The sequence below is a fragment of the Bactrocera neohumeralis genome, chromosome 2, assembly GCF_024586455.1.
Source record: "Bactrocera neohumeralis isolate Rockhampton chromosome 2, APGP_CSIRO_Bneo_wtdbg2-racon-allhic-juicebox.fasta_v2, whole genome shotgun sequence".
In the NCBI taxonomy this organism is placed as follows: domain Eukaryota; kingdom Metazoa; phylum Arthropoda; class Insecta; order Diptera; family Tephritidae; genus Bactrocera; species Bactrocera neohumeralis.
In genome coordinates, this window is record NC_065919.1 from 32902889 (window position 1) to 33047067 (window position 144179).

Sequence of the window (144179 nt, forward strand, 5' to 3'; positions counted from 1 at the left end):
AAGAAAGCAAGGTCAAAGCTTCGGAAACTGCCGCAAACATTGTTCTCGCAAATTGCATGAACTAAATGGTGTTCGAAAACTTTATTATTCAATAAAATTAATAAAAGAAAGTTGTCACTTACATATGTATATGAATCTTGAATGTCATTTTTGTAATTGCTGTCCTTAAAATGTTACCAATTTTTTCAGGTTGGAGATATGCTCTTTTATCAATGAAAGTAACTATTGCTAGACTTATATTGAATTATCGGTTTTCTACTACATTCGAATACCAGAATTTACACTTTGTAGAAGACATTACCATTAAGCTAAAGGAAACACCTCTTCTTCGAATATATGAAAGAAATAAAAATATACTTAAATAGTAATGTATTAAATTTATAATAATTAATTTATCAGTATCGGAAATGAAATATAATAATAACTATTTATTCCCAACAGTGAAAAATGATAATTTTGGATGCAATAATGTATTTCAGCTTCTTAGTGGAGAGACAATCGGCTAATGGTTTGAATGGTCAAATATCCATCTATAGGAGATTCAAATATCGTAAAAATGTGTGCATGTTGCCTAGCCTTTGTGTTGGCCTTACATAAATTTTTCTTTATCTTATATTTTCATAGGGAGTTTGCCATGGCCTCTTTTATATATTGTTAATAAAATACATGTAATGTATAAAAAAAGTTAATGCCTTTCTCATTTATATTTTAATTGTTCCATATGCGTGTTATATTTTTATACCCTGCAACAGTCGCTATAGAGTATAATAGTTTTGATCACCTTATGGTTGTATGTATCAACTAAAACTAATCGAGTCAGATATATGTCAAGTACATACATGTAGGGTTACGTATATAAAAATTATCAGGATAATTAGGCGAGTTGAAATTCGATTGACTGTCTGTCTCTCCGTTCGCGCAAACTATAACTTGAATAAGAATTGAGATATCGTAATGATGTTCCTTGGAAAAAAGTTGGAGTTCGTAGATAGGCGTAATCGGACCACTGCTACGCCCACAAAACGCAATTAAAAGAAAACCTATAAAGTGCTATAACTAAGCTCTTAATTAAGATCTAGAACTGTAATTTTGGCAGTAGCAAGGTGTAAGGTACATGTCTCTCAAACAGTTCCAGGAAAAATGACCATATTCGCTCAGGATACAACTTATAAGAACCCCTATAGACAGTGCGATCATGAATCGGTTCATTAGATTGGATTTTTAATGTTCGCGGTTTTGTTATCATCTGACATTGGAATATATGTACATCCACCTAAATCTACACAAGTTTAACATTCAGCTAAAATAAACTTTTATGACCATCACGTTTCTCGTATGTGTTTGGAAAGCCATGGAGGCCATTTTCCCAATGTGTTATTCCTTAAGTAAACCTATATTATGTAATTTTTGATTCGATAAAAAAATTATAACTGTTAGACTAAAAACTGTGTTTTCTATTTAGTGCCAATCTTGCGTTAATTTTGGACCCCTTTTATATGCCGCACAATCGTAAACGATGAGAATATTCTATGATTATGCAGTGAATACGAAACGTTATATTTACCTATAATCAAAATTAACTTTATTGGGTTTTCTGTGTCGAGAAAACTGGTGGAGAAGCACTGCTTTTCACAAACTTGCGACAGAATCAAATTGCTGTTAGACGTCGAACGTCGCTAAAAAAGTGTATACATATAGTCACATCTGATTTTGAACTATTTTTATTTTTAAAATAATATTAGTTTCTTAAATACTTTAAATATAATATTCTCAAATACACAAAGGCTCATACAGATAAAAATACATAATTTTAAATTCCATTTAAATAAAAAAGAAAATATTCGCTTCTACGCTTATTTTCAATTAATTCTTTCCAAAAATTCATTTCTTCGGCATATCTGTAGTTTGGGTTCTTCAACATACCTCAAACTAATATGATCAGAAAAAATAAGATCTTCGTACCGGAATGAAGTAGTGAATTTGAAATTACGAATCAAACTTAAAAGCATAACACGCAAAACCACTTCAGCATAATGCCAACCTGAAAAATAGAATGCAAGTTAAAAAATCTTTTCTTTTACAAAAAAAGCGGAACGGAAAATTTACCAATACAATTTCGTGAACCTTTAGAGAATGGAATGTATGCCCAAGGGTGACGTTTGCAATTGTTTTCTGGTAGAAAATTGTCTGGGTTAAATGAATGTGCCAAAGGACCCCATAAATCTGTGCGCCTGTGCAGTATGAAAATTGGTATCATTACTTGCAGGCCTTTAGGAGCATTGATACCGTTTAATGTAACATCCTTCAGAGCTTCCCGACCTATAATGGGTATTGATGGCATAAGTCGAAGGGTTTCTTTAATTACAAGGTCCATGTAAGAAAATTGTTTGAGTTGTTCGTATTCAATAGACATATTTTCGACAGAAATTATTTCTTCCGTTTCTTCGAAGAGTCTTTGTTGTATGTTTGGGTGCATGGCAAGCATTATAAGAATTGAGTAAATTTGTGTTGAAACGGTGTCGAATGACTAAAATTGAATATCGAAGCGTATACATATATACGTATATAAAAGAATAAATATATCTAAAAAATTACCCCAGCAATAACAGTTTGGGTTTCGTTTAATACGTCGGCATGTTGAAATAAGCTTTGATCTTGAAAGTTGAGGGCACGATTTATAAAAATATCAGCATCCTTTTTTATATCTACCTCCTCCGACGTTACGTTCATATTTTTGCTGTCAATAGTCCCATCATTTGCCTTTCGCTTATCTTCAATTAACTGAAATAAATTTTTCATATACTATGACTTATTTATTTTTGTTAATATATTACCGTTTCTATATAGTCCTTTATAAGTTGCTTCGTTTTATAATATCTGGGTGTGTAAGTTAAAAATCCGACCTTTAATGTGCTAAACATTGCTCCATTAGCGACTTGTTCCAACATGCTTTAAAAATATTACATAATTTACTACACATTCATAGGTTATACACATACGTATTTGACTGCAAGTTGTTGAAATATTGGGTCGTTAACTATATTCGTGAGAGATGGCGTAATTTGATTATCATTAATTATTATTCTCATTAATTATTTCAATATTCGGATCATGCTTTAGAAAGCCATTGTCCTTGTCGGAATGGATTCATTACGACAGCTCTAAACGCAAAAATTAATTTGTGAAACTTGGTCAATCAACTGAGGCAAATGGTAAGGCCAAATAACCATGACGCCAGAGTAAAGCTCTTCATTTGATCAGAAGGTTGTGCTGTATTTTGAGCTTATGAACCCAAGTTCTACACAAGTATAAATTGTCACTGAGCCTTAAACTCGATGAAACCAAAATGATGCGTAAATGGGTTTGAGAAGCAATGAGATGAGATATGTAAACGTTTCATATGAAATCAAATACACTAAAGGAAGTTGATATACCGTCTTAATTAAGTAGTGAAATTATTTATTCCTGATGCGTTAAATATGAAATATTGATTTATTCCGAAAATAACGTTTTGATTTACTTACTAATTAAATCCGCGAATCATTTCGTTGTGATTATCGTTTCCCTTATAAAGGCCAACCCCCATTGTAGTTTCTGAAAAAAAAAATATACAGGAAAGACTTGCAAACAAATTGAAATTAAAATGTTTGGCATCGAATACTTATGTAGTCGCCGTTTAGCAATTTCACTAGACATTCAAGATTTACATAATACCAACAATTTTATGATTTCCGATTTTTAGTATATTTATCTATACTATCATAACTAATGTATGAGAGCCCAATTTTTTTATTTTGATACTAGTACAGATATTTCCTTCATTTAAAGTTTTTGCCATGGAAGCATCGATATCCATTTTAATTGCAGTGTCATGATAATTTTATTTTCATAAAAAGTCTTAATTATCTCCATTAAGCATAAGCTTATATAGGATACTCTCTGTTATTATACTACCTCAAAAGTTAAATAAACAATGAAAAATGTTATGAATTGACATCAATGTTGCTTCCTTTCTATTTAACATGAAATTCTCTTTCCTAATTGAGTGCGCTGATTGTGGTAAATTTAATGGAGATGAATAAATTGGGTATGCAGAATTAAGTTTTCGGATTATTTCGACTACTGTATTTATTCTGGTAACGGCACTGCTGGGCCTTACAAAAACATCATTATGTACGATGTGATAATTTCCAAATAACTGTCAATATATGTATAGAAATATTGTTATACAGGGTTTGTCCGGAAAGTTATAGGACTGATTTTCTTCCGCCGCGACTGTACTTCTAAGCGTGCGCTCCTAGCTAAAGAACGAGCGGCTGGTCAGTTGTCCCCGAGCACCTGGAGAGTCAGGACAAACATTTTCACGCGACGCGTTTCTGTAAGTGGTGCAAGCCGAAAATGCAGCGTTCCTTAGAGCAGAGGTACGCAATTAAATTCTGTGTGAAACTCAGTAAATCTGCAACTGACACATTTGATATGATCAAGCAGGCTTACCCAGATTCTATATAGAGAAGAAGCAAGAAGTGGTGTGTTTTGAAGGTCGGGAAGAGGTCGCTGAGGAAGACCGGAAGAATGAGCAAATCCAAAGTGAAAACGATGCTCATTGTATTTTTTGACATCAAAGGCATCGTCCATCATGAATTTGTTCCTCCTGGATAAACTGTAAACGCCAAATTTTACGTGGAAATCCTCAAGAGACTCAAAGGAAGGGTCAATCGGGTCCGACAAGACATGAACAGCTACCTAACCAAGGCCAGGCTGATGAAAGGCAAGCATTTTGAGACGACAGTGGGGATACTCGGCTCTCAAGGCTATTCCGGAGAATGCCTTCCGTGACGCCTTCAATGCTTGGAAATCGCACTGGCAGCGCTATATCGACGCAGAACAAACCCTGCAATCTAATTATTTGATCAATTTATGGGGACAAATCTTCTATAAAGTATGCCAGTCAAAAGCCTTTCTTAAATCTATTGCGTTAATTTTTCATTGTTGCAATAACGTGGTCCTACAGACACTGAAGGTGCAGAACGCTCTGGTCGGCCAAATGAGGCAATCATAACGGAAACCATCAAAAAAGTCCACCAAATCGTTTTTGAAAACCGTAAATTGAAATTGCGTGAAATAGCTGACACCTTAAAGATATCATACCGCAGTGTGTACACTATTTTGCATGAACATTTGTCTATGAGGAAGCTGTTGTCAAAGTGGGTGCCACGTTTGCTCACGGTGGATCAATGCGCCGTGTCACAAGTCGCTCGCTACAATGGCGAAATTGCATGAATTCGGCTTGGAATTGCTTCCGCTCCCACCATATTCACTGGATCTTGCGCCCAGCGACTACTACCTGTTTGCAGACCTTAAAAAAAATGCTCCAAGGAAAGAGATTCAACTCCCACGAGGAAGTCTTCGCGAAACGAACGCTTATTTCGAGGCCAAAGATAAATCGTTCTATAAGGAAGGTATTGAAATGTTAGAGAAGCGCTGGACTGATTGTGTTGCTGTTGAAGGAGACTATGTTGATGAATAAAGTCGAGTTTTGCCAAAAAAATTTGTTTTTCTTATTTAGTCCCGGGACTTATTGATCCACGTGTTACTAAACATTAAATTAAGCTTACCCATAGCCATATCTAAAAATGTTCGCTTTATTATTTCGAATACTTCACATTCTCCGTTTCCGACATTATTATTCAGCCTCTCCACCAAGGCCTGAGCACCATCCTTGAATATTGGTATAAATTTAATGATGGTTTTGTGAGTGAATGTTGAGTTCATGAGCTTTCGATTGTGCTTCCATTTCTCCCCTACGGAACATGATGGAGGATACATTTAAATGACTTAAGGCTTATATGTACATATATATAGTTTGATAAGTGTATATATATATGTATGTATATTCATTAAAACCTGGGCTAGTAATAAGTCCCTTTGGAATTGCATTATCGATGGCTGAATACATCGTTGCAGATTTATTTATAAATCTATTTGAAGTGAGTATTTCTTTTATCATATCTAGATCCACGGTAACAAGAAACGGTTGAGGCCCAATCCAGGCGAAATAATTCCAACTCTTAAACTTAATGAAGTACGATTCCAGAATGTATAGAAACTCTATTTTGAATAAAAGAACCAGTTTCGATTTTTGCAATATACTTGTACATATGAACCATCAACGAATTCCTTACTTTTCATTGGAATTAATTTATATGCGATTCCCAAAAACGGAAAACCTCTTACTGTTGGTAATTGCGAAGTTATGATATAATAACGATTTCTCTTAAAATATTTCACATAAATCAATATTAAACACAATATACCACAAATATATAATAAAATTTTGAATCCTTGGAAACTAACAACATTCTCCTTCACTTGCATTTCGAAAAACAAAATCCTTAACGTCTCACTAACAGTTCAATTATTATCTGCATATATTATTTAAAACAAAAGCTTTTATACTTGTTCGAATCCACGAGGTTCTGATTGATGAGTAAGTGTGTAAAGTGCATGTGCTTGAGTGCATTACACCAGTGGTGAGCACACACGTACAATGACATTTTGTAAGCCGTTCATTCAACCTTAGACAAATTTACGAAATAATGTAATAAACATTGTTTTTGGTGTTCAAAACTTATTTTATAAGTGGCAAAGTGCTAAAGTTAAAATATCTTGTTGTGCCAATAGTTCTGTTCACTACTGTATTTTGGACTTGGTGGTTCCACGCGGCTTTTCCACGGACACCAGACTAGGGACCGTGAACAGCATATGAAGGAGGCCCAATATATCCTATATTTGACTTTTATATCGATCAATGTATTAGTATTATATGAGATTTATTTCAGATACTTTGAGAAAATCTATTTCTGATAATAATATGTCTGAATATCAAAAAGGTAATGAGTCCGGCCAATACTTCTCTTAGCCCTCATATACATACATAATACAAAGATTTTCGAACTTCTGGGTGGTCGCATATATCAGCCAATATGTGAGTTATCTCAATGAAAATGAGAGAGCATGTTTTACTCATAACAATATACATACTTATCTTCGTGCCTAAGGCGGATAAAATTGGGCGAAAGTTTGACCTAGTCCCCATACGGCATATAATATCCGGCTGACTTTACTCCATTTGATAAGTGATTGTATGTGAGGTATCTTAATGAATCTGAGGGAACATTTTATTAGTAGTGGCATGTTAATAGTATGTAGTATTGGCAAAAATAGATAAAATTTGGTCAGTAGTATCAAACCAACTATCATATACTACATATTTATAATGATTTTAATTTTTCTAACTAACCTTAAGTGGAATACGTCGGTCAGTGTACGAGTTATATATATATTATGTATATATCAGTGATGGATTCACGGGGGGAAATGGGGGACATTTCATTCCCCTCAGGGGCTAAATGGCTTATTAAAAATTTTACTACTCTGAAATAATATAAAGTAACAGAAATATAATCCACAAATTTGCCATTATATTTCTGAAACAAAATAAAAGACTGTCTCCATTTGAATATCATATAGTATGTATAATGCAAAGATATGACAGAATTTACAAATTGAACAAGAATTAGTAACTGAAAAAAAAGGAAACAGCGGGAAAACAGCAAATTTTAATTCAAAATCGGGATTTTTTGCTTATGTGATATTCTATCTCTAATACTATGTTCGGACCGACAACGAAAACATGTTTTCGAGGGAAAAACTGGTTTTCGCACGAAAACTTGTGTTTTCGTCCATGTAAAATCTGTCAAACGAAAACACAGTTTTCGGTGAAAACTACTTGAAAACTTACATTCCACTCATTATAATCGCTACCTGCTCTAGTTTAATCGATGTTTTTGGAAGACACATTTTGCCGGCCCTAAATTGTCACATGATATTTGTTTACATTCCATATACAAAAACAGCTGTCGCTTGATATTCTCATATTAGGGGGATTCTCTTGCTCTTGCAAAACCTTGCACGGTGCAGAAATTGCAGAATTTTCCTCTTGGTGCAACTGCACAACAACAAACACACGCAGAAAATTATTTGCAATGGCTGTAAAATATGTCAGACCAAAACCCATGTTTATTTTCGTGCCGTCATATATCACTAGATTCTGCAATGGGTGCTCTCTTGGCCTTGCATATTTCGGTATAGGATTTTTGCATTTTGTGTCATCGTGCAATCTTGCAAGAGCAAGAGAATGCCGCTATTGATAGTTGTCAGTGAAAACTCATCGAAAACACACATTGTCGATCCGAACGACTTAGTTTCCACAACATACAAATGTGTTTTCAAAATGTTTTCAATGTCGGTTCAAACATAGTATTAGGAACATTTTCGATCCATTTATTCAGACAAGAAAAAAATGGCGGCAGACCTGAAAGTTGATGAAGAAAAACCAAGAATCTGCAGCCGACAAACATATCGCAAAAATTTCTGCGTGATAACTTGCGAAGAAGTTCAGTGTACATTCTCTGTTAGTTACAATCGGCGAAGATTTGAAGACGCGCTTTTCTAGAGAAGTATTGGCTGTATTTCAACTGAGTTTGCTGCTTCCAGAAAAAGTATGTGCTTTGACAACCAAGGAAATGGAAAATCTTATTGACTGCTGGATAGATGGCTTCAAAGGCCTCTTGGGTAACAAGAACTTATCGCGACGTTTGATCACAGCAGTGCCATCGGAGCAAGAGTCAAAAGACAACAAGTTACCGACTAATGCTTTGGAAATGTTGAAGAACTACGACCTATACCCCATAATTCATAGTTTTCTTCGGATATTCTGCACACTTCCTGTAACGAAAGGGAGCTCTGAACGCTGTTTTTCGACACTTCGGCCATTGAAAACATCGCTGAGGACCAACTTGCTTCAACATAGATTTATCGGCCTGGCGTTGCTGCACACGCATCATGTCATTGAAGTCACTGCAGAAGAAGTCCTCGAAAGATTCTTAAAACTTGGCCCACAGCATTTTGTTTTGTGAAATTTTTCTATTCAATGCACGCACTGACTACATTGCAATAAAGTATGTCACCGCAAGTCTTCGACTTATAGTGTTTTTTAAATTTAGTAGGATTTGATATTAGAAGGTCGATTAGAAATTTTTTCACCATAATATTAAACTGTATAAAGACTAATATAATAATCTTCATGTTTCAAGTAAATGTTCATTTACCACCCCCCAAAAACGCCTCTGTATATACACTATATATTATATATATTAATAATTTGTGGATCCTCTGGTAAGACTATAAAATGTTCGGTTGCACCACAACTTTGCTCTTCCTTACTTGTCAACAGTACCGTTTTAAGGGGAGTTGACGGGGTTATCTACCGATTTCATCTATTTTTACAATGCCGGTAGGGGTGCTTAAGGGATTTATCTTGAGCGAATTTGGTTTTTGTAATTTGAGTGGATTAAACCGATTAGAGGGTGCTTCTTCTTACTGCGATCTCCTATGTTAATTTGGTGCTTAGTTATAGCATTTTATAGTTTTTCGCTTAATGACGTTTTATGGGCGTTGCAGTGGTCCAATTACGTCCATCTGCAATACCAATCGACTTACGATGCCGAGAAACATGTGTACCAAGTTTCATTGAGATATCTCAATTTTTTAATTAGGTTACAGCCTGCACGGACAGATAGACAGTCATCTGAATTTGAAATCGTCTCTTCAATCTGATCATTTTATGTATATAACCCTATATGTAACTCGATTAGTTTTAGGTGATACAAACAACTGTTAGGTGACTATTACTATTACACTCTGCAGCAAAATGTTGCAAAAGTAAAAAATACAATTTGAACTAAACCACATACTAAATACACATTTTATTTTTTATTACAAATATCTACCGTTGTCGAATATCAATTCTATATTGTTGTGTACAACTTTGTATAATATATTTAATACTATCGATGGTAATATCATCGTTGTCATTAGATGTAAGTTAGTTTATCTTTGAGTAATCTGTATATACATTGTAACGAAAAAGTATCCAGAAATTGTAAATAAAACGCAAAATATTTAATAATTCATCAATATTTATTTTATCGCCTTCAAAGAAGTCCCACCATATGTAATACACTTATGCAAACGATTTTCCAGTCCCCGAAACACTTTTCATAAGCACTTTTTGGGACGGCCCTCAGCTTCTTCAGCGAATTTTGTTTTATCTCTTTGAACGTCTGAAAACGGATTCCACGGAGTGGAAATCTCAATTTGGGGACCATAAAGAATTCACACGGAGCAAAATCTGGTGAATAAGGTGGTTGATCAATGGTATTCACAGCGTTTTTGGGTTTGAATTCGGTCACAATCGTACTATTTTTTAAAAAAATTCAGCTTTATCGTGACGAGTCGAACAAGAACGCGTTTCTTACCCAAAATATCCACCAAAATCATTTGAACGGACTCACGATAGATGTCGAGCTCACTTGCTATCTCTCTAACACTTGCCTGACAATTTTCAAGCACCATATCCCTTCCTTTTTTAGTATTTTCATCAGTTGAAGAGATCGAAGGACGTCCAGAACGAGGCATGTCTTAAACGCTCTCTTAATCGTCTTTGAAGGCTTTGTACAACTCGTAGACTTATGTTTTTGAATCACCGTTAGCTTTTTCCAACACTCGCAACAATTCCGCAGACGAAATTTGGTAAGAAATACAAGATTTGAGACAATACTTTGTTCGATATTTTTATCCATTGTAAGCAGCTGCTGTAAACAAACTAGTTGACAGATCGCGCTATTATTTGGCATACTAATTAAGGACAGTCCTACCAACTTAGCAAAATACACTTTTTTATATATATCATTTTCCTGGGGAGTTTGATTGCAATTTCCGGTTGTTTTTATCAATGTATATGTATATTCGCTTGCGGCTCCATTTCATCTGAAAATTCGTCAGTGCTCATCTGGAACATCGAAGCAGCGCTGCACACCTTACACCTTTTGGAGTTCGAATGACACTTTTCGAGCAGAAAAATATCTTTATTAGTATTTGTTTCTCTACTATTTAATACTTTTTCTTTCAGGACTTTCAGTCACTTCCTTTGTAGCACCTATATTCTCAAGTTTTTGACTTCTTAATGTCTCTGTTAATAATTCATTAAACTTCCGAAAAGTGTTCACACAATTGCACTGTGAACGTCGCATCTGCTCCGCTTGCCTTGATAATGATCTCTATGACCTTTTTAACTAATTTCTGAACATTCCTAATCTCAAGGTTTGAAAGCCGAAATTTTCGTCAAAAAGGCCCGATATAACAGTTTTAGTAATTATTTAATCCTTCCTACATGATGATAACAGTTTTTCGGACTTTGCCTTTTTGACAGCTGGTACTTTATTCAGTGGCGTAGCTACAACTTCGGGCGCCCGGGGCCAAGGATGTTCTGCCGCCCCCCTTTATCAACCTACCTACAAGTTTCATGAGGTGGTTCGAACAAAAATGAATTTTTACAAAAATATTAAGTATATTTTTAGAAGCCTCGCAAAAAAAAATTCTCACAATACGGTTTTCGATTGATAGTAAATTTACAAGACATCTTATTAAAAGCCATAGAAAAACCCCATTTTCGCCCTACATATTGTACACTTTTAACACAATTTACAGGAATTTTTGCCCGAATTGTAGTTTTTAAATACCATTTTTGAAAATTGGAGAAATAAAAGTATTTGTTACAAACAAAGCATAGGGTAACTGTGAGAGTGACACGTCGCTAGACAAAGCTAGAAAAGTGCATCTTTAAGTTCTATCACTATTTTTAAGAAAGATATAAGACAAATTCAAAGACTGAAGAGTATTCGAGTAAAAATTAATATTTTTCAATGTTATTCAGATTATTACATTGTGAGTGTACAACTCTTTATCTTTTATAATAAATTTTGTAAAAAAATTTGTTAAAGTATTTTCCTGAATATTAGAAAACAGCGAAGATCGTTTTGCCGCCCCCAAGACGTTGCGCCCGTGGCGACAGCCCCCTAAAAAAAATTGTCGCATTTGAAGTTAAGACAATCCACAAACCATTATTGAGACGCCGTTACATCTTCAAAAAGGCACTGCTTGGTGTGTTCCATGGGCTGAGGCAATTATTCATTCATATTTCTTCAAACAGGAGTCCCATTGCGGACGGTGCGGGATGGGATAGATACCGAAAGTTGAAGAGGGAAGCGAGACGCATTTGCAGACAAAAAAAGAGAGGCCGAAATGCGTGAGTACGACAGGGGGAATGCTCGAAAATTCAACGAAAAGATGCGGCGATTAACAGTAGGTTTCAAGACCGCAGCATACTCTTGTAGAACGCTCAGAGGTGATCTAGTAACTGATGCCCAGATCGTACTGAAATTATGGAGGGAGTATTTCTCCAGCCTGTAGATCACTTAGAGAACTAGATCACCTCTGAGCGTTCTACAATTGCAGTGAAAGCATAACACCCGGAGATGGAGAATCCGATTATCCAATCGATGACGATGGAGCTGACTTTATGCAGCTTTGCCTGAATTTGGTATCCCTCCCACTACGACGGCTGTGTAAACTGACGTTGAACAATACGAAAAACCACCGAAAGGATCGGGAGAGACCTCTCCGAGCCGTTCGATACTAAATGAGGTTTCAGACAAGGCGACTTCCTATCGTGCGACTTCTTCAATCTCCTGCTGGAGAAACTAATTCGAGCTGCAGATCTTAATCGAGAAGGTAAAATCTTCTATAAGAGTGTACGGCTGCTGGCGTACGCCGGTGATATATTGTATTATCATTGCCTTCAAAATCCGCGCCGTTAGTTCTGCCTTCTCCAGACCTTCTTAACTTTCGACGAACAAAGACCAAATTCTATAAGTCACCCATTATTCCCGTCCTGCTGTATGGTACAGAGGCATGGACGGAAAGACCGAAAGAAAAGTTGTGTAGAGCATTGGCAGAATATCGCATTCATGGAACTGTACGGTTATACGACAACATTTGTACAGTGGCTGCGTTGGCTATCTCGTTTTATTTGTTCTTGAAAGACAAATATGTTTTACTAAAAAGCTCCATCTAGGTTATTTTATTATGATGTTTATATTTCTAAGAAAGTATTATATTATCTCACTCGTTTTCAAAAGCAACATTGCTATGTTTATGCTTATTTATTTTCGAGGTGCTCATATGTGAGGCCAAAAGGTGAAATTCGGGGGAAATTAAATTTTACGACTCTCAACCTTTCTAAATTTTTTTAATATTAATATTGTATAAAATGTGTAGGTTTGAAGTTCATATGCCAAATAGGGTAATATGTTTATGTGAACTACTTTTATGCCTAACAATTTTTCTATAATCGTTGCCATATCCATACATACTTTATCTTTAAAATTTGGACTTAAGGCGAATATTTTAGTAACTAAGTAATTTCATTTAGTTTCCATTCAGCTAGTCAAAAGCTCACACTGGAATATATCTGCCTACTTTTGCCGTAGTGAAACTTTAAAAATGTTCATACTGAATTTTGTCTTCAGTTCTTTTATAATTTCGTTTTGTATGATCCTATGGTCTCGTAGGAAATATTATAAACTGATATTTGAATTGCCTGGCCGGATTGGATATCCCCTCCTGGGAAACGCTTTACAAATTAAACAAAGAGATGGTAATTGTCACTCAATAATATTTAAATTTATTAAAAGAAAACTAAAAATTCAGTAAATGTCAATATCAGCACAAAATAGTGAAATACAAATATCGGAAAATTAACTCGGCTGAATGATAAATAAATATAACTGCCTCATAATACGCGATATAGAAACCTGTCAAAATCTGTGATATTTTAATTTAAATTAAATTGATTTCTTAACCATAAAATGTTTGATTTTGGATTTAGCACTCTAAAATGCTCGAAATCTTATATCCCCAACATAATGACATCCGAAATTTGGTTGCATTTTTCTCAATAAAGCCAATATATTTATATATTTGAGACAAACAGCAAAATGTAACAGTGAGAGTAATTGAATCTACGGACTACAATATAAATTAATAATATACCAAATTTAAATGTAATCCTTTCGTTTTTTTTCAAATGATACATTTTGAACTTCTACGCAACATCTTTTGGTATGAAGGTTTGTCAATAACTGAAAGTATGTACAAAGATTTGATGCTTGAAAATTGGGAGAGGATGAGGTATTCGGTTATACCCGAACTTAGTTATAACTACACATTTTACTGGTACTTTACTTTTTTGTTATTGTTGTATACTTTATTATTATTATATATTATGATATATATATACTATGTATGTATATTTTCTTCTTATTAATTTGATAATAACTATGTATTTACTTACGTATAAAGAACAGAATTGCTATAATTAGTTCTAATGTAATTTTCGTTTCAGAAATATTAAATTCAATGAAAGAGAAGGAGGCGGAATATGGCGGTCTGTTCTTATCTTGGATCGGTCCATTTCCCATAGCAGTCGTGAGCGAGCCTCAAATAGCTAAGGACATATTAACTTCGCCAAATTGTGTCAATAAGAGTTTTGTGTATAAGGGAGTAGAGGATGCAACTGGACCAGGCTTGTTTACGATAGACGGTAATACGTATTACTTTCAATATATTTACTTGGTTGATTTAAATTTAAATACTTTTATAATTATATAAACAAAGAGCCTGAATGGAGTTATCATAGAAAATTATTAAATCCGGCTTTTGGGCATAAAATATTGCTTAATTTTATACCAATCTTTAATAAAGAGGTTGATCACTTAATGGAAGTTTTTAAAACCATAACAGATGTTGATGGAGTGGATTTGGTACCGATACTGCAAAAATTTACCTTAAAAATCGCCACCCGTAAGTATTTATTTAAGTCGACATTTATTCAAGCATTTCGCAAACAAAGCCGTAATATTAAAGAGACAAAAGAGAGTCAATAAATGAATATATAATATATTTATTTAAAAAGAAGCGGTATTAATCACATAAAAAATATTATTTATTTTCAAATATCACACCAATAAAAAGATCAGATATATTTATAATGTAAGTTTTATTTTGAAAATTTAAGGATTAAGAATTAATTTTATTTCTAATTAGACGATAGTTGATCAAACAAAAAACAGGAGATTAGTCAAAACTTTTATGAATAAATTCGTTATCAGAACAACAATAAAAAATGTTTGTAAAATAAATAAAATCTTAGAGTTTAATTATTTTTCAGAAACTACAATGGGTCAAAATTTAAGACTTCATGGCTCAGCTGTGGATGAGTCTTTATTGCAATCTTTTCCATAGTAAGTATGAACAACATAAGTAATAACCACAGAATCAACATATGTATGGTATAAATATGTTCATGTGTACCTATATTATTACGTTATTTGTATGGTTTTTAAGCGTTCAAGAGACAATTACCGAAATGGGTACATTGTCGTGGTTAAGCATGAAAGCGATGATTTGGATTTTAGGAGACTACGAGCAATATAAAAGGTCTAAAACGGTTATTCGCAAATTCATAGGCAATGTAAGTACATCGACTCAAACGAGTATTTATCTATATGTGACCTGGTCTACGGAAAGGGGGCTTAGGTGTCAAAAAAAAGGAGAAAAATTAATGAGATAACGAGAAACTGACGATTATTTTTAACAGCTTTTCCCAGAAAACTAGTTTTCGCACGTTAGCTCCCTTTTCGTAGACCAGGTCACATATACATATGTATGTATATGGTAATTAATTACATGCGTACCATTTATAAAATTGCATATACAATACATAAATAAATGATGCGATGTTTTTAATTTAGCTTATTACGGAACGCACGAAAACTTTGCCGGATCAGTTGAAGCTTGATGGCAATATTTTTATAAATCGAGCTATTGACTTACTTCAACAAGGAAGATTTTCACGTAAAAATGTTGAAGATGAATCAATTGTCATAGTTTTCGGGGTATGGTTGACATAAAAGTTATTTATGTATTTACATAGGTTGAATATTTTAATAAATATTGTTTATTAATCTGCAGGCGTTTGAAACGACAGCAACCACTTTAAAGCACATTTTAATTCTGTTGGCAATGCACCCTCAATGCCAGGAGCGAGCTTTTGAAGAAGTCTCATCATTGTGGCCTGAAAGCGGGTCTTTCGAAATGAATTATTCGGACATACAAAAACTTTCCTATGTTAGCATGGTGATTGACGAAACGATGCGTGTAATGGCTACTGTCCCAGTAGTGGGAAGACAGCTACTTTCAGACACGAAACTAAGCAATGGCGTCGTTCTGCCAAAGGGGATTCAAGTTCTAATAGATATATTTAATATGCAACGCAGAGAAGATATTTGGGGACCGGAAGCTCACCTCTTTAATCCTGAAAACTTTTTGCCATCAAATATAGACAGCAAACATCCCTACGCATATATACCCTTTACGAAAGGTATACGGAATTGTATTGGTAAGAACTTCAGTAGATTCATTATTAATTGAATGGATGTAATTAAAATGTTTCTTTTTAGGGTCTAAATATGCATTGCTGTCGCTAAAAATTGCCGTGTCTAAACTTGTAAGAAATTTCAGATTCACTACCGACTTTCAGTACAATAATTTACATTTTGTCGAAAACATAACATTAAATCTTAAGCAGGCGCCACTGATCAGAATTCATAAACGACAGATGTAATTCGCTTACGTAACCTAAATATGTATGTACAAGTAAAAACGTGTAATAATAGAATTAATATATGTGCGTACTATAATTAAATTTACGGTGTCACTTTGCATAAAAAATATCATTTGAGTTAAAATAAATCCTAAATAAGTTCTGTTGAATCAAATTTCTATAAATATTGTTATTTTATTTAAAATAATTTAAGAATATTAATAGACCTCAAAAAATTCAAAGAATTGAGCGATCGCAATGCTATATGAAACTAATTGACAAATTTCACGTTCTTTTCGACACTTAGTTGTTTTTGTAGCTGTCATAAACATTTCCAAACAATTTCGTCGTGTGCTAAAAATCCGAGTATTGACTCAACTGTCATAAGAATGGACGACGCACCTCATCGAAGTCATTGCACAGAGTGTAGTCGTTTTGTTCAACTAACGGTTGTTTGTAACTCCTAAAATTAATCAAGTTAGATAAAGAGTAACTTATTTCATAATTATCGGGATGACAATAGAAAAACTTAGATATCTTGATGAAACTTGGTGCGCGTGTTTATTGGCATTCTAAAGATGTTAGTACTGCAGTTGCCAAAAATGGACCATAATGGCACACCACTAAATACATACACATCTTACAAAGTACCAAAGAAATATCAAACAAACTTTTGGGAAAATGGTTATGCTGCATCGCTCTCTTTTAGGTGGAGTTGCATATTTCAGCAACTCCTCGACCAATTTGATTTAAAAAAGGGGTGTAATGCAATCCTTATGCTCCAGTTTGAAAATGGGCGAAAGTGTACTACTTCCCATATTACATAAGACCTCAGCGCTATATATTTTTTTATCGAAAAAATGGTCAACCTTTGAGATGATGAGTGAAAACGATTCAATACTTTACTTTATTCGCATATACATAATATCTTCAAACATTTTGTTGGCTCTATTCCGTATCCGTGATGAACAAAAAGTATCGAATTTGGCACTTTTTTCGACAGTTTTTCGTAAAAAAAATAAGAAGATTTCAAAAAATAAAAATAAAAGCTTCAAATGATATCTTCAAACTCTTCTTTTTAGTTTGAAAAACACCATTCTGAGAAAAACGCGTTTTAGGATTGGAGTCGCTACCTTAAGTGAACGTGCTGCATAAAACCTGTTCAATATGTATTATAAAACTTCATTTCTTTGGTTGAATTAATGCCCCATACATATACCACACTTGAAGAGCTTAAGAAGCTGGCCAAAAGGGGTACAGCCCGAAAATTCTACGAAAGGATGCGGCGACTAACGTAAGGTGATGTAGCGGCTGATGGTTAGAGCATACTAAAGTTGAGGAGGAAACACCTCTAGAGTCTACAAACTGATTGGACCTTATCTGTGTGACTTTAGACCTGGAAAATCTACTATCGACTAGATTTTGGCTATGGGCCAAATCACGGAAAAGACCTGTGAAAGGAAGATTGACACAAACCACCTCTACGACGATTTTAAATCCACCTTCAACAGCACGTAAAGGAACTGCCTCTATGCCGCTATGTCAGAATATGGTATCTCCACGAACCTAATATGGCTGAGCAACACCAAAAGCTCTATCAGGATAGAAAAGGACCCCTCCGAGTCGTCCGATACCAAACGAGGTTTCAGAGAAGGGCCTATCTTGTGACTTCTTCAACCTATTGCTGCAGAAAGTAATACGAGTTGCAGAGCTAAATAGAGAAGGTACAATCTTCTATGAGAATGTAGAGCTTCTGGCGTACGCCGATAATATTATATGATTGGATAAGAAAGTGAACGACGACAAGACCAAATACATAAGTATATCCTGTCATTAAACAAACAGTCACCACTTTCGGGACTTGGCTCGCACGTCACTGTTGACAGTCATAATTTCGTCTGGCTTGAAACCAGCATTAACACAAATCACAATATCAGTCTTCAAATCCAACGCAGAATCACTCTTGCCAACAGGTTCCAGTTTGGACTCCCAATCCAACACACCCCTTCTCCCAACGTACATGGTCCGGAGGCATGGAAAATAACATCATCTGATGAGTTGGCCTTACCGCAGTTGATCGAACGATGAGCTGTATGAGATGTACGACGACATTGACAAAGTTCAGCGAATCAAGAGACAGCGGCTGAACTGGCTAGGTCATGTTGTCCAGGTGGAAGAGAACACTCCAGCCTTGAAGGTTTTCGATTCAGAGGAAGACCTCCACTCCGTTAGAGAGATTAGGTGGAGAAGGACCTGGCTGCACTTGGTATCTCGAATTGACTCCAAATAGCAAAAACGACTGGCGTGCTGTTGTTAGCGGTGTCTACGCCAGTAAAAAAGGAGAATAATACATTTAACATATAATACATAGCAGAGAAAAACAAACAAAAAACATTAAATTTCGCTCGTTGACTCCCTTCACAGGTGTATTTCTTATATCAACGTTGTTTGAAACCACCTGCAAGTCGAATTAAGATTACTTAATAAGAAACTAAGATCATTTATAAAGATTTTTATCTTGATTTGTATAAGCCAGTTTGTGAGGCAGCTATTTGCTATAGTGGTTCGATTAGAACAATACGTTCGAAGATAATGGTGCCGTACAATAATCAATGTAAATTTCGAGAAGATATCCTGTCAAATTGGAAAGGACTTTAGTTTGATCAGCTACTATCTATATTCTATACCTGTCTGTAAATTAATAATTTATTTTTTTTTTCACTAAAAGAAGATTCCCTTTTAGGAGTTCATGAGTACGAAAGGTTTATACTGTCCCAACTTGTTACACAAAGTATAAAAGCATAAAAATATGGTCAAAGGACATACCTAAGAAATTTCGCAAATTAATATAATCAATACAGACTTTCCTAGCACCAATAAATTAATCTCCGCCAAAATGCTGAAAACGTATGTATGTACCTTCGCACAGCACTAATGTTCATGTTGATTTGGTGAATTGTGTAAGTAAAGCAAAGCGCAGGATAAAGCGTGATCTATAGGTTATAGATTTATAAGATACCAAATATTTTTATAATCAATTTACAAATTTTTCAAATAACGAATATTAAATTCATGTCCAACATTTTGTAATAAAATCTAAAGTTTTACCACCACCTGAAAATATCGTACTTAACCCTTTCTTACTTTTTGCATAGAAATAAAATTAATTTTTGTCTTTGTTACAAAAGTGCAGTAAAATATGTTTACAAATACATTGTACATAATATAATTAATATTTAAGGTGGTAATAGATAACACATACACACGGCGACGTAAAGTTATATAATTTAAAAGCATTTAAGAAACCTTAACTCATTCATTGTTTCTCAATAAGATGTATATAAAAGGCGGGTTTCTTCTCAACTTGTATTTCTTTGAAATCGCCATATAATTTATGTTTCGATTTCTCTCCAAAAATTTCTTTAAGTATTTTGGTAAAATTCTGGAGAGCGTGTGGGTAGTACGAAAGCCGAAATTCGCTGCTCAAATTTTTTCCTTCAATCTGGTAGTCCATGGTAACCATTGCAGGTTTTCCGCAATACAAAAGGACAGAGGTTTTAATGTCAGCAGTATGACTTGTCTGAAATAAAATTAAACAATTAATAAGTAAACGATTATTTGAAATACTGGAGTATACTCAGAAAAGAAATGAATGAATATTCCTAAAACCCACATTAAAGTAAGGTAAAATGTATGCCCGAGTTTATCACGACTAATTAAAGCAATATAATACAATAATATTAAAATTAAAACAAAACCACAAAATAAAATATTTGTGTCAGGTCATTTCATATTATCATCTCGATATTAAAACATTTAAATAAGTATTTATTTGCATTGCTGTTATCTCTCCCAACATTTTCTGCGTTGCCAACTCCGATAATAAAAAACACTAACAAGATATTTAAAATAAATTTAAAAAATAACATTCACTACTACATACCTAATTCTGAGTAAATAATCTAATGAGCACGTATGTATTTTTTGAAATCTACACTGTTTGCGTTATTATAAATAATTAAGCCAGAGTTCACGTTATTAATTACCGACGTGATTTATAAATTAATAAACAGATTATTATTAAGACAGTATTAGATCGTGTAAATACTACATTAAGATTCTTCGAATTATGAATAACTAGGAAAAGAAATATTTTGCAAATTAGTTCTTATTAATAAGTGAGCATTAAATTGAATTTTGTATTCGACACCTCGTTCTATAGGATATATATGGATAAAGTGTTTTTCTTTCAAGGAAGGAAGGACAATAAAATTTCCTAATTGATATATTATAGTTATGATAAAATATCTTGAACGTCCGAAAAACACTCGTATATGTATACATAAGTACTCACATTGTAATATATACTTTTCGCTGGTGTGTCTCCCGTTTCTAAGATATCGTCGTAGTTTCTGTGGTCAATAAATAATATTCCACCAGTCTTAAGACACTTTTGAAAATTTTTAATAGCTTGTTTGTGGTCGAGCTGCGCTCCACTATCATCCATAAGATGGGCAAACGAATTTCCCAAGCAAATCACAGCATCAAATCCCTCGCCAACAATTGGTTTAATATCGTCGTACAAGGTCAGCCAATTAGCTTCCTCAATTACTATTGGAAAAATATTTAATATTCTATTCTATCTAGTTTAATTGTGGATTAAAGCGACTTACTCCAACGATCGAAAGCTGGCTCCTTACGTCGGTTCCAGCGCTCTTTCAATGCATATTTCAACATTTTGTCGGAGGCATCCACTGAAACCACCTCGTAGCCGTCCTCCAGCAACATAATTGAGTCAACACTGGATATCGGTGAGATCATCAGTTTTATGATTATTTTTTTTTTTTTTTGTAAATGCGTAAACAAGTAAGCAAGTGAACTTACCCCGTTCCACACGCTACATCGAGGATACGCCTGCAACCTTTTGATCGAAGTAATTCAATTAAGAAATTTTTATAATTTTCTGTACGTGAATTTTTGTCCCCAATAAATATTTCCCAAACTTTAGCCGCTTTGCCGTCGGCGTATTGATCTCGTACCCCTTCCGCGGATATACCGGCAGAACGGGCAATGAAAACACTATCAGCAGAGGTAGGCATCTTGTTAGTTGAATTTCAGGAATTGAACTGAATTCAAATTCGTCAAATCATTTAAAATTTACCTAAACGAAAACACAATATATTAATTTATAAATGCGTATACCCAGTAATACGTTAAAGAGCAATTCATTACTTTTCTAACGAATAAGGAACAACAACCTACGTCATTTCCTCTGAGTGAGAATTATTTGCAAATATGTAAAAATTTTATGTACACATACATACTCTTATGTACATATTATAATAGCTGTGTATATTTATATTTTATTTCATCCTTTTTGGTATAGTTTTTCACATTCGTGAACCAACTACAAGTTTAAGTTCATTAGCTGGGTTCCTGGCTTTCTCAAGGGTCACATATATTTTTCCATCATTTCAAATACAATTTAGTTGAGACTCTTATCATTTCAACTCTCTTCTATATTCGGTTGCTACCGAAATATTGGTCAACATTCTTCATAATTAAATTTTCTGCTGGGCTAATTGTCCACTAAAATTTTATGTGAATCACAACGCTTTAAAATATTTACACAATATAATACATATGTATATGTACACTTATAGCTTTCGTTATCAAATAAACTATTCAATACGTGTGTAATAATATTTATTTATACGTGATCATCTATTATCTTTAATTTGTTATGAGCCTTGACCTTTACTAAGTTAATTTTTATTTAAATTTATTTTATTTTGAAAATGTACAGTACAATGGGACAATAAAAATCCCTCTATTTTTCGTATAATTTTTTGAGCTCAAGTAAGTAAGTAATTCATAAAAGATTATAAAGGGCAATTAAAAAAAAGTAAGAAATAGCTAAGTTCGGGTGCAACCGAACATTTTATACTCTTGCATTAACCAAAGACAGGGAAATACCTTACGATGTAAATCGTAACAAATGTAAACTAAAAAGCAATATTTTTCATAATTTTTAAGGTACAACAATAAAAGCTCTATTAAAAAGCTTTATTCAAAAACTAAACTTCGTCAACAGAAAGTTCTAAAATCTTTATATTAGATTCATATATGGGGGCTCTGAGAAGTATTGACCCGCACACATTGACCGATATTTTCAAACAAAAGTCAACTATAGGTACTGGGGTCCACATACTCGGTACCTAGAGTCTTGAATAGTTTTAGTTGGATTTGAACAATTCTCTGTCATAAGGTGGCACACACTAAAGGTATTATTTGTGCAAAGTTTAATCTCAATGTATTAATTGCTTCTTGATTTGTGTACTGGAAACCGAACGAATCAAGGGGAATTTAAAATTGTGCTATATGGGAAGTAGGCGTGGTCGTTGTCCGATTTTGCTCATTTTCACAACGTGATATAGGAACATGAAAACGTACCAAATTTTGTCGAAATCTGTTGGGCGGGTCCGGAGATATGGGATTTCACCAAAAAGTGGGCGGTGCTACGCTCATCGTCCAATTTTCACATTGATTTATCACGCTTTTAGTAGTTTTGAACAATACCGTTATATGGTGAGTGTGCGGGGTTTTCAGTCGATTTCATCCATTTTCACACTATCGGTAGGAGTTCTTGTAATACTCATGCTGGGCGAATTTGGTTACTGTAGCCACGCCCACTTTTTCAAAATTGTTTATCCACAGATGCCTCTTGCTACTACGATCCCCTGTGCTAAATTACAGTTTTATAGTATCTTAATTTAGTGCTCAGTTATGACACTTTATAGGTTTTCGGTTAATGGTGATGTGTGGGCGTGGCAGTAGACCGATTACGCCCATCTACGAACTCGAATTTTTTTTATTACGTACAAACGTTAGGTGAACACAACTATAATACTATGTAGCAATTGGTTGCAAGAGTATAATAACAGCTTATTGCTATACGATATACATACATACATACATATGTGTACTAACATTAGTATGTCCAATGACGGAAGGAGTTCTTCTTCAGCAGCATTGAATGCAGACTCTCTTTGAAATAAGTATAAGGTTGTCAAATATCTCCTTTCCGCTTTTTTGCTCTTTATTCAATGCTTTATAAAATGTATTACAGTGATCGGGTTAAGTTCAAATATGCGTCCTCGCAGAAGCCTACCTACTTATTTGCGCAAAACTCGGACAGCCACTTTTCACAAGCGTCTGATGCCATCGCGACGAGGATTTTTCCAAGTGCTATGATGACTGGAAAATTCGTTGGTATAAGTGTATTGTAGCGGGAGGGGATTTCTTTGAAGGAGACGAAATGGACAAAATTCACCTTTCAATTTGATCACAGATGTGTAACGATATACGATGCAGATGCAGAGACTGTGAAGATGTTGTTACATCATACATATTTATGTATGTACTCGTACTATTCCTTAAGTGATTTACGATGTCAGTAAAAAATGTAGGTTGCCAATTTAACTATTCCATTATATTGTTTTCACGATAAATGATATCCTTGACAACAAAAAGCGAGCGGAGCCACGGGTTTAGACTAGTTATTTATACATATGTATATTGTAAATTTTTTTTTTTATATTTTCATATTATTTACAATCTGTCGTGTGACAATATGCAAATGTTATTATATTTAAAGATTGGCATTGATAATAAAATTGCAATTTATCCATTAAATACATTAAAAGCATTTGAAGTATAAGATTTCTACTATATGTCACCATTCACTTAAATTAGTATTACATATACTTTAGAACTTACGCTTACACTTACACCTATTACATATACCATTTAGATCATAAATTGAACTGAATTAGAACTGAATTAGTTCAATTTAAGATCTAAATGGTAAGTCTAATAGCCTCGACATACTGCATTAATGCCGATTAATTCAGGAGTTAGTGAAGTTAACTCTCTTGCTAACTCCCAATTAATCCTCAAAATTTTAGAGAGTTAGTTGTATTTTCGTTGGCAGCAATGTTAAAAATGGCCAATCTGAATCTATTGTGAATCAAAAACAAGCAATACTGACAGCTATTTTTTAAATTTTCAATAATAAAACAAGTTTTATGTTATGATGTTATGTTATAGTGCGGTTTTGTAACAATTGATCGGCTAACAACCGCCATGTTTATCTTCTTCCATTTTCATTGAAAATATTATAAAAATGACAATCAGCTGTTTACGAGAGTTTCAAACTCGCATAGCTGCCATCTGTCACCTACAAATTTGGATCTGATTAATCCGGATTAACACTGTTGTCTCTCAAGGCTATAAGGGATGTAGCGTTGCCACCCGCGGGTATCTTCACTTTTGTTTAGTGGGTTAATGGCGTGTATGTTGGGGTGGCAGCTTGGGCGATTAAGATATCTCGGACGGAGTTTATGAATCTCGCACTTCATATTTATTTTAAAGAGTTTGTTTAAATTAACATTTTTGATGTACCATGGAGCGTTTGGGATCAACCTGACTGTTTTCGACTGATATCTTTGAATTAGTTCTACGTTCTACTTGCAGTGCCAGATTTGTGTTCCATATGCCCAAATCAATTTAAAAAAAAGGGGGCCTCGCAAACTTTATTAAAAAACCATATGCCTCAGATTATGAAAATAGAATATATGCTCATTATAAAACTATGCATCAATTATATCAACAACATGGAAGCAATCGAATTAACCCTTTCGATCCGAACGGGACGTGTGTGTCCCGGTGTATGTTTAAAGGTACCTAGCGTAGAGAATAAGTGCTTAACCCTTATGTGAGCACCCGGGTACCCGGGTGCCCACCACCACACTTTTCTTCTAGCAATTCGGTGAAATAATTTTTAATCGAACTGAGCTTCCGGATCCTTGCGATTTAACTTCCAACAAAGCTATTTCAGTATTCAAAATGGAAAAAAAAATTGTATGAAGCTGAAAATTATGTATGAAATTAAGTAACTCGCGGGGAGCACCCGGGTACCCGGGTACCCACTATATGAAAAACAATGCAATCATCTGTAAATGAGATTCAATATAGATAAATGTTTTAACTATATAACTTGGGATAATAAATAACTAATAACATGAATTCGTAACATAAATTTATTAAAATCTTCATTAATTATTCAGCACAAGCAGGACATATTACTTTCGTTATACACTTATGAGGTTTATTTTTCTTCAATGTAGCAGTGCTTGTCAATTTTCATGGGAGTAAGTATTTAGCAAGAGGCAAAGTCGTAAAATAAGTTTCCATTGTTATATTTCGGAAACTTCTTTTGAACGGAGCTGTAAGTTCTTTTGTTACTCTCTTTCCTTAATTTTTTTCTCGAACATTGGCAGCGTTTTCAATATCGCAAATCCACCAAATTTTCATGCCATTTTTTCGAGTTTCAAAGGAATGTACTGTGTGAATTTTGTGTGCCTACGATAAGTATAATTTTCCGTACTTTACTTTACCCAAATCTGCATTGAACATTGTCCATAAATCACGTATAGGAGTAGCTTTATCATTTTCTGTACATACTTGGCATGTGTTGGATAAAGATAAAGAGGATACGAGTTACTCTTCCACATATAGTATTATTGGCGCCAGAGCAAATGAGAATTCCAATGAACAAATACATTTCTTACACAGTGACCGAACGCCAAACTCTATTCGAATTAGGTTTTTGCGCGTTATAATCTTTATAGACGATTAGTGTTTTCTGGTTAGTATAGCGAACAATAAAATCAATTATTTCAACTGAGATTATAGTCCTGAATTTATCTCCTAACAATATTTCTGTAGATCTAGCAGGGCCACTTTTTTTTGTGAGAAGCAGTTTGTCGAATTTCAGGCGGTTTCTTACACCAGACAGTTCTGTTTTTTGCAATGTGTTCATCGCCATTTTCTATATCTGCTTCTTCCCTTATAGTCGATACACCTGCGGCTGTGTCCTCTGCTTCACTCTCTTCTGACTCACTGGTCATCTTCCCCGTACGGTGAAAGTCGTGATATCATTGGACAAAATTTTGCTCACCATCCTAATTGATGAGGTGATAGATGATCTTCCATTACGAACTGCCAATTATTATCTCTCATAAATGCTCGATTGAGTCGACAAAGTATTCGAAATTGTTCGAATAATAGTTCATAATGTCGATTCTAACCCCCTGTTTTTTCATAATTTCGTTCGCTTCCAAACATCGAAAGTGTTTTATTATAGTGATGGGTACCAGGGTACCCTGGGTGCTCATTAACGTGGCTAAAACTGGGTGCTCACATAAGGGTTAAAATGGTTTAAGTTAGTCCCATTTCGTAGCTTGTACCATTCTTAACGGTATTTGTGCATACAAATGGTATTTTAAATGGTAAACAAGTGTTCATTTGCCAAAATAGAGTGAATAATTGGACGTCTATTTCATAATTCGTAGGGAATTTTGTGATAATTATATTTTTACTGTTTCGAAATCGGCTGAAAGGTTAATTAATAGTTATGCTAATGTTCTTGACATATTGTGAAGTTGGTGAGTACTAGTATTTTATTGTATTTTTGTAATTATTGGTTTATATAAGTTTGTGGGATATATGTTTTCCATCAGTATTCTTGTTGGGTTAACAACGTCCCAATCAGGATCCGACCCACACATTTATTGACAACATATTGAAATTATATTAATTAATAATTTTATAACTTGATTTTGTCCTCGACCTTGTACAGGCAGGCATATTTATGTTGATAATGAGAGCGGAATGATCTGAGCTCCCATCTTCATTATTGGAAATTTATTGATGTTGTGGGTTTATGCCCGTATAAATTGTGATGCCAATTAGATCCGGAATTTTACTGGGATTGGTCGGCAAGTATGTGTGTCTGCCAGCAGATAAGACATTTAAGTTATTTTGAGAAGCACATTTGTACAATTCCCGGAATTTGGGACCCGTTTTGCCGAAAAGTGAGTGAAAAGTTTCGTTGCTTATATTGAATCGAGGCTGGAGAGTTTTTAGTTTCTTAAACTTAAAATTTTAATTTCCAGCTTGTTACAAGTTTTACTTTAATTTTTTTAATTAAATTAATTTGAGGGAACTCTTTCCATATTCGCTTTTGAAATCGGTTACGTCAATATATTCCAAACAATATTTTTTAAGTGAGGGAGTGAAGTATCTCAACATTTTTTTAAGTTTAAAATAAAAGCGCAAAACCTTTCAATGCTCCTTTGTGAACTAAGGCTATATTTTTGAAAGTTAATTTGAAGTAATTCCCTCCATTCAGAATCTATCACTGGTATATTTTCATATCTAAGAGTAGGAAAACATTTAAAATGTTTATCAATTGATACGTTTCTTTTTAAATTACATTTTCTGGTGCAAGCAACTCTATTCATTTTAAAATTTCTTTATCAACATTTTTTTTAATTTCATTTTGTTCGAGAAGGAATACAATTTCCGCCCCGAAATAGATTTCATCAATTGATAAATTGTTGAAGCTTTTAAGGGTAACTCGGTAAGAAAAAGCAAATTCAAATTCAATTAGAATAAAGGATTATTTAAACTTTCATTTATAAGCGCATAAATAAATCAAATTTTTCTGCATCTTCGTGAATGAAAAATAATGCCAAAATTTTCATAAGCTCGCAGAACTTAACACACTTCCGTGCATTACGCAATGAATTTTTTTGTGCCAGTCATCATACTTGCACCATCCGCACCGAAACTGAGCAACAATTTTTTATAATTAAGCATCGCTCTTTATTACATCTATACATACAAAAAAAAAAAATGTCTTCTTTGAGTTGTATTTTGAAACAAACTCAAATTTTTGTCGTTGAGCAGTCTGTACTCTCATCTCCCCAAATATAAAATGAATACCGCGAGTTAATTTTGACATGAAGTAAAAATGAGTCAAAATAATATATTTTTGAGCTGTGCCCTATTTATTAATACTCTTAGGACTAACTTATTACACGGTTCTTACTTCTATTTATAATTTATTTGTTTATACATATATAATATGTTTGTTTAGCTTTGTTTACATAAACCTTACTGCTACTTATATTTTTGAGATGCTGGTTGTTTGGTAGTAAATAACTATTTGGGTTGTTATTGTTTGTTGTACTGATGCTGCACTTCTATTGTTCCAAGATAAGGTTGTTTTGATGATTATTTATTAAGGATATTTTGATAAGATACTATTATAAAGAATATGTTCCTTAACTCGCGAATTAGTTGTGTAACGAAATTAAACTGGAATTTGATGATGTTCTTTTAGTTCGACCGCACTTTATATTCTTTGGAATATTGGAATCATCGAAACTTTCGGTTATCAGCAGAAACAAGTGATCCATTGTTGAAAAAGAAACGTTGCGTTTAGCACAATGAGCGGCTAAACATAGTTCAGCTTCAGTTATGTTCTTCTTGCCTCTGGGGATTTGTATTGCTCTCGAATCCTTTAATTTTTTTTGGTGTTTCCGTGATTTATCAAGTCTTTATTACCTCCGATTGTTTTTAGGTCCACTGTGCATATATTTTACATCGGGGCAATCCCTAATCAGTTTTTACAGGATTTTAAATTTTTGTCTGGTTGGAAATTGACTTAAACAATTTACGTTTTTTTCTCACAGGCTAATGAAAATTGTCAATAAATAATACATGTACAATTCTTTTCTGAAAATATTTTTCCATTTTAATATATGTACATATATAAATTTTATTTTTTAGGCAGAGAGCTTATTCGACCAAATTTAACTGGCGAAATTAAATTTAAGAAGTTGAAGTTTTACAACACTTCCAACGAAAGTTTTTTTGAAGGATTGATAATTATTGTTTGAATTATATTTGAAACTCAACAAAGATTTTGTCAACCTTACCACTGGTGGAGGGAATTCAAACAGCCTTTCGTCGAGTGATAAATCTTTCATTCTGATTTTATTTTTAAATTGTAAACCTTATATACTATTTTTGAGTTCTTAGTTATCTAATTAAACATATGTATATATATGTACGGCACACCACATGGGGTTGTTTTCAACTATGCAATACAATACATGTGTGTGTGTGTGTGTGTTGTCATATAATTTATGTTGCATGGCTTGGGATGTTTTCAAGTGCACAAGTGCATTTGTAATCAATTGCTCAAACCTAAGTACGAGGTGCGTTCAAAAAGTATCGCGAATTTTGTGTTTTTTCAAAAATTATTTACTTATTCATGAATATCTATTTTGTCTCCTTCAAAGTAATCCCCATGAGATATTATACACTTATGGCAACGGTTTTTCCAATCTTCGAAGCACTTCAAAAAATCATTTTTTCTTCAGCTCCTCCTTCGATGCCATCTTTATCTCGTCCAGAGAAGAGTAACGTCGCCCTTTCATGGGCCTCTTCAGTTTAGGGAACAAGAAAAAGTCACAGGGGAACAGGTCTGGGGAATACGGTGGCTGCGGCATCATTAGTGTGTTGTTTTTGGCCAAAAAGTCGCGCACAAGCAACGATGTGTGAGCAGGGGCGTTATCGTGGTGCAAAAGCCAATTTTTGTTCTTCCACAAATCCGGGCGTTTCTGGCGGATTGCTTCGCGCAAATTGCGCATAACTTGCCAATCGATATGTTTAGGTCCTCAGCAACTTCTCTAACGGTGATTCGACGATTGGCCAATACCATTTTCTACACTTCATTAATTTTTTCGTCTGTTGTTGAAGTGCTCGGGCGTCCGGCACGCTCTTCGTCGTTCACATCTTTTCGGCCTTCTGAGAACATTTTGTACCACCGATAAACGTTGCTTCGGTCCAAGGTAGCTTCTCCGTATGCCACAGTCAACATTTGGAATGCATCCGCGCACTTAATTTCGTTTTTCACACAAAATTTGATACAGGTTCTTTGATCCATTTTTTTGAATAGGTAAAAATCGAAGACGATCCAAAACACGTGATACTTTTTGAACACACCTCGTAAATATGCTTATATTATATTTCTTGAGTGCATGCGTATTGCATATAAATGCATACGTGCCTCATATACATATGTATGTGTGTTGCATATAAATGCATGTGTATTTATGTGTTAATTTATGTATGTTTTGTATTGCCTCTGCATTATCTGATTTATGTGGACTGTATAACTTATTACAATAGCTAGAATATTTCTTATCTTATTTAAGATTTGTAAAGAATATACAAATTTCTAAATATACTTAAGTATATTAATATATTCCGCCTTTTTGAAGCAATGAACATGTTCAATTTTGAACAAATTGTAATATCAAACTGTTTGAAAAAATTTGAGTTCTGACGCTTTTGTAGCTAGTGTGCGATATGTATCACAACACTCCAAATGCGAAGACAACTTCGTATGGAAATTATAGTTTTTCTTTCTTCTTCATCTTCATTACCGGCGTAGACACCGCTGACGTGATTATAGCCAAGTTAACAACAGCGCGCCAGTCGTTTCTTCTCTTCGTAAGTAGGCGCCAATTGGATATTCCAAGCGAAGTCAAGTCCTTCCAAAGGAGTGGAGGTCTTCCTCTTCCTCTGCTTCCCTCGGCGGATACTGCATCGAATACTTTCAGAGTTGGAGTGTTTTCGTCCATTCGGACAACATGACCTAGCCAGCGTAGCCGCTGTCTTTTTATTCGCTGAACTATGTCAATGTCGTCGTATATCTCATACAGCTCAACGTTCCATCGAATGCGATATTCGCCGTGGCCAACGTGCAAAAGACCATACATCTTTCACAGAACCTTTCTCTCGAAAACTCGCAACGTCGACTCATAAGTTGTTGTCATCGTCCAAGATTCTGCACCATATAACAGGACGAGAATAATGAGTGATAAATAGAGTTCTCAATTGTCTACTCAGTCCGAAGTAGCACCTGTTGGCAAAAGTTATTCTGCTTCGGAGTGCGACGACTGTTTGTTTGATGTCAGGATGTTCATAAAGATATGAACATGAAAGTTTTGTAACCTTAAGATAGAATTATATATACAAAATTATATTTTTGACACAACTACATTAATACATAAAAATATACATGTAAACAATAAATTAAATAAAAAGTATATACAGTCCACTAAATGTCAAGTGCAATGGTAAGCAACAAAATTGTAATATGAGACTTGCTCATAAAAATGTGAAAATCATTGCACATAAAAGAAAACTCATAAATTAGAGTATACATAATACTAATATTAAAATACAAAATATACATACTCGAAATATTAATGCACACAGGCAACAGATAAGAAAGTATCAAGCGTGTGTACGTATGTGTATAAGTGCGTTAGATGCACTAATCTAAAAAACTATAAAATATCAATGCGTTGGTATCTGAAAAATGCAATAAAAATATAATACATATTTACACATGTGTATGCACACTAAGCATATACACATATACATATATACATAGTTAAGAAATTAGAATTAAGAAATGTATTGAGGGAAGAAATTTTAATAAAGAAAACGAGAGTCAAAAGTGAACTCTCACAGTACAGACTTAAGCAAAGACTGTCTTAATCTGTACATTTGGTCCTTCGATCCTCTTTTTGAAAAAGAATCGAGCAAGTGCAAGTACTAGAAGCCTCTTAAAAGAAAAAGAGCATTACTTAGCCAAGTAAAAATAAATGTAAGCCGGAATAGCAAAGACTACCCGCATTTATAAAAATTACTTTTAGTAAAAGTTAAAAAAAAATTTTTAAAAGCGTCCTTGTGGCTATAACAACAAGAACAGTGCAAAAAAAAAAAAAATATATATATATGTGGCAACACCATAAATAATAATTAATTTTTAATTCTCAATGCAACCATGCGTTTTGACATTTTGTTTATCCTTTATTCTTTTCTATTGTACGTAGTTTTGATATGTCAATAAATCTTCCCTTTTCTACATCAACTGTCAAGCAAGTAGCACGTGCCGATATACGCATTACTACATTGGTGACCCCAGACAAGAAAATTATTTAAAAAAAAAAAAAACGTTTAAATTGCGAAGATGAGTAAAACGAGATCATCGGCGGATACTAATAGCGACGTGGAGCAGCTTCCACCGCAAAATACTCCACCACGAATTCCACTGCCGGCGATGTCTGAGGATAGCATTGAGGCTTACTTTTACTCGCTGGAGTTTTGGTTTGAAGCCTCACGTGTTTACTCTGATACAGCCAAATTCAACATAGTACTTGCAAGCGTACCTCCGGCAAAATTACTACAGATGCGTACTCTTATTGATGATACACCAGCAACGGACAAATTTAGCTACATTCGTCGTAAAATCATCGAAAATTTCGCCGAGAGTCAACAACGCCGTCTTCAACGTGTTTTGAAAGAGCTTCCACTGGGTGACCGAAGGCCGAGCGATTTGTACAATGAAATGCGACGAACAGCAGGTACCACGCTCAGCGAGAGCATACTACATGATCTCTGGGTCAGCCGCTTGCCACCGTACGCACAAGCAGCTATCATCGCCACTAGCGTTCCAATTAGTGACAAAATTAAAATCGCTGATTCTATCACAGAATGTTTATCATTGAAGGACGGTGGACAAATTTTTGAGGTTAGATCCGAATCGCAACCGCAGGGTGAGTTAAGTGATATACGAAACGAAATTGCTGCTCTTTCGAAAACCGTAGGACAGTTGATGCGGAACGTTAAATCCACCGGACGGCAGCGCAGTAGATCTACGTCACGTGGGAGACCGGTAATTCAACATACGAACAGTTTTTGTTGGTATCATGCAAAATTTGGTGCAAATGCCACTAAATGTCGCCAACCGTGCTCGTTTACTCCAGTATCCAGTTCAAGTCAATAGGTCAGCTCGGCTAATACCATATCAGAGCCCGGCAAACACTCTGATAATCCAACAGGTCGTCGCCTTTGCATTTACGACACTTCAGCGAAAATTAGTTTTTTAATAGATTCAGGAGCGGACATATCCGTCATACCAAGGTCGACGAAATTAGCCAGAGCACGTCCATCATCTTTGTCATTGTTTGCCGCAAATGGCTCTCCCGTACAAACATACGGTGAAGTCATACTTAAGTTAAATTTAAACCTACGCCGTGAATTTCTATGGAAATTTATAATCGCCGACGTCTCGCAGGGTATACTTGGTGCGGATTTCTTAAGCCACCATGGCTTGATTGTCGATTTACAAGGTCAACGTCTCGTAGACCGAAACACCCTGGTCAAAACGTCATGTTTAGTAACACAACATAGACATCTAACGAATATATCAACTATAAATTTTACGCAAAATTTTTCGGATATTTTAAAGGAATTTTCTGACATCACATGCCCGTCACGACTTGGCATACGTACAAACACGTCAGTAGTTCATCATATTTCAACTACTGGCCCACCAGTATGCGCACGACCACGACGCTTATCACTGGAGAAACTCGCAGCTGCACGTGCAGAATTTGAACTCCTGATCAAGCTCGGTATTTGTCGTCCTTCGAATAGCAGCTGGGCCAGTCCTTTGCACTTAGTTCGCAAAGCTGACGGATCTTGGAGACCCTGTGGTGATTATAGGGGTTTGAATGCTAACACGATTCCTGACCGTTATCCGATACCATTCCTCCAAGATTTTTCAACAATCCTAGCAAATAAAATTATATTTTCCAAACTAGATTTGCAGAAAGCGTTTCATCAGGTGCCGATTCACCCCGATGATATCTGTAAAACCGCCATTACGACGCCGTTTGGACTTTTTGAATTTACTCATATGACGTTCGGATTAAGGAACGCTGCACAGACGTTCCAGCGTTTAATTAACGAAGTACTTCGAGGCTTGGATTTTACATTTGCGTATTTAGATGATGTTTGCATCGCATCAAAATCGATTGATGAACACAAACAACATCTTCATATTGTATTTAACCGTTTTCGAGATTACAATTTAACGATCAATGTTGCCAAATCGCAATTCGGAGTATCTCAACTCGATTTTTTAGGTCATTCAATTACGAAAGACGGGATTCGCCCATTGCCAAGCCGCGTCGAAGCGCTAACAAACATGAGACCGCCCAAGATTGCAAAAGAGCTTAAACGTTTTTTGGCAATGCTCAACTTTTATCGGAGATTTCTTCCAAACGCCTTAGAGTTACAAGGCCCTCTATTCGCCATGATTCCTGGAAATAAGAAAAACGACAGCAGCGTCTTGAATTGGAATGAAGATACTAAACGCCATTTTGAAGCTGCGAAAGCGCAACTAGCAAACTGTGTTATGTTAGCTCATCCACTACCTGATGCAGAACTTTCATTGTGGGTAGATGCATCCGATTTTTCAGCTGGAGCAGTTTTAAATCAAATGGTAGATGACAAACTTCAACCATTAGGATTTTTCTCAAGAAAGTTTTCATCAGCTGAAATGCGATACAGTACGTATGACCGTGAGTTGACCGCGCTATACAGCGCCGTTCGTCATTTTCGTTACATGTTAGAAGGTCGTAACTGCCACATTTATACCGACCATAAGCCACTTATATTCGCATTCCGACAACAACTGCATAAGGCTTCAGATCGTCAAGTTAGGCAATTGGATTTCATATCGCAAATTACTACTGACATCCGACATGTTCAAGGTAAAAGAAATGTAACCGCTGATCTATTATCTCGAATTCAATCACTTACGACCGCCATTATTGACTACGACGCCGTCGCCGCAGACCAAGAGAACGACGAAGAGCTTCTAGCACACCTAAACGGCAGCATTCGACACTCACTAAAATTAAAATCTTTTATATTACCTCCAAGTACTAAAAAGATTTTTTGTGATATATCCACAGGACGAATTCGACCTTTTGTAACATCAAAATTTCGACAAACTTTTCTCCGGGCTACACACAATCTGTCGCACCCCGGCACGCGCACTACTGTCAAGATGATGGTCGACAGATTCGTTTGGCCAGGCATTGCGAAAGATAGTAGATCCTTTGCTAGATGTTGCATACAGTGCCAACGGTCTAAAGTCATCCGACACAACAAAAGCTTATTCCAACGCAGAATAAATCCCAGTAGCCGATTCGGACATTTGCATATTGACATTGTCGGTCCGTTTCCAATATCGGATGGCAACCGGTATTGCTTAACCATAATCGATCGATTTACACGATGGCCAGATGCCATTCCGATTCCCAACATGACAGCTCCAGTTGTAGCAAAGGCCTTGCTAACCGGCTGGATTTCCCGTTTTGGCGTACCCATCGACATAACGTCGGATCTCGGTCGTCAATTCGAAAGCGCCATATTTAAACAACTGCTAAACTATTTGGGAGTGACCCATTTAAAAACAACGCCGTATCATCCACAATGCAATGGACTAATAGAACGATGGCATCGCACATTAAAGTCTGCCATTTTATGTCATAAAGTGGATCAGTGGACGACCTATTTACCTCTGATACTACTTGGACTGCGTTCAACATATAAAGACGACATCGGGTCCACTCCTTCTGAATTGGTATATGGAACATCATTGCGATTACCTTCAGACCTTTTCATCGAACAACCCAGTAACCAGAGCCAAACAGAAATCTTAGTGGAGCTTCGTCGTATCATGCGAGACCTGCGTCCTGTTAGTACAGCCTGGCACACCAACCAAAAAGTTTTCGTTCATGGCGATCTCAAGTCTTGTGATCATGTCTTCATCCGCGATGATTCAGTCAGACCGTCATTATCAGCACCTTATACGGGACCCTACAAAGTTTTGAGCCGCTCACCTAAGTATTTCGAAGTGGAAATAAAGGAGAATAGAGTTAAAGTTTCCATCGATCGTCTAAAGCCAGGTTTCATCACACCACCTACGACTCTCTAGGAGGAGGGTACTGTGGCAACACCATAAATAATAATTAATTTTTAATTCTCAATGCAACCATGCGTTTTGACATTTTGTTTATCCTTTATTCTTTTCTATTGTACGTAGTTTTGATATGTCAATAAATCTTCCCTTTTTCTACATCAACTGTCAAGCAAGTAGCACGTGCCGATATACGCATTACTACATATTGGCGTTGAAAGAAAATATCAACGTCGAGCAAAAATGCTCAAAAGCACGATGGATGAAATGCGAAGAAATGCATTGGATTCTCTCGAGCAAATGAGAGAATTCAAAACCAAGCTTCAAATACAATTTGAAAATGTTGAAGAATCATATTTTGAAACTCAAAATATCAAATTTGTTGAAACAACTAAAGAAATATTGAGGAACAAATAGATGTATTTCGTCAAGAATACAAAATCATCATCGAAAGGATAACGGAGAAATTAAATAATTATAATTCACCACAAACAATGTATTCCAATATAAAACTGCAGGAAATTAAAATTCCGATGTTTTACGGTGAAATCTCACGATCTTCCACGATCTTTTTAAAAGTTTGGTGCATGATTCGAAGCACTTTACAGAAGTGGAAAAGATGTTCCGATTGAAGACATCATTAGGTGGAGAAGCTGGTAGATTAATTCAACATCTACCAATAACAGCAATAAATTATGAAGCTGCTTGGCAAATTCTCAAGGAAAGGTATGAGAATAGAAGGCTACAATTTACAGCACAAGTAGACAGACTACTTGATCAACCGACAGCAAATGGAGAAAGTGCACAAAGCATGAAGCAGCTGTTAGATACCACCAAAGAATGCATTTATGCTTTAAAAGGGCTAAATCTAAATTTAAATGACGAACAAGCCATCATAGCTCGGATAGTGGTTCGAAAACTAGACAAAGAAAGTCTACGTTTATACGAGCAAAACGTAAAAAAAGTAGGGATATACAAAGCCTAGATGACGTCTTCAGTTTTCTGGAACAGCAATATCAAGCTCTAGAAGCAATACGCGACAGAAAACCAACTAAATGGAACAATCAAAAGCAGCCACAGCGAACACCTACATTTTATACAGCGGCACAAAATAATTGTGTATACTGCAAGGTTCCTGGGCATCAAATTGGTGAATGCAGAAAGTTTCAGACATTGACTACGATGAATCGAAGAAGATTCATAACAAACAACAAGTTATGCTACATTTGCCTTGATCACGTATATGAAGGAAAATGTAATAATAAAAAGAAGTGCAATAAGTGTGAAAGAAATCATCATAATTTATTGCACTTCAATGAATTCCAAAAAGGAAAAGGAGGAAGTGAAGAAAATGTCACAAAAACATCTTCCACAATGATGACGAAACATTCGGAAATGGCGATACTCCTAGCAACAGCACAGATAAGGGTGAAGGCAGCAAATGGAGAGTATGTGACATTGCGAGCCCTAATCGATCAAGGATCCCAAAAAACTACTATTTCCGAAGAAGCATCTCAAATACTTCATTTACCAAGAAGAAGAGAAGTAACTGAACTACAAGGTTTAGGAAATACCACAGTGGGAGTGTCCAAATTTAAAATCAACATTAAAATCAAGCCGAGATTCCTAAGCAACGAGGCGTACAATGTCGAAGCACTAATTTTGCCGAAATTAGCGAGTGCTCAACCAGACAAAACGTTTAAATGGGATATAGAACAATTCAAAAACTACACTTTAGCTGATCCCAATTTCAATAAATTAGATCGAATCGATATTGTCATTGGAAGTGACATATATGCCGACATACTAGAAGAAGGTATATTTAAAAAAGACCGAATACTAGGTCAAGCTACGAAATTGGGCTGGATATTGTCGGGAGTTTTACAACAACCGAGAAAAAACAATACAATTTTAGCAGCGGTTACTACAACATTGGAGAAGTTTTGGGAAATAGAAGACACTACAACTCCAGCAGATACAGCAGATGATGATGAATGCCTAAGAATTTTTGAAAAAACAACAGTAAGAAATGGAAATAATCGATTTGTCGTCAATCTACCTTTTAAACAAAAAAAAAAAAGAATTAGGCGATTCTCGCAAACAAGCTATGGCGAGGTTTCTTAATCTTGAAAAAAGGTTCGCTACGAATGACGAGTTAAGAAAACAATATGTGCAATTTATGAAATAATATTCAGAAATGGGCCACATGGAAAAAGCAAGTGAAAATAAATGCGGAAAATACTATTTGCCACATCAAGCAGTGATTCGAGAAGACAGTAGAACGACTAAACTACGAGTAGTTTTCGATGCGTCTGCAAAAACTACAAATGGAAGTAGTTTAAATGACATCCTCTTCATAGGACCGAGACTTCAAAGAGATATATTTGACATTATAATCAAATGAAGACTTTGGCAATATGTATTAACTAGTGATATTGAAAAGATGCTTCGACAAATTAAAATAACAGATAGTGATCAAGATTACCAACCTATATTGTGGAGAGAAACAAAAGGAGAGCCGATAGAAGAATACAAACTACAAACAGTTACATATGGGACAGCATCAGCTCCTTTTTTGGCAACGAGAACTTTACAAGAAATTGCCAAACTATGCGAGCCCCACAACTATTTGCTTTCAAACATCATTAAAAACGACTTCTACATGGACGATTTAATGACAGGAGCAGATTCAATAGATGAATGTAAGGCCATTCAGTATGAAATATCGAAACAACTACAAAAATATGGATTTCACTTAAGGAAGTGGATGTCAAACAACAGTGAAATCATAGCAACAATTCCGGTAAATAACGCGAATGAAGTAATAAAAATAGCAGAAGACGAAACAATAAAGACATTGGGTATTCAATGGGATCCTACCAAAGACATGTTTGGATTTAATACGAATCTTTCAACGCAAAAGCTGGTTACAAAAAGACAAGCTTTGTCTGATTTAGCGCGAATTTTCGACCCAATGGGATGGCTTTCACCAACAACCGTTATAGCAAAGTTATTTATACAGAAACTTTGGTTGATGAAACTCAACTGGGACGAGTTACTTGACGAGAATTTAACAAAAGAATGGCAAGAGTTTATGCAGCATATCTTCTTCTTCTTCTTCTTAATTGGCGTAGAAACCGCTTAAGCGATTATAGCCGAGTTAACAACAGCGCGCCAGTCGTTTCTTCTTTTCGCTACGTGGCGCCAATTGGATATTCCAAGCGAAGCCAGGTCCTTCTCCACTTGGTCCTTCCAACGGAGTGGAGGTCTTCCTCTTCCTCTGCTTCCCCCGGCGGGTACTGCGTCGAATATTTTCAGAGCTGGAGTGTTATCGTCCATCCGGACAACATGACCTAGCCAGCGTAGCCGCTGTCTTTTAATTCGCTGAACTATGTCGATGTCGTCGTATATCTCGTACAGCTCATCGTTCCATCGGATGCGGTATTCGCCGTGGCTAACGCGCAAAGGACCATAAATCTTTCGCAGAACTTTTCTCTCGAAAACTCGCAACGTCGACTCATCCGTTGTTGACATCGTCCAAGACTCTGCACCATACAGCAGGACGGGAATTATGAGTGACTTATAGAGTTTGGTTTTTGTTTGTCGAGAGAGGACTTTGCTTCTCAATTGCCTACTCAGTCCGAAGTAGCACCTGTTGGCAAGAGTTATCCTGCGTTGGATTTCTAGGCTGACGTTGTTGGTGGTGTTTACGCTGGTTCCAAGATAGACGAAATTATCTACGACTTCAAAGTTATGACTGTCAACAGTGACGTGAGAGCCAAGTCGCGAATGCGACGACTGTTTGTTTGATGACAGGAGATATTTCGTCTTGCCCTCGTTCACTGCCAGACCCATTTTCTGTGCTTCCTTGTCCAGCCTGGAGAAAGCAGAACTAACGGCGCGGGTGTTGAGGCCGATGATATCAATATCATCGGCATACGCCAACAGCTGTACACTCTTATAGAAGATGGTACCTTCTCTATTTAGTTCTGCGGCTCGAACTATTTTCTCCAAAAGCAGGTTGAAAAAGTCGCACGATAGGGAATCGCCTTGTCTGAAACCTCGTTTGGTGTCGAACGGCTCGGAGAGGTCCTTCCCGATTCTGACGGAGCTCTTCGTGTTGCTCAACGTCAGTTTACACAGCCGTATTAGTTTTGCGGGGATACCAAATTCAGACATCGCGGCATAGAGGCAGCTCCTTTTCGTGCTGTCGAAAGCAGCTTTGAAATCGACGAAGAGGTGGTGTGTGTCGATTCTCCTTTCACGGGTCTTTTCCAAGATTTGGCGCATGGTGAATATCTGGTCGGTTGTTGATTTTCCAGGTCTAAAGCCACACTGATAAGGTCCAATCAGTTTGTTGACGGTGGGCTTTAATCTTTCACACAATACGCTCGATAGAACCTTATATGCGATGTTGAGGAGGCTAATCCCACGGTAGTTGGCGCAGATTGTGGGGTCTCCTTTTTTATGGATTGGGCATAGCACACTTAAATTCCAATCGTTGGGCATGCTTTCGTCCGACCATATTTTACAAAGAAGCTGATGCATGCACCTTATCAGTTCTTCGCCGCCGTGTTTGAATAGCTCGGCCGGCAATCCGTCGGCCCCTGCCGCTTTGTTGTTCTTCAGGCGGGCAATTGCTATTCGAACTTCTTCATGGTCGGGTAATGGAACGTCTGCTCCATCGTCATCGATTGGGGAATCGGGTTCTCCTTCTCCTGGTGTTGTGCGTTCACTGCCATTCAGCAGGCTGGAGAAGTGTTCCCTCCATAATTTAAGTATGCTCTGGGCATCAGTGACTAGATCACCTTTGGGGGTTCTACAGGAATACGCTCCGGTCTTGAAACCTTCCGTAAGCCGCCGCATTTTTTCGTAGAATTTTCGAGCATTACCCCTGTCGGCCAGCTTATCAAGCTCTTCGTACTCACGCATTTCAGCCTCTTTCTTCTTCTGTCTACAAATGCGTCTCGCTTCCCTCTTCAACTCTCGGTATCTATCCCATCCCGCACGTGTAGTGGTCGATCGTAACGTTGCGAGGTAGGCAGCCTGTTTTCTCTCCGCTGCGACACGGCACTCCTCGTCGTACCAGCTGTTCTTTTGCATTTTCCGAAAACCAATGGTTTCGGTTGCAGCTGTACGTAAGGAGTTTGAAATGCCGTCCCACAGTTCCCTTATACCGAGTTGTTGACGAGTGCTCTCAGAGAGCAGGAGTGCAAGCCGAGTAGAAAATCGTTCGGCTGTCTGTTGTGATTGCAGCTTCTCGACGTCGAACATTCCTTGTGTTTGTTGGCGTGCGTTTTTTGCTGCACAGAGGCGGGTGCGAATCTTAGCTGCAACAAGATAGTGGTCCGAGTCGATGTTAGGACCTCGGAGCGCACGCACATCTAAAACACTGGAGACGTGTCTTCCGTCTATCACAACATGATCGATCTGGTTGGTAGTTTTTCGATCCGGAGACAGCCAGGTAGCTTGATGAATCTTCTTATGCTGGAATCTAGTACTACAGATAACCATATTTCGGGCCCCGGCGAAGTCAATCAGCCTCAACCCATTTGGGGATGTTTCGTCGTGGAGGCTGAATTTACCGACCGTAGTGCCAAATATACCTTCTTTGCCCACCCTGGCGTTAAAGTCGCCAAGCACGATTTTGACATCGTGGCGGGGGCAGCTCTCATAAGCGCGCTCCAAGCGCTCATAGAAGGCATCTTTGGTCACATCGTCCTTCTCTTCCGTCGGGGCGTGGGCGCAAATCAGCGATATGTTGAAGAACCTCGCTTTGATGCGGATTGTGGCTAGACGTTCATTCACCGCAGTGAATGATAGTACTCGGCGACGGAGTCTCTCTCCCACCACGAATCCTACACCAAACTTGCGCTCCTTTATATGGCCACTGTAGTAAATGTCACAAGGACCTACTCGTCTCTGTCCTTGTCCCGTCCATCGCATTTCTTGGACGGCGGTGATGTCAGCCTTTGTCTTTACGAGGACATCAACCAGCTGGGCAGCGGCACCTTCCCAATTAAGGGACCGGACATTCCAGGTGCATGCCCTTAATTCGTAGTCCTTATTTCGTTTGCCATGGTCGTCATCAAAAGGGGGGTCTCTCATCCGAGGCTGGTTGTAGCTCTTCACTGGGGGTGTTTTTTATGTGGCGGGTCCCAAACCCAGCGCACAACCCTTGTAGGGAATGTTTCGCCTTCTCACTTTAGCTCGCCTTCGAACGGATGTTCTTAGGCTACCCAGAGGATACTTGGTCAAAGACCGGAAGTAGTGAGCTGCTTGAGCCATGTGTAAAAGAATCGTTTCTGGCCACTCCCAAGTGAATGGCGATCAGAGAACTTTCCTCACTTGCGTGAACTTCTACACATGACTCCATCCTCCAACTTCTACACATGACTCCATCCTGCATTATGCAGCATATACCAGAGATAAAACGAATAAAAATTCCTAGATGGTTTGAAACTAAAAACAACTTTAAATTTGAACTACATGGATTCGCAGATGCTTAAGAGAAAGTTTATGCAGCAGTTGTATATACTAAAGTTGGATCAGTTATAACAATTGTTGCTGGTAAAACTAAAGTGAATCCAATTAAAAATAAGAAAACGTTACCAAAACTGGAACTATGCGCGGCTCACCTACTTGCTAAATTGCTGCAAAGGATAAAAACAGTCATCAACAGAGAAATGAAAATATTTGCTTGGAGCGATTCAACTATAACGTTAGCATGGATAAATAATTGCCAAAGTAAAGACAGATTTATTAGAACACGAATAGAAGAAATCAAATTACTTGTTTCCAATGCGAAATGGCAACACGTTGGAACAAAGGACAATCCAGCTGATGTAGCAACCAGAGGGGTACTGGCGAACAAACTAATAGAACACGATCTATGGTGGAAGGGACCAAAATGGTTGCGAGAAGAGGAACATCATTGGCCAATAAAGAAGATTATTCAAATCGATGCAACGTATGTGACAACCTCAGAGGAATTACATTTCTTGGATAAGGTAATACTTAAATATTCTAGTTTAAGCAAATTAATAAGGATAGTAGCTTATATTTTGCGATTTGTAAAAAGAATAAGAGGGAAAAAATGCCCTGAATACTTAGTTAAATCTGAAATGAAGGAAGCTGAAGAAATGTTAATAAGATATCAGCAAAAATTACAATTTAGAGAGGAAATTCAGAGTTTAGAAATAAAAAAAGAAATTAATCATAAAAGTAGCATTGCAAGCTTAAATCCAATTTTGGATAATAAGGAATCCTTCGTGTAGGAGGTAGATTGGGTAATTCAAATCTTCAATTTAATCAAAAGCACCCAATAATATTAAATAAGTCACATTTGTCATCATTGATAATTGAAAATATTCATAAAATAACTTTACATGGAGGAAACAAGTTAATGGAATCAATGATTAGAAGGAATTACTGGATTGTTGGATTGAAGAATTCTATAAAAAAGACAATTCGAACTTGTAGTAGATGCGTACGTTACCGCAAAGAAGTAGCAAAACAATTAATGGGAAATCTTCCAGAATTCCGAGTATCTATGTCAATTCCATTTACACACGTTGGTATAGACTATGCAGGACCGATTCATATGAAATGTTCAAAAGGACGAGGACAAAAAACATTTAAAGGATATATAGCTGTATTTGTTTGTATGGCAACAAAAGCTATTCATTTAGAAGCAGTAAGTGATTTAACAACCGAAGCGTTCCTAGCTGCTTTGAATAGATTTTTTGCTAGAAGAGGTAAAAGTCAACGTATATATTCGGACAATGGAACAAATTTTGTCGGAGCTTGTAGAAGATTAGACCGAGATTTTAAAATGGCAATCAAAAATAATTCAGCCGTAGCTCCCATATTAGAAGCAGATAAAATTCAATGGCATTTCGGGCCCCCGGCAGCTCCTCACTTCGGAGGAATTTGGGAGGCAGGAGTGAAGTCGGTGAAATATCATTTAAAAAGAGTGATAGGCGAAACTAAATTGACATTTGAAGAAATGATTACTTTGCTATCACAGATTGAAGCAATACTGAATTCACGACCTTTATGTGCGATAGATAGTGAAAGCGATATAGACGTTTTAACGCCTGGCCATTTTTTAATAGGATGTCCAATAATAGATTCTGAAGCAATTAATGATAACCAAATAGGTTCATTAGATAGATGGAAATTAATACAAAAACTTAAAAAAGACTTTTGGAAACGATGGGAAAGCGAATATGTTGTAATGTTGCAACAACGCATGAAATGGAAAACCAAACAAGCTAATCTCGTACAAGGACAAATAGTTATTATTAAAGATGAAGAAACTCATCCAGCCAAATGGCCATGAGGAAAAATTATTGAAACTCATCCGGGAAAGGATGGAAATATAAGAGTTGTAACTCTAAAATTACAAAATGGCGTACTTAAACGGCCCGTTCACAAATTATGCCCACTGGAGGTAACAAACAGCAGTAGAGCAGAGGAAGCAAATCATGTGACAAGTTTGCTGACTTCGAGAATAACAAAAAATACTGCAACCTCAGAACGACCGAGTAAATCAAGCAAATTGATGATGTGGTTCTTAACGATACTCATGCTAGCAACACAAACTAAGTCATTATACATTAATGATACATCTAAATCAGGAGCTTCAGTGACTAAACTAAAAAATAATACAGCAATATATTTGGAACCGATTAGTAAAATGGACATAATAAATTCAAAATGGAATTTAATAGTCTATTACGAATTAGGTACTTATTATGATCGGATGCATAAAATACAAGAATTTATTAACAGACTTGAAAATCAATGCAAAATATTGACCTATTACGAAGATGCCTGCAACTTTAAATGACAAATATAATAGTCTTAAAGCAAATAATGAATTGTTTATGAAAAAACAAAATAGAAAAAAGCGAGCACCATTCGAATTCGTTGGTTCAATTTACCATATATTATTCGGAATTATGGATGCTGATGACCGAGAAAATATGGAATCAAATATTAGAAATATTTTCGACAACCAAAAAGATATAGCAAAATTGTTTAAAAGGCAGACATCGGTAGTTGATTCTACCATAAATATATTAAAAAAGACAACAGATGAAGTTAACCGTAATTTTGAGAAAATGAATCAACAACTTAATAAATTTTATAACGAACTAATAAAAGATCAAAATGCTGAACGAATGACCTTGATGTTTCAAATATTAACCATTTCAATAGGAATAGTTATGGACGAATGTGAAGAAATCCAAACTTCAATAATTAATCTTCTAATTGACATAAATCATGGTCGCATAAATCCAAAACTATTAAAGCCTTCGCAACTTAATAAAGAAATTGAATTTATTAGAAACAAACTACCACACAAATTAATACTACCTGGAAGACAATCGGGTAACGAATTAAAAGAAATTTATAAATCGATGACTGCTAAAGGTTTAATTGTTGATTCACGGCTAGTCATAAACCTAGAAATTCCCTTAATATCGTATGAACCGTCAAACGTATATAAATCAAATCCACTTCCAATAAATTACAAAGGGAATATGATTATTCCAGAAATAAAGGCAGAATATTTAATATACAAGTTTGATTTGAATCAATATTCACTTATAAACCAAGTAGATCTAGATAAATGTTCTACTAACTCAGAGAATCATTACCAATGTCCTGGAAATTTAGCTTGGAAATCAGCGACGGATAATTCATGTGAAGTAGCAGCTTTAAAACAATAAGAAAATGAAGCATGTGATTTCAAACCTTCTACAAATGAAAACGTTTGGAATTATCTTCTCAAAATCGGTGGCTTTACAAATTATTTAGCAAAGCTATGATATATCTAGAATGTGATAATAATCAACAAATGCATATAGAAATCCCTAGTCAAGGCATTATGACAATAAGAGAAGGATGCACAGTCCGGCATGAAGGAGTAACTGTAACAGCATCTCATCATATACAATCTGAAATTAAAAAAGAATTGCTATCCTCTTCTTGGGTTAAAGATATTGAAGATATTCCAGAACTACAAATAAAACCTTTTGATTCAACATTAATAAACAATACCAAAGATATCGTACATCTTAAACAACAAATAGAACTCCTCAAAACAGAAAATATAAAATTAAAAGGTATAAATTTTCATCACGTAAGTGGTCACGTTTCGCTAACATTAGTTTTGATAATAGCATTAATCATTACTATTTTATATATAAGATCCAAATGTGTAACAAGAACTGTGACTGCTCCATTTGAACTTCCAGTTAGACATAATTAAAAAATATTAATAATAAAACATAATATACAAGTAAAGTTAAGATACAACTTTGGCCCCTGACAGAATGTTCATAAAGATATGAACATGAAAGTTTTGTAACCTTAAGATAGAATTATATATACAAAATTATATTTTTGACACAACTACATTAATACATAAAAATATACATGTAAACAATAAATTAAATAAAAAGTATATACAGTCCACTAAATGTCAAGTGCAATGGTAAGCAACAAAATTGTAATATGAGACTTGCTCATAAAAATGTGAAAATCATTGCACATAAAAGAAAACTCATAAATTAGAGTATACATAATACTAATATTAAAATACAAAATATACATACTCGAAATATTAATGCACACAAGCAACAGATAAGAAAGTATCAAGCGTGTGTACGTATGTGTATAAGTGCGTTAGATGCACTAATCTAAAAAACTATAAAATATCAATGCGTTGGTATCTGAAAAATGCAATAAAAATATAATACATATTTACACATGTGTATGCACACTAAGCATACACACATATACATATATACATAGTTAAGAAATTAGAATTAAGAAATGTATTGAGGGAAGAAATTTTAATAAAGAAAACCAGAGTCAAAAGTGAACTCTCACAGTACAGACTTAAGCAAAGACTGTCTTAATCTGTACACAGGAGATATTTCGTCTTGCCCTCGTTCACTGCCAGACCCATTTGCTTTGCTTCCTTGTCCAGTCAGGAGAAAGCAAAACTAACGGCGCTGGTGTTGAGGCCAATGATGTCAATATCATCTAACTACGCCAGCAGCTGTACTCTCTTATAACAGATTGTAGCTGATCGATAATGTTCTGCAGCTCGAATTAATTTCTCCAGCAGAAGATTGAAGAAGCCGCACGATAGGGAGTCGCCTTGTCTGTAACCTCGTTTGGTATGGAATGGCTCAGAGAGGTCTTTCCCGATACTGACGGAGCTTTTGGTGGTGTGTGTCAATCTTCGTTTCACAGGCATTTTCCAAGATTTGGCGCATGGTGAATATCTGGTCGGTTGTTGATTTTCCAGGTCTAAAGCCACACTGATAAGGTCCAATCAGCTTGTTAACGGTGGGCTTTAATCTTTCACACAATACGCTCGATAGAACCTTATACGGGATGTTTAGAAGACTTATCCCAAGGTAGTTGGCGCAGATTGTGGGGTCCCTTTTTGTGGATTGGGCAGAGCATACTTAAATTCCAATCGTTTGTTGTTCTTCAGACGGGTAATTGCTATTCGAACTTCTTTATGGTCGGGAATACGTCTGCTCCATCCTCATCGATTGGGGAATCGGGTTCGCCTTCTCCTGGCGTTGTACTTTCACTGCCATTCAGCAGTCTGGAGAAGTGTTCCCTCCATAATTTTGGTATGTTCTGGGCATCGGTGACTAGATCACCTTTGGGGGTTCTATAAGAGTATGCTCCGGTTTTGAAACCTTCTGTAGCCGCCGCATTTTTTCGTAGAATTTTCGAGCATTACCCCTGTCGGCCAGCTTATCAAGCTCTTCGTACTCACGCATTTCGGCCTCTTTCTTTTTCTGTCTGCAAATGCGTCTCGCTTCCTTCTTCAACTCATGGTATCTATCCCATCCCGCACGTGTTGTGGTCGATCGTAACGTTGCGAGGTAGACAGTCTTTTTCTTTCCGTTGCGACGCGGCACTCCTCGACGTACGATCTGTTGGAATTTTCCGAAAACCAATGGTTTCGGTTGCAACTGTACGTAAGGAGCTTAAAATGCCGTCCCACAGTTCCCTTATACCAAAATCTTGACGAGTGCTCTCAGAGAGCAAGAGTGCAAGTCGAGTAAAAAATCGTTCGGCTGTCTGTTGTCATTGCAGCTTCTCGACGTCGAACCTTCCTTGTGTTTGTTGGCGTGCGTTTTTTGCTGCACAGAGACGGTTGCGAATCTTAGCTGCAACAAGATAGTGGTCCGAGGTAGCACCGAGTGACGGGGGCAGCTCTCGTAGGTGCGCTCCAAGCGCTCAAAGAAGGCATCTTTGGTCACATCGTCCTTCTCTTCCGTGGGGCGCGGGGCAGATCAGCGATATGTTGGAGAACTTCGCTTTGATGCGGATTGTGGCTAGACGGGGTGAATGACAGTACTCGGCGACAGTACTTGGCGACGGAGTCTCTCTCTTGCCACGAATCCCACACTAAATTTGCGCTTCTTTATATGGCCACTGTAGTAAATGCCACAAGGACCTACTCGTCTTAGTTCTTGTCCCGTCCATCGCATTTCTTGGACGGCGGTGATGTTAGCCTTTATTTTCACGAGGACATCAACCAGCTGGGCAGCGGCACCTTCCCAATTAAGGGACCGGACATTCCAGATGCATGCCCTCAAATCGTAATCCATAATTGCCATGGTCGTCATCAAAATGGGGGTCTCTCATCCGAGGATTGTTGTACTTTTCATTGGGTGCGTTTTTTATGTGGTGGGTCCTAAACCCAGCGCACAACCCTGCGGAAAGGATGTTTCGCCCTCTCACTTTAGCTCGCCATCAAACGGATATTATTAGGTTACACAGAGGATACTTGGTCAAAGACCGGAAGTGGTGAGCTGCTTGAGCCATATGTAAAAGAATCGTTTCTGGCCACTCCCAAGTGAATGACGATCAGAGAACTTTCCTTATTTGCGTGAACTTCTACACATGACTCCATCCTTTTAGTTTTTCTTTAATCTAATTTTGTGTGGGTGACTGCATATAGTATATGTATAAGGTATGGGGTAGATTTCGCATGTCAAGGCACTATTTGCTTTTTATACCCTGGATATATTAAGTTTGCCTCGAAGTTTGTAACACATTAAAGGAAACGCCGGAGACCTTTAGAATATATATATAAATGATCATCGAACGTAAAATAAATCACTCCGATAGGACCGATATAGCCTATAGCTGGCATAAAAACTGAACGATCTAACTCAAATGCTTGTATGGACAAATTTTTCGTTTAACGAGATATCTTCACGAAATTTGGAATAGGTTGTTGTCCAAAATCAACTGCTTGTATCGTATCTTTTGTATTTGGGAAGGATATTAAAGCTTCGGTTCTACCCAATTTAACGTTTTTTATTTTTTGAGGTATATCTTAGGTTAGGTAGACGCCATTTGACAACTAAAAACACCGTTGTGATGTTCAGAACTCCTAAGTAATAAAAAAATAATTTCCCATACTCATTAATAAAAATGTTATTCCTGATATATTCATACATTCAAATTGCACAAACTATATTTTGCATTTGAACAAAAACTTGAGTCCAAAATAAAACCCAAAATCTACATTTATTTCCAATTTATTGCATAGAAACAGCGAAGCGAAATGAAGGTTTTTCGATATAAGTAGTTTGAAAGAATGCTTAGCCAGATATTCTTGTATTTTATGTATAGATATATGTATACGCACACATAAAATTATAACCTTAAATACACTTTAATTCCAAACATTTATAAATTCACTCATAACTCAACTTAAAGTTGTATAACACTTTTATAAATACAAAAATAATATAAATTGAATACTTCTGTAGAGAATTGTCTTAAATGTGCTTACTAATTAATTACTTATTATACATTTAACGTTTTACATTAATATATAGTATGCTTTTATACACATAATATACTACTATGAGCAAAAAATAGTAATACTTTGTTCATCATTTTAAAATTCTTAATATGTTCTTCAAAGTCTATGTCGTCCCCTCAAAGTAATCTCCCTTGTCCCCAATCTTCGAAACAGGAGTTGAAGTCACTTTTCGGAATAGTCTTCATTGCGCGTATCGATTAACGTTTAATGTCTTCAATTGACTCAAAACTGTTTACCCGGTGCGGTCGTTTGAGTTTGCTGAACAGCCAGAAGTCACACGGAGCTAAATCAGACGAATACGGTGGTTGCGGCACGATAGTGATTGAAAATTTGGCGAAAAACTCACGAAGAACCAATGCAGTATGGGACAAAGAGTTGTCGACCTACAATTCCGACCTCTTTTTACAAATAGCTACGTGCAAACGACGCAAAACACTCAAATAGAATTCCTTGTTGACAGTTTGGCCGGTTGGAAGGAATTCGGAGTGCATCACACCACGATAATCGATGAAAACTGGCAAAATAACCTTGATTTTTTACCTTTTTCTTGACAGCCTGGTAGTCGGAAAACATTGTTTCACAAACGTTAACGAGACGCGGTTTTCGAAAAAATTTAGGAACTATTAATCGTCGATGCTCAAGCAACAATTCTTTTATTTTATTGAGGTGTTGATCATCAGTTTATGGTGATGGCCGTGCTGGACGTGGTTCGTCGTCAACGACACTTGAGCTTCTTTGAATAATTTATATCAATCAAAAACTCTTGCTAGCGACTAACAATTATCACCAAAGGTCTTTTCCAACATTTTGAACATTTCGGCACCAGAAATTTAATTCTGAACACAAAATTTAAGGGAAATTCTTTGTTGAATAATTTCACTCATCGTAAAAGTCGCCTAGTGAACTTTATGTACTTCAGAAAGACTAACACTAGTGATTATTACGTTGTGAAAGTGTGCACGGATGTCATAGTCATACGAGCCTAGGAAAAAAATATTTCGACAAATGGTTTTCACGCGAAATTTAAATTTAAAAGCCTTACTATTTTTGCTCACAGTAACAATTTAAACACATATTTTTATGTGACAAAATTAAGAAGCCAATTGTTTGAACCTCGCGCAATCGTTCCTTCTTAGAGGTGTCGAGCGAAATTCAAAGAAGTTGAATTTTTCCATTACATAAGTATATATGTACAATGAATATTAATATACGTAGAAGTTTATTTAAATACATCATAACTTCGATTTATGGCAAATACCCTAAAGTGTCTTCCAAAGAGGCATTCACAGCTTGCATCGACTGATAATTACAATGCAAACTGCCATGTTTTTCAAACTCTGTAAGCAAAGTTTGACCTTTGTCGCGAGCACTCTTCAACGATTCTGATTTTGAGTTTTTTTCCATTGCTCTCAATTTTCCCAATAAATCTTCAGCGCTATGAGATTTTTGGGATGAACTCGACGATAAAACACCGGTACTATGATGTTTGTGCCGTCGATCGATACTAGAGGAATCACGCTTCTTTACGGACTGAACAAACTTCTTTCCTTGCTCGCTGCGCGCACTTCTTACCGATAAACTAGTCTTAGACTTAATCGAAGGTGGTGGACACATGCTTTTAATGTCAGTTGTTTGACTAAGTTTCATATCGGCAAAAATAGCAGCTGCTTCTACACTTTTTTTTACACTTAAAGCTTCATGTGGTTGGACCGACTTTCCATTACTGCTTATCGTAAAGAGCTCGTAATCCAAAGCTAGCTTCTCTGCGGTGGTTCGACTTTTAGTCCTACCTTTGTGCGAAAAACGAGTGCTCGTGTCACCACGAATAGATCTTTGCTGACGATCACGCTGGCTGCGTTGGCAATAACATTTGCTAGTGCTGACACAACTATCAGTATCACACCACGTAGTATCCGAATGTGTGTTTGTAAAATCACACACGGGCAAAGCACTCTCTTCTTCCACCATGGAACAGTAGCATTTTTCATCCGACTTGCAAGATATTAAGGAATCCCTATTAATATTACCTCCGGAAGAGTTATTTGTATTTCGTCTGCTGATGCTAGTTGTATTATTTGACGTAATAATGTTTCGTTCACTTTTGTGGCGTAATCTGCTGTCGACGTGATCCGTTCGTAGACTGCAGTAACATCGGTCCGCTGATGTACACGTGCATGATTCTGAATCATAGCTGCACTCGGAACAAGACACGTAGCTGCAATTGCAATCATTGTAATCTGATAAGTAACTTCTAGGACCTGCTACGTACCCGCTGCTGCTGTTTCTATTTAGCCCACGAAGGGTGTTGTCTTTGCGCACCACCGATACGTCCGAACCACTGGTTGCTACTCGCATCCGCTGATGGTCATTTGACTGCCCTGTGACGGATGGTTTAACTGCATGCGCTCTACTCTTACTGAGATTTTGGACTTCTTCTTTTTTATTCGGGGGAAATTTTGACATTGGTTTGCCGCGACAAGATCTAAATTGGCCTAAGTGGAGAACTTTTTTTAAACTCCTCGTTCCAAACATAAACGTTTTGGATTTTTTCTAAAATAGATAAGCATAAATGATATTTACATATGTATCTGTAAACAAATGTAAACTAATGCACGAATATAATCAATGTTTCTTTGATATTTTAAAGTACTTTGTAATCACCTGTGTTACTGGAGCGTTACTTCGATGCTTCAACTTTTTTTTCCTTTGTCGCCGCATAATATTCTTTGATCGCTGGAAGAGTTCATCCTTTGTGAGAGTTACCGCCAATTTCATAAGGAATTCTTTGTAGATTGGCTTAAGATCGTTGAATGACATACCATCGGCGTCAATTATGGCATAAAGAATTTCGTCCAATGAATGAAGGTTTTCATGCAAGCGGAATTCATTAAACAGTTCGCTGAAACCAAGTGGTGAACTAGAAATAAAATTCAAACAATTCGAATACTAAGGGAGTTGATCAAGAATTATACACCACATATGCCCAAAACAGTAGACATTAGAGAAAGAAATGAGAAAATAATGGGTTGGTCCTAAATTGAGGGATGCAAGTTTGTATGCATCTAACATACAGATACTCGTACTATTTTATTCAATAGTAAATTTAAATGGATCCTAGATTTTGTGCACATGTTTTAACAACATTTAAAACCTTTTCATCAATACTAATTCATAATGACCGAATCGTTTCTGATAAGCCATAAAATGGACAAATGCGTAAAAACTGCCATAGTCTAAAGGAAATCAAATAACTCCCCAGTTTTGAGGTTATATGTATAGTAGGATAAAAGTAACCGCATTCGATGGAACGATGAGCTGTACGAGATATACGACGAGATCGACATAGTTCAGCGAATTAAAAGACAGCGGCTACGCTGGCTAGGTCATGTTGTCCGGATGGACGAAAATACTCCAGCTCTGAAAGTATTCGACGCAGTACCCGCCGAGGGAAGAAGAGGAAGAGGAAGACCTCCACTCCGTTGGAAGGACCAAGTGGAGAAGGACCTGGCTTCGCTTGGAATATCCAATTGGCGCCACGTAGCAAAAAGAAGAAACGACCGGCGCGCTGTTGTTAACTCGGCTATAATCGCGTAAGCGGTGAAGAAGGATAAAAGTAAGAAAATATTAATCTACAGAGTCAATTGTGGAATTATAAAACTTTTGTTTGATTTTCGTGCACAAAATATATATGTATATGATTATCCCACCTTCTGTGCCAATTACTGTGGTAAAAGTAGATAAAAGGAAGGAGTTTAAGAATCTAATAACATTTGAAACAGCGACGGTGAAAATGAGTGGCACGAACTTTATAATGACTTTGCCATAGTTTTATGAAATTTTGTTACTTTGAACAGGTGTTAAGTTGAGAAAGAAACAATCACATAATAGAATGGTTTAGGTTGATATTCTAAAAAGCGGTGTAATTACTTGAGTAGAAAATGAAATGGCACTTACCCACCACCTCCGCCTAGTTTACCAGAATGTCTACGCGCAGCTCTTGATTTATACCGCGTAAGTCCTCCCGTGTTTAGGAAGCTACCGGATCGAGGTATTGCCACGCGCGTTAGTATATCTCCATTATTATCGTTACGTAGGACGCTGTTAGAGTTACTACCCAATGAATCCGCAACCGATAAGAAGCCGCCACCTAAAATTTCGGAATAGTAAGCACTCGCTATCGAATTTACAAGTAAAAAAAAGTTACTAATATTATTACCTCCACAACCATCACAAAATGCGTCTTTGAGAGCAATGCCAGCTTGATTACCTATGTTACGTACAGAGTTATTAGAGTGTAAACTGTTAGGAACCGGAGGGGCACGTTTACTTTTTTGAGATTTACGTCTTCGTTCTTCAGTTGTAGTTTCCGTCTCGTTAATAACATTATTGCTAGAAGTAAGAAAGCTGTTGGAACCACGCTTTTTCCGCCCAGATCTAGGAGGTGTAGCAATTTCTGCGGCGCCCATGCTTTCACTAGAACTACGCAGGGAACTTTTCCGACCATTAGATAAGGCTTGGGATTGTGATAAATAATTTGACCCCGTTCGAGCCGAACTACTAGCAATACTTATACAACTAACGCCGTTTTGATTACGTGGTGTACGTCGTTTAGTGCTTCGATGCGAACTAGAATTTACGTGGGCCATTAAGCTCTGGTACAATGTGGCAGCGATAACAATTGCATCTTCGGTACTTTTACAAATGAATGCATGGCATTTTAGAACCTTTGGCAAACCGGGGGCCCGCATAACGACTGCAAAAATTGGAGAATGCCCATTATTTGGAACATGATTTTTTTCATTGCCACTGCAAAATAAATAATATTTTTTTAATGAAGTCAAAAACGCTGAATTAAATTTTCTATTCTCTTACTCCAATGGACGAAATAAGGACGTTTTGTCAATATTGTCCGGATCTGTAATCAACGGTAAAAAAGCAGCACCGCCATCACTATCTGAGACAACGAATTTCACTGCGGACCAAACTGCTATGTTGTGAAATGGAGTGATATTCTCTTCACTTTGAGTGTTGGTGTTATAATTAGCATTAATTTTAACTCGCAATCCAGTTGTACAGATTTCCAGAAAACCAAAGCACTTTTTCTAAATGATTTGTATAAAATGAATTCTCGCTTAGTCTATTTCATTCACTAATATATTATATACATATTTAACTACATATATGTATGTACATATATGTATTCAAATACCTTAGTATTCAACTCCTTTAAATAAAGTTCACGAAGAGGTGGCTGAAGCCCTTGAAGGCTAGTTACTTTATCTTTTAGCGGTAATGAGCCCAAGTATATAACTGTAAAGCTGCTGGTGGCATCTTTAGCCACATCAGTAAAAAGCTGCTCGATTTGTTCCTGAACACTATTACTCATACGTTGCACATCTTTTTTAGTGGAAGTTGCAAGGTTTTTCGTCGACTCGGTAGATTCCTGCAGCAAACTTGTAATGGATCGAGCACTCTGCCCTGTGCTTGCCAACTCACTTCGTCCATACATGATTATGGAACGAGTTCGATGTGATCCTCTGGTGTCATCAAGTCGATTGCTGCGTAGAGATCTACAGAAAGTGGTATAAAGAGACAAATCAATATTTGAATTTAATCATAAGATTTATGGTATTTCGTATTAACACAAATGTAAGTAAGTTAACACAAATCAAGTAAAGAAGGTCTAAGTTTAAATGTAATCGAACGTTTTATACTATCGCAATTTGATAATGTTGGGGAAATACTTTCAGGTGTAGCAAAACTTTATATTAAACAAGCAAGAGAGGGCTAAGTCCGGCTGTAACCGAACATTTTATACTCTTGCAGAGTTCAAATCCAGAGAAACACTGGTGGCAAAACTGTATAATAAAAATTGTTGCGAAGAGAATAAGTTTAAGGAATCTCAATAAACATTCTCTAAAATTTTTAAATCGAAATTCAAATTATTACGGTCGATACTTTTTTTCAAACCGCCGCCATTTTGTCAAATTTCAAACAAAAAAAATAAAACTTCCATATCGCGATAGCGACTTTTCTACAGCTTAACAAAATTTTTGAAATTTTTGCTTTAGAACAAAAATGGGGCCGCAATCGCGGACATCGTACAGGACCTTTTCTGTCTTTGCGTGTCATTTTAACCATTATTTAACTATTATACATCCAATAAATAAACATAAAAAAATCATTTTGTATTCGTCAAGAATGTATAAAACAAAATCGGTCCGATTAGTCACACTAAGCCGATCCCTTAATAAATTGAGTAGATGCGGTAAACGTCTACCAGAGGATCGAAATTCATTATATTAGGGATTTAAGATAAACACACAGTTCTCAGGTATACTCGAAAACATGAACTCATACCCTGAAAACGAACGAAAATGATTATATGTAATTTATGGGAGTGGAGGTAATTCGTTATGGCCAACCGGAAGTTCGAAAATTGTATTTTAGGTATGTAAATGCAGACCAATGGACGTATTGACCAATTTTAACCATTTTGCAATACCATATGCTACTAACATGTCACATATAAATAATTAGCTTCCTTAGTTTCATTAAGGTACACTTACCATCACCAATATATTAATTATATGGGGGTCAGGGCAAGTTTTTATTCGATTTTATCCATTTTAGGCCCTAATATACGTATACACAGTTATTAGTAAAACACACTTACTGATTTTCATTTAAAAACACCACATATTGGTCGATATATGCGGTATAAAGTAAACAGAAAGTTCGAAAATTTTTGAATTAGGTATATGGCGGCTAGGAGAAGAATTCATTCGATTCAATCCCTTTTTGACATACTGGAAATAATTTGCTATGAGTTTCTGTTCTCTAAAGACTAAGATCCACATTATCTTTATGTGGTGGCTTTAACAGTTATGGTCCGATTTTTAGACCGTTATATTGCGAGTGGGCGTGACTATGGTCTGATTTCACTTTTCTTGGCGATTTTTACTTAATGTACAGCTTGCACAGACGGACTCCTACCGATAGTTTGCAAATGGATGAAATCGGATGAAAACCCTCTTCACCCCCCATATAACGGTACTGTTCAAAACTGCAAAAAGTGCGATAAATCAATAACTAAATGCAGACGTTAAAACTTATTGCCGGGATGGTATGACAAGGCTTTATAGGCACCGTGATAAAAATTGGACGATGGGCGTGGCCTACGTTTTGGTGAAATTCCATATCTCGGGACTCGACTTACCCATTTACCAAACTTGGTACGTACCATTGTTTTCATATTCCTATGTTATGTTGTGAAAATGAGCAACATCGGACAACAACTACGCCTACTTCCCATATATTACACTTTTAAATTCCACTTGATTATTTTACTTACCAGTACACGAATCAAGAAGCAATTAATAAAACGGGACTAAACTTCCCTCTAATAATGCTTTTAAAATATGCCACCTTATGACCAAAAATTGGCCACATCCAACCAAACCTATTCAAGCCCATAGGAACCGGATATGTGGACCGCAGTACCTATAGTTGACTTTCGTTTGAAAATATGGGTCAATGTCTGAGATATTTAATTGAAATTCAGGTCAAAAATAGGTTGAATCTGACCAATACTTCCCTGAGCCCCCATATACCTAATATACTAAAGATTTTCGAACTTCCAGGTGACTTTAGGCTGCATATATCGGCCAATATTTGAGTTATCTCAATAAAAATTACAAAGTGTGTTTTGCTCATAACAGTGTTCTTAGTGCCTAAAATGGATATTTTTGAGCGAAAACTTGACCCAATGCCCTTATAATAATTACAAAAATTTTCGAACATCCGGCTGACTTTACTCCATATGATTGCTGATTGTATGTGAGGTACTTTCGTTTTTCTAACAGATCTTATGCCGAATTTTTGGCCAGTGTATTAGTTATATAGAGTATATGTATATGTACAATTTCTTAGATTCCGATCCCCTGGTTGACGTTTTACATCTACAGGTATTTCCCTGGTTTTAATTCTTGCAAGCTGCAAGAGTATAAAATGTTCAATTGTACCCGAACTTAGCCCTTCCTTGCACTTGCACTTGCACTGTTCGGCGACACGAGAGAAATGAGATTTTGTGCGCCGACAACGCCATACACGATAAACATGTTCGCGCACCGATCGTAAAAAATCAAACATTTTCGCGAACATGGATCGGTACGCGAACAAGCCCATACACGATAAACCGCAAGCGCACACATACCGATCGAACGCACTTGTGTGCTCGTGTATGCGCGCTTGTACACGTGGTCGAAACTCTACACACAGCACCACACAATCAATCCAGCATCAAACAACAATTATCTGAGATCACAAAAGAGATAGCTTCCATCGTCGGTCTAGAAGACGAAGCAGAAATCGTCTTCCGTCACGCTCCAGCATACAAAACAACAACTCGAATGGTTTGATTTGCTGATACAACAAAATTTGGTAACGATTTAGAAAAATTTCGAAGTCCCTGCGCTCAACAACAAAAACTCCGCTTAATTGTTCGAGACAAAGAATCCGCAATGAACTTTCTTATCGACATGGGAGTTGAAGTTAATGTAATTTCACTGACGCAACAACATCGCAGACACCCCGACAAAAAGAACAGCAGGTCCATCATAACAACTTACGAAAAAGTTATGTTTCTTAATCTGGATCTACGTCGCCAATATTCCTGGAATGTTATGATTGCCGCGTGTCACATGCCATCATAGTAGCAAATTTTCTATCGCATTTTAACTTAGAAGTCAACCTACTACAACTCAAACTCATTACAAACATCAGCAGACTTTGTTCAATATCAACAAATAAAAAGGTAGTTTTGAGTTTACCATGCCTTAACAAAAATCAGCCATTCCAGGATTTGTTGAGAGATTTCAAAGACATCACCGTAGAAAATTTTTCTGTCAAAAAACCATAACACACTGTCACGCATCACATCGTCACCAAATGACCACCAGTTTTTTCCAAACCGAAACGCTTATCTTCAGAGAAATGTAAATTGGCAAAAGTCAAGATACAAATTTTGCTGAACGCAGGCATCTGTTGACCATCGCGCAGCCATAGGCAAGCCCATTACACATAGCAAAAGAGGAAAACGGCGAGTGGAGGCCATGTGAGGATTTCAGGCAACTAAACGCTGCCACCGAGCCTGACAGGTACCCCCTTCCACATCTGCACTATTTCACTCATTCATTGCAAGGTTGCGAAATTTTTTCCACACTTCATCTGTGGCGGCCCATAGGCAAGCCCATTACACATAGCGAAGGAGAAAAACGGCGAGTGGAGGCCATGTGAGGATTTCAGGCAACTAAACGCTGCCCCCGAGCTTGAAAGGTACCCCCTTCCACATCTGCACTATTTCACTCATTCATTGCAAGATTGCGAAATTTTTTCAACACATGATCTGCGTCGGGCCTACCACCAGATTCCTGTGGAATCAAACGACATACCAAAAACAGCAATCACAACGTCATTTGGCATGTTTGAATTCCCGTTAATGTGCCAGTTAAACGTTTCAAAGATTCATAGATCACATATTCCGTGAATACCACTTCTCTTGTCCGTATCTCGATGCTATTTTGATATCATCGGAGAACATGAATCAACATCGACATCTTCTACAGTTAGTATTTGAAAATCTACGCGAGTACGGCCTTGCTATCAACCGTTCAAGTTGTATAGTATACTAGATCAGCCATAAGTTAAATTTTTAGGGTTCGAATTAAATAGCAGTGGAATCTCACTCCCAGAAGAACGAATACAGGCAATTCAAAATTTCAACATTCCTTCCAGGGCATGTCATTTGCGACATTTTCTCGGTATGGTAAACGTTTTCGCAGATTCTTGCCTTGCGCTGCAGAAAGGCAAATGACCTTATTCAGCTCAATAAAAGGTAACAAGAAAAACGACAGTTGAAGCAAAATAGGTATTTCAACAATGTAAAAACGACCTACATATGTAAAGCAACTCTACTTACCTAAAATCCAGGGCGCAACTCAGTTTGACGGTGGACGGCCTTACCGAAACACAAACAGGATGCAGCACTTACGATCGGATATGTACAACATATGTACATATGTATGTATGCTAGAAGGAAGAGAATTTTTCATCCTCAATAACACAAGCCATTGCAATATATGTCATTCTGATTTTATCGCACAATTTACAATAGACATTCGATACATCCCCGGTGAAGAAAACATAGTAGCAGATACAATGCCTCATATTGACTACATACTTACATACTCCTAGCACTATCGACTTCGCCAAACTTACGGAGACTCAGAGCTCAAAGATTTACTAGATTCGAATTCCAGCCTATTAATTAAACCTTTTACGATTCCAAGCACCGATATAGAAATCTTTTATGATATAAGCACCAGTCAATTCCCTTACTTAACTCCTTCGTTTCGTAAAATAGCTTTCGACCTCATATGTATACAACATGGCACTACCGGCGCCGGTAAAATAATAAAATTGATCGCAGAGAAATTCGTGTGGCCTAATTTCAGTAAAGATTGCCGCTTAGCCGGCAGTGCATTCCGTGGCAAAGCTCTAAGGAGCAGTGCCGCAATAGAGCACCATTATCAAAATTTACGTTACCGGAGCAACAATTTGACCACATCAATATGGATATTGTTGGACCATTACAGACTGGCAAGTGTTATCCATACTGTTGGGGCATCTCCGCCCCGATGGTAGGAGACATCCCCGCTCGAAGACATGACGATAGAGACTATAGATTTCAATTGCTACAGACATTGGATCGCTAGATTTGGAGTACCGAGTAGAGTAACAACGGATCAAGGTAGACAATTTGAATCTACACCTTTCCGAGAACTTATCAGACTTTTAGGCATCAAGCACTTACGTATCACCGCGTATCACCCAGCGTCAAATAGGATTATCGAGCGATGGCATAAATCATAAAAAACAACCATAAAATGCTACATAACAAACAACTGGGTCGAAGTTCTCCCACTAATCCTTCTAGGTTTTTGTTCCTCATGAAGAGATGATTTAAGAGCGATACCCGCAGAAATGATTTACGGAAATACTCTTCGATTACCTGGTTAGTTCTTTTCCGAAAAACATACATATTCACAATGTCAACGAATGTGAGTTTGTCGAAAATTTACGCATACGCATACAGTCACTAAAGCTGTCACAACAAATAACTTGGCGCACATACAACAAATAACTTAGGGCACATACAATTTGTGGAAAAGAACTTGCGCTCAACACCATCAGTTTACTTGCGAAATTGCACAATTCGTCAACCTCTTCTACTACTATACGAGGAACCATTTCCCGTAGTCCAGGGATGGGCAAATTTTTAGCCCGCAAAGTGCAAATGAGGGCTAGATGAGAGGAATAGCAGTTTACGGAAGGAAGGGCATAAAAAGTTGTGAAAAATACAATGACATTCCTCCGAAACTTGATGTTCATCGCAGAATGCAGAGATAAAAAGATGTCCAACTTATCTCTCATTGGAAGTGAGAGAGCAATTGCTAAACGTCAGAACCTCCTGAACTCGATCAGCTGTCAAAGTTCAGGAGGTTTTGATGTTTAACAATTGGAAGCGTGGGATGGCCAGGTTGAAATCTTAAAAAAAAATATGCAAACGGAGGGATTTTTTGCCTCGCTCTAGTCCACTACATAAAATGTAAAGCAACGATAATTAAAGTAAACACGAAATATAAATGTATTTGATGAAATATTTTGCCATGTGATGCGTCATAATATTAGTTTTCAATGGAAAATTAATAAAAACTTTTATTAATTGAGAGCTAACAATCATAATGTCCTTATTAAGTATTTAATGTTCAAAAGTCAGTTATTATAATATAGCATAAAAACATTTAAATAGTTTCTCCATATAATAAATGACCCCTATATAGTAATTTTCAATCGTAATAAATGTTGGGTATTTTAATTTAAATACCGAAAAATTATTATTTTGTCCGATCTGGTTATAATGGAAAATGTTATAAAAACGCAAATTTCGAGGCGCTATCACACTGGAATAAGTTAGAGATCCCTTTATCCCTAGTAGAACGGTTGCGGCAATACTGACATTGTACACAAATTAAAGAGCGGAAATTTCATATAGGAATTATACAGTTGTGTCAACAAAAAGAGGCAAACCTGTTTTGCAGGTTTTAGAGTTTCGCATTAATATTTGTTTTTATTTACCTTTGTTGGGTGGCAATAGTTATACTTGTATCTAAAAAAAATTTTATTTAATAAGAAAACAGTACATTTTAAAACTTTACAATATCAGACTGCTGCTCCTATTTTGTTCACACCAATGTATATGTGATAAAAGTAATAGTGATGATACCAGTTTAAAAAATTCATTTTAGTTACAATTGGGAAATCTTTTGTCAAGTAGGTGGCTTTTATACGTACATATGCAAGGCAGTTTTATATATCTACATATGTATATAAAAAAATAAAAGCAAAGTAAACAGGACTTTTTGAATCTAGCGCCTCCTGATGGCGCCATCTATATATCGGTTTGTTCCGCACAAATTGGCTGACAACCAAAAATTTTTCAGAATTTAACATTCGAAGGACATCATTGTGACCGATTATTTGACCAAAAATCACATTTTACCCATTAACACATATTCACCTTGTATGGCAACGTGAGACTTTTTCCTCTTCGGAAAAATGCATTTTCCCATGAAAAGAAAGCGTTATGCAGACGTAGAGGCCATTCAATAGGCTTGCACCGGCATACTGGCGGCCATACCGGCCAACGAGCTAAAACACTCGTTCGACATGCTTTTGAACGGTGCAAAAAGCTGTATTGAAGCAGATGGAGACTATTTTGAATAAAATAAACTGATTTTGCCGAAAAAACCATTTGTTCTTTTTTTTAAGTCCTGTTTGCTTTGGAACACACATTGTAATATGCTCGAACATCTCTAAACACTGGTCGGAATCATCAACTCACCGTTGTTTTAAGTAAAAAGAGAGCTCGCGCGGACCTCACTTTGCACAGATGGTTGTCATGCCCAAACAGACGTTAATAATATGATATCTTTAGAGTGCCTACTATCTGGAATAACTTCCCTTCTCCTCCATCAATCATGCACCACGCCTAAGCGTACCAATCCTTGATGGTTGATTTTCCTGCGGCAGTGTCCAGAAACAAGTCATCAAGCCATCAAGCTTTTGTTTCAACCGTATTTTTCAGCTAAATAGAAAACGCGGGAGATTGGAGCAAGTATTGAATAAACGCCAGTTATTAAAAAAACACTATATGTATTTTATATAATTACAACATTTTCCTCCAATAAACGCAACCTACATTATAGAAAAACGTTATTTTTTTAACGCACTTTATCACTCATATCGACCAACATAAGGGTTTAAAGTCAGGCGGATATTATCTTTTTTTGGCACAAGGACACATTGTTAGTAGAAAGAGGCGCTCTGAATTTCATTTCGATATTTCACATATGTACATATGTATTGACCAATGTGTGGGACTCCAGCTTCTAGCTGCAAAATCTTTATTTAAGATACATACATATGTATGAGGGCATTTTTGACACACAAGCTACTACATATTATCCGAGTGGTATATACATACATATGTACATAGTTCGTTTCACCGTGAATGGGAAATCGATTTTTTGAACTATGAACAAATTAAAAAAAATCATAATTGACAACATACTATGTACATATAAAATCACTAAATCTTGCCTCTTAACAATTATAAAAAACTTTTACAAGATAATGTTTGCCGATGTTGTTGACATATGTAAATACATTTATTGACAACGCCACCAATTCTAATTGTATAACATTTCACTTTTTCCCAGACATATGCTATACATATTTAAATATTTACTTTCTAAAAATGTATGCATTCTTACGTTCTACTAACTATAGAGTATATATCTATATATGTATGTACCTGTACCCAGTGCTCCTTTAGACAAAAATTCATACCAAATTTCCTATAGATACTTTATTAAATAAATAAATAAAAATTTTTTCTTACAAGTAATATAATATTACACTTAATATTGATCGTTCAGCTTATAATACAGTTATGCAATATTGGTCCCATCTCGGCTTAGCAGCTTCTTAAAGAAAAAATAACGTGTGCTAAATTTCAGATTGATACATATCTGAAAACCCTAGTCCCTCAGGCGTATATACGGGCTGACAGACAGACGGAAATTTCTAAATCGACTAAGCTCAACATACATACATTCTACATAGTACTTGTACATATATGTACCTACATATGTAAGTACATATTTATAGGAACTCCGACGTTTTCTTTTGGGTGTTACAAACTTCGTGGCAAAATTAAAAAAAGTATGTTCAGGGTATAATTTTTACACTTGATACTATTCGCATAGATCTTATTGAAAAGTTTTATTGTGCCTCCACTTTTTATTTGTTCCTCTCTCTGCGAGCACTTTTGCTTTCTTTAACTTTTACCGAGAGAATAATACATGTTCATGTATATGTAGGTGTATTAAAACTCAACGTTCTACGATTATTTTACCGTTTGTTGACACCAAAATGTACAAATATGTTTGTTGTTAGTATGTACATATGTATGTTTTCTGAGTTTTCATTAATCGAAAAAATCTGTTTTGCATAATAATGACCTTAGCTGCGGATACAGCGTGTGAGAGTCAACTGATTGGGGACTGTTTGAAGCTTTGGTTAATAAATTGGGTTAAATTCAGCGGTTATTCCCACACAATACATCATTTCACCAAATACTAGATTTCTATAGATTTGTATGCACATACATACATATGTATATTCGAGAGAGCTTTTACGTTTAACAGTTACATATTTCAGTCCATTGTTTATTTTCTTTGAAACGGTTTTACGAACAAAGCAATGCAAGATAATGAAATATTGAAAGTTTTCGCATTAGCACGATTACACATGTGCATTAATGATCATATTTGTATGTATACCTTTCGACCAAACAGTCGGGAACTAAAGTTCGAATATGGCATTCGAATTTAATTTATTTGTGAGCCCAGAGAGACGTACTCAGAGGGCTACACATAAACACATAGACAATTTAAATTGTTATGTAATTGTAGTTCTTTAATCAAATCACAATTTATGTCGATCTAAGTAGTTACTACTAACTATTGATCACTAATAATTATAAAAAAACGTTTTGGAAGTGAAGTTATTGCGTTTTAAGTGTCAATTTGTTTGTGTTATCGGTGCGAAAATGATCTTCGAACAAAGAGCCAATATTAAATTTTTTTAAATTGGTAAAACTTTTACCGAAACGTTTCAATTGATGAAACAACTTTATGGCGGTGATTGCCTATCCCGTAGCAGAGTGCACGAGTGGTTTCAACGTTTTCAAAATGGTCGTGAAGATATACATACATAAATGACGGACGAGCCGAAACCCAAAAAATCGCGCATGGAGAAGTCAAAAGTGGAGACAATGCTGATTTGTTTTTATAATTCCAAGGGCATTGCCCACAAAGAATTTGTTCCACCCGGCCAAAACGTTAATATGGTATTCTACCTTGGAGTTTTGCAGCATTTGGTGCGTCTTATTCGACGTGTTCGGTTTGTTGCACGATGCTTGTGACGGATTATTTGACCAAAAATCACATTTCAACCAATAACCATTCCCCGTATTCACCTGATATGACACCGTGTGACTTCTTCCTTTTCGGAAAAATGAATTTACCCATGAAAGGAAAGCGTTATTAAGACGTAGAGGCCATTTAGAAGGCTTGCACCGGCATACTGGCGGCCATACCGGCCAACGAGGTTAAACACTTGTTCGACATGCTTTTGGACAGTGCAAAAAGCTGCATTGAAGCAGAAGGAGACTATTTTGAATAAAATAAATTGATTTTGCGGAAAAAAACATTTGTTCCATTTTTTTTTTAAGTCCTGTTTTCTTTGATTTTTTGAATCGAAATATGGCTTTAATTCCCGACATAATCTCGATCCAGAGTAATACACATGATGTAATACATTTTCACAGTCTTCCAACACATCTATAGTACGAAGCTTCGATGCCTTCAAAATTAAATATTTTTCCAGCGAGCCACTTTTAGAGTTTTGGGAAAGAGAATACCACTCAATGCAAATCTGTTACATACTGTTAGTGCGGACCAGTTATTAACTCTTTATTTCTTTATTTCTTAGTTACTGGTTGTAGCATAAACTGAATGAGGCGGAACATTGCCTTGATGAAAAGTTAACCAAAGTTAACAAATTTCCTTGTTTAAATATAATCTAATAATGGGCATGGAAAATTCCCTTGAAATTGAAGCAAATACAATTTCTTAAAAATTTTGTTAATTTTACAAAATTCATTGCTAATTTTTAGCTTTGCTTTACGTCTTATTAATATCTCGGTAAAACAGTTTCCCAAATACTGTCGCAATTATTTTATATTTAGCCGAGTTTAGCCCTCGGCAATACAATAGTGATACAATTTTGAAAGGAGGGTATTAAAATATATGTATACCTGTATACCAATGGTTAGATATACTCGTACAATGTGTACTTGCATATGAATTTAACTGGCTTTCGTATGTTAACAAACTTCATAACCAGATGTCCACCAACACATATTTGATTATTATACATACATGTATGTAGAAAACAAATACATATTTTATGAAAAACTCACCGAGAGCCAATAGGTGGGTAACAGTATTCATTCCAATTTGGTGGTGCAATTCATCTCTACTTTGTTCAGAAATTAAGTAACTGTAACAGTAAGTTCGAAAACTGTTGTTGTTGTGTTTACCTGTCTTTACGAAGACATAACTGCTACACATACATATATCTGTACATGAATACCGACATACATATGCATGTATGTATACATACATTCATACCAACGCTGCTCACATTCATTTATTTGGGCTTTTCAATTCATATCTGTATAAACAAATCATTGCAGTTATCATTTATTGAGAAAGTACATACGTATGTATATGTGTGTGTATTAACGAATATGTATGAATTCATATAATACCCATATATGTACGTATGTATATAAGTTTGTAGAGTAAGATATATAAATTTCATAAATATGCTTTCAATAATTCCAATCTGTATGATATTCATTATCCGATATTTCAGTACCATTTAAGAAAACGAGTGAGAACAGCAAAAGCAAAATTATGGCAATAATTTCCTTCAGAAGACGATTGCGTATTCAATTTATTTGAATTGAAAGATGTACCTTGTTATGTAGGCTTAACTATTTATTACTTCTGCTAAGAACTTTGGTAGAATTTTGGCATTCTTCATATGTCTATTAATTCACTGATTGTTTGCAAAAACTAGCACTTCACATTAAATATGTAACTCCGTGCAAAAGGACAAACAAACAACCAAATAATGTGTATCGTAAGACATCCACTCTGACCGTTTAATATATGGGGAAACTAAGTATTTGAACTCTTTTTTGGGATTTTCTGATAAATTAAGCTTTAACCACTTAATAAACAGGGATCTCACTTGGGCAGCTTAGAACACCGGTCCGCTGTGTGATCTAAAATCATAAAAATAAATAATGTTAAATATTTAGGGGACTCACATTTTGTCATAACGTATACATAAATAAATTTACGCAATTACAATTCTCAACGATATGTTTTCGGATCGTTATAACTAATAACTCTACGAGACTATTAGAATTCTCTAGTTATAATTTTTCTTACGCTATATAATATCAACATTTTCATTTTTTTCCAACATGCTACAGATTATAATAGTTTTGGTCATCTGACGGTGGTTGGTATCAACTAAAACTAAACGATAGATATAGGTAGGTAGGAGTGCAGCCCTATCGGGCTCAATTAGCACTTGATGTGCCATTTAGATATAGAGTTATATATAAATATATAAATGATCAGGTGACGAGACTAGTTAAAATCACTGTATGTATAGTATAATGATTTTCGTTATCCTAAGAAATCGTATGCCGAATTGTAATGCCGGTGTGTAAGTTATTTATTTATAAATTGATATGTACATACATACATGTATATGATATTAACTCGACCGAAGAGGCTAAATTTAATATATTGAGTTAATGTGGAAAACGTCAACCAGTGAATCGTAATTCTATATATTAGGGATATGAGGTTTAGACCCAGGTAAGGACCAATTCTATTCTAATTCAACGCTAAATTACATACTTTAGAAAATTAGTCCATTTAGTTTCATTAAAATATCACATTTTAACCAACTTGAACGAATTAAATCAGGAGGAGAAACGAAAATCATTACATGGGGTTTTTTGGGGGCACAGAAAGAGACCAGTTAATTTCATTAATTTTTACCATACTCAGGTGTACTTCAAAACGTATTTTTACACAATTTGTTAAATATACAACTCACACACTGACTGACGTATTCTTCATAAGGTTTGTTATGAAAACGAAAATCATTATAGGTAGGTAGTATATGGGAGTTGTGGTAGCATATCATCTATTTTTACAGTGTCGGTAGGAATACTTAAGGGATTTGTCTTGAGTGAATTTTATTATTGTACCTTAACTCTTTAAGCGACAAAAGATTTCAGAAATTTTCTATCTCAAAGGTCAAGAACGTTTTTTTCGTTACAAACAAATTCATTTAATTTAATATAAACAATTAAAAAACAAAACCAAAAATTTTTGTGAAGACAGCAATAATAGCGTTATTTTAGAAAATTGGTGTGGTTCAAATTGCAGACCACCATCGCTGCTGCCAACTTTATAATACTCTTGGAAGGATGCTTTATCTTCGATAGACATAGTGGAATGTTGCTTGTTCCGCATATCCATAGTTACGTCTGTTTCTGATAGGAACCCTTCAACTACAAGTATTTCAAGCCAAAATCCCTTATGCTTTAGGGAGTGTTGTTCCGTTAAATTACACAAAATATATGAATTGACTATGCAAATTTCCAAAAAGTAGAAACAAAATAATTCAATCGGGTGACTCCATATTTTTAACTATTTTCTAAAGCTGATTGAGGAAATAAATTGGACAATGGTATATCCTCCTCGGAATCAAATGCATCGGAAATGGAATGAGCAGAATCTTCGGTATCACCCTCAATTGATTCTAAGTCGGAGGGGATTTCAGCACAATCCTGATTTCCTCATCACTTAGGTCTTTTCGGCACTTGTCCATATTACTTGATCGCAAAATAAATATTATATTTTTCAATACAAAACTCCCGATGGTATAAAATGAGTACCACTAACGATAAAACGGGTAGAAACAGAGAAACTGCACCTGGAAATTTGACATGATGGCGCCATTAAACCTTTGTAATATTTGATACCCATTTTAAACCTGTGAGTCATTTGGAATAAATGAAAATGTTTGTGGTTCAAAAATGTACCACCTGCGCGTAAGTTACCAAAAGTAAGTGGTACAAATTTAAGTTAAGTGGTTTAGGAGATGTGAACATTAAACAAACTTGAGGGCGGTGCCATACCCTTTTTTTTAATTTTTAGCCCACACATGCCCCTTGCTACTGCATTCTCCCTTGCCAAATTACAGTTCTATATCTTAATTTAGTGCTTAGTTATGGCACTTATAGGCTTATAAACTTTCGCTTAACGGCTCCCCCTCCTATACCTCCTAGAACTTTCAAGAAATTGAAAATTTTTTTCGCTCTAGTCAATTGAAAAACTATTCAATAATGTAGTCCCGAAGTTTCAAATTAGTATACTCCGAATATTTTCTAAAAAATAGGCCCCAGAACCACTGTTAGTCTAGACCTTGGCCTTAGTCGCATATCCCTAACATTATGAATTCCGATCCTCTGATTGATGTTTTGCACTTCAATACATTAAATTTAGCCGTTTCGGTTAAGCTTAGGACAGAAATACATCATTTGAGAACAGGGGGATTCTCTTGCTCTGGCAAGATTGCACGATGACACAAAATGCAAAAATCTTATACCGAAATAGGCAAGGTGAAGAGAGCACCGATTGCAGAATCTAGTGATATATGAACGGCTGATTCGGTCAATTTATTGAGAATGACTATTGTGAATTGGCGCACCCTAAATTAAAATGACAGCTAAAACAAGGTTGCAACTATAATTTTACATGTCATGTGCTGAACACAATGAGCGCGACAGACTGCAGCAGCACGACAGTGAGCTGAAAATGGCGTTGTGAATCCTTCTACATGAACATTTGTGAGAAGGCAGCAACAGAACAATGGCCGCATATACACAAGACAACACAACTCTCCATTTTGCATGTACACAATTTCGTTGTGGCCATACTAATACCTTGCACTTCAATGAAATTTTAATATTTTGTTCAAAGTGAAATTTTTTATGCAAAAAATAAGTAAATAGGTAAATTTATAACTTTAAATTATCAATTTTTATAACAAATGATATACTCGTAATAGAGCTATTTTATGTTTTTATTTGTAAAATAACGTCAGGTTTATTAGAGCTTTGAATAATTTTACATTTTACATATTAGTGGCATCACCTACCTCATCTCTCTACTGTCAACTCTACTGCCGCCCTACTGTCGTTGGCAAATATAAAAATATATTGAAGTTAGCGAGAGCGACAACTGTCGGCCTGCAGCCGTGTAGTCGTGCATTGTCAAAATAACTGTGTCCATAAGAACGTGTGTATTTTAGTATTTGATAGATGTCGTTTGCAGTATGTCGCGCTCATTGTGTTCAGCACATCATTGCACGAAAATAAACATGGGTTTTGGTCTGACATATTTTACAGCCATTCCAAATAATTTTCTGCGTGTGTTTGTTGTTTTGTCGTTGCACCAAGTGGAAAATTCTGCAATTCGTGCACGGTTCGTAGACAGGAATAAACTATAATTACAAAATTAATTGAGTCTACATATGACCTACCATATAATGCAACTTATTAAATACCAAATTTGATTGTATTTATTTTACGAGTAATGTACAAGTATGTGGAATTATTTCGCAACATTTATATACATATGTACATTAGGGTGTTTTTTTTTTGAACTATTAATTTTTTTCAATCCCGTCACGAAATTTCCTTGGAAATACCCTAAATAAAATTCCCTGAAAATTTTAGCCCTTAATATTAACATTAAGAACTGGACCAAGGCCTGTAAAAATTTTCCATAGAAAGTACACTACAATCGTGAGTTTTTATCTTTAAATTCCTACAGATCAGAGGTATTTTATGGCATCGCTTTGACTTTAGACGCATATTTCTCAGAATTGTTCACTCTATAAGAGTGCCCAGTGCAACAAAGTCGTAACTCACACCGGCGAGGTGGTACGGTGCTCTAAGCCCGATTTTTCCAAGAATTTTGCATTTTTGTACCCTGAACAGGGTATATTAAGTTTGTCACGATGTTTGTAACACCCAGAAAGAAGCGTCGGAGACCCTATAAAGTATATATATATCTGATCAGTATGTCTAGCTGAGTCGATTTAACCATGTGCGTCTGCCTGTCTGTCCGTCCGTCCGTCTGTATATATGTATACAAACTAGTCCCTCAGTTTTTAAGATATCCTTGTGAAATTTTGCAAACTTCATTTTCTCTTCAAGAAGCTGATCATTTGTCAGAACAGCCGATATCGGACCACTATAACATATAGCTGCCATATAAACTGAACGATCGGAATCAAGTTCTTGTATGGAAAACTTTCACATTTGACAATGTATCTTCACCAAATTTGGTATAGATTATTTTCTAAGGCACCAATGTAATCTCCGAAAAAATTGTTCAGATCGGATTACTATAGCATATAGCTTCCACGCAAACTGAACACATACATAGTAACTAAAATAAATGCACCTGTGAAGGGTATATTAGCTTCGGTGCAGCCGAAGTTAACATTTTTTCTTGTTTTGTATATATCTCGTAAATGACAGGGGCAATAGAAGAAATGTACACGACAAATTTGTAGGAAATTTTATTTGCTATAAAAAAGTTTCGAAGTGAAAATCGCTAACATTTATACTTCTCGAGATATTCAGCTTTTTAAGTAAGGTCTGTCCTCTACTAGGTTTAATATACATATTTCCTAAATCCTTAGAGCTACGACAACAAAATTTGCATAGAGGAAATATTACAAGTTTTCCTAAGAACAATGTGAACGAAAACAAGTAAGGAAGGGCTAAGTTCGGGTGTCACCGAACATTTTATACTCTCGCATAAGTGATAATCGAGATTAAGTTTTACGAAAAATATGATTTGTAATGTTTATTAGCCATTAATTTGTAATATAAGATAAAAAATTGTGGAAATAATTTTTTATAATTTTCTGTTGGACTTTAACTACGAACAACTTTGAATGAGTTGACTCAGCCAAAAAATATTCTAGACCTTTTTGGTAGATCGGTAAATTTCCTATAAGAATAAGTGTTGATTCTCGCTTTCCAATTATTTGTTTGTGTACATTAAAAATCCAAACAAACAAAACAAAATTTCCTGTGTTATTTATATGGGAAATCAAAAATGTCGATGAGGCACCTTTTAATATTAATATTAAGAGCTTAGGTCTTACCAGAACTTGTTTTTAGTCATGAAGGATGAGATTTTCATGGTAACTAAGAGAAAAAAAAATAAAAACTATTTTCGGCCCACCTTAATGTATACCAAATGTGAAAAACCGGATAAAGGACGGAATCACACTTAAACATTTCCAGGTCATGGTACATTCTACGAAGCTGCAGTGTTAAGGCTATTGAACGATTACCATCTAACGCTAGCTGGAATATTCTTATTTTATATGGAACTTTTAATTTATTTAACTTACATTGAAATCTTATATTTAGTTTGCACATACCTGGTGTCATCGAACATCAGGTCAATTTTTAATTTGTAAACAGAATTTTTGCTGACGCTTGAGGCTGTTTCCAAGTGATCGGCGTCCAAAAGCCGGAAACCGGAAGAATTGCTGCTTAGTGGCTTTCGAGCATGCGCGGTATTCATTTTCGAAATGGGCACAGTGTCCACCATGCTGCAAGTTACCATCGCTGGTAGTATCGACAAGAGGAGATTATTGCACTCTATGTTGCGTTAATTTGTGTGTATTAACTGAAGCACTAGCCTTGCAGCTTTGTATTTTCACTCAACATGTTGTGCATTTCTTTAGTTTTTGTATGTGGTCTGTATCGATTTATGTATGTTGTTTGCCGTTGTTTATTGCGGATTTATTTTTGTAGTACTATTTATGTGTAGCAAATTGTTTTACTGATGTGTCTACAAGGCGCGCGTCCATGTGCTTGTTGCACTTATGTACATGCTTATTTATGTAAACTTTATATACTTCACAAACATGGTTATGCATCTGTGAGTGCAGTAATATTTCAGACTGTAATTTACATATGTTTCGGAATTTTATATGTGCCTATCAGAGAGCTGCAACGAGTTTGATTAAATCAGAACAAAGACTTGTGCCAAAAACACAATCAAATCAATTTACTTCATCATAGACAACATTGTTGATCAATTCGAGTGCCCGCCAGCGTTCACTGATTTGATGCAACACGAACAATCTGTTCTTCGCCAATCACGATCGAGTAAACGGTATGGCTGGCTTCGGCTCAAATCGTATCATGTCAGTTCATAGCGTTGCGACGATTGTTTGAATCGATGAGAAACTGCGAGTAAACTACGAGTAATTCTACGAGTACAGCAAACAACAACAATTTTCTGCTGAATTGATTTGAATCATGTGTAACAAAAAATGTATCAGCTTTGAAAATGTGCGCATGTTACAAATTTTCGATGTTTAAACAATGGAAATTCCATCGAGTACGTACATAATATATACATATATTTATTGTATGTATGTACTCAATGGAATTTCCATTATACATATAACATATATATATACATACATACATGTATATACATACGTATGTATTTGAACAGTGTTTAGGCAATGATATACAAACCGAACGCTGTCGATAATTTCAATTATTGAAGCATGAGTATGCATCACTTCGGGTATTTTCTGCTGATGCGAACGTTCATAAAAAAATCAGGTATAAGCTGATCGCTAGTGATTCCAAGTTGTTCTCTATCGCTGATTTGAAGACGAACGGTACGATTCGTGTACACGAACAGAACTGACAAAATCAGACAGAGTAACAGATCAATACCCGGTTATGAACAATAATTTATTACTCGTTGCAGTTCTCTGGTGCCTATATTATTTATTCATACATACTTGTATCGCTTTATCTCATGTCTGCTTATGATTTGGAAGAGTTATTAAAATTATTGAACAAATAATCCGATATTTTTGTCTTAAATTATATTTAGTTCGAACCACATTAACTGAGAGTTTAAAAAATATGAAATTATTGAAACTTGACATTTTTATCATGTTTAACAAAAATATTCTATAAGATTGTAAAAAAATTTCGGAATTTTATTGGATCATTATAAAGATCTTAAAAATTGTAAAAACCTAAATGTTATAATTTAAATAGATAATTATTTAAGCCAAAACGCTTTCTCCATCCAAAAATATTATGCAATATTGGGGCAGTATGTATTTATTTCACCCTCATACAATTTTGAAAAGTATATATTTTTAAAAATAAATACCCTGCAATCGAGGTTATGATTTTTTTTAATTTAAATATTTTAGACTAAAAATTCAATTTTCATTTATTAAACATTTTTGGGAAAGTTAAATGTTACTTCAATTGTTAATTAATGCATTATTTGCAACACTGTCAGTTATACAATTCGCTATACAAAGGAAGGTAAATAAAAAATAGGAAAATTTATTATATTTTCCAAAAATAATGACATTAAATGTAGTATGATATTTATTAAATTTCCTGCCACATATGGACCCCTATTTAAGTACACAAACGGCAAGTGTACCTGATCCGAAAACAAAATATTTGTCAAAAATTATTTTAATTTTGCTTTAAAAATAAATGCTAAAACTTATTGACTTTTATTATATTTATGTATATAAAAATTTTAAGGGAATTTTATGGAAATGACTCAAAAGAGTTACAGTTTTGATAATAATAAATGACAATAAGGTAAATATAAAATATTTTTCAATTTGATCTAGAAAATACTCGAATATACCTGTTTAATGGTATATTGCTGTCAAACTTATTACATAAGTTAAGTTTTTATTGATAGACATTGAAAATCTTATTTTAGGGATTTTCAATTAAAACGATAAAAATAAACACTTAATAATTGCTAGTTAAAAAATTAGAAAATTGGAAAATAAAATAGACCAAAGCCAAATTAAATTTAAATTTCAAATTTTTACAATTCACATTTAATATTTTCTTGATTTATGCGCATAAAAAATAATTTAAAAGTTGTGTAATAAATACAATAATAAAAATTGTATACAATAGTTGAAATATGTTAAATTTCTGTATTTAATAATCATATTTGTTGGTAAACATATTTAGAGATACTTTCACTACGAAATATTAGCAAAATACAAGTATATATACATAACTGTGAACATTTGCAGCTATGCATATGTACATACATACATACGTCGTTCATACACATAATGTGCATCTGTGCGTAACTTTGTTCGCCCAAAAATACACATGAACGATTTGTGAGTGCACATTATGTTATTTAGTACACACATATGTACAAAGATGTATATGTTTTCTTATACATACAGTGACTTCACTGTACAGAGTGCATAAATTGCTTGGACCAAAACTTTTTTTGGCACAATTTCGATTTCTTTGGCGCCGCGATTTGAAGGTACCGTTGGAAAGAGGAAATCCTCCTGATTAAAAAATATACAGGGTTATATCTACCGCAAACGCTTAGTTTACGAGATAAAATTCGAACATTTCAACAAGCTATTTTACCACATTAAACACACTTTACTCACATTTTTCACTTCAAATTAATTAAATTAAACTATAAGCTTTTAAATAAATCCACATTTTACACTTTTAACAGCTCTTTTACCGAAGAAATCTTTATTTTAAAAATTACATTTTACACTCGTAGTGAACACCATGTGTGTGCTAAAAATTACGACGAAATGGAGCGCTGCCATGTGATAAAAAGGAAATTCGCTGAACTTCATTTTTTCCCAAAAATTCCTCTATCCATTCATATGGATATGTTCTTTATTTAATTTAATAAAGAAATAAGTAATATTATATAGTAATATTATATAATAATATTACATATATGTATTGTCACCTTATATACAAAACAACGTATTATCAAAAATAAATGGAAAGCGCTGACAGATATAATAACCAAAATTTAACTAGTTTATAATGAAAACTCAAATTTTGTTTCAATATCTGTGCAAGATAACCAAAAAATGTAACCACTTTATAACGAAACTAAATATATTTTTTTTCTTTTAACGCAGAAAGGAGTACTATGCGACTTCAGTCACCCCGGGTATTCGCTCGACCAGACTTGGCTTATTTTTTTAAAGCGCAGCCGAAGGCCGCCAACGCAGAAAGGAGTACTACGCGAAAGTACTTCAGTCACATAAATTACATATTACACATATGCATATGTATGTATGTACATATGTAGAAAGTATTTTTTCTTATAGTTAATAAAGAAAAAGAATCACGCGAAAAAGCAAACAAACAAGGCTCGTTTTCCTCATAATTGTAAACAATCTAACCTTTTCAACGATGAGTGTGCTAAGTGATTTTTAAATTAAAAATATAGGTAAAATATATCAAAATAAAAGGGAAATGTGAAATGAACTTATTTCAATGTTTAGAGTGTATATTTAAATATACAGAGTGGAAAACGTGAAAAAATTTAGTGAAACATAGAGAAATACCATGTGTTATTAGTGCGAAGTTTTGAACTTTAAATCGTGAATATTTTAAAAAATAAAAGTTATTTTTATATTATTTTTGGATATTTCTTCTCTGGAGAAGCTCCCCTATCCGCACATACCCAATTTATACGGAAATTCGGTTTTTTTACCCCTCCGCCAAAGTAATCGGAATCGTGCCCTTTTTTTCAAAGTGCAAAAAGTAGTTCGAATTTTTATATTTATGTACGGATGTCTCACACACTCTACACTAACAGAATGGTGAAACTTTTAATATAAAATTTGTTTATTTATGATTTAACTATAATTTATTAACAAAAAAATAACACTTTTATTTTATTTTAATCGAAAGCGTAACAATATTTGAGTAAGTCCTGTATCAGGTTTGTTAATATCACCTATGAATGTATGTACAAAGTGTATGTATGTGCGCAGCTAATTAATTTGTGGATTTGCACTTACGGCATGTAAGCTCGTTGACTTAGTCAAGTGGGTATTACAGAGGTCATTATCAGCTATGACTCGGCGAACCTTATATGAAAATAAACTTTTAGCGCTTGCAGTCAACACCCACTGAAAATGTATCTCTTTTTCTTAAAACACTGTCAACTTTTCTTACAATCACTTTTGAAACTTTTCAGTTTTGTTACCATGTATTATCTTATTTGCCTTAATTTTAATGCCAACAATGTAATGTGCCTTTTTCTTTATTACAAACAATTTTTTATGCTTCAGAAACTATTTAAATGCAGATATCACAGACACCAAGCGAAAACCATTAAAGTATATTATTTTTGTAACGCACGAGACTCTATCGACACTGATTCCGACGTAGTGATGCGTTGTCGGGCATTGCTCCACTGCGAATGCGCGCACGATATCTGGCCGGTGAGTACCACAAGTTGAAAACAGCAAGTCAAGACTCAGGCTCACTCAGCTAACGCCTAAGAGATTTCTGCCGCTACAACTACAACAACAACGCAAAAGCACCAAGCACGTCAACAAGCAGTACATGTTTCTAGGTGTGTGCACACCAATGTAAAATAGTGTAAATACATACAAACTATGTATGTACATAACATACTTAAGATGATGTTCAAGCGCCTCTGAGTGGCAGCTAGGTGAATGGCTGAGCGTTGCGCAAAGAGCGGAATGGGCAGTGGTCATCAGAGTTTAAAGAACGGAGAAACATATAGCAACGGTAATACTCAAACCGATATTTTTCATTTGTGGTATGGACAATGGCTGAGAATAGCACTCATAACTTCAAATTCAAAGAAACGAGCCAAAGGTCATAGTCGCATTGGAAAGAAGTTCTGAAATATTAAAAGGTTAGGTGTATTTCAGAGTTTCAAATAAACGCTAGTTTCTCTTTTTTAAAATATATGCAATCATATATGTACATATGTATTTTAGTTATGCAATTCATCATATAAAATATTCATTTTTAAATATATTGTGAAATATGTATTTAAAATTACGAAAACTCTCAAAGCAGCGCGTGCTTTTCGCAAAAAAAAAGAACAAAAAAAATCACACATTCTTCGGTCAATTTCACTGTTAGTTAATTAAGAATTATTTCTAACTTTTCACTTTAAAATGCTTTAAAAGCGTGTATTTTAGTTTATTTATTATTATTTAGCCACATGAGGAATACATACATACATATAAACTGACAGGTGAAGCTAATAAAATTTTACAAAGTTAACCAAATGCACTGGGGTCCAGATATTTGGTGTCTGCGTCCTTGAAAAGTTTTAGCTCAATTTCGACAATTTGTGGGCAGAATATCAAAACCTGAAGGGCATTACTTGTGCAAAGTCTTATCCGATATATTCATTGGTGTTTGTATACTGGAAGTAAAAGAAGCAAGTGGAATTATAGTATCCCACTAGCAAAAGGTAATAGGTAGTGTATGAGTTGGTAAGAGCCAAAGTGAGGGTCTTACTGCGGAATTCATTGCTGAATTTTAACACAGCGATGTCCTAAGAATTTCAGAACAGATCAACTCACATACCCAGGGATACAAATCGATCAGCTGTACGCATTACCAAGCTATATATCTGAAGACATGAATTAGTCAGTTGTAAGCATTACCGGCTCACATACCTGTGTATACGAATCTATTAGTTGTGCGAATTACCGGCTCACATACCTTAATATGTATTGTGCGCATTTCCTACTAAAACGAATCCAAAATAAATATCTTATAGTTTTGTATTTTTTAATTCAATTAGAAATAATAAAGAAATCCATTTCAGTACAAATTACTATAATTAAGATTTTACATCTAAAAATAATGTCAATGCTAATTGTTTTCATACTTTAATTTATTATATTTGTTTATCTTTTTGCTTTTTCAAAGAGCCCGCTTTGTCATATCGGTTTTTACCCATCTTGAAAGCTCTTTTGAGCTCCCGCTCATAATCGCCTTTAGTGAAACCTTCCACTTGCATTGCTTCTAAAAAAAATAAACAAAGTGTATCAAAACAAAGACTTATTAATTACGGAAAAGTAAAATTTACCATATATGGCATTATTTAGGCACTCAAACTTCTTGAATGCCACCTTGTCTTGCAGTCCATCATAATTTAACTGCACCATGACGCTATAGCTGAGAATTTTTTTCGACTCCTAAATGCAAATATGTTCCAGGCGAAACACTTGTTATAATTGAATCCTGCCTAATAATCAGAGACTCTGCGCAAGTTGGGACATTTAAATGCCATTTATTTAAAAGTTTCAATAAACCATCAAAAGCCACACGAGTTACGTTATTTTTCACTGTCAACTACCAAACTACATACTTTCATTCACATTTTCAGTTCTAAAATTTTCATTGTTAATTTCAACCACATTTTCATTATCATTGTCACATTCACTAAGATTATAATTATTGTCATTTGAATTATTTATATTTAGAATTTCATTTATTTCGGCATTAATTAATCTTCTTTGATGACGTTTGCTGTACATACTTAAATAACTTTTAATAGTACTTCACACGCGACCGCTTTCAACCGATACTTAAAATTTACTAAAAACGACAATCATTAAAATTGAAAGACAACAATTGTCGGCGTCGTGGCAGGACTAACGGTTACCAATTATTTTCAGAAAAGAACAACAACAAAAAAGCATCGGTTTTGTCACACAACTTTTCTATGAAATTTAGTACTGAAGCGCTCACATACCCAGAGGGCTGGGTCGATCAGTTGTGCGGATGACCAATTCATATCAATAAAATTCGCACATTTCTTGAAGATAACAACAACGATTTTAAAGCGAATTTTTTTTCGTTTCTTGCCCCGCAACCCATTACCAACTCGCTTACTTTTTTCAGTAGTGAATTATTTTGCTACTGGGATGGAGTGTTATATGGAAAGTAGACGCGTTTGTCAGATCTTTTTATTTCTTTGTATACTATATGATAGAAATTCCGGGTAACCTCACATACCCAATTTGGTTGAAACTGGTTCCTGAGATATAAGATTTTACCTAAAGGTGGGCGGGGCCAATTTTTATAACTTTTCTTATATCCTAAACTATTTTGAGGATGCAGTTCGGTATCTTAATTTTAGTGCTTAGTTATGGCACTTTATAGGTTTTCGTTTAATGACGTTTAGTGGGTGTGGAAGTGGTCCGAGTATGATACGAATCTCTTTTGGGTGTCAAGAAATATATAGTATGAAGCAAGTTTCATCTCAATTACTCAAGTTATCGCTTGCACAAACTGGATTTTTACACATACAGGTGAAGCTGATAAAAACGAAATATTGGGTAATCGAAAAAGTTTTTTCGTAATTCTAATCAAACTTCAACTTATTTTTTTATATTTAAATAAATAAACAAATATGTACCATTTTGGCCGATCATTTTTTGCCATTTGCCGAATAAAAAAACAAATATTTCGTTAGTTCATAGATAAATCAATTAACTGAACCCATTAAAGGCAAATGAACTTAATGATTTCAAAACTAACTTCCTTCCTTTTAAAGTTCCAGTTTTGGAATTTCTGTATTCAAGCGAATCAAGTAATTGCGAAAATGTGTGCACAGGCTGCCGGAGATCGTAAATTAAAATAAATTAATAAACCTTATTTAATTTATTAAATAAACCATAAATTTCTAAGAAGAACTCAGCTAAAAATTTTAAGGAAAAAATAATAAGAAAAATGTGAATTCTGTTAAATTATGAAGTGCAGCTGGTATTTTTTGAATATCTGATAAGAAAGAATGAGTCTTGGTTAAGTTAATCAGAACTTAGCTGACAGATAGTTGCTAACCAGGCGTTGAGAAAACGGTACATTAAAGACCGTCACGTTGGAAAATAAGACATATCAGCGATCAGTATATGAAACGTTTTAACGCAGCTTTTCTAACGAAGCATACTAAATGTTGTTTGGCTAAGAAAAGTACAAACAATTAACAAGAAAATCATATTGTTTCTTTAAATTGCCCATCATTGTCATCCGAGTACATATCAATAGAGAATGTTTGGGCTTTAAGGAAAGCCAAAATATAAAAAAAAACTTTTAACGGCAACAAAAGATTTCATTCGGCTTCTCCAACATACCTGGAGGTCGCTTCCTGATATTTACATTTCGCGTTAGTTTTTGAATGCACTGTATATAAAATACATATACATAAGTATGTATACATAACTATGCCTCATCGTTAATACTAATTTCTGGCCAATTTTGAAAATTACACTATATTTTGGCTAATTAAGTTTGAATTTTACTTTCATTGGTACTGTTAGTTCATTTTATTAAAATAAATTGAATATTTGCAAAAAGGTGATAAAATAATTAGTTTTTGCAAGCATTAACGGTTTTACAATGTATGCGGTATTTGGCGAAAACCATTAAAAACTATTGTAAATGAAAGTCAATGTTTCGCTACATATGCTGCTTCATAATGATACATAATCGCTTGACGGACGAAAGTTGAAAATGTTAATTAAATTTGTATTGTCAACGGGCAAAGTGTGAACTTCCAAGTATATAAAATAAAGCTGTCCATTAGACATATGCTTCGACATAAGGTTAAACTTTAGTATTGCAAAGGAGGAGTACGATTATTGACCTTATATATGTACGTAGAATTCAAACCTGTTTTTTTGTTTTGACATTACTTTAAGTATCTTAGATTTCAATTGTAATTTTTATAATCTTGTAACATGCAAAAAAATTTTTGCCACCTATGGGTTGTTTGTATCACCCCAAACAAACTAACTCCGTCCGTGCAGGCTGTAAATAAAAATTTAGGTATCTTCATGAAACTTGGCACATACATACATATGTTTCACGCATCATCATGCGGTTATTGTAGGTGGGCGTAATCTGATCACTGCCACGTCCTCAAATTATTATCATGCGAAAACCTATAAAGTGCCGTAAATAAGTACCAAATTAAGATAAAGAATTAAGTAAGTGGGACAGGGAATTGCGGTGACATGTTAATATTTTGTAGAACTGCCAAAAATAGATAACATCTGGTCGATACTACATGTATGATTTTCGCTTTTTTAACAAACCTTAAGTCGAATATGTCGGTCAGTGCATGAGTGTGCTTGGGTTCCGGTCCTCTGGTTGATGTTTTGCACGTTAAGATACATATTTTCATGATTCTTGCAAGTTGCCAGAGTATAAAATATTCGGTTAGCCCTTCCTTACTTGTTTATCACTATATTTCCTGTGTATCTATTGGGTGAAAAATAGTTATAACAATATATTTAGTAGTACTGTGGAAATAAGACGTTCATCATGTTTGACTCTTCCAATTGCGTTCGCTTGGCACTTAAAAATAGTATGTGTAAGTAAGTGAATACTGAGTGTGTCTATAAAAAGTGTTTAACTACGGGTGTATCACAAATGGCTATTGTTCGGCGCGGGAATTTGTTAAAGAGTAACCAATTTCCAGAGCACACACCGGCGTACAATAATGCTCATTAATTCTTTCTTTGTTAACTGAAGACATGCTCTTATTTGCTAATAGCTTCATTCATAAACGCAACCATTTTTCAATTGAAATGGAATTACTGTCAATCAGTGTTACGCAATATTTTGGTACGTTGTATAAGATTCTCTTCGGTACTCATTGCTACAATTAGATTGTTTTGGTTAAGCCCTTGAAGTTATTACTTAATGAGTGACATATAATTGGAGAAGTTGTATAGCTATCAATTAGATATGATATGTACATATGTACATATGTAAGCGTACCAAATATTTACACAACTTCCTCTTCCATTATAGGATATATGTACATACATATGTATATGTATATATTTAAGTGTGAAATATTTTCAAATCACCATAATGCCGTGGACGTAAACTAGTATTAAACGAATCTATGCGACAAAGAAGACTAAAATCGTCGGGTTCTGTTCATTGCTGTTGTGTGCTTGAAACGATAAAAGATTTAATTTTGATATTGAGCAGCAAAATTCAAATAGGGACACCGCTTTTTAGTTGTAAACATTGGTTAACTTTACAATGAAAAACCAAAAACATTTTTTGCACCCTGAACGGAATATAATATATAAACTTTTCAATTGACGAGATATCTTCACGAAATTTGTCTCTTGAAAAATGCAATATCTGAAGACATTTTTTTAGATCGGTTCACCTTATCATACAGCTGTTAGGAAAACTGAACGATCGGAATAAAATATAAGTTATTATACTATTATCTCGTAAGTTATATTTAAAGAATAATGTTTTCATTCGGCGTAAAATCCGGTTTTAATATTTCTATCCATATTCTTTTGGTTGGTATCCTTAAGGGGTCAGTAGGATAATCTTTTTTCAAAAAGTTGTTTTTTTTTTTGCATTTTCTGTTTCCTTATACCCACTTTACCATTGGAAGGTTTCGAAAAAGGCCAAAAAATAATAATACCGCTCGACGTTCGGAGCGCTCGGAGTGCACACCTCAACTTTAAGCGCGTTTTTCACAAAAGACACTTTTTTAAACTGGCAGACATGATTCCCGTCGAACCGATTTGCTTAATATTTTTATATTAGGGTTTTCACAAGTCTCATAAAGTTATAAGTTATAACGATTCGAAAACATAGCATTGAGAATTGTAAATGTGTAAAATCATTTTTGTATGAAATCCAACAACAATTTTTTTAAACAAGTGTAAAAATGTATAATTTTACGATTTTACGATTCTTTACGACGGATTGTGAGTACCCAATTATAATTTTTGACAATGTTATGACAAAATTTATGTAAAAAAAACTTAGGAAAAATTCTAAAAAAAACGTTAATTACTTTTTTATGTATCAACATTTTTTCTTGATTCTAGTAGGGACGATAACCATTCACGTAATTTTTAAAAATAAATTGATTTTTGTGTTTCAGATGATCCAAACATGAGAAATCGTATCCGCCAGTGAAAAAACGCATCTCATTCACCCAGCCATTTCTCCGACAAATATCATCAAAAAATTCCGAAAAAATTTGTTTATACACTCCACGATATACCTCATGATATGTGAAATCGTGTGTGTGTGAATCCAGTTTTAGACCCACAGCCCTTAGGCATAGTTTTTCAGAATTATCTATAGAACATTTTTCGCATACGTTATTTTCTTAAAAAAAAATCAACCCGCTCTAATGTAGTACATACTTGTGTATAGTACAGTAGAGGCCCGCTAATCCGGACACGGCCTAATCCGGATTCCACTGTAATCCGGACAGGGTTAAAAAATTCAAAATTTCTATTATGTCCCTTGTAATCCGGACCGACATTCTCTATCCGTATTCTCTAATCCAGATCACATATTTATTATTCACTATATTCGCTTTTATGCTTCATTGTTTTAAGTTTTTTTTTTTTTGGAACATGTGTATTATTTGTTATAATAAACAAACAGAAATTTATAAATATTTTTTCTTAATACATAGTTCTGATATGTCTTTGGTAATCCGGATTCCCTTATATTCCGGATAGGGGCCGGTTTTAATTGATCCGGATTAGCGGGCCTCTACTGTATGTACATGCACAGGGTGCGATAAAAAGAAATATTATTTTGTTTAAGACAAACATTCCAGTTTTAACGAAATTTGAAGTATACACTTTCATTTGCTTGGCTAGTTAAATACAGTTTTACGTTTCGGGCCACTGCTATTCTGGTCAAGTGGGCACCCACACTCGGTTACACAGTTACATTTGAATTTTTGGAAACACAGTGCTACAAAGAACGGCAAAAAACGTAATTATGAGGTGCTTATGCACATTAACACTATCAGATGATTACGGTATTATTATATTAGCCATGCGAAACAGTGGATATTATACACAAACATTCGCACGCACATCTAATTGCAGTGCTGAATGAGTTAAACTGCCTGACCATATCTGCAACTTCTATGTTTTCTCTATGACTATTTTTGTTTAGAAGTGAAAGCTATCTTATCAAGTATTTGATGAGTCCAAACTCAAATTATAAAAAAATGCTGTTTATTATGGCGGTAGAATTATACATGTCTATATGTATGCAAATATGCATGGATTCAAACCTACCTGTGGTTTTGCCTTTGTATAAAATACACGAGTGTTTTCAAATATTAGCAGATTAATACATATGTATGTGCATATGTACCAAAAAGACTATAATAGATATTGTACTTACATAAGTTTTTCTTCTTTATTGGCGTAGACTTCGCTTACTTGGTTATAGCGCCAGTTATTCCTGCTTTAAGCTGATTCCAAGCGAAGTCAGGTCCTTCTCCACTTGGTCCTTCCAACGGAGTGGAGGTCTTCCTCTTCCTCTGCTTCCCCCGGCGGGTACTACGTCAAATACTTTCACAGCTGGGGTGATTTCATCCATTCGGACGACATAACCGCTGTCTCTTAATTCGCTGAACTACATACATATGTATGTATGTCAATGTGGTCGTATAACTCACATCAGCTCATCGTTAAATCGAATGCGATACTCGCAGTTGCGAATGCGCAACTCTCGGAACTCGTAACGTCGAATTATGTTGTCATCGTCCATGCCTCTGCACTATATAGCAGGACGGGAATAATGAGTGACTTATACTTGTAGAGTTTGGTCTTTGTTCGTAGAGAGAGAACTTTACTTTTCTATTGCCTACTCAGTAGCACCTGTTGGCAAAAGTTATTCTGCGTTGGATTTCGAAGCTGACAATGTTGTTGGTGCTAATACTGGTTCCAAGATAGACGAAATTATCTAGGAGCTTAATGTTATGACTGCCAACAGTAACGTGGGAGCCAAATGGAAAGTGCGACGATTGACGACAGTCAGTAGACCACATGTGGAGGAGGTTCTACATGAGTACGCTCCGATCTTGAATACATAAATTTATTTTTAACATGTTCCAGGATATAAGGAAAGATTTGCTCTCGATGCTCAAGATCACTGATAAAACGTTCTGATCCGGCTACCATTTAAATATTATCAAAACCGTTCAATTTGAGTCGCTCTCTCACTGGGAAGAATGTGCCATTCTTTTATCCCTGCTTCTTTCTTGCTAAACAAGTTCTTCTTTCTGCGATAAAACACATTTTTGCAAACCGTTAGTTTCGTTTTTTATAAATAATTACAACTGATTTGAAGTCTTCAGATTTTAAATAAAAAAAAATTTTCTATCATTTAGAAATATCGTAGTAGGTTTGATAGTGCTTTAGCGAAGCGAGTGATCGGTGTGCGCTTATCTAAACGCCACCACGGACAGCAGTGTAAAATATTGAAAAGAACACCTTTATTTTTTCGTTTAAATTAGGAAAATTTAGAAATAGAAAATCAAAATATTGTTATTTCTAAAAACAGTGTAAAAACTTTCTGTGAAAAAATGTATCGGAAAAATAATTCGATCATACCATATATACATACATAAATAAATTTAACTTTAATATATTGTCAAAATAATTGCGTATAAATGGGATGATAATTTAGTTTTACAATAAAATGTAGTATATATTCTTATATTAACAATAGTTTTGATGTTTCTGTTTTACTTCGACTATTTTGAAGCCGTAATACCCTTCACAGGTGTTTAGCAAAATTTGATCTGATCTGGGGTCTCCGACGCTTCCTTCTGACAAACTTATAAAGGCCATTCCATCAATTGGCGACATGGTTTTGTGTCCGTGGTTCTCCGATTTTGACGAAACTTTAGAATATCATAATATAGACCAAAATAAGAATATCTGTAGACTTTTTAGTGGTCAAAGTTGCTCCATTGTTTTTTGGCGCGCAATTCAAATTGAGATCAAACAAAAAAATTGCTATTTCTTTTATTTTTTAACGACCTCAAAATTTAGTGAAAAAAATTTTGCAGTTATTCAATTTTATGTAAAAAAATCTCAACTTTCTGATAAAAATACAAATACAAAAAAATTTTCAAAATCCAAAAAAAAACATTATTTTCCAAAAATCCCGTTTTTTTCTGCTTTTCCCCCAATTTTTTTTTTCAAAATTGAATTCGATTCCTCGTTCAATTTTACATAAGAATCAGTGTTCAAAAATATGGGACTCTGATCCCATGAACAGCAAAAAAAATGCAAAGTTGTCGCTCAAAATCCAAAAAAAAAACATTTTTTTTCCAAAGATCCCGTTTTTTGTGCTTTTCCACCAACAAAAAAAAATGCAAAGTTGTCACTATACGGCGCAGTCTGTTCGCTTAGAAGGTTGTGTGAAGGAGGTAAATATGTAAATTGTATTCTTAGACTTGAATTAATGAAGAAATCAGTGTCTTCATTCATAAAAATATGCGATAGCATTGATCAACTTATGTTAGTTGTTGTCTTAACTAAGGTTACCTATTCCCCTCTTCGACGGAGTACCGCATTTTTTACATTGGAGCTTTGCTGAGCATATGTTGAAGAGGTGACAAATGGTTTAGTTGCTTAATTGCTTGGCTTAAGCTTTACAAAACTTTTAGCTTATTTTTGCTAAATATAACAAATTCAAATTAAAATAAACAATAATTAAATTTTTACTTAAGATTATCGTGATAATTTAAAAAACTAACAAGCGGTTTATTTACGTAAATATTTTTCAAATAATTCAGCGTCTCTCATGTTTAGTTTTATATCTTTACTAGAGGACACGTACACGCATCACTGTGACTGATACATAGATAAAACTACTACTACCATCTATATGATTTCTATTAGTTGGATTATAACTATTAGTTAATGAGATATAGCATTTTTGTAAAGCAACTTGTGTTAGTTTGCAAAAAAAATGGATCATAAAGCATTTCGTGTGTTAATAAAGCATTGCTTTTTTGGGGAAAATACTGTTGAATTTGGGCTCAGGGAAATCCACCGTTAAAAATATATTTGCTAAGCTGGAAACAGGCGAAATGAGCAAAGTAGGTGCCTCGCAAGTTCATAATCCAGCAAAAACAACGAATAACTGATTCTGAGAAGTGTTTAAGTGCTCTCTAATCGGAAGAAAGCCGAAATTTTTCGTCGGTGATAGAAACATAGCTCCATCATTTCCCACTGGAGTCCAATCGACCATCATTCTAGCGGACTTCACATAATGAACCGGTTCTCAGACGTGGAATAACGAAAAAGGCGGCTGGAAAGGTTATCACATCAGTCTTTTGGGATGCACGTGGTATAATACAAACTCAACGACTTATTACTGAGCCAATTATAATCTATTTCACTGCGTATTTGGTTGCAGTTCTTTTCCTCTATTTCAAATATTTAGCAATTGTATTATTTTTGAGCAGACTCTGTTTAAAATTGTACGCATATATTCAAATGATTGTTACAAACATGAATTTTGAACAAATGCTTTTTATTTGAAATATAATTTTTGTATTTATGAGTTGTATTAAACTTTAACATAAAGAGATAAAAGGTATCCTATGTCCTTACCCTAGTTCTAAGCTACCTGTCCACCAATTTTCAGCCAAATCGGTTCAGCCGTCCGTTATAAATGGTGTAACTAACAACAAACTTCTTTTATATACATATATAGATAATTGTTTTTTTGCAAGATACATTCTAGATATGAACATTTATGTTTAACGAAGATTACTTTTATGTATTTTCCTACCATTAATAAGAACTGTAGTACCAAGATCTCTTTCGACTATCTTTTCAGTAAACACTTTATCAAATTTATTTCCAAGCCTTTTGTTTCGCCGTATGAAAACCTTTTCTCCACAGACATATATTTTAGCAGTTTTCTTTGGTATTTATTCTCCAAACATATCTTGCAATTTGCTATTGTTGATTTCAATAATTTTTTTATATTTAGAAAATATCGATTGTGCTCCATCGATATCAATTCCATTTGGTCATCATTATTATTTAAATCAATTAAGAGAAGCTGAGTGTGAATAAACTTAACGCCAGGAAAAGCTGATATTATTTTATTTTGTATCTGTGCTAGAGTGTGGAGATCGCAATAAATTCCGTTGGTGACGTTAGGGTTGATATGATTTTTTAGGCATTCTATAAGATTCTTAAGAGTATCGAAAGTGATTGTGTGACGTATCAGTTTTTTAAAAATAATTTTTGTATTTTTGCTAAAAGAATTAGACTTAGAAATCATTAATTGGTATCTGAATTGGTTAATAGGACAATTGACGGTTTTGATAATGTTAGTTAAGGATTCTTCGCTGTGCACAGTTTCGTTTGAGGTGGCTTCACTTAAATTGTTGCAGAATTGTCTAGAAAGCGCATCGGCAACTTTGTTGTCTTTTCCCGGCTTAAGATGAAAACTTAACGCAAGCTCTTCAATGAACGCTTGCCAACTTTTCAGTTTTGCATTTGGATTTTTTTCAGACATTGCGAAAATGAGCGGCTGATGGTCGGTAAAAATGTTTATATTTGTCACTCCATACAAATAATGACGAAGCTTTTCTAATGCCCATACAATCGCAAGTAGCTCTCGTTCGTTTGTAGCATAATTTTGTTCGGTAGCTGACAGTGTTCGTGAAATCATGGTAATTGGACGACCTTTTTGCGACAAAACTGCACCTAAAGCAGTAGAAGAGGCATCTGCTGTAAGCTCGAAAGGTTGATTATAATTAGGGTATTGAAGTAAAACATCATCTGAAGCTAATATTTGTTTTATTTGTTCAAAAGCTTGAAGGGCTTGAGGGCTAAAGTCAACTCTCACATTTCTTGAATATCGTGAACCTACTTGTCCGTTTTCTCCGCGAAGGTAAGCTGTCAAAGGCTTGACTATGGCAGCATAGTCTTTAATAAAACGCCTATAATATCCTGATAGTCCCAGAAATGAGCGCAATGCTCGAAGAGTTTGCGGAGGTTCGTAGTTAACAATATCACGAATTTTATCTGGGCAAGTTCTAATACCTGCGTTAGAGACAAGAAACCCTAGAAAGTCCACTTGAGTTTTAAAAAACTTCGATTTTTCAGGTGAGACTCTCATTCCTGCGTTTTCAAGGGTTTGAAGTATGTGGTTGATGTGCTTTAAATGTGATTGTTCATCTGAAGAATAGATAATTATGTCGTCGACATAAACGTGACAATATTTCCCTATGACTTCGCGTAAAACATCGTCAATGGCCCTTTGAAAAATACTGGGTACATTTCTTAACCCAAAGGGTAATCTACAGAATTCATATTTTCCGTTGTTTATACTAAACGCTGTCTTTTGGCTGTCTTTTTCACACATAACGATTTGGTGAATAGGGTATCGATCTAGAATGGTTTTTTCATTGAGCTTCCGAAAATCATCACCATTCGCAGTTTTGGCTTTCCATCTTCATCAAATCCCTTTTTAGATACTACGTGGACAGGAGAATTGTAAGGCGAACAAGATGACCTTATTATTCCATCTTTAAGAAGTCTTTTTATTTATTTATTAATAAATGGGTCTACAGACATGGGATATGGATAACTCTTGCTGTATATCGGTTCATCTGTATTTGTGCGAATTCTCCCCTTAAGGGTTGTGTTGTAAGGCAAGGCACTATCTGGGTCAGCAAATGCATTAATATTTTTACTTATTATTTGCCGAAATTGTACTTGGAGTTTGAGTGGAACTGAATTTTCTTCTATTGTTTTTAAATTTACTTGCTCACATGGAAAAAAATGTAATTTTTCTTTACCATTTCGGTAAAGTAATTACCCTTCAACAGTATCAATTTTAGCATCAATATGTTTTAAAAAGTCATAACCTATAATACCGTCAAATGTACTTAAACTTGAAAGCAGAAAGAACGTTGAGGTATTGCCTGACACATTAACTAAACACTTTTTATTTATTAGATTTTTACCGTGAATGGATTTAAAATTAAAAGGTTTCCCCAAACATTTAATTCCCTGAAGAAATGAAAAGTATTTTATATAATTTTTTAATGTGCCTTTATCAATTAAAATGCGAAGCTTCCGGCCGTTTTTGCACTTTTTCGTAATAAACGGTAGGAGCGATTTTAGATTAAATAGTTTATTTCGTCCCCATATTCCGCTACAGCATCGTCAATTATGAAAGCCAATGCCGGAGTTGTTGTAATAATATTCATCTTCAAAATTGGTATCCTGATTGAAATTTTCCTCAACATTTTGAAAGGATTCTAATTCTTTCGGCATAAAATTTACCTTTTGCAGTTTGTGAAAGGGTGCACGATCAGAATGGAACTGTTCGCGATTTCGTTTATAGGTTGATTACATATTCTGATTTTGATGCTGTGGTTTAGGAATGTACTTGGGTGTAGGTTGAGTCTGCTGAGTGGATAGTTTCGGAATACTGTTAGGCTGTCGGTAGTAACTTGTACCTATGTTATCGAATTCCATTGGGGTTGGTTTATTAGGTTTTGAATTGAAGCTAATTCCTGCATTCGGTCTATTATTGTAATCTATTTGTTTAAATTGAGACGTTACCGGCTTATTGAATTTATAAGTATTTCCAACAGCAAAGGCTTCTGCAAAACTATGATTCGTTTGCAGCTCCTGAGCCACTGCAAGAGCAGTTGGAAGGTCTTTGGGCTTGGAGGAAAAAAGGATATCGCACAATGGAAGTCGAAGTCCTGATATGAAGACGCGTAAGACGTTTTCTCTAGCGCGCTTATTTAAAGTGGCAATAATATTTTTATTTCCGCTATACGTCATGATTTGTTTACTTATGATAAGGCATAGTTTTTTGTCCACCTTATTATAATAATCAGTAATAGAAAGACTAACTTGTCTAAGGATATTTAGCTCGTTCTCCAAAACATAGAGAGGCCTTTTATCGGCATATTCCTGATCTAGTCTAGCTAAAATTGCCTTGAAATTAAGCACTGTATTAAAAGACGCGAGTGTGGTATTTGCGGAACCAATAATTTTGTTTCGGAAAATACCCATAGCGATGTAATATTTTTCCGAACCCTCCGAGTAGTAATTAATGGCGAATTCAGCTGCAGTTCGCCAAACGGGATAAGAAACAGAATCTCCACTAAATTCAGGTAGAGATTTTATTAAGTCTAAACTTGCGTTGCTTTCTGCTACTAATTGATTAATTGAAACGGGTAAATGTTCTTCAAAGCCACATGGTTGCAACTGATTAATTGCCCAGGTCAAGTTACTTAACTGCGCAAAAAACTCTCGTTTTAGATTTTCATTGGCTTTATTAACAATTTCTTCTATTTGCTCTCTATTCAAAGACATTTTTATCTATTTATAATTTTTTTCCAAAGGCTTGGTAAAGAAAATTTGTTAAGTTTCGTTTCTAGTTGTTGAAATTATTTAAGATCTTGTTTTTTTTAATATACCTATTATAAAAGTATTTTTAAAAATATTTATTTAATAATTAATACAAACTTTTTATCAGTTTTATGATTGGCACTAAGTTAATTCAAATATCAGAAGAAATATTCTTTTTGGAACACTATATTTAATACGTGTACATTTTTAAGGTTATTTCATTGAATGCTAACCTTTTATTCGAAAAAAAAAAAATTTATAACACAAAAGAGTTTTATGCAAAACTACGATTTACTTTAATTGGAAATTAGATTCCTTTGAAAGCACTCATATAGTACTCTAATAAACTGTAGATTTTTTATAATTAATATATTTTTAAATAACCACTTGGAAATTGTTTAAATAATCACTTACACTTTTAAATATATTTAGTAATGATGCATTTGTTGTTTAGCAGTCCTTCAGGATGCCTTACGTCCTTACGTCCTTTCGGTATTTGTGGGTTTCTGGTCCGTTAGAACTCCTAATTTCTTTCTCGGTCCTCGGTACCTCAGAATTCCTATGTTCTTTTTACAAGTCCTTGGCCCCACGTTGGGCGCCAGTTAAAAACGTAATTATTTTATTTAGAAACTTTATTTGTAATGTTAATAGTTTCACGTTTACATTACGTCTGTCTTAACTAAGTTAAAGCCCAAGCATACATATATTTCGCTGCTTTTCCATATTGGTGCAGCAACAACTTACTTGCGGTTCCCTTTACCAAAGGTAAAATATCGTTGTTGCTACATATGAGATCTACTCTACAATTACAACTTCTGAAGGTACCGTAACACTTCAGTGTTTTACGCATCACCTTCCGAATGTCACCCATCAAAGAGTTATGCTGTTGCTGTGCGCTCTTATTGGTGATAATAATGATAAGAGTATTGATATGCAAATAAACGTAGTAAGCATTCCAGCATGAAGAGCCCAGTAGGAACGTGCGTAGCATTGAAAGCAACTTATGTTATGTTAGCTGACCAATTCATCTTATGTTAGTTGTTGTCTTAACTAAGGTTAACTTATATGAGCCCATCATGTTAGTATATGTAGAGTTGTAATCTCTATTTCTACCATTATTTATGTTGACAATGTAATCAAATTAATTCTAGCAAAAGGTGACTCCAGGAATACTTTGTCGTTTTCAAGCCACGATTTTTGTCAATCACAGCTATATACATATATATATATATATACATATATAAAGTTTTGCAGTCAGATTTCAATTATCATAAGTTATAAAATTGGCATAAAATAGGATATTTATGTATAAAATTGAGGTACATACACATATGATATATTTGGATTTCAAATGACATAACGGCAATTCAAAGATAATACTTATTTCCATTACCAACATTAACCCAGTTCCTCCATTTACGGAGTCGATATTATAGCCTTATTGACTTAATATATTAACTCGAAAGACTTGAGTTTACTCTGTCTAACGGTTCGTTAATATCATATGTATATAAATATACACGCATCTAAAGTTGCATTGCAAGCATATCTTTTACTGAGGCCGACGTACATACATATATACTTGTATGTACATATACACATAAGTTTAATAAATGATTCTATGCTAGAATGATACTCGTATATACATATTTGCGATTGCTGCCAACTCACATTCAAAATGCATTCAAACATCTATACATCCACTTTCTGTACTATCTGGTTTTGCCCACAGCTTGAATGACCCAAATAGCAGCAGGATTGGATTGATGCGATGACCTACTTGGCTAAGAATGCACAGTTATTGTTACTGCATTAAGAAGAACGTCTGTGAACCTGTTTTTCTAATGGACAATTTTCAATGGAGTACATACCCTGTAGTGAAACTTTTATTATTTAGGAAAAATAATAGTTTACAACTATCAAAACTAATGAATCAGAAAACGAAAAAAATAAAGAAAAGTCTGGTCTACAATGGTTTTGTTGATATAAGATCGTTTTTAGATACTTATATGTATTTGTGCTCACAGTTCATGAAACTATCAATAATTTTATAAGATTTGATCTCCTTTATTTTTAAATCTATATTTCCATTGTAAATTACAAAAATCAGAAAACATGAGATAAATGTCGAACACATACTATGTTATATTTCAATAAAACTAATTTTATGATTTTTTTATAAATTTTCTTTTAGCAATTTCTTTTTAAGGATAAACCACTCTTTAGATCCTGATTGAACTTCTCTCTCTGTTCCTGTTTACAAAATTATCCAGATGCTTAACAAGTTGATAATTATAAAAATATAAAATATGTAATTATCTTAAAAACAAGAGCGCAATCAATATTTTCAAATATGAGGTCATAATGTGGATACTTGAAAGTAACCAAATTGGCTAAGGGAGCCTGCAGAATGGACGTTGAAAGCCGAGCCGAGCACAATGCTTATTTTGATTAGCGCTGATTGCTTTTAGGTAACGCAGAGCGGTTGTAAATGTAGATGACAAATATTTTGCTTATGTTAAATATTTGTAAAAAAAAAAAACTTTCGACAAGCATCCCATAAATACAAATTACATTAAAATAAAAATGTGCTATTACATTTTTGATAAGCTTGAATCCAAATTAACTAAATATTGGAGTAATTTTATAAAATACCAATATCTATAAGGTGAGATTTTAAAATTTTATTCAAATTATTATATTACTTCAGATTCTAATCGCATTTACAATAATTCAAATAATATTTATTATATAAAACAAGAAATGTAATTAATTAAATAATGTTTTGTAAGAAAAATAAAAAATAGGACACAGTTTTGAAGCTGATTTCTCCCATTCGTCAGCTCGGCTCGACTTAGAGCGTCCCCTCAGCAGGCGCCCTAAGATATCCAGAGCAACAAACAAATTTGTTTTTGTAGAGCTCTGTTATCTTTTCCACCTTGGATTTAAGCCATTTTTGATTCAAAGTTTTTCATCAGTATGAGTCTGGTTTAGAAAACTATTTCCTAATGTCTCAATTCATAAAACTATTAATACTCCTTTTATGGGCAAAAGAGAGTCGGCAGACCTGGTGGTTTGGAGTTCTACTCTAGTTTAAAGGTATAATTTTGAACAATTAAACCGGGTTACTGGAGAATATATTTATCACATATAATATGGCTGAAATATGGAACTTTTTCATGGCTTTCCACTACGAATATATTCCTTTTGCACAGATGAAGCAAATCGATTCTGTTCTTTGAGAAGATTGACTGCGATTAAGTTTTCCGTTTCACACAAAGATCTGTTAGCTGTTCCTTCTTTTAAAAACTGTTTTAAACATATTTACAACATTGAATTCGTATTAGCTTCTAATAGTTCTAAGAATTTATCCTCAGATGTTCTCTGACAAAGATCGAGCGGCAGGTGTGCCAATTTATAATTTATTTCTCGATTGATCATTTGCACTACAAGTATTTACACGCACACATGTAAACAAGTAACCGATGAACCTGTAAAATCCGGTATGCAAGTGCATAGCTGTGCTACATTTTCAATGGCATCAGTAATGCCTGCAAAACTAACAGACTAACAGAAGTGATGCGGCATAATCTAAGTCTGATATCGTATGCCATATTACCGTTAAACAGAGCATTGCAGTATCAAAGTAGTGAAAATTGTTTCATACTCACGTATTTGCCATCGGAAAATTCGAGTGTACGCATATGAGAGTATGCTTTGGCCGGTAAATGCTTCTCTTATGTATTGGTGGAATAGAGATGTAAAAGAAACAAGTAAGGAAGGGCTAAGTTCGGGTGTCACCGAACATTTTATACTCTCGCATGATAAAGTGATAATAATTTACATATTTTTTTATTTTGCTGTAAAATTAATTAGATTAGATCAATTTGTGTACTTTGAGTATTGAATTGTATTTTCATTTCCTAATGTACATACATATATACATATTATGCAGAGAAGGCTTCAGATGGAATTTAAAATAGCGTTATATTGGAAGAAGGCGTGGTTGTGAACCGATTTCACCAATATTTCGTACATGTCATCAGGGTGTTAAGAAAATATTATGTACCGAATTTCATTGAAATCGGTATAGTAGTTCCTGAGATATGGTTTTTGGTCCATAAGTAGGCGGCGCCACGCCCATTTTCAATTTAAAAAAAAAAAAGCCTGGGTGCAGCTTCCTTCTGCACTTCTTCTGTAAAATTTAGTGTTTCTGACGTTTTTTGTTGGTCGGTTAACGCACTTTTAGTGATTTTCAACATAACCTTTGTATGGGAGGTGGGCGTGGTTATTATCCGATTTCTTCCATTTTTGAACTGTATATGGAAATGCCTGAAGGAAACGACTCTATAGAGTTTGGTTAACATAGCTATAGTAGTTTCCGAGATATGTACAAAAAACTTAGTAGGGGACGGGGCCACGCCCACTTTTCCAAAAAAAAACTACGTCCAAATATGCCCCTCCCTAATGAGATCCTTTGTGCCAAATTTCACTTTAATATCTTTGTTTATGGCTTAGTTATGACACTTTATAGGTTTTCGGTTTCCGCCATTTTGTGGGCGTGGCAGTGGGCCGATTTTGCCCATCTTCGAACTTAAGCTTCTTATGGAGCCTAGAAATACGTGTACCAAGTTTCATTATGATATCTCAATTTTTACTCAAGTTTCAGCTTGCACGGACGGACGGACGGTCGGACAGACAGACATCCGGATTTCAACTCTACTCGTCACCCTGATCACTTTGGTATATATAACCCTATATCTGACTCTTTTAGTTTTAGGACTTACAAACAACCGTTATGTGAACAAAACTATAATACTCTCCTTAGCAACTTTGTTGCGAGAGTATAAAAACGATCGGAGCAGCTGAACCGGTTTTATCTGGTCATGGCTACCTTTTGATGCAGTTGAACAGAACAAACCAATGCAACTAAATTATGCTCTGCTGAACGAGTTACCTTGATCGGTTATTTAAATGCATACTGGTGCACATGAGGAAATAAATGCATACATCTCCCTACATATAAGGCACACAATACACCCTTAAACTATTACTTTGGCATCATGATCTTCAAAAATATACTGAGTGTATATGATTCGCAGAAAGCATAAAATGAAAATTAAAAACCTGACCGTATAGATTTTTTTAATACTAGTAATATTACAGTATTTTTTATAATATTTAATGGTATTATTGGTAGTCTGGTGAAGTGGGCAACATGTTATGAAATTTTTAGAACAATAGTGAAATGTCGAATTTGCCCAGAGCTTTTGTAAGTTACATATTATATATTTAAGTTTCAGTCCTTAATTCTAAGGTTCTCTACAGACATATGCACACTCCTTTGGTCAGTATCAACAAGCTATGGTATGTTGGCCTAGATCGCACCTTAACCAACTTTGTTAAGTTTCTGATAAGAATTCTTCTCAAACCAAAAAATTGGGGGAAATGAACGAAATTCAAGAGCGTAAGAAAGAAGGAGAGGTGCTATGTTCTGCCTCATACTATGAAGGAAATGTAGCAAACAGCTCTTATCGGATTTGTGTTTACTTCTTCTAGTATTGAATGTTCGCATATAAAGACAAGAAAAATCGTTAATTTTGGTTGTACCGAAATTGCAACACCCTTGGCAGGTGTATTTCTTATAACAAATATGTACATATAGTACTGTGATTAAATAGAAAGGTGAATTTTGTCCATTTCATCTCTTTCAAAGTAATCCCCTCCCTCTGCAATACACTTATGCCAACGAATTTTCCAGTCATCATAGCACTTGGAAAAATCCTCCGTCGTGATGGCCAGCAGAGCCTTCTTCGATTCAGCTTTTACATATGTATATGCTCAATTCAGTCAAAACGGTGTCCTCGGAGTGGTCATATGAGTTTGCTGAATAATCCGAAGTTACACAAAGGTAAATTAGGCGAATGCGGTGGTTGCGGCACGATATGAGATGGTGCATTTCTTTGTTCAATAAATTCAGACATAGTAAAAATTGATGAATTCACTTTCAAATACTAATGAATATTTTGACGTGAAATTTGCCATAGATGTAACTTACAGTACTACCAACTTACAGAAAAAAAATTAACGATTCGAAAAACGCGCGAAGTATAAATTAAAAATTCACCTTTGATCACAATAGTACATATATGTATATAACTACTTCTCAAAACATAAAAGACCTTCAAGTCGAATAGTTAATAACAAGAAATTACGATCTTTATCTTGCTTTTGAGCGGCCAGTTTGAGTAGCAGCTATAACCACTAGTTATCGGAGATAATAGTATTGCCTTGACGAATAGTGTACAGAAAACAGTCTTCAAATTTCTTCTGTACTGTGTGAGTTCACGTTTGACTCTGATCTTCTTTATTAAAATTTCTTTCCTCGATACATTTCTTAATTCTAATCTCTTAACTATGTACATATGTATGTATAAGTGTTTATGCTTAGTGTACATATTATGTGTAAATAAGTATTCTATTTTTATTGTATACCTCAGATACCAACGCATTGATATTTTACAACTGTTTAGAATCACTGTGTGACTTAATGCATCTAACGCATTTATACACATACATACGTACACACCATAGATATTCTGTTATCAGTTGCTGCTTGTATGCATTAGTATTTGGAGTATATATGTTTGTATGTTTGTATTAGTTTAATGTAAGTATATACTAATTTATGAGATTTATTCAATATGCAATGATTTTCACATTTTTATGAGCAAGTTTCATACATATTACAATTTTGTTGCTTACCATTGCACTTGACATTTAGTGGACTGTATTTTCTTTTTATTTCATTTATTGTTTACATGTGTATATTAAGGAATAAAGTGTCATGTTTATATATTTATGAACATTCTGCCAGGGGTCAAAGTTGTGTTTCAACTTAACTTATATATTCTGTTTTATTATAACTATTTTTTTTTAATTACGTCTAACTGGAAGTTCAAATGGAACAGTCACAGTTCTTGTTTCACATTTTGATTTATATATGTATATAATAGTAATAATTAACGCTATTATTAAAACTAAAGTTATCAAAACGTGACCACTTATGTGATGAAAATTTATACCTTTTAATTTAATATTTTCTTTTTTAAGGAGTTATATTTCCTGTTTCAGATGAACAATAGCTTGGGTATTGTTTATTGATGTTGAATCAAAAGGTTTTATTTGTAGTTCTGGAATATCTTCAATATCTTTAACCCAAGAAGAGGATAGCAATTCTTTATTAATTTCTGATTGTACGTGATGAGTTGCTGTTACAGTTACTCCTTCTTGTCGGGCTGTACATCCTTCTCTTATTATCATTATACCTTGACTAGGGATTTCAATATGCATTTGTTGATTGTTATCACATTCTAGATATATCATTGCTTTGCTAAATAATTTGTAAAGTCAACGATTTTGAGATAACAATTTTATCCAAACATTTTCATTTGTAGAAGGTTTGAATTCACATGCTTCATTTTCTAAATGTTTCAAGGCTGCTACTTCACATGAATTATCAGTCGCAGATTTCCAAGCCCAATTTTCAGGACATTGGTAATGATTTTCCGAGTTAGCCAGTACATTTTTTTAGTTTTAAATTTGAGCCGCTTCGTTTTTTCTTTTATGTGTCTTCCAAGTGAGTCTTCTGTCCAAATAAAGACCAAGGTATTTCACAGTTTCACTTTCAGGTATTATGGAGCCATTTAATGTTACGGGGGGACATTTCTCAGTCCTTAACGTAAACGTTATTTGAACGGATTTCTGTGTATTTACTTCTATCTTCCAATTCTTTAGCCATTTTTCGACAATATTAAGTTGTTCTTGTAAGAGAAGTGAGGCATCACTAGGATTAAAACTGGTGGCGATAAATGCCGTATCATCAGCATAAGTTGCCACCTCTAAGCCATTAGCGATCGGTAGGTCAGCTATAAATATTGTATATAACACGGGGCCCAAGACGCTCCCTTGGGGAACTCCAGCGTCAATCGAATACAGCTGGGAAAATGCATCTTTTTCCTGGACATTTTTTTTAAATTTATTTATAAAAATAGTTTTATAAATAGGTAGTAAGGCGCTGGAAGCCATTTCTTTATTTTATAAAGTAACCCTGTGTGCCATACTTTATCAAATGCTTGTTTAACATCTAAAAAGACCCCTGCGTAGTATTGGTTACATTCGAAAGCACTCGTGATAATTTTAACAATTCGATGACATTGCTCAGGAGTTCCATGCCGCCTTCTAAACCCAAACTGGTGTTCAGGTAATATGTTTTGGTCCTCTAAAACAGGTAACATTCTCTTTAAAAATATATTTTCAAATATCTTAGAGAAGGTCACCAGTAAACTAATTGAACGGTATGAAGAAGGGCAGTTCTCCGGTTTATTGGGTTTTGGAATCATTATTATTTCAGCGCATTTCCATTGACTTGAATAGTGGTCGAGTCTGAGCATAGCAGGTGTCTAAAAGTAAAACCAAAACCAGGCGATTCTTTAAGTTTAATTTTCTTTATCTCAGTCGTTACTTCCTTGATAGAAATTCTTCGAATAGGCAGGCTCATCTGGCAAGGCGATTCTAGGAAGTTTTGTACCTCAGTAGTGTTTTCATTATCTGGAATTACGTTTGGTCTAAAAACTGAATGTAAATGGTAAGCAAAAGCTTCGGCTTTCTCTTGATTATCTCTGCACCTGTGACCATAACTATTTTCTATAATCGTGTTTCTCCTAGTAGGCCTCTTTAGATATTTTGTGCCTTCCACAGGTTATATTCAGAGTTGTTTGCATGGGGATCTAAATTCCTTAGATACTCTGATGTCTCTTGATCTTTTATTTCCCGCAGTTCGGATTTCAAATCAATGGTTGCCTTGTTCAAAATTCTTTTGTCAAGAGGACTCCGACTAATTTGCCATCTTTTCCTCAGTAATCTTTTCTCTTTTATTAGTCGTCTTAATTCAAGGGGAAGAAAGGGTTTTTTAACCTCGTTAACACTTGATTGTGAAGGGAAAAGAAATCCCGCTTCATGAATAGTATTTGTAAGATTTTCATTGCTAAGTCAATCTCATCGCTAGATTTTAAGGGTATATCTAAACTAGTTCGATTCACAAGTCAGTTTCGAAATGCTGCTATATCCGTATTTTGCGTAATAATCTTGTATGGTTTTTCCATACTTGACACAGTTACAAAAGTTACAATTATAGGTGAATGATCAGAGTTTAAATCAAAGCTCTCCTTAATGTGGAGTTGGTGTTGTAATGTACCTTTGTACACAACAAAATCTAACAGGTACGGTCTTTTTTGAGGGTCACTAGGCCAGAATGTAGGTTTTCCGGTAGAAATAGTTGAGTAATTGAACTTTGTTATACATTTAAATAGCTGAGTTCCTTTGGGGTTACTCAGTCTAGATCCCCAAGGATGTAAATGGTAAGGATGCTTGGCGTTATAGTCCCCTCAAGCATTAAAGTGCTTACCGAGACTTTGAAAAAATATTTTATAGTCATCTAATTTAAACGCGAACCGTGGAGGTAGGTACACCGCTGCTATAGATAAATCAATATGCATACATTTAATTTAAATGACTGCAGCTTGTATATTTACTACGTTTACGTTATCAAGTTTTTTAAATTTAAGAGTGTTTTTAACAATTACTGCTGCACCTCCATGTGCCTTATCAGACGGATGGTTAGCATTTATGACTTCAAACCCTTTTTTATATATATGTATCTATATGATTTTCCAGTTAAGTGAGTCTCAGAAATTAGCATTATAAAAATGTTATGAGATTTTAGGAATAAATTTATTTCATTATAGTGATTTGAAAGTCCATTAGCATTCCATATACTTAGCTATACCAATATCTACATACATAATTTGTTTACAAGGAGCATTATCATATTAAGTAAATTGCTTATTTGCTCAGCTTGTTTTTCTAGATGTTTTTCAATTCTTGATAATACATCGCCTTGATTGTTTATATTATCATTTACTTCCACTACCTGAGCATAAGTTGGCTGATTGTTGTTGTGGTTTAAGTTATTTAATTGACTACTGGGCCTTATGAAGTTTGGCTGGCTATAATTGGACCGGCTATTTTGATCCAAAACATTGGTAGCAGACTTTTTGTTGGACATAATTTTTTGATAAATTATGCAGCCTTTATTACTGGCAGCATGGTTCTCAAAACAATTACCACATTTAGCTGGAATGTTGTTGTCTTTTGGACAGTTGCCACTTGGATGTTGTAGCGAACATTTAACACATTTAAATTTTTTATTGCAAAATAATTTTGTGTGGCCAAATTCCTGGCATCGAAAACATTGAACGATATCGCTTACCTTCTTTGGTGATTCTATATTAACAACAGCGTTCCCAATATATTTTACGTAGAAAATTTCCGCGTCAGTATTATCTGGCTCAAGATCTAAGAAAAACATATTTAGTGACTCCTTAGTAATGCGACTTTTTATGTTATTAACACCTCGAACAGCATGCCCAAGCAGCTCAACCTCGGCTTTAATTGTTTCCAATGGCGTAGTGTAATGAAGATTTTTGATTACTACACGAAAGGCTCTGTCTTGCTTTAGTTGAAACGTATGAAATTTAATATTATCATTTCTCATCACTTTGATGAGTTCTCTATATTTATCGACCGTCTTAACCATGATTCTTACATTACCATCACGTTGTGATTTATAGCTGAATTCTTTGACATTAATTTTAGTTTTAAGATAACTTAATAGACCACTAATTTCACAGACGTCGCCTATAAAAATTGGTGGGGGTTTTGGAGTTTCCAGTATTTCACTTCTCTCACGCTCTTGTTCAACTGCATTTTTATCATTCACTAGCTGACCCGACGAACTTCGCACCGCCTAATTATTGGAGGCATATTTAGTAAGTCACAAACACACGACACAATACTTTTTTAATTTTATTAAAATTTGCTGCTTTTAGATTTTTAGGAATATTAAAGAATTATAGTATAGATGCGCAGCAAAGAGACGTTAACATTTCAAGTGACATTTTACCATAGATAATTTTTTTTGAGTGAATACTGACAAATATTTACACTATAACTATCAAACTACATCTGTCGTTTTTTTTTTGACGATGGCCATGGTTATGAAAAGAAGAAGAACTACATCTGTCATCGAGAAAATAAAGAATTCAAACAACTATAATATAATTATAGTGAAGCTATATATCCCTCAATGTGCTCGTTTCTGGACTGTGAACATGATAAACAAATCTTTGCTTAAATTAAATACAACACAGTTGTGATCATATACAGTTAATTAATATAGTGCTTTCTGGCAGACAATATTTTTAGTTTTTTTTTGCGGTGCGTAAATAAATAAGGATGTTGGTTTTCCGACACGCGAACACGCAACGTATAATTGTCCATGTGCGAAACAGGGAAACTCTAAGTTTATTCCGCAAACTTGCAACGATTGGCCTTGCGATTTATTTATGGTCATCGCAAACGCCAGACGCACGGGAAATTGCAACCTCTTAAAATCAAATGGCAAATCCGTTGGAATCATAGGTATTCGTGGGATTAAGACATCCTCTCCTTTGTATTTTCCTTTGATTATTTTAGCTTCGATGATGTTATTCATGAGTTTCTTCACAACCAATCTCGTTCCATTGCAAAGTCGAGGTTGATTAATATCTAATAATAATTAATATGATGACAACTGACCCTACTTTTAATTTCAAATTATATGGTGGTAGTCCAGGCAAGTCCAATGAATTTAAAAATTCTGTAGGATAGTTGACTACGTCATCCTGGTTTGTGGCCGTGTCAACTGATTTGTACGTAAACATCTCTCCTGGAAGGAAATTCTGAATGGTAGCATTGAGATCATCGACATCTTTGTTTTTTGCTGCCAATATTGCTCGTTCACTTAGCCAATCGTAGTTATTATATTGTTGTTTAATGTCCGGAAAAACACGCTGAATAAGCTCCTTTTTCGATTCTGTGAAGTGACAGAAATCTGTGAGAAAAGTCATTAATCCGGTCGAGCTGTCAACTGCGACCTTACCATTGCCAATATCCAGCAGCTGCTTCGAAAACACAGTCGCAATTATATTGTTGCAAAAACACTCGCATGTTAGTAGTTAATTGTAGTGTCTTTACGTGCCGCTACAAATTTGATGATTTTAGACATGCGTTTATTTCGTCAGCAACAGTCGATCGAGGAATTACTGGAAGAGTCTGACGAAAATCACTTGACAACAGTATCATAGCTCCACCAAAAATGTTTTGGTTATCACGTAAATCTTTTAACGTCCTATCTAGTGCCTCCAGCGACCTCTTGTGGGCCATTGTGCATTTGTCCCAAATTATCAATTTGCATACTTGGAGAGTCTTCGCCATAGCGTTATTTTTGGCAATGTTGCAAACTGGCGTTTCGTTGATATGCTTGTTTAATGGTAATTTTAAGGCTGAATGTACAGTTCTTCCGCCTTCTAATAAAGTTGCTGCTATTCCAGATGAAGCCAACGCTAGGGCTACCTCATTTTGCGGTCGGATCTTTGCTAATAGCAATGAAATTAGGAACGTTTTCCCAGTACCCCCAGGAGAATCAAGAAAGTAAATCCCCCCAGACCCACTGTTTACAGCTTGTGTTAAACGATCGTACGCAATCCTTTGTTCTTCGTTCAATTGCGGAACAGTTGTGCGAACTGCTTCGGTCATAGCTTGAGTATCGTACTGGAGTTCTCTTTGCAACTCATGGTTTAATGCATCTTGCATAGCACGATTGGGTGCTATCAGGCCAAACACGACAATACTTTATTTGCCATCAACAAACACATATCTTCTATTATGATCAATGTGTCATTGTAAATCTCTGCCGAAATTTCCAATGTAGGATTCAAAGTTTCACAACGCACGCGATGCAACACATCCTCAGACATGTCATCCCTATATTTCATCCACAAATCATTCGGATTTGAGGGGAAACATGTCGATATTATAATCGCAAACAGTGTGCGAATTTGATGCGGCGATGAAGATATCACCGAATCCTTGAGCGTATCATCCCAATGCGAATTGTTTTCAAGCAACCGTAATAATTGACACGCCTCACGGTAAGTCGCACGCAGATGTCCATCAACTGTTCGCAATTGTTGAAAAGATGTCGGACCAGGAACATTCACCAATAACAATCTAAGATAATAACATTCATCGGTATTAGAATGTACTGTATATATACGGCCTATAGCATCTGTGGCAAATACATTTTCATATCCTTAAAGTGGTGTTCCTTGTTTACGACGCTGAAAAGACTTTGATAATACGTTCCATGTGTAGTAGCGCGGCAGTTGCACAAATTGAGAAGAAACCTGTCAATGTGGTCACAGGTGGACGTGCCGCTCTATCCACAGCGTTGTTTGGGTTGAAATACACTCGTTGTCCATTTTCTAAATGAACTGCCAAATGCAATACAGTGGGATGTCTTTCATGAATTGCAAACGAAAATATGCGCCAAATGAGGCTATTGCTGCTTACATAGCGACCCATCTGATAGTGAGACACTTCATCATTTGTGTTTGTTACTGCATGGCCATGTCGCTACCTTTGTTAACATATTTACATATGTACTTTATGGATTTCACAGAGTTACAAAATTCCACGTTGATGTGAGCTTCAAAAGTTTTGGACAATATGGGCGAGAACGGCACAATCCAACGATTGTCTACATGAAAATCTTGTCCTTTTATCTTGACATCTACAGATCGTCCACCGTCCTCAACTGATCGCCGACGATACAATGGGTAACCATCGATTCCCGAGATGGTTTCAGCAAGCAAGTTTCTCGGGTACCGTTTGGAGCACTTGCCGTCGATCATACAGGGTGAGCTGTTGTTGAAAACTCCGCAAGGTCCATGTATCATGTGTTTAGTTACTATCGTATGCAATTTTGGGTCAACCGTTTCATCAGGAATTTCGGATGAAATAATGGAATCAATTTCTTCTGGCCTTATTTTGTCAACCAACCAGACTAATATATGAGCATGTGGCAAACCACGCTTTTGCCACTCAACAGAGTACATCCAACAACGTAGTTGGCATGATGCTTTGTAATGAAATTCATTAAAGATTTTAATTTTTGCTTGGAAACTCTGGCTGTGATGTCATGCCTATCAAGTGCTGTTTGGTTGTGTAGCAGTTCTTTTTTTATTTCAATCCATTGTGGGTTACAGGTGAATGTAATAAATAGGTCTGGACGGCCATACTTTCGAACATAAGACATCGCATCTTGAGCGTACTCGTGCATGTGGCGCGGGCTTCCGATGTAAGTGGCCGGTAAAATTGTCATTCTTCCTACATTATTTACATTGCCGTCAGCATTGATTGCATCGCGAAGATGAATGTACTCTTCAGATCGAAGCTGCTGTTGGTTAAGACGGATGTATGTCAATCTTTCAGTCTCAATTTTGACGTACATGTCCACTGCATACTGATGAAAGAGCCGTTGACACATCAAAATGTGATTTACTTCACCTTCACGGATCATGAGTCTGTATGCATAATAATTCATGGCACTGACTTTTTTGTGTGTATCAGCACCTGGAAGTACATTAAAATTACAGTAAAAAAATACATTTATATATTGAACATATAAAATATTTTATTTTGTATAATCTAATTACCTGTTGTTGGATTAACCATTTTGATATTAAAATGGTACCCATCTTCTCCCTGCCAGAAAATTAATGGGTATTGTAAAGCATCATAAGCTCAATGCGTTTCATATACACGTTTCAATTCATTGTTCCGGCGATGAAGTACAATATCTCTTGATTGCAAATTCTCTCCAACAACGACAATAGCCACTTCATCTATTGACGGTGAATTAAACCTCTTTGCATGCTCTCCAGCAGGTGTTTTGTCGGCTCTTATTACAATATTATGGCTGTTTGATGGCATCCGATCCAGTGCCATTTTGAACATCTTCACTAATTCATTATTCTCGTGAAGAAATGTTTGCAGTTGTTGGACAATGATTCACTTGACGGTTGGATTATGACCACAACGTGTATCAACTTCCACATCTTGATTGCCCATAAAATAAATTTGCAAAAATTTATTATCTGCATCTGGCACTGGCAGCATTGCCCCCAGTAGGTGATGAATTTGTCCTTGTATCTGTAATTGTTTAAGAACTGGTTAAATTAATTGTGATACAAATACAAATTAGAATTTCACTAAAACAATTATGGTATACTACCTTTAAAGTAGGCATGAACCCGTCTTGTACTATATGCGTTGCACCAAACGATGTCATTTGGAAGCAATTATTATATTTTTGGATGTTAGCCAAGAAGTGTTTAGACTCACTTTCCATCCCATTAACTAATGAGTGTAACGGTTCAGGTGGGGGAACCAATTGAGGCAATTGTACATTGCCACCAGCACAACATAATCCTGCAGGTTCCTGTACTTTAATGCTTTACAATGTTGACAAATGATTGACATTTCTCCAATCGTCACAGATTTGTCGGCACTATAATCAAATTCCGTATCGTAGGAAAATGCTCCTCGTTCGAGGTTTACAGGAGCATTGCGTCTGCGGAATCGATTAAATTCGTTATCCCGTGCTCGCTGCTGTTGTGATCGATGTGCACGAAATCGTTCCATTCTCCCCCTATCCACTTGATAGTTATTTACCCTTGAACGTAATTCTCCCATACTTGTACGACTGTTATCATTATCAGCATCTCGGTGGTCATTAGTGCGGTTGGAGCGTAAAGTAGCTCGTTGCACATTTACACGACTTCGACGACCTATGTCAGGTCGTTTTCTTTTCCTCGGCATTGGAAGCAGCGAGAAGAAAATCACTTTTAGCAGTATTTCAATATTTCTCCAATTAAATGTTTCTTTTTTTTTTAACATGAGATGACGAAACCAAGGATGTTAAAGTAGGAGCGCACCAAAAAGTCTCTAAATGTATGGACAAAACAGTGTAACGTTCGGATACATGTGCTTTTTACATGAGATGACAAAACAATGGAACGTTCGGATACACTTATTACTTTCTTATTTCTCCAATTAAATGTTTCTTTTTGTTTAACATGAGATGACAAAACCAAGGATGTTAAAGAAGGAGCGCAGCAAAAAGTCTCTAAATTTATGGACAAAACAATGGAACGTTCGGATACACTTATTACAGGGCATCTCGACAGGATAGAATTTATAGAATACTAACTGTTATTGCCATTGCCAAATCTGTATGTGGGCATTTGCTATCATGATATAATCATTTGCGCAAAAACGTAGGGTAGGTAGGTTCGAGATGATATAGCGTATGCTTTGAGCTCTTGAAAAATTTATTTTATCATTTGCGAAATGCCGTCGGGTAGGTAGCTGATGTAGGGCACGTTTTGAGCTCTTGAACTCCTTAAATCTTTTGTGTGGAACATAAAAAAAGGATAAATATCCTTTTGTTTACAAATGTATTTTTGGAAAAAATAAGATAATAACAAAGGATAAAGATCCTTTTTTTACAAATGTATTTCTGGGAAAAATAAGAATTTATATTTTTGGACTACTATATAATAATTGTGGCATAACTTTTATATACCAATTAAAATAATAAATTTAAAATGAGAAATGATATTTTGATTTATGCTTGTATAAGTTTATTAAATTTAAGACTTCCCAACCCAATTTGCATAATATTTCTATAAATTAACAATATAATACTAAATATTAAATGTTATTTTGAAAATGTACCTTATTTTTATAATATAACACAACCGTCTTAACTCGCTCTTCTAATTTTCATATTACCAAAATTAAAATGCCGTCGGCATATGTGGAAATGGGATATGTTGCCTCTTCGAAATTTTCATATAAATGAAAACTGCGCTGTTAAACTGCTTCTAGCTTACGATATATGGCAAACTATGTAGTATTCTATATCTAGTAAGCAATGAGCAATGTGGAGTCTGCACAGGCAGAGATGCCCCGTTATTATAATAAAAGTATTTTTGAGAGTTGGTAACACTGTAAGGTTGGCACCATCAAACAAGTCAACACATTAATTATATTTATATATTTTGAAATTTGAAATTGAAATTTAAATACACGATGTTATGAGCAAAGTTGATATTATGTTGTCGATTCAAAAGTCTTGTTTTAATGCGTTCTTCAATTCGAGTGGAACTGAGAGTACAAATACCGTCATATGTTTGACAGCAAGTAAGTGGTCAACTTTTATATGGGAAAATGGAATTGTCGTTTTACTCTATCTTACTCGTAATTTTTCCTTAGCGATGAGCAACGTTTAGACCTACCCTGGACTACGACAAACATTTTAAAACCAAAGTCAGCTCAATCGGCCCAGCCGTTCTCGAGTTTTAATCAGACTAACGAACAACAATTCATTTTTATTTATATAGAAGATTATATTATCAGGGTTTGTATTCTTCGTGAATGTTTCTTCCACATCGTTATTTAAAATATTGAATTGGTTAACATCATTTGAATTGCATGCGCCATAATCCAGTGACGGTTGTTTTCTAGTCACATTTGGTGAGTTCTGCATTGATCTTTTCGCTGGTCGTTTTCTTACTTTTTGCCATTCCATAACGGCATCATCATCGTCGTCATTCATATTGTTGCACTTTTCAGCGACCGCAATGCAGGTACTTATTATTGTAGTTATTGTTTGTAGCGAACAAACAGGTGTCCCAATTATTATTTTTATTATATTTTTTTCCTTTGCTTTGTAAAGAAGTAGTAATTGATCTATGGCCGTTCTGAATGAGAGATGTTTTGCTACTGTGACATCGATTTATAAATTTCTTTTAATTCATTACCCGAATGCTTTCCAGGTAGTATTAATTTGTGTGGTAGTTTGTTTCTAATAAATGTAATTTCTTCATTAAGTTGTGAAGGCTTTAATAGTTTTGGATTTATGCGACCATGATTTATGTCAATTAAGAGATTGATTATCGACATTTGCATTTCTTCCCATTCGGAATAGTTATTCCTATTGAAATAGTTAATATTTGAAACATCAGGGTCATTCGCTCAGCAATTTGATCTTTTATTAGTTCGCTATAAAATTTATTAAGTTGTCCATTCATTTTTTCAAAATTAGTGTTAACTTCATCTGTTGTCTTTTTTAATATATTTATGGTAGAATCAACTATTGATGTCTGCTTTTTCAATAATTTTGTTATATCCTTTTGGTTGTCGAAAATATTTATAATATTTGATTCCATATTTGTAGGTCATCAGCATACATAATTCAAAATAATATATGGTAAATTGAACCAACGAATTCGAATGGTGCTAGCCTTTTTCTATTTTGTTCTTTCATGAACAATTCATTATTTGCCCTAAGATTATTATATCTGTCTTTTAAAGTTGCAGTATCCACTATATAGGCATCTTTGTAATAGGTTAATATTTTGCATTGATTTTCTAATCTATAATTAAATTCTTGTACTTTATGCATCCGATCATAATAAGTACTTAATTCGTAGTATACTATTAAGTTCCATTTTGAATTTATTATGTCCATTTTACTAATCGGTTCCAAATATATTGCAGTGTTATTTTTTAGCGTAGTCACTGATGTATAATGTTTAGCTTGTGCTGCTAGCGTGAGCAACGTTAAAAACCACATCATCATTCTGCTTGTTCTACTCGACTGTTCTGAGTTGGCAATTATTCTTGAAGTAAATAAACTTGTAACATGATTTGGCTCCTCTGTTCTACTGCTGTTTGTTGCCTCCAGTGGGCACAATTTGTGAACGGGCCGTTTAAGTACGCCATTTTGTAATTTTAGAGTTACAACTCTAACTAACGTGCGAAAACTAGTTTTCTGGGAAAAGCTGTTAAAAATAATCGTCAGTTTCTCGTTATCTCATTAATTGTTCTCCTTTTTTTTGACACCTAAGCCCCTTTTCCGTAGACCAGGTCACATACTTACCTAATGGCCACTTGGCTGTATGAGCTTCTTCATCTTTAATAATTACTATAATATTTGTCCTTCTGTTAGATTGGTCTGTTTGGTTTTCCATTGCATTCGTTGTTGCAACATTACAACATATTCACATTCCTATCGTTTCCAAAAATCTCTTTTAATTTTTTGAATTATTTTCCACCTGTCTAATGAAACTATTTGTGCATCATTAATTGCCTCAGGACAATCTATTATTGGACATTCTATTAAAAAAATGACCAGGTGTTAAAACGTCTATATCGCTTTCAATATCTATTGCACATAGAGGTCGTGAATTCAGCACTGCTTCAATCTGTGATAGCAAAGTAATCATTTCTTCAAATGTCAATTTATTTTCGCCCATCCCTCTTTTTAAATGATATTTAACCGACTTGACTCCTGCCTCCCAAATTCCTCCGAAGTGAGGAGCTGGAGGCGGCTCAAAAGGACATTGAATTTTATCTGATTCTAATATTGGACCTACGGTTGATTTTTTCTTGATTGTCATTTTGAAATCTAGGTCTAATCTTCTACAAGCTCCGACAAAATTTGTTCCATTGTCCGAGTATATATAGTATGCTGACTTTTACCTCTTCTAGCAAAAAATCTTTTCAAAGCAGCTAGGAACGCTGTGGTTGTTAAATCACTTACTGCTACTGCTACTGCTTCTAAATGAATAGCTTTTGTTGCCATACAAACAAATCCATCTATGTATCCTTTAAATGTTTTTTGTCCTATTCCTTTTGAATATTTCATATGAATCGGTCCGGCATAGTCTATACCAACGAGTGTAAATAGAATTGACATAGATACTCGAAATTCTGGAAGATTTCCCATAATTTGTTTTGCTACTTTGCGGTAAAGTATGCATCGACTACAAGTTCGAATTGTCTTTTTTATGGAATTCTTTAATCCAATAATCCAGTAATTCCTTCTAATCATTGCTTCCATTAACTTGTTTCCTCCATGCACGGTTATAAGTACATTTTCAATTATTAATGATGACAAATGTGACTTATTTAATATTATTGAGTGCTTTTGATTATATTTAAGATGTGCATTACCCAACCTACCTCCTACACGCAGGATTCCATTACTATCCAAAATTGGATTTAAGCATGCAATGCTACTTTTATTATTAATTTCTTTTTTGAATTCTAAACTTTTAATTTCCTCTCTAAATTGTAATTTTTGCTGATATCTTATTAATCTCTTCAGCTTCTTTCATTTCTGACCTAACTAAGTATTCGGGACATTTTTATCCTCTTAATCTTTTTATAAATCGCAAGATATAAGCTACTACTCTTATTAGTTTGTTTAAACTAGAATATTTTAGTATTGCCTTATCCAGGAAATGTAATTCTTTGATGTTGTCACATACGTTGCATCGATTTTTATAATTTTTTGGGTTGGCCATTGATGTTCCTCTTTTCGAAACCATTTGGGACCCTTCCACCATATATCGTGATTTTTATTATTTGCAAGTACTCCTCTGGATGCTACATCAGCTGGATTGTCTTTTGTTCCAACATGTTGCCATATCACAGTGGGAATAAGTAATTTGATTTCTTCTACTCTTATTCTGATAAATCTTTTTTTACTTCGGCAAATATTTATCCATGCTAACGTTATAGATGAATCGCTCCAAGCAAATATTTTTACTTCTCTGTTGATAACTGTTTTTATCCTTTGTAACAATTTAGCAAGTAGGTGAGCCGCGCATAGTTCTAGTTCTGGCAACGTTTTCTTATTTTTAATTGGATTTACTTTAGTTTTACCAGCAACTATTGTTATAACTGATCCAACTTTAGCATATTCAACTGCTGCATAAGCTTTCTCTGAAGCATCTGCGAATCCATGTAGTTCAAATTTAAAGTTGTTTTTTGTTTCAAACTATCTAGGAATTTTTATTCTTTTTATCTCTGGTATATGCTGCATAAACTCTTGCTATTCTTTTGTTAAATTCTCGTCAAGTAACTCCCCCCAGTCCCAGTTGAGATTCATCAACCAAAGTTTCTGTATAAACAACTTTGCTATTACTGTTATTGGTGAAAGCCATCCCATTGGGTCGAAAATTCGCGCTATATCAGATAAAGCTTGTCTTTTTGTAACTAGCTTTTGCGTTGAAAGATTCGTATTAAATCCAAACATGTCTTTGGCAGGATATTGTTTCGTCTTCTGCTATTTTTATTACTTCATTCGCGCCATTTATTGGAATTGTTGGTATGATCTCACTGTTGTTTGCCATCCACTTCCTAAAGTGAAATCCATATTTTGTAGTGATTGTAGTTTGTATTCTTCTATCGGCTCTCCTTTTGCTTCTCTCCACAACGTTGATAATCTTGATCTCTCTCTGTTATTTTAATTTGTCGAAACTTCTTTTCAATATCACTTGTTAATACATATTGCCAAAGTCTCCATTTGATTATAATGTCAAATATATCTTTTTGAAGTATCGGTACTATGAAGAGGATGTCATTTAAACTACTTTCATTTGTAGTTTTTGCAGACGCATCGAAAACTACTCGTAGTTTACTTGTTAGACTGCCTTCTCGAATCACTGCTTGATGTGGCAAATAGTATTTTCCGCATCTATTTTCACTTGCTTTTTTCATGTGACCCATTTCTAAATATTCTCTCACAAATTACACGTATTGTTTTCTTAACTCGTCATTCGTAGCGAACCTTTTTTCAAGATCAAGAAACCTCGCCATTGCTTGTTTGCGAGAGTCGCCGAATTATTTTTCTTTTTTAAAAGGTAGATTGCCGACAAATCGATTATTTTCATCTTTTACTGTAGTATTTTCAAAAATTTTTAGGCATTCATCATCATCTGCTGTATCTGCTGGAGTTGTGGCGTCTTCTATTTCCCAAAATTTCCCCAATGTTGTAGTAACCGCTGCTAAAATTTTGTGGTTTTTTCTCGGTTGTTGTAAAACTCCCGACAATATCCAGCCCAATTTCGTAGCTTGACCTAGTATTCGATCCTTTTCAAATATGCCTTCTTCTAGTATGTCAGCATTTATCTATCACTTCCAATGACGACATCGATTCGACCTGATTTATTGAAATTGGGATCAGCTATACTTTAGTTTTTCCATTGTTCTACATCCCATTTATTTGTTGTAAAACTCCCGACAATATCCAGCCCAATTTCGTAGCTTGACCTAGTATTCGATCCTTTTCAAATATGCCTTCTTCTAGTATGTCAGCATTTATCTATCACTTCCAATGACGACATCGATTCGACCTGATTTATTGAAATTGGGATCAGCTATACTTTAGTTTTTCCATTGTTCTACATCCCATTTAAACGATTTGTCTGGTTAAGCACTCGCTAACTTCGGCAAAATTAGTGCTTTGACATTGTATGCTTCTTTGCTTAGGATTTCGGCTTGATTGCAATGCTGATTTTAAATTTGGACACTCCCACTGTGGTATTTCCTAAACCTTGTAGTTCAGTTACTTCTCTGATTTTAGGTAAATGAAGTATTTGAGCTGCTTCTTCGGAAATAGTAGTAGTAGTTTTGAGATCCTTGGTCGATTAGAGCTCGCAGTGTGACATACCCTCCATCTGCTGTCTTTACTTTTATTTGTGCTGTTGCTAGGAGTATCGATGTTTCCGAGTGTTTCGTCATCGTTGTGGAGGATTTTTTTGTGATATTTTCTTCATTTCCTTTTTGGAATACATTGTAATGCAATAAATTATGATGATTTCTTTTACATTTATTGCACTTTTTCTTATTACTACAATTATCTTCATATACATGATCAAGGCAACTGTTGCATAACTTGTTGCCTGCAATGAATTTCCTTCGATTCATCGTAATCAATGCCTGGAACTATCTGCATTCAAAAATTTTATGCCCAGGAACCTTGCAGTGTACACAATTTTTTTGTGCAGCTGTATAAAATGTAGGTGTTCGCTGTGGCTGCTTTTGATGTTCCATTTAGCTGTTTTTCTGTCTCGTATTGCTTCTAGAGCTTGATATTGCTGCTCCAGGAAACAGAAAACATCATCTAGGCTTTGTATTTCTTTACTTTTTTTACGTTCTGCTTTCTGCTGACTTTCTTTGTCTAGTTTTCGAACCACTATGCGAGCTATGATGGCTTGTTCGTCGTCTAAATTTTAATTGAGTGCTTTTAAAGCGTAAATACATTCCTTAGTTGTTGTTGCTGACGGTTGGTCCAGTAAGATCGCGGAATGACGACCATTGTTTCATTTCACCATAAAATATCGGAATTTTAATTTTCTGCAGTTTTATATTAGAACACATTTTTTGTGTTGTATTGTTCTTCTTTAAATTTTCTGTAAGTTTTTCGGGGGTAATTGTATATTTTTCTCGAAATTCCTCTATGTGATCCCCAATAGAGTTTTCCGTTATTTCTTTTAGTTGGATATTTTGAGCTTCCAAATATGCTTCTTCTACATATTCAAATTGTATTTGAAGCTTGGTCTTGATTTCTCTCATTTGCTCGAGAGAATTCAGTTCGTTTTGCTCAATTTCGTCAAATGTATTTTGAGCTTTTTTGCACGCCGTTGATATCTTTTTTCAACGTTAGAAACAGCATCAGTTGGTTCGAACTGATTAGCTTGTTGCAAAGATCCAATCAGCCACTTGCTGCTTACTGCTGAAGGACTTTCGGCAACATTTTGAACTTTTAAATTTTGAATGGAATTTTCCATTATTTGAATTACATGCTCGTAGTACGTTTTCGCAAGGTAATCTTTTTCTTCTTGAGTTTTCTTAGCTATAATCTTGTTATGATTTGCTGTAAATTCTTTCATAATAGTCTGAATATGCTCAATATATTTCAAACATGAAGCTTTTCTAATTTTTCCGCTCAGAATTTTTTGCTCCTCCAACGCAGCCAGACCGTTCAACTCCTTCTGTCTTTTTAGCAGATTCTCCATGGTTGCTTCTTTTGGTTGCGTTGATTTTTGTTGACGTTGATGATTCAATTTTATTTTTATTTATATAATTTTATTTATATAATTCATATTTATATAGTATATATGTTTGTGATTTTTATGAGATTTATTCAATATGCAATGATTTTCACATTTTTATGAGCAAGTTTCATACATATTACAATTTTGTTGTTTACCATTGCACTTGACATTTAGTGGACTGTATTTTCTTTTTATTTCATTTATTGTTTACATGTGTATATTTATGTATTAATGTACTTGTGTACAAATATAATTTTGTATATATAATTCTATCTTAAGAAATAAAGTGTCATGTTCATATATTTATGAACAAATAGAATAAGATAAATTTCATGAAAATATATTGTCTAATAAAAAAGTTTATTGAAGAACTTGATTTTTATCGGTTAGTTTGTACTTAAACGATAATAGATATACTTCTACATTAATTCAATCGTTATTGACAAGTAATTTATTGGAATATTTCATTAATTCCTTTGATAGTTGTCAAAAATAACATCAGTTCTTTATTCGTTAGTTTCTGAGTTCTTTGTCTTTCATCTACCCAATTTTCTCGAGCCATACAGCCTCATAGATGACAATGAGAGCCACTCTTTAGACACGTTATTTAGCCTCCATGAAAGCTCCAGGCTCTTCACCTTGTCAACAGGAGCCTCTAAGTGAGAGGAGACGGATGACTAAGATTTAGAATTTAGCAACGTCGTCAGCGTAGGCTATAGGTAAAAAAGGCTTGGTGTTCATTTTTCCCTCTAATTTTTCGAGAAATGTGCTTTACCACATATTTTTTGAGCATAAACGGTCCCGCTAGCTATGACATCTCAGCGTGCAGAGCAGTGATTAACAGCATGCCTTTGCTGGATACATACTGGGCCCTCAACAGTATTTTTCCGCTACCACAGAAGATTTTCCTTGAAACTCTTATTTTTTTTAACTCAGAGTATATACGGTCCTGTCTTATCCAACGCCCAACGGTCGCTAGAGTGTCTTCTACGGAGTACAAAATCAGAAAGAAACTCTAATCTAGTATTTATTACAGCGCTATCGCAGATAAGAGGCCGGTTTCGACCTTCCTTCTCTTTCCTCCGTTTTCAAGCCTTGTTTTTATTGCTATTCATGTTTGTACTAAGTTTGTATTGAGTTATAAAATTCATAAGAAATATAAAATTTTCCCAAAAATAATCAAACTTCAACCGTTAATATCTTTTAAACGGTTGGGTTTACGAAAAAATCATAATGGACCTTTTTTGTAGAGCATTCAATTTCCTACAAAATCGAAGGAACAACGTATTTTTTCAAGTAGTAGCGAGATATAAATTTTTCTATCTGATAATAAGAAAAAATAGAAAACTGTATGTAGGAGGACCTTCCCGTTACAATTAAAAACTCATGTTTGGAAAGGTTTTCTTGGAGGTGTCTAGGAACCTATTTTTCCGAGTACCAAACGAAAAAAAAATTGTTTTTTTTTGAATCACTCTAATGCACATATATGTATATGTATGTGCATAGTGTTTGTAAGAAAAACATGCTTTCTCAATTTTATTAAGATAACTCACATATTGGCCCATATACGCGGTATAAAATCAACCGGAAATCGAAAATATTTTTATTTGGCACATTGGGGCTAAGGGAAGAGTTGACCCGATTTAACAAGTTTGTAGCACACAGACATACTATTATCAGGAAAGGATTCTCTCTGAATTACTAAGTTCGGGTGTATCCGAACATTTTATATTCTTGCAACTTGCAAAGATCTGGTAAAAACTTGTATTAAAAAATGTTGCAAAGAATTAAACTTCAATTATTCGATGAAATCGTTAATAAATTATAATAAAATTTGGCATTTTCTTGTCTTATATTGAAGGTACAATTAAATGCCACATACTAATAAAATGCTCCCACAGTTTCATCAAATAGAATACCTCATATGAAATAAAGTCAGCTGGTCAGTATTGACATGACGTCCCAGTTTTGACTAACAGACAGCCTATTATCAGGAAAGGATTCTCTCTGAATTTCATTGAGCGATATTTTCGGTACTGGGGTCCGCATATTCGGTACCTAGGGGATTGAACAGTTTTGGTCCGATTTGGATAATTTGTGGCCATAAGATTGTGGCCTCTGCTTCCTCTGGCCGAATACTTTCAGAGCTGGAATGTTCCTGACTAGGACGACATGACCTAGTCAGCGCAGCCGCTGTCTTTAAATTCACTGAACAAAGTCAATGTCGTCGTATATCTTATAAGTTCCATCGAATGCGATATTCGCTGTGCCCAACACGCAAAGGACTGTAAATCTTCCACAGAACCTTTCTCTCGAAAACTCGTAACGTCGACTCATCAGATGTTGCCATCGTCCATGTCTCTGCACCATATAGCAGGACGGGAAGAATGAGTGACTTATAGAGTTTTGTTTTAGTTCGCCGAGAGACGACTTAACTTCTCAATTGCCGTCTTAGTCCGAACTAGCACCTGTTGGCAAGAGATATTCTGCGTTGGATTTCGGTACCGACGTTGTTGTTGATGTTGATGCTGGTTTCAAAATTGACGAAATTATCTACCACTTCGAAGTTATGACTGTCAACAGTGACGTGGGTGCCCAGTCGCGAGTGAGAGGACTGTTTGTTTGTTCATAGGGGTAATTGCTATTCGGACTTCTTAATGGTCGGGAATGGAACGTTTGCTCCATCTTCATGGATTGGGGACTCGGGTTCGCCATCTCATAACATCAGCCTTCACTGCTATTCAGCATTATGGAGAAGTATGTGTGTCTCTCATAATTTTAGTATGCTCTGGGCATCGGTTACTAAATCACCTCTGGGGGTTCTACAAGACTATGCTCCGGTCTTGAAACCTTCTGTTAGCCGCTGCATCTTTTTGTAGAATTTTTGAGCATTATCCATGTCGGGCAGCTTGTCAAGCTCTTCATACTGACGCATTTCGGCCGCTCTCTTTTTTATTTGCAAATGGGCAGGGATGGGCACCATCACAATCAAACAAGCATCACAAAATGAGATTGTGTTAGTGCGCTTACTGTGGGACCAAGCGTACCAGCAACCAAAAATAATCAGTCTGCTTGCAGATGTCGAACGAGCAGGTCTATGTCGCACGAAGCCGCAATGCTACGAATACGTATATATATACATATGCACATTTTTAAGAATATGTGCATAAACCATTGAATATAAAATATAATTATTTTTCATTTCAAGCAAGAATAAAATTTAAGTTATTAGATAATTATAAATTAGTAATCTAATTCATTTAAAAACTTAAAAATAAATTAAATTTGTATATGAAAAGAATATATAAATCTATATTTGAATTCATCGAATATTTTAAATATATAACGAAACTTCAATAAAGTTAAAGCTATTAGAAAATGAAAGCTATTATAATATGAAATATTATGAATACACATTTCAAGAGGTCAGTTAATTTCAAACAATTATCCGAGTGTCAAAAAAAAAAAGAGTTCATTCTGTAATAAATTTAAGAAGGTCGTCATAATTTATATCAAAATTTGCTACCTTTATTCTAAGCAGGTCTTCTAAATGTTTATCTGAAAGCCTTGTTCTATAGGAATTCTTTATGTATACCATAGCAGAAAACGCAGATTCGCAAATATATGTGGTTCCAAACATTGAGTACAACTTATAAATTTCGTTTTTTAAAATAGGATATTTATTTTCATCAATATTTTTCCAAACTCGTGCGCATCAACCTGTTCAGTTCAACTTCTGATTGCAGACTGATTTTAACATCGCTTTGTTCCATCGTAAGTGCTCGTTTTACGCTCTTCGCTTGTGCGTGTTAGTGACAATCGGTCTGTGTACGTATACGATAGCTTACGCTCTTTTAGCACCTGCTAAGACTTTGCCCATGCCTGCAAATGGGTATCGCTTCCCTCTTTAGCTTTCGGTATCTATCCCATCCCAAACGTGTTGTGGTCATAATATTACATCGGTTGTTGTCCGATTTCACCAATTTTTGCACTGTTACATATATTATATACAATCCTGCGGGTCCTCACCCGGAGTTTGACTTCTCTGAGACCCTCAAGGGCTACAGGGTCATCAAGTGCGCGGACCAGGCCTCGCTAGATTTCCTGACGGGTAGTGTTGCTAAAATTAGCAACGCCTTCGTAGGCCTCCAATTGAGGCTTATACCCGCCAGGGACATTCCAAAGAGACCTCGTGCTCGCATTTGGTTACCCCCTCTAGAGGAGCCAGGCGAAAAACTCCTGAGGTGCATTAAGCTGCAGAACAAATCTATACCAGGTATAGATGAGTGGCAGCTAATCAAGGAGGAAAAACCTAATAAAGCAAGCAAGCCAATACTAGTGGCCATTTGTGATGAGTCCATTGAGGCTCTGAAGAAGACTGACTACAAAATCAGCTTCGGAATCCGCAAGGCCAGACTAAAAATCTTCCAAGGCGACAAAGCGGCTGGCGAAGACGACACGGAAGAGGTCGACGACGACAGCCAGTTGCTAAGGAATGTGGGCATCGAAGAAACCCGAGATGCCCAATAACATAAGATGCGTACAGATAAACCTGCAGCACTCGAAGAGTGCTACAGCGATTCTGACAACCCTCGTGAACGAGAGGGGCATCGACATCAGCCTAGTACAGGAGCCCTGGGTCAATGATGATACCATTAAAGGGCTAAACAGCAGCAACTATAACCTGTTTTACACACGGAACAGAGGTAAACCTAGGGCATGCATTCTTATCAATAAAAGTATAAATGCATTTCTTTGTCCTAATTACAGCACAGCAGATATCACAGTGGTAAAGGTGGAACAGAAGGAAAAGCCCTTCTTCTTGGTCTCGGCCTACTTGGCCCATGACGAAGACTTACCACCGGCCCCGCTCGCCAGACTAGTAGAGGAGAACAGGAAGGATGATGTCCTAATAGGGTGTGATGCAAATGCAAGGCACACCGTATGGGGTAGCTCCAATATAAACACCAGAGGTGAGTCACTCTTGCAGTATATTTTGAATAGTAATCAAAGTATTTGCAACAAGGGCGATAAGCAAACATTTATTTTCACAAGCTCGGATAGGTTTCCGGGGTGGGAGGAAGTGCTTGACCTCACGCTATCAACAGACACAGACAGTCTCGTTGTGGATAACTGGAGGGTATCCGATGAGCCTTCCATGTCGGATCACTCTTGGATACTCTTCAGCATCCGCGAGAAGTACAGCACGCCTCTCACATACCGGAACCCTAGAAGAACGGCATGGGGAAAATTTACCAGTATAGCAACAAAATGCCTTGAAAAGGGAGGCAACAAGAGTATTAGAAATCCTGAGGAATTAGATACAGAAGTAGAGAAGTTGGAAAAAATCTTAACCACAACTTTTAATAAATCTACTCCGCTAACAGTTTTGAAAAAGAGAAAGTCTCTTCCTTGGTGGAACAGTGAACTCAAGAGTTTGAGAACACAACTAAGGAAAACTTTCAATGAGAGTTTTAGAACCAAAATCTGGCAGCCATATAAAGACATTATGAAAGAATACAAAAAAGCAGTCAGGAAAGCTAAAAAGGACTCATGGCAATCTTTCTGCACATCGATAGAAAGTTGCAGAGAAGCCGCTAGGCTGAGTAAAATGCTATCCAAAGATCATATTAATACTGCCTACATTAGGGCTGAGGGAAGTGATTGGACCTCCTCGGCAAAAGAGTCTCTGGAGGTACTAATCAAAACGCACTTCCCCGGGAGTCAGCAAACACCTTCAACGAGGGTTCAACCAGAACCATCGCTGAACGCAGCTGACTATCGAAGCCAAATAGTAGACAAAAGAAAAATCAAATATGCCATAAATAGTTTTGTACCATTTAAAGCGGCAGGTCCTGACGGGATTATGCCCATAATGCTGCAAAAACTGGTAGAACCAATGGTTCTAAGGCTTGAAAATATATACAAGGCTAGCATTCAACTATCTTATATCCCAAGAAGTTGGAAAAGGAGTAAAGTTGTGTTCCTTCTAAAACCAGGCAGAAGAACACACGAGAATGCCAAGGATTTTAGACCTATAAGCCTTACCTCCTTTATGCTGAAGGTACCAGAAAGGCTAATAGATCTACACGTAAGAACAATATTGGCGGAGAAGTTATCGAAGTCTCAACATGCGTACATGAAGGGCCGATCAACCGAAACCGCTATTCACGAGGTGATTAGTGTAATCGAGAAATCACTACACCACAAACAATACACCATGGCTGCATTTCTAGACATAGAGGGCGCCTTCTACAACATAGAAGTAAATGCGATAATTAATTCTCTGGCACATGGTGGCATAGACGACACTGTGTACAGATGGATACTATCGATGCTTGAGAATAGGAATATTATAGCTTCAAACGGCGCTGCAACACAAACAAGCTATGTGAGTAGAGGGACGCCTCAAGGGGGGTCCTCTCTCCGCTTCTATGGGTTGCAGCGCTGAACGAAATACTACTCCAACTAAACGGTGCAGGAGTGAAAGCAGTAGCGTATGCAGACGATATAGTGTTGTTGGTTTCAGGTATGTTTCCTTCAACAATCAGCGAGATTATGGAAAGAGCACTTCGTAGGTTAAACTTATGGGCTAAGAACAATGGTCTAGGAGTTAACCCGAACAAAACAGAACTGATGCTATTCACAAGCAGAACCAAAATACCTCAGTTCCAACTTCCGGTACTAAACGGTACAACACTCACTCTATCCCCCACAGCTAAATACTTGGGGGTGGAGATTGACACCAAACTGTCCTGGAAAATAAATATAGAAAAAAGAATAAACAAATCTTACATGGCCTACTATACTTGTAAGAAAATCGTCAACAGGAATTGGGGCCTTAAACCAAGTATAATCATGTGGATGTATACGGCTGTCATAAGACCTATACTTACATATGGAGCTCTGGTGTGGTGGCCAGCGCTAAACAAACATTACAACATTAGAAAATTAAATGGAATACAAAGAGCAGCATGTGCGGGTGTTACGGGTGCAATCAGGTCATGTCCGACTGATGCGCTCAATGTGATCCTGCATCAACTACCAATGGACATTTTTATTCACAAAACAGCAGCTATTGCGGCGATAAGAATAAAAGAATTGGGAGGTTGGAATCAGCAGAACTACGGACACAGTGTAATTCTAAACATGCTTACCACTAACAAATCAGACTACATGGATTTCAATAGATACTTCCAGGTGAGGATACCATCTAGACGAGAATGGAGAAGAGGTTCAATAGTTGAGGAAGATACCATTTCAGTCTATACCGACGGGTCCAAAATGGACTGCGGAGTAGGCACGGGGGTATTCTCCGCTGCAGAGAAAAAGCCTGCGAAGTTCTATTAGAAAACCACGGGGATATACATAAAGCAACTATATTTACGGATAGCCAGGCGGCCCTCCTGGCATTGCCTTCACCCATGACAAATTCCAGTATAGTTCACAACTGCAAAGAGCACTAAGCTCAATAAAAGACAAGCTCCAAATAAACTTGATCTGGGTTCCCGGCCACAGGAACATTTTCGGTAACGAAAAAGCAGACGAGTTGGCAAAGGCAGGAGCTTTCCTCAATGAATCCGAAGCGGAGCTAATACCAAGCCCGCTAGGATCGATAAAAGGAGAGATCAATAGACAATTCCAACAAATTGCAAACAACAGGAAAAACATTAAAAAATGCGTCATAACTAAACAATTATGGCCAACATATGACAATAAAAGAACCAATGACTTATTAAATAGGTCAAGAAAAAGTATTTACAGAATAACAGCTACTACAACAGGGCACTGGCCATTTGGGGAACATGCGTCCAAAATGGGTATGCCCTACAACGACATCTGCCGTGGCTGCGGAGTAACAGGGAACAAGGAAACAATCTTCCACTTTCTCTGCGAATGCCCAGCTCTAGCACAGATCCGACACAAAACACTCGGAATCCACCAAGCACCAAACCTTGAATGGATTTCCACCAAAAGCATATCGGACATAAGTAGTTTCATCGAAACCTCAAAATGGTTTGAGAGAGAAAGTGAAACGTAATAGCAGATACAAAAGGTTCTACGAAAAGTGTATCAAAATGGCACATCAAGTGCTAATTGAGCCCGATAGGGTTGCACTCCTACCTATCTACCTACATAGTTTGTTTGAAATCGGTTGAGCAGGTAACGAGATGTGTGATTTCACCTAAAAGTGGGCGGTACCATGCCCATTGTCGAATTTTGAACCCGGCTCCTGTAATGATCTCTCAAACTCTCTCGGATATGAAATTTAATGTCTCTGACAAGTTTAGTTATTGATTTAGCGCGCTTTTTGTAGTTATTAACAGCACCGTTATATAGAGAATGTGCGGGGTTAGCATCCGACTTCATAAATTTTTACACTGTCAGTAGGAGTTCTTATGAGATTTTTCTTGTGCAAATTTGGTTATTTCAGCTTGAATGGTTTCAGAGATATGTACATTAAACCTAATAGGGGCGCAGCCATACCCAGATTTCAAATTTTTAGGCCACAGGGGTTATATATTATATTAGTTATATGGGGGTAGGCCAAGGTGACCATGGCTACTGCGATCCCCTGTGCCAAATATGAGTTTTATATCTTAATTTAGTGCTTAGTTATAACACTTTATATGTTTTCGGTTAATGGCGATTTGTGGGCGGGGCAGTGGTCCGATTACGCTCATCTACGAACTCGACTTTTTTTTACTATGAAACCTGCAAGTTTAATCAAGATATCTCAATTTTTACTCAAGTTACAGTTTGCACGGAGGGAAGGACGTACAGATAGACAGTCAACCGGATTTCAACTTTTCTCGTTCACCTGATGATTTATATATGTACATACATACATACAGTATATATGTACATATAGCCCTATATCTATCTCGATTAGTTTTAGGCAATACGTACAACCGTTAGGTGAACAAAACATACATATGTATAATATTCTGTAGCAACTGGTTGCAAGAGTGTTAAAACTTTACATATGTACATATGTATGTGCAAATATATTTTTTCTTTGTATTCGGAGCAACTTTAAATACACAGTTCGCTCAGTCGGTCTTTATGTTTTTAACCTCATAAGCTTGAAAATTAATGAAATAAAAGACCTCAGTCATAATTATAATGTGACTTTAATTATGCATGATGATTTTAATATTTAAGAAAACAAAACAATGTTTAATAAGATGTATGATCTACATTGTTAGCAATAACCTTTGGGCATAGAACTAAATTGCGGTTTAATAAATTTTTACCCATTTTGCAATAATGACATTTCATCGGCCCTGTGCCTTATGAAAATGCCGACCCTGTTCGAAAACCTTGGCTGATAACACAGACCAAACGTTTTCCATAAGATTTAGATCTGGGCTAATTTCAGGCCAATCGAAAAATTTTATATTCCGAGACAACAAGAAATCAATTGTTTTCTTGGGGCAAAGAATTGCTGCATTGTCTTGCTGAAAATATGAATTTATTTCCAATAAATTCCTCCATCAAATTAAATGTACCATAGTATTCTGAGTCCATTTTTGTTGCTACAACGCAAACTGGAATTTTCCCTTTTTAAGTTATTCTAGGAAAAGCCATGAGTGATCAATTACTAAAATCTCGTCCCTTACTTTTCTGCTTTGGTGGCGCCTTGTGCTTTATAAATATTTCGCTCTGAGATGACCGTTCTTGATAAATATTTGCCGCCTACTGCTCTTAAAAAAATTAAGCGAATATGAAATAAATCAAATTAAATTGTGGACACTTTGAACAACTTTTCCAAGAAAACATGAAATTAGGCGGAAGTTTTATAAATAATTCGTTGCAAAATTAATGTTAAATTTAATTTAAACAGATATTAAGAAGTCAATTTTTGTATTTTCGCTTAACTGAGCGCACGGAGTATGGATATTCAAAGTTTTTTTTTCAACATTGTAACTGAACGTTCCTGTTGAATGATTGTAAAGCTGTATCATAAATACTTATCTTTAACTGCGAGCACCTGACATAACGTAACATTTCGTAAATAAATTAATACATACTTATGGCCTTCTTCATATGTAATTAAGTTTAAAATAGATTACTTTACTGCAGTCCTTTCGCAAATATATGTATGTATATGGACACATACACACATATAAACTTACACCCCATGCTCCTTTTTTATTTCAAAATTGAAACGTCTTGCAGATAGTCACCTGTCAATAAAGTGTCAAATTATGAAGAGCAGATTGTAATTGAATTTTTTTAGATGAGCTATAAATGCAAAGTAGAGATGAGTGATGCAAGTCAGTACTAGAATATTAAAAAGGCTTTTTCTATTTTGTGAATGCAAATAATTTCAAAAAACTTAGAGTGTATTTTCTATAAAAGGTGCATTCTTAGCGGCTATTTGAGCATTCAAAGCGAAGCATCCTCTGTGAAAGCAACTGTAATGGCTCAAATTCTAAAGAAGTCCAGTACGGCAGCCGGAATGGTGGCCTTAGCGTTGACTTTTTGTATCGTCATAAATTCAGCAGTAGGCAGTAACTTGGATGGAATACAATCAGAATCACATGATATTAATTCTAATGGTAATGAAGCAACTGGTGGTATGCCTCTGGAATCGCTCATCGACGGCCGAAGGATATTTACAAACCACCGCTATTTGCGATCAATATACGGTTACGGCCCGAAAATGTTTCAAATATCCCGTTCTAAGATCCCAATAGAACTCGATTTGTTAGTAGAAAACGAAGACAGAGATCGATCAAAGCGTTTTGACGATTATGGACACATGCGCTTTGGAAAAAGAGGGGGCGAGGAACAGTTTGATGACTATGGCCATATGCGATTTGGAAGAAGTACTTAGACTTAAACTAAGAAAAATCACTAATGTTGCCGATTGACTAATCAGATGTACATAAATAATACATTGTAGAGAACATACATACTTATATCCCTATAAATTTAATAAAGTGTGCACTTGAAGCAAACAAATCTGTTTCACTATAGAAGCAGATCAATTAACTTGGTCATTTGTGTTATAAGTATATAATTATTTTATGTCTTCGAGTATGTGGTATCTCGAAACTGTAGTAATTCGTGGGCCGACATCGCACATTTTCCGCATTCAACTATTGTACTTATATGCATGATTTGCTTATTGATGATTCCATATTGTTGTATCACTTTACACTTTTATCATTTTAACCAGCCTTTGAAAAACTACGCTACTCTCGTAGCATTTCATTTTACTCTTGCTACCGCTCTCACTTTGTCGGGAGCCACAGCATAGCCTTAGCATAACAATGTAAAGTATGTGCTCTACTCTGCTCCGAGTTTTGTTAGGTAAAAAACTATAGCTGGAGCGGGAGCAAAAAATTAAATTCTGCGCTATGCTCTGACGTAGCGGTAGCAAAAAATTGGGAGCGGTAGCACAGCAGAGCTAATGAAAATTTTCATGTGCTACAGCTCCCGCATGTGTTTGTTGTTTTTTTTTCTTTTTTGCTATTGTCATTTACAAGTATGGTATATATAAAAGAAAGTCGCTTATAACTCAAGAATGGCTGAACCGATTTGGCTTAAAATTGGTGGGGAGGTAGCTTAGAAGCAGGGTAAGGACATAGGATACATTTTATCTCTTTATGCTAAAATTCAATACAACTCATAAATACAAAAATTATATTTCAAATCATTAGCATTTGTTCAAAATTTATGTAAGAATCATTTGAAAATTTTAGTAATTCAAAAATAGAAAGAAATAAGTAAAAATTTTCATATCCAAACATGCTTAGTATATGGGTTATACTGATTTTGCTCCTTAACCAGGTAGTTTTCTTTTAAGACGAACCCGTCCGATATATTTAATATCACAACAAAAAATGGCATTGGAATTTTCATCGTCAAGGTACTGCGGATACTTTGCTAGATTATTGTTGAAGGACGCAAATGCATTCATAACAAACCAAACGGGATATGTAACATAAAGATATAGCGGAATAATTGGAGTGTTGATAAAAAGGTTTATTATAATTTTAGATATACAGAAATCTTTTCGATTCTTTGCAATATACATTGAAGTATGTATGTATATGCGTACAATTTCAAACTGATTCTTCCTAAAAAATGATAAAATTACTAAATATTGGGAATGGTAGAATAGAACTGCAAATACGCAGTGCAATGGATTAAAACTGGTACTGGTAATCAGTAGAAGAATATTAACCACGTGTATTCCAAAAGATAAAGGCCAGGTATCTAAACCTGATTTTTCCACGAAATTCGCATTTTTTTGTATAACTGACAAGAGCTACAGCGTCTAAAGTCAAAGCGATGCCATAAAATACCTCTGATCTGTAGGAATTTAAAGATAAAAAACCAAGATTGTAGTGTATTTTCTATGGAAAATTTTTACATGCCTCGGTCCAGTTCTTAATGTTAATATGTAGGGCTAAAATTTTCAGGGAATTTTTTTTTAGGGTATTTCCAAGGAAATTTCGTAATTAATAATTCAAAAAAATAAAAACACCCTAATGTATATAAAAAGGGGGAAAGTATATGTAGTTAAAATTAATTTCGAAAATTCATAGTAATTGAGTATTGTAATACATTTGGAATAGATGATGTTCTTGGTAATATAAAAATGGTAAATATTTTACATAATAAAAAAAATTTTATAATTTATTCAATTATTATCTAATTCACTTTATTCATATATATTTCTTAAAATATTTGATTTAAGATTTATAAAGTCACTTGACGCAACAAGTGCCAAAATGATTTGAATAACATTTTTTTGTTTGAATTATTCAATTAATTCAAATATTATGACAGAAAATAGCAAAAAAGAAAAAAAAACGACAAACACATGCGGCTACCGCTCCCAATTTTTTGCTACCGCTACGCCAGAGCATAGCGCAGAATTTAATTTTTTGCTCCCGCTCCAGCTATAGTTTTTTACCTAACAAAACTCGGAACAGAGTAGAGCACATACTTTACATTGTTATGCTAAGGCTATGCTGTGTCTCCCGACAAAGTGAGAGCGGTACCGATAGCATAGCAATAATTTTAGAAATTTTGCTGCTACGGAGTAGTAAATGAGAACCCTGATTTTAACACAATAACTTCATTTGTTATTTTCATTATACTAGCACGGTTACTAACGGTTCCTGCCTCTCTGCTCTCTGTTCGCAGGATACGATCAGACCTCACTCAGTAACAGTTTCTCTATTCCTGTTACTATGTTTATTTTTACCCTAATAATATATAGTACCGTAATATATGCCGCCAATGCGTCGCCTACTTCAAATAACGTTCTGCTACATTAAGTTGCCTACAAAATATTAGCTCTCCAACACACGCACGTACAGTGACACACAAAATACAAGCACAAGCGCTCCGACACACATCTTCACATAAAATTTGAGGCTTAAAACAAAATCAAGCAATAGACAAAAATAAACAAATTGGTTTCTTGATAACATTTCATAAATTCTTTTTCAATACATTTTCTTCTTAATCTTACTTAACCCTAGATGGTTATAACTCGTCGAATCTACTACGCACTCTCAATTTTTTTCACATAACTTTTTTGGGGTTGCTTTAATTGCTCTCATTTTTTCCACAACGTTAGTTGCTTTAGAGAGCTTGCAGTGAGCAGACGTACGCAGCGAAAACCTGTTTCGAAGATAGAAATTTGCAGGTGTGTATTCGTCGTATCGACGAGTTATAACTTTAGTGTGACTTTTTGAATTTGTATGGCCTCTTATGTTTTTGATTAGTTTGTTTAGTTTTTTTTGTAATGAGTTAATATTGTTATTTTCAGGTTATTTATTATATTTTTTATTTATTTGTATTATAAAACAGCAATATGAGCAACAAAAAAAGTCTTGCGGAATCAGGCATTGAAGAGTCTTTGTTACATTGTGACGATGATGATTCCAGTGATTTGTATAATTTTGGTTTTGAGGAAATCGATTTTAGGGAGGATGAAAACAGCTGCGCAAACGCAGATCAATCTGATTTTATAGTCGCTGGAGAAGACGAGTTTTCTGATGAAATAAATATTCCATCAGAAACAAATGAATTTTTTTCAGATGAAGATGACATCCCATTAAACGTTCTGCGTTCGCCAACAAATATCATTGCTACGTCGAAAACTAGCCTTCGCGGCAAGAACTTTCATAATCCTCTTCAATGTTTTAAGTTATTAATAACTCCAGAAATTATTGCAGAGATTGTACAGTGGACAAATGTTGAGATCGGGAATCGTTGTAAAAAAAATAGCACTATAGAAATGCAAATGCGTGAGACTGACGCATCAGAGATCTATGCAGTAATTGGACTTCTTGTCCTTACGGCTGTCAAAAAAGACAACCATTTGACAACAGAAGAGATTTTTGATTCTACACTTTCCGTTACGCGCTATGTATCTACAATGACCAAAATGAGATTCAAATTTTTGATGTCCTGCCTTCGTTTTGACGACAAAACTATAAGATTGACAATGAACCGAGATAAGTTTGCTCCCATAAGAAAAATTTGGGAGCTTTTTATCGAAAAATGCCGTCAGAACTACGTGCCCGGCTTATTTTTAACCATCGATGAACAGCTTTTAGCTTTCCGAGGAAAGTGATCTTTTCGAATGTACTTACCGAATAAACCAGCCATATATGGTTTGAAACTACTGATGATGTGTGACAGTGGTACCAAATACATACCTGGGAAAAGGTTCTAATACAACGACAATGCCTCTAGCAGAATATTACGTAAAAGAGCTGACAAAATCTGTTCATGGAACCAACCGAAACGTAACAATGGATAACTGGTTCACATCGATTCCACTTACAAAATCTTCTGCTTCTTGAGCCGTATAAATTGACTGTTGTTGGCACTTTACGGTCAAACAAACGAGAAATTCCGAAGGAGATGGGCAATGTTAAAGGGCGGAAACCTGGAACTTCTATGTTTTGTTATGACAACGAGCTGACCTTGTTGTCATATAAACCAAAACCGAAAAAGCTTATTTATCTTTTGTCAAGCTGCGATGAAGAAGGAACAATCAACACAGAAAACGGAAAACCCGACTTGGTTAATTTTTATAACCAAACAAAAGGCGGCGTTGACACTTTAGACCAAATGTGCAGCGTGGTATCCTGTTCGCGCAAGACCAACAGATGGCCGATGTGTTTATTTTGTGGAATTCTAAACATAACATTCGTAAACTGCTACGTAATATATACCCACAACATGTTTTCAAAAGGACAAAAGCCAAAAATTCGTCGAGACTTCTTAAAAGAGCTTCATGAATCACTGGTGACTCCAATTTTATAAAAAAATTCTGGAATCACCAAACTTGCGGATCTCCCTGAAAGAGAATATTCATAAAATTATTCCTACTGCACTCCACTGCAAAATCTGCCACTTCTGCCCATCAAGAAAGCGCAGGATGACAAAGTCTGTCTGTAAGAAATGCTCAAAAAGCGTATGCGGTGAGCACAAAATTGAGCTTTGTGCCTCATGTATGCAATGAGGCTTTTTCCATTTTTTGTTTTTACTTTTATTTGCTTCAATGTATTATCTTTAAAGTCTGTGCATGAAATAAGTCACTTTAGTTTAAGTTTTTTTACATATAGTTTTTTAAAATGTTAGTTCCTTAAAAAAAAACAAAAAAAGAAGCTGAAAAATAATACAAAGTTTTATTAGAAAAGAAAATTATTTTTATATATTATATTTTTTTATTACTTTTAAATAAAAAACCTTACTAATAATGATTTTTGTGTATTTTTACTTTAACAGTTCTCTTGTAGGAATTTTTTAAAAACAAAGTTCGTCGATTCGACGAGTTATTACCGTAGTGTATGGTAAAAATATTATAACCATATAGGGTTAACAATTCATATTAAAGCAATTAGCTTTATAAACTGGTGTATTTTCTTTTACACCCAATTACAGACCCCCGCCATAACAAGTAAATTTGTTATGGAGCGGTCATTATACTCATTCCCTACTTGGGATTCCAAGGCACCTTCTGTGCCATTCTTATCTTCATTCCCCACTTGGGAATCAGACGAACCTTCTCTTGAGTCGTCCAAATCTTCATCAACTTCTGTACATATTTGTTTAGCAATGCCAAACTCTCAAAAATTCATGCGTATACTTATACATAAGTATGTTCATTTACTTATTAATGCTTTTAAAACGTACCTAAGTATCTCCATCTAATAATTCGATTATTTCAATCGGACGTTTAAATTTTGGGTCAAGTTTTGTTTGATGACGCTCTTCGTTTTTTATCAACACATGGTCTGCTATATTATATTTTATTATTTTTGCCTTATTCTTATCAAACCTAAGTTTATCATAACGAGCATTATCTTCCAAATTTTCCTTTGCTTGTTTTCTTAAAGATTCCCTATCAATTATATTATCTTCTTATTCAGCTATTGGCAATAGACCAAAAGGTCTAGCTTCTCTACCGATTAACATTTTTAATGGACTGACCTTGGTGACTCGACTGGCCGTACAACTCATTGCCAACTACTTGTACTTCGGTTAAGGCATCCTGCCACGACCTCTGACTGGTTTCAACGGTCAACATACTCTAAAGCGTGCTCATTACACGTTCTACCTGTCCATTTGCTCTACTCGCACCTGTAGCAATTAAGTGTAGCTCAATTTTTTGAGAAGAACAAAATTCACGGAATCCTGAACTAGCAAAATTTCGGCCCTGATCCGCTATAATTCTAGTAGGTACTCCAAACAAACAAATTACGAATTTAACAGCTTTAATAGAACTTTCGGTGTCAATGTTTAATTGGTGATGAAAATAAACAAATTTTTTAATGCATCTACCAAAACAATTACGTACTCCTTTAAGTAATTTTTTCCACTCATCTTTCCCATTATGTCTATATGCACTGAGTGCCACGGAATGTCTACCTTTGGAATCGGATGTAATTCAGCCTGGATTATTCCAACTGTTGGCTTAGCTAATTTACAAGTGATACAATTTTCAACAAACCTACGAATATACTTTGACATATTTTCAAACCAATAAAATGCATAGACTTTGTCCAACGTTTTTTCCCAACCTAAATGCATAATCGCTTCGTGGACGTGATTAATCACTGCCCATCTAAATGCCCTAGGGATTACAGGCAAACATTTGGTTTTACCGTTTCTTTGTTTTCTCGAAATTCATAGGTTTTATCTAAATTTTTTGGCAACTCATTATTTTTTAGCTTAGCTAATAACTTGGCTACCTCGGAACCACGTTGTTGTTCAGAAATTAGCCAATTACAGTGGACCAATAAAGTTTACATACACCTAGTTCTATTAAATTATGACACGTTTATCTATATAAATAAAAAATGAATCGCCAAACTGTATGTATGCTCATAACTTTCATACGACTGAACCAAATTAGATAATTTTTTTTAATGTGTTTGTTATTGTCAGGACAAGGTTTGTAGGTTTGAAAATTATAAAAAATCAAACAGTGAAGTATTAAAAAACGCATTTAAGACAAATTAATGTGTAAATGAGACAGAAGATAGTGTGGGACCACTCCTTAATATATTGGCACAGCATTGACAGATTGACCATTCACATTAGAAATCTCCCCCCAATTGTACGTTCACAATAAAACCATTATAGCCGCCTCTGGTGAATCATGGTTAGTCAGGGTGACGAGAGGTCAAAACGGGTTGCAAAAAGCATAAAATGCTGTAATCTTATATTTAAAAATGAATCGCAAAATGTGTTGCTAAGAGCATAGCTCTACAACGCCTGGACCAATTTGGCCAATTCTTTTTTCTAAATATTCGTTGAGTTCAAAGATGGTTTTTACGGCAAGAAAAATTCGAATTATTACCGGAAACCCCCTAAATACAAACGAATGAAATTTTCAGAGGTTGTTCTTTGTGGATCGGGGAAGACTTAGAAACAAAAATAACGTATACTTTTCATTAGGAAAAGTCGGAAAATTGGACATTTCCAGAAAGTAACTTTTTTCCATTTTTTGTTCGTTTTGTTTTTCAATATTTTGATTTGTACATTATTTAAATCGTTCAATTTCGGTCGCCTGCTTTTTATCCGGCTATTCAAAAGAAAAATTAGTGAAAATTATTCAGTGAAATGTGTGTATGCGTGTTTCACACAAAGTGATCAATTACAGATTTAAATTTGTTACGAGGCCATGAAGACTTCGCGCTAATATAGCAAGGCAAGACGTACTCGTCCGAATTATGAATCGCGGTCAATCAAGCAAGCGGTCACGATGTCACAGCACGACTTTTCAAACAACAGCAGCGATGTTTGATGGACTTTATTTTGAAGCAACGTATGGTATATACATACATATGTATATATGATGCTGTTAGATGCTGGATATATTTTGTTGAGTAGCAAAACAGAGGTTTGCCGCACGTACACATTTTTCTTTGGATGGGAATTTTGGTTACACCAGATCAAATTGATGAAATCATTTCTGCGGAAATTCCTAATCCAGAGATATATTCAGAATTATACGAAGTGGTGACAACCAATATGGTTCATGGACCTTGCGGATATCACAATCCCACTTCGGTTTGTATGTCTGACAATAAATGCACGTAACCGTGCTTTTCTTTCGGAATCGCAAACTGGAAATTATGGAAATTCACTGTGTAGGGGTCGCTCACCAGACGACATTGGCAGAACATTAAGCATTCTATTTATAATAGTGAGTTATAGAATCGAAGTTGAGAACACGTAGATCGTACTATATTCCCCACTATTGTCTAATTCACATTCAAAACTCATATCAATGTTGAGTATTGCAATTTGGTGTAATCGATCTTCTTTTATATTAGCGTAGGAACGGCTTACGCGATTATAGCCGAGTTAACAACAGCGCGCCAGTCGTTTCTTCTTTTCGGAAGACGGCGCCAATTGGATATTCCAAGTGAAGCCAGGTCCTTCTCCACCTGGTCCTTCCAACGGAGTGGAGGTCTTCCTCTTCCTCTGCTTCCCCCGGCGGGTACTGCGTCGAATACTTTCAGAGTTGGAATGTTTTCGTCCATTCGGACGACATGACCTAGCCAGCATAGCCGTTGTCTTTTAATTCGCTGGCACTATGTCAATGTCGTCGTATATCTCATACTGCTCATCGTTCCATCGAATGCGATATTCGCCGTGACTAATGCGCAAAGGACCATAAATCTTTCGCAGAACTTTTCTCTCGAAAACTCGCAACGTCGACTCATCAGTTGTTGTCATCGTCCAAACCTCTGCACCATATAGCAGAACGGGAATTATGAGTCACTTATAGAGTTTTATAGGGTTTTGTTCGTCGAGAGAGGACTTTACTTCTCAATTGTCTACTCAGTCCAAAGTAGCACCTGTTGGCAAGAGTGAATCGATTAGGAAGTTACAAATATGTCGATATGTGAACTGCAATAAAGCGCTTTGTAGGATATTTACCTTTGCAATTAATGAAAGTTTTCCGACTGTTGTGCGTCTCGCGGTTCAACTTAATTTAAGTCATTGCGTATTGTGAATGGTACGGTGTGTGCAACTTTTTGAGAAGCATACCAGCAATTGCAATTGCTGGAACATGATAATCACTGGAAACAAACGAAGAACAATGCGATAGCTACTTCGCATGCCACTGAAGTTATCATACTTTTCGCGAAGATCATTTCGACATATCAGCCTCCAAATTCGCGTCAATTATGGGATACGAACAAAATGACATTGCCAAAGACTTTTTGCATCGTATTCGCTAAGAATTGGAAATAGGCAAATTTCGATTGATATTTCCAGCGGTTTGATATTCCACCTGCATTTTGTCAATTCACTTTAAATGAACTCATCATGGCCAAATTGTCGTAACTACGATTCCTTGAGTGCACGCGCAATTTTAGCTGTCAAAAATACCGGTGTTAATGACTTAAACTGGAAGATTCAAAGTCAAATTCTGGGAGGTTTGCGCTCATACAAATCGATCGATCGTCTTGACAATGAAGACTAAGCCGTGAATTATTCAGTGGAATTTCTAAATTCAGCCATTTCAGTACAAACGTATTCAGTTTCCAGGGAAAATTGCATTTACGATGACAATCAACAGAACACAAGGATAGTCGCTAGAAGAGTGTGGCATAAATCTTGAAATGCTATGTTTTTCACTCGGCGTGCTCATAAGCTTGGGGGTATATGGTATCATCTGAGGTTGGACATTTGGACTTTATTAGTAAAAAATGAATAAGCATATATGTATATCTGAACATTTTAAGAAAAAAATTTAAATTTTAAGGGTGCTTAAATCGGCTGTTAATAGCGGCCACTTCTATTTACTACAGGATAACGACCCAAAACACCAGTCTTATCTTGTACGTGCAGGGTTGTTATGGAATTAAAAATAATAGGCCCCGCAATCACCATACATTAAGGGGCTATACCAGTGTGACACTTTCAAAAAAAAAATTTTGTTTTTTGCTTTTTTCGATAGCTTATATATTCAAAAATATCCTGTGAAATCGGCGAGGTCGTATTTTAAACAGTTTTTGAATGGCAGCGTTCTAAATAGCGACCGCTCAGAGGTGCAAACATATATAAGTGAAACTTTAAACGCGTTTTTCTTGAAACGACATTTTTCAAATTTGCTGACATTATAACTCAACGAGAAATTAACCGATCGACTTCAAATTAAAACTGGATATAGTTGAATACATTTGCTATACAATAGACTACGATCTTTTTGATTGGCTGAAAATTGTCAATTTGGCATTAAAAAAACGACAATTTTTTTCGTAAAAAAAACGATTTTTTTTTTCAAAATGGCGCCATTTTCATAATTTTTGATATTTTTCAAAGATCGTAGTCCATTGTATAGAAAATATATTTAAGTTTAATAAACATTTTGATTTTTTTTGTTTCAGCTACTCAATCGACCGGAATCATGCCAGCAGTTGAGGCACTTTTTTTTTGGCACTTCCGCAGACAGCACATTACTCCGTTATTTTTCAATATTTTTGTAAATTTTTTTTTTTTTTTAATATAGCTAAAAATATACTTTATTACGTCCATAGAACGTCGAAACATTCAATCTAGTACTTTCTTTTAAAAAAATTCACGAAAATCGCCTAATTTTTCATGCGTCACACTGGTATAGCCCCTTAATCCTATTCAAAATATCTGGAACTTTTTGGAAAATCGTATTCGAAAACATCGAGTTTCATCAAAATAAGACCAAAAAACTGGATAATGGACTTAATGGGTCAAAACATCCGGAAATAATATTTTGAAATTGAGTGGGGAGCATATATTGATGTCTAGGGACAATAATAGCAACAAAATGTTGGCCAAAAACCGCTAAAACTATTGTAAATGCTTTTGATTTATATAAATAATCTTTAGTGTACGTAAACTTTTTTGATATAAATTATGCCCGTTTTCAGCTTTAGCATTAATTTTTTTTATTTATGTAAAAAAAAAAAATATTTTGATACGCTAATTTAATGCTAAATATACATCTTTTGAAATGGATAGAAAAAACGACAAAATTTATTAATTTTATAACAAATAAACGTGTCGTAATTTAATAGAACTAGGTGTATGTAAACTTTACTGGTCCGCTGTATCAGTTACCTCAGTCAATTCGACTCGCTTTTCAACTACTTTTTCCACACTTTTATATTCTTTAAACAAAGGATTCCTTGCTAAAAAAAAACTACGTGTGCCATACGTTCTCCTTTTAAATATTGGATATCAAAAACAAATGAATGAAGAAAAGCCCAACCACCAATGCACCCTCGGTGATAGGTCCTATTTTATACGGCTAGCTCTTAGTGAATTGCAATCAGTAAATATTACAAATTTATGACTGCCAAAGTTTGCACGGGTGACATATCGATTCAGCAGTTGATGTATGTGCATTTACTAAAATATTCGACAACATGGGGCTTTTTGTCTATTCTATGTAACAATATTGCCACATAGCCAATTGAGCTGGCATCTGTAAGAATGTTGAGGGTCGAATATGGTTATCACTGGCTCCTGAGTTAAAACAGATATTATTTTCGAGTGAATTCTTTCATGCTCTAACAGCCGAACGAAATCCGAGTTTTTCTTTGAGGTAAGTGAATACAATGGTTTCAAAGTTACTGAATTTTGGCACAAACTGCCGAAAACAAGAAGCTAACCCTATAAATTGTCTCAGTTGCGTTACCGATTTTGGAAGCGGCAAATCTGTCAACGCCTGAATTTTGCGTGGATTAAGGCGAAGTTGTCCATTGCTTACTTCAAATCCTATATATGCTATACTAGTTTTAAGGAAGAAACACTTTGTTACATTAAATGAAAACCCTGCCTTGCTCAAGGTTTCTAGCACAATCTGGACACGACTAAAGCTTCATTCTTAGTTTCGGCCACAATTAAAACATCATCGATATACACGATAGCGTAAGGGTATGCAAGATTATCTAATGCCCAAATTTTTCGCGCTGTAATACAGAAGGAGCATTTTTTAAACCAAACAGCTTAGTCAAAAATTTATATTGACCTTAATGCGTGACAAAAGCGGTACGCTCATTTGAATCTGGATATACGGGTATTTGATAGAACTCTGTAGCCACATCAAGACATGAGAAATAGCAAACCCCACGTAACCCAGCAATTTGGTCAGAAATTAGAGGCAATGGGAACTTGTCTGCGACTGTGTTCTCATTCAACGCACGGTAATCCACACAAAGACGATCACTACCATTTTTCTTTTTAACAAGCATCATCTGACTAGAGAAAGGTGAACGGCTGGGACGAATAATATTAAATTTCAGGAGTTCATCAATTTTATAACGTACATGCTCTTTCTCCTCTTTACTAAGTCTAAGATCTATTAACCTTATTTCCAAATGCCCTGTTGTTACACGAGTCTGTGGTATTCCCCCAATAAACCAATCAGAATAGGTTTTATAATGTTTTTAAGGACCTCTCGGTCCAACCAGAGTTACTCAGGTCGCCATCGGAATCTACAAGCTTTTCATAATCTGCAAAAGTTACTACATCAACTCTTTTTCTTTTGTAGGTGCTGAATTTTTCAGCATCTATTGTAATACTAAAGACTTGGTCTAATTTAACGATCAATCAAAACATCGTTTGTAGGTATTTATCCATTACACCGTGCAATGAAATCTCAAGACAATACTGTTCAATGTTTATATTAGAAAGAATTTGTAAAGAATTACCTATGCCATTTAGTTTTACAATATTGTTAAGTCGTTTTCCTTTAAATTTGTCTGCAACACTTTCATTCACTAATTCACTCACCTGCTAAATTAATTATACCCTTTGGCGGGGCTACAGTACAAATGTCTACACGCTTTTCACAAATCTGCTCGTTCCCGCTGGTCCGAATTTTAGAACATGAAGTAGCGAAATGCCCCATTTCGCTGCACTTGAAGCATCCTATACTGGACCGATCTTTCACTCCATTGCTGCTTCCTTTGTGAGTATTTCCTTTTGCGTTTTTTCCCCTTTCCAATCTACTACGGCATTCGGCAATTTTATGGCCAATCTTTCCACGTTCAATAGAATTGCTGTTGTTGTCTCGACTCCCATGAAGCGTTTAATGAATAAATTGTGTCCAGGTTATGCCTGCGAAACATATTTGTAGTAACCGTTGAGATGCGCTGCCATCAGCGCCTTACTTAACGCTATCACAAGTGCGCCGCCTTTGAGGGTATTTTCCTCAAAAATAAGGTCCACCGTTGTACACCTTGCAGAGGCATCCGCTCCAGCACCATCGGGATTAAATTTTGGCAAAGCAATGTGGACAGGCCTTGCGTCTGCTACCGGTCTTGGTATCTGCATGTACTTGATTATGTCCATCAGATTCCGGTTCTGTACTTCTACGCTGCGAAAATCTGGCTCGATTCTTGACTTGCCGATCCCACTTCTAATGTAGAGGATTTGCTTGTTGATGATTCCATATTGTTGTATCACTTTACAATTTTATCTTTTTAACACAATAGTTCTGCTCCTATCAAGATCACTTTTTGAACTGATTCTGCGAGGACATAGCACCTAATTATTGCGCACCCCTTCATTGCTCTAAAACAGTGGTCGGCATTTCTTAGCACAATTGTGCAAATTAACTTCACACGTACGCTTACGCTCTATCGTTCAGTCAGTGTTCCCAACTTAGGGGTTTTTCCCCCAGATTTAGGGGGTAAATAAGTGAGATGGGATTTTTTAGGGGTTTAAAATTTTTAGGGGTATTTTCAGGGATTTTTTCACTCCTTAATATTTTTAAATTGATAACATTATTATTTTTTGTTTTATAAGATAAATATACAAATGGCTGTGGTGTAAACCAATGTAGCCAACAGAGACATTAATATTTATTTCTCGACCTACCGACTCATAACGACATCTAGTTCGTAATTCTACAACCACTCTGTGGTGACTGGCGGCCATACTGGCGCCACTGGCGGTTATTTTATAGCCTGTGCATATGGCGGCGTATGTTGGTATGTTTGACATTAGCTTATGTCAGATAGGATACCGCCAAAAAAGAGGTAAAGAATATTCTTACGACAGTTGTTATTTCAATTTTGGTTTGTATTGTGTGTCGAAAATAAATTTGTTAAAGATGCCGAAGGACAATAAAAATAAAAAAACGTACAGTCAGAAGTACACGAAGATTTGAGAAACAGATCCAGACCTAAAAAGTAAATAGATTTCATTGCATGTTTGTAATTTATAAATGATCAAGACAAATAATTCAATTCAATATTTATGATTTTTTATTAGAGTACCATAAGCGTCATCTAACTACTGCTGTACGGCAGTACTCATTCTTCAATAAAATAAAAAAAAGGGTTTTTTTTATATAGTTAGGTATACAGGTAGTTGTTAGAGTTGGGTGAGCTGGTCAGCGGTGTTGGTGATATTTGACATGTTATGACTTTTTCAAAATTTATTTCGGGTTTAGACATTAAGCGTTATTGATTTTTTTACAAACCGAATTAAAACATGTGACGCAATTAAACTTACTTTTTCAAAGTAACCATGCTGTTTGAGGATTTGTTTTTGTTATACAAAAATTTGCTTAAACGACTTGTTGTTCCTTCACAATTGGAAAAATTGGTGGACTCTGAACTGGTAGAATATAATTTCCAGGAACATCTGATGCATTCAGCTTCAATGTATTTTGGTTTTGATTTTCATACCATATCTCAAGAACTTGAGGAAAAGGATCTGTTGGATGTCAGAGAACGATGCAAGACCTTTTTATGTTCTCTGGCCAAGCAGATTCAGAAAAGGCTTCCGGATAATTTATCATTGTTGAAAACTGTTGCTGAATTGCACCCAATTGTTGCTACATCTCAAGTCAAACCCGATATAAAACCAATATTAAATTACATTCAGCGAACTCATATATTTCACCAATTAAGCAATAGAATATGGACAAATACCTCTTCTTCAGCTGAAAATATCTCAAAATTCGGATTAGCATTTGCCACTGTTCCAATTTCAAACGCTAGTGCGGAATAGACTATCCATTAAAATGTTGCAAAGCATCTTGATGGTCCGATTTACATTAAATCGAAATGATGGATCGTGTACAACATTTAATCCATCCAATAAAATGTTAAAATTGTCTAATGTCAATATGTACGATTTCAAAAAATGTGAATCTTCAGATGAAGAAGAAATATTTCATATATTAAATAATTTACAATAAAAATACTTTTGAAACATATTACAACATATTATTTCTACATCATTATGTATTTACTATATTTACAGTGAACGCTCTATAAAGTTACGTTTTTAAAAGTTTCCTTCCCCTCAAATTAGTTCCCCACTCTATTTCATACACTCAAAGAAATTGAGAGGAAATTCACATTATCATTGGCTATTGGTTACAAATCTCTAAACCAAACCTCTAAAAGTCCGTTTTTAAAAGTTACGCTACTCCCGAAAGCGTAACTTTATAGAGCGTCTACTGTAAATTTTTTTTAGGGGGACAACTCAATAATTAAGGCGATTTTAGGGGTTTTTGACACAAATTTAGAGATAAATATTTTTGAGAGTTGGTAACACTGCGTTCAGTCGTTGTCGAGCCAGCAACGAATTAACATCACGCAAGACTATAGCGCAAAACCAAATATGCCCTGCGAGAAATACATATTTCATGATTCTAAATGCCTTTGGTGCCATGCAATGCCTTTTATGTTCCAAATCTTTTAAAGATAATAGGGAATATTTAAAAGACTTTTTCTTAATTTTCATTCACGGGGCTACTTTTTTTTCGTGCTCACCAACACAGTGACAGATCCTGTCATGCCGCTCTAAAAGTAGCTAACGGTTCCTGCCTCTCTTCTCTCTGTTCGCAGAATACGATCAGACCTCACTCAGTAACAGTTTCTCTATTCCTGTTACCTATGCTTATTTGCGCATTTACAATATATAGTACCGTAATATAAGTATGCCGCCAATGCGTCGCCTACTTTAAATAACATTCTGGCACATTCAGTTGCCTACAAAATATTAGAATTCCAACATACGCACGTACAGTGATATAAGATAAGATAAGGTTAAGATATCCTAATTATTAATAGGGATATATTTTGACTATAATATCTATCTGAATTTTATTAAAACATCCTACATATTGACCAATGCATAAAGTCAACCAAATACCCGATTTTACAGCTTTGTGACTCAAGGATATGGTGTCAGCACAAAATATTCTCCTCGAATTTTTACAATAGGTCTCACCTACGGATGTTTGGTAATATTTTTACGGGGTCCATATAGTTTGTGTAGTTATACATTTATTTCGAGAATTTTTGAGCATAAGATGAAACAGCTTGTAAAATTATCAGTTGAAATTTATAAGTTTGATATATAGGCGTAGTTGTGATCCAATATTGCAATTTCCACAGTGCTGAACAGAAATATTTGTGTAACCTCACTCACCAAATTTGGTAGAAATATTTTCCGAGATATAGGTTTTCACTTAAAATTGGGCGGTGTCACGCCCTTTGTCCAATTTTTACACCGGCTCCTTCAAAAGCTTTAGTGTGCGTTATCCTACGTTTATTAGTTTTCAACATAACTGTTATATGGGGAGTGGGTTCTCCCCTGACTTTACCCATTTTCGTAGTATATAAAAAAGTACCAAAAACACCTTTTCTCAGCTAGTTTGGTTGACTTAACTTCAGCTGTTTTGAATATACACTCAACTCTTTTTTTCCACGCTTTCTTTTTACACGGATTTGAAGTTACACGGTTGAAAAAAAAATTTGTAAACATTTTTTAATCTACTACGGTTTCAAAATCACTGCCTTGTAATTACTTTGTTTTTACCACACTTAGCACCATTGCTGAAATGAACATAAGTATGTACATACTAGTATGTAGTAACTGATAAATCCCCTTATTCGATAACTCTTACTTACACATTTTGTTCGCATGATATTTACATTGCTAAAATGGATATCTCCAGCGATGATACCGACTTTGGTCCAGTTCGTCGCAAACAAGTATATACTTATATTAAGTATTATATATTAA

At 35.3% G+C, this 144179-nt stretch overlaps 7 protein-coding genes across 11 annotated transcripts in view; 4 read left to right on the forward strand and 3 right to left on the reverse strand.

The window, feature by feature from the left end:
- Positions 1-1381, forward strand: part of LOC126763883 (probable cytochrome P450 313a4) — a 6982-nt gene extending 5601 nt beyond the window's left edge. For 2 of the 3 annotated variants that reach the window (XM_050481645.1, XM_050481640.1), the window contains exon 8: positions 1-131. This exon is cut by the window's left edge. Coding sequence is in view for 1 of the 3 variants with exons in the window: in XM_050481633.1 (XP_050337590.1) it covers positions 190-364; positions 442-451 (185 nt within the window). In the remaining 2 variants the exon portion in view is untranslated. Of the gene's footprint in view, positions 132-189; positions 365-441 lie in introns of those variants that run through there. The other variant, XM_050481633.1, reaches the window with a different exon arrangement.
- A 478-nt stretch (positions 1382-1859) lies between these two features.
- On the reverse strand, positions 1860-6375 carry LOC126763927 (probable cytochrome P450 313a4). The gene is made up of 8 exons (XM_050481702.1): positions 6183-6375; positions 5905-6108; positions 5616-5801; positions 3525-3594; positions 2835-2949; positions 2596-2781; positions 2107-2527; positions 1860-2041 (listed from the first exon to the last, which is right to left on the reverse strand). The coding sequence occupies exons 1-8, from the start codon at positions 6373-6375 to the stop codon at positions 1860-1862; spliced, it is 1557 nt and encodes a 518-aa protein (XP_050337659.1).
- An 8002-nt stretch (positions 6376-14377) lies between these two features.
- On the forward strand, positions 14378-16757 carry LOC126763955 (probable cytochrome P450 313a4). The gene is made up of 7 exons (XM_050481730.1): positions 14378-14563; positions 14638-14823; positions 15191-15263; positions 15367-15493; positions 15774-15917; positions 15994-16420; positions 16482-16757. The coding sequence occupies exons 1-7, from the start codon at positions 14380-14382 to the stop codon at positions 16643-16645; spliced, it is 1305 nt and encodes a 434-aa protein (XP_050337687.1). The 5' UTR covers positions 14378-14379; the 3' UTR covers positions 16646-16757.
- Positions 16758-19606: 2849 nt separating this feature from the next.
- LOC126764113 (glycine N-methyltransferase) lies at positions 19607-21764 on the reverse strand. Its single transcript, XM_050481911.1, has 4 exons — positions 21509-21764; positions 21298-21425; positions 20979-21235; positions 19607-20204 (listed from the first exon to the last, which is right to left on the reverse strand). The coding sequence occupies exons 1-4, from the start codon at positions 21721-21723 to the stop codon at positions 19941-19943; spliced, it is 864 nt and encodes a 287-aa protein (XP_050337868.1). The 5' UTR covers positions 21724-21764; the 3' UTR covers positions 19607-19940.
- A 10821-nt stretch (positions 21765-32585) lies between these two features.
- On the forward strand, positions 32586-33401 carry LOC126751416 (uncharacterized). Its single transcript, XM_050461662.1, has one exon. It carries the CDS (start codon positions 32586-32588, stop codon positions 33399-33401), a length of 816 nt encoding a protein of 271 aa, XP_050317619.1.
- Positions 33402-37763: 4362 nt separating this feature from the next.
- On the forward strand, positions 37764-38513 carry LOC126751417 (uncharacterized). Its single transcript, XM_050461664.1, has one exon. It carries the CDS (start codon positions 37764-37766, stop codon positions 38511-38513), a length of 750 nt encoding a protein of 249 aa, XP_050317621.1.
- Positions 38514-50225: 11712 nt separating this feature from the next.
- LOC126763347 (uncharacterized) lies at positions 50226-93345 on the reverse strand. 3 transcript variants are annotated; one of them, XM_050480768.1, is made up of 8 exons: positions 93142-93345; positions 55484-55844; positions 55147-55376; positions 54491-55080; positions 54229-54421; positions 52936-53191; positions 52544-52824; positions 50226-52489 (listed from the first exon to the last, which is right to left on the reverse strand). In XM_050480768.1, exons 2-8 carry the CDS (start codon positions 55781-55783, stop codon positions 51520-51522), a joined length of 2820 nt encoding a protein of 939 aa, XP_050336725.1. In that variant the 5' UTR covers positions 55784-55844; positions 93142-93345; the 3' UTR covers positions 50226-51519. The 3 variants fall into 3 exon arrangements, with proteins under 3 accessions (XP_050336725.1, XP_050336714.1, XP_050336706.1); XM_050480757.1 differs by lacking the exon at positions 93142-93345 and adding an exon at positions 73087-73649; XM_050480749.1 differs by lacking the exon at positions 93142-93345 and adding an exon at positions 73087-73649 and having other exon boundaries at positions 54229-55080.
- Positions 93346-144179: the final 50834 nt, after the last annotated feature.

Bases quoted from the DNA above. Each gene is read 5' to 3' on its own strand.
- LOC126751416 (XM_050461662.1), top strand. From the start codon at position 32,586: ATGAGTAAAACGAGATCATCGGCGGATACTAATAGCGACGTGGAGCAG.
- LOC126763347 (XM_050480749.1), bottom strand. From the start codon at position 73,274: ATGGTAACTTGCAGCATGGTGGACACTGTGCCCATTTCGAAAATGAAT. The intron at 55,377-55,483 runs GTATTTGAATAC...CAAATCATTTAG, and splicing joins TAAAGGAGTTGAATACTAAG to AAAAAGTGCTTTGGTTTTCT. The intron at 52,490-52,543 runs GTACGTAGCAGG...TTGCAATTGCAG, and splicing joins AATAGAAACAGCAGCAGCGG to CTACGTGTCTTGTTCCGAGT.
- LOC126763955 (XM_050481730.1), top strand. From the start codon at position 14,380: ATGAAAGAGAAGGAGGCGGAATATGGCGGTCTGTTCTTATCTTGGATC. The intron at 15,494-15,773 runs GTAAGTACATCG...TTTTTAATTTAG, and splicing joins TTCGCAAATTCATAGGCAAT to CTTATTACGGAACGCACGAA. The intron at 15,918-15,993 runs GTATGGTTGACA...ATTAATCTGCAG, and splicing joins CAATTGTCATAGTTTTCGGG to GCGTTTGAAACGACAGCAAC.
- LOC126751417 (XM_050461664.1), top strand. From the start codon at position 37,764: ATGATGACGAAACATTCGGAAATGGCGATACTCCTAGCAACAGCACAG.
- LOC126763927 (XM_050481702.1), bottom strand. From the start codon at position 6,375: ATGCAAGTGAAGGAGAATGTTGTTAGTTTCCAAGGATTCAAAATTTTA. The intron at 5,802-5,904 runs GTTTTAATGAAT...CATGTTCCGTAG, and splicing joins GGGACTTATTACTAGCCCAG to GGGAGAAATGGAAGCACAAT. The intron at 2,528-2,595 runs GTAATTTTTTAG...ATTCAATTTTAG, and splicing joins CCCAAACTGTTATTGCTGGG to TCATTCGACACCGTTTCAAC.
- LOC126764113 (XM_050481911.1), bottom strand. From the start codon at position 21,723: ATGCCTACCTCTGCTGATAGTGTTTTCATTGCCCGTTCTGCCGGTATA. The intron at 21,426-21,508 runs GTAAGTTCACTT...ACCGATATCCAG, and splicing joins GATGTAGCGTGTGGAACGGG to TGTTGACTCAATTATGTTGC. The intron at 21,236-21,297 runs GTAAGTCGCTTT...TTTTTCCAATAG, and splicing joins GCCAGCTTTCGATCGTTGGA to TAATTGAGGAAGCTAATTGG.